The sequence below is a fragment of the Lithobates pipiens genome, unplaced genomic scaffold (assembly GCF_037356315.1).
Source record: "Lithobates pipiens isolate NorthernLeopardFrog02 unplaced genomic scaffold, aLitPip1_a1.2 Scaffold_18, whole genome shotgun sequence".
Taxonomy (NCBI): Eukaryota; Metazoa; Chordata; class Amphibia; order Anura; family Ranidae; genus Lithobates; species Lithobates pipiens.
In genome coordinates, this window is record NW_027507758.1 from 491,863,536 (window position 1) to 491,987,611 (window position 124,076).

The 124,076-nt window shown below is 44.3% G+C and overlaps 1 protein-coding gene across 1 annotated transcript; it reads right to left on the reverse strand.

Moving 5' to 3' along the window:
• Nucleotides 1-23,055: 23,055 nt before the first annotated feature.
• Nucleotides 23,056-93,292, reverse strand: PAK2 (p21 (RAC1) activated kinase 2). The gene is made up of 15 exons (XM_077488595.1): nucleotides 93,131-93,292; nucleotides 60,183-60,393; nucleotides 57,627-57,721; nucleotides 53,984-54,134; nucleotides 52,311-52,345; nucleotides 52,120-52,218; nucleotides 50,434-50,560; nucleotides 47,237-47,300; nucleotides 45,220-45,268; nucleotides 42,495-42,607; nucleotides 42,046-42,163; nucleotides 33,572-33,671; nucleotides 32,766-32,962; nucleotides 31,099-31,236; nucleotides 23,056-28,973 (listed from the first exon to the last, which is right to left on the reverse strand). The coding sequence occupies exons 2-15, from the start codon at nucleotides 60,376-60,378 to the stop codon at nucleotides 28,887-28,889; spliced, it is 1,569 nt and encodes a 522-aa protein (XP_077344721.1). The 5' UTR covers nucleotides 60,379-60,393; nucleotides 93,131-93,292; the 3' UTR covers nucleotides 23,056-28,886.
• Nucleotides 93,293-124,076: the final 30,784 nt, after the last annotated feature.

Here is a 124,076-nt window from a genome sequence, read left to right on the forward strand (position 1 = left end):
TACAGGTTAGTCACACTTTGTTTATCTTATATATTAGTACTGGTAACTCGCTAACACAAATTGATGTACTTTTTTCCGTGTGGCCTGTGCTTTCCACTATAAAGTGATCATCTGTGTAATGTGATCCATTTCTGTTCACCACATTAAAGAGGAAGTAAACCCTGATGAGTTTACTTCCTCTTTTTTTCCCTGCAAAGGTAAAGCATAATGGACTACTATGCATCGCATAGTAGCTCATTATGTGTCACTTACCTGACACAGGAGCCAGTGAAGTCGCCGCTGATCCCTGTAGTCCGCCGCGTCCATCTTGCTGGTGGCGTCTCGCAGCTCCGACCAATGACAGCGGCGAAGCCGCGATGACGTCACTCCCGCGCATGCGCACGGGAGTCGCGTCTCGCAGCTCCGACGCTGCCATTCGGCGAAGCCGCGATGACGTCACTCCCGCGCATGCGCACGGGAGTCGACAAATTAGGCAAATCCATTCTTGGACTTGCCGCATTTAGTGCGCCTGCGCGCCGCTGTCTACGGCGCATGCGCCGTAGACAGCGGTGCCCATTTTCGGGCAAATATCTCCTAAACCATATAGGTTTAGGAGATATTGCTTGGACCTACAGGTAAGCCTTAATCTAGGCTTACCTGTAGGTCAAAGTGGTTTGAAGGGGTTTACTTCCTCTTTAAACTTGGAAAGCAAGTGAGCAACTGTGTCTCTCTTCTTTGATACAGCTACTGCAGGCTGCATCTTTGTCATACCTTGCACTCAGATCGCCGATAATCCTGTAACATAAGCAGTCAGGTCGGAAGCACACAGTGAAGGAGGAACATCTATTTTTCCCTCTCCTCTGTGACAAATGAAGCCGGAAGCATTATAATATATAATAATAATATGATATAATAGTATTACATCACTTATGGTTTTGGTTCAGGCCAGACAGGCAGCTGATCAAACCAATTTGTGTGTGATGGGCTGCCTTGGAGGACAGAGGAGGGATTAAGGGTCTAATAGCTCACAGATCTCTCTATAAAGAGGACCTGTCACTACCCAAGCTATCACAAGGGATCTTGTTCATCTCTTGTGATAGCAATAAAGTTGGATAAAAATATAAAATAAAAATAAAAAAATGTAAAATGCCCCCGTTTCCCCTGTGCTCACTCGCAAATGCATACATAGGTCCCACATGCATATGTAACTGGTGATTGCACTACACGTGAGGTATTGCCTTGAACATTGGAGTGAGAGCAATAATTCCAGTGCCAGAACTTTTGTTTATTTCTAAAATTATAACCTGTAAAAGGCCTTTAAAGCATCACCTATGAACAATTTTAGGTTCTATAGTTTGTTGCCATTTCACAGGGATGTGCAATTTTAAATGTTGACATGTTTAGTATCTATTTATTGCAACATAATGTTTTATATTTTACCAAAAAATTGGATATTAAATTGTATATGTGTAACTAAAATGAATCTAATTATATTTTTTCCAGCAGCAGCGAAGCATTATTTTTCCATAATTGCTGTTCCTTCTTCTGAGTTGCAGGTGGTGTAGTGTCACATTTTGCTGCCTATCACAGGATGCTGCGGAAGTGACGTTGCCGCCAGAAATTGCGTACTGCGCATGCACGATGCGTTCCAAACACTCGCGCCGTGCGTTCCAACATAGTTTCGGCAATACAGTTCAGCGAAACCATCACATAATGTTACAGAAGTGACGTTACACACAACACAAACACTGGGCCGTGCGTCACAACACTAATACTTCCCTTGTTACCTAGTAGGTTTTGCATTGCTGGGACTTGTAGTGCCTATCCTGAGCTACATGCTTCAATGTTCAGTGTCCTCATCCTTATCCCTGTGCTTCAATGTTCAGTGTCCTCATCCCTATCCCTGTGCTTCAATGTTCAGTGTCCTCATCCCTATCCCCGAGCTTCAATGTTCAGTGTCCTCTTCCCTATCCCCGAGCTTCAATGTTCAGTATCCACCCTTATCCCTGTGCTTCAATGTTCAGTGTCCTCATCCCTATCCCCGAGCTTCAATGTTCAGTGTCCTCATCCTTATCCCTGTGCTTCAATGTTCAGTGTCCTCATCCCTATCCCCATGCTTCAATGTTCAGTGTCCTCATCCCTATCCCCCTGCTTCAATGTTCAGTGTCCATCCTTATCCCTGTGCTTCAATGTTCAGTGTCCTCATCCCTATCCCCATGCTTCAATGTTCAGTGTCCTCATCCCTATCCCCATGCTTCAATGTTCAGTGTCCTCATCCCTATCCCCATGCTTCAATGTTCAGTGTCCTCATCCTTATCCCCGAGCTTCAATGTTCAGTGTCCTCATCCCTATCCCCGAGCTTCAATGTTCAGTGTCCTCATCCCTATCCCCGAGCTTCAATGTTCAGTGTCCTCATCCCTATCCCCCTGCTTCAATGTTCAGTGTCCTCATCCCTATCCCCGAGCTTCAATGTTCAGTGTCCTCATCCCTATCCCCGAGCTTCAATGTTCAGTGTCCTCATCCCTATCCCCCTGCTTCAATGTTCAGTGTCCTCATCCCTATCCCCGAGCTTCAATGTTCAGTGTCCTCATCCCTATCCCCCTGCTTCAATGTTCAGTGTCCTCATCCTTATCCCTGTGCTTCAATGTTCAGTGTCCTCATCCTTCTCCCTGTGCTTCAATGTTCAGTGTCCTCATCCCTATCCCCATGCTTCAATGTTCAGTGTCCTCATCCTTGTCCCCGAGCTTCAATGTTCAGTGTCCTCATCCTTATCCCCGAGCTTCAATGTTCAGTGTCCTCATCCTTATCCCCGAGCTTCAATGTTCAGTGTCCTCATCCCTATCCCCTTGCTTCAATGTTCAGTGTCCTCACCCTTATCCCCCTGCTTCAATGTTCAGTGTCCTCACCCTTATCCCCCTGCTTCGCTGAGGACACTGAACATTGAAGCATGGGGATAAGGATGAGGACACTAAACATTGAAGCAGGGGGATAGGGATGAGGACACTGAACATTGAAGCTCGCGGATAGGGATGAGGACACTGAACATTGAAGCTCGGGGATAGGGATGAGGACACTGAACATTGAAGCAGGGGGATAGGGATGAGGACACTGAACATTGAAGCTCGGGGATAAGGATGAGGACACTGAACATTGAAACTCGCGAATAGGGATGAGGACACTGAACATTGAAGCTCGGGGATAGGGATGAGGACACTGAACATTGAAGCTCGGGGATAAGGATGAGGACACTGAACATTGAAGCAGGGGGATAGGGATGACGACACTGAACATTGAAGCTTGGGGATAAGGATGAGGACACTGAACATTGAAGCATGGGGATAGGGATGAGGACACTGAACATTGAAGCACAGGGATAAGGATGGACACTGAACATTGAAGCAAGGGGATAGGGATGAGGACACTGAACATTGAAGCTCGCGGATAGGGATGAGGACACTGAACATTGAAGCTCGGGGATAGGGATGAGGACACTGAACATTGAAGCAGGGGGATAGGGATGAGGACACTGAACATTGAAGCTCGGGGATAAGGATGAGGACACTGAACATTGAAGCTCGTGGATAGGGATGAGGACACTGAACATTGAAGCTTGGGGATAGGGATGAGGACACTGAACATTGAAGCTCGGGGATAAGGATGAGGACACTGAACATTGAAGCAGGGGGATAGGGATGAGGACACTGAACATTGAAGCTCGCGGATAGGGATGACGACACTGAACATTGAAGCTTGGGGATAAGGATGAGGACACTGAACATTGAAGCATGGGGATAGGGATGAGGACACTGAACATTGAAGCACAGGGATAAGGATGGACACTGAACATTGAAGCAAGGGGATAGGGATGAGGACACTGAACATTGAAGCTCGGGGATAAGGATGAGGACACTGAACATTGAAGCTCGCGGATAGGGATGAGGACACTGAACATTGAAGCTCGGGGATAGGGATGAGGACACTGAACATTGAAGCTCGGGGATAAGGATGAGGACACTGAACATTGAAGCATGGGGATAGGGATGAGGACACTGAACATTGAAGCACAGGGATAAGGATGGACACTGAACATTGAAGCAAGGGGATAAGGATGAGGACACTGAACATTGAAGCTCGCGGATAGGGATGAGGACACTGAACATTGAAGCTCGGGGATAGGGATGAGGACACTGAACATTGAAGCAGGGGGATAGGGATGAGGACACTGAACATTGAAGCTCGGGGATAAGGATGAGGACACTGAACATTGAAGCTCGTGGATAGGGATGAGGACACTGAACATTGAAGCTTGGGGATAGGGATGAGGACACTGAACATTGAAGCTCGGGGATAAGGATGAGGACACTTAACATTGAAGCAGGGGGATAGGGATGAGGACACTGAACATTGAAGCTCGCGGATAGGGATGACGACACTGAACATTGAAGCTTGGGGATAAGGATGAGGACACTGAACATTGAAGCATGGGGATAGGGATGAGGACACTGAACATTGAAGCACAGGGATAAGGATGGACACTGAACATTGAAGCAAGGGGATAGGGATGAGGACACTGAACATTGAAGCTCAGGGATAAGGATGAGGACACTGAACATTGAAGCTCGGGGATAAGGATGAGGACACTGAACATTGAAGCATGGGGATAGGGATGAGGACACTGAACATTGAAGCATGGGGATAGGGATGAGGACACTGAACATTGAAGCACAGGGATAAGGATGAGGACACTGAACATTGAAGCTCGGGGATAGGGATGAGGACACTGAACATTGAAGCTCGGGGATAGGGATGAGGACACTGAACATTGAAGCTCGGGGATAGGGATGAGGACACTGAACATTGAAGCTCGGGGATAAGGATGAGGACACTGAACATTGAAGCTCGGGGATAAGGATGAGGACACTGAACATTGAAGCTCGGGGATAAGGATGAGGACACTGAACATTGAAGCTCGGGGATAAGGATGAGGACACTGAACATTGAAGCTCGGGGATAGGGATGAGGACACTGAACATTGAAGCTCGGGGATAGGGATGAGGACACTGAACATTGAAGCACAGGGATAGGGATGAGGACACTGAACATTGAAGCATGTAGCTCAGGATAGGCACTACAAGTCCCAGCAATGCAAAACCTACTAGGTAACAAGGGAAGTATTAGTGTTGTGACGCACGGCCCAGTGTTTGTGTTATGTGTAACATCACTTTCGTAACATTATGTGATGGTTTCGCTGAACTGTATTGCCGAAACGATGTTGGAACGCACGGCGTGAGTGTTTCGAACGCATCGTGCATGCGCAGTACGCAATTTCTGGCGGCAACGTCACTTCCGCAGCATCCTGTGATAGGCAGCAAAATGTGACACTACACCGGCCTTCCTTCTGCGTCACCACTGTTTGTTTGTTTGTTTTTTTTGACCTTTCTTAGTTTTTTTTTTTTACATTTATTTTATTTTTGTTTTTGTTTTTTTGTAGCAGCTGTGGAAAAAAAAGTTATAAAAATCCCCCTCAAAAAATCCCCATCATATCAGAAAGGCCAATAAAAAGAGGCAGACACTCACAGGCCACTAAAAGAGGGCTGCCTCTGTGTCTTCAGTGAAAAGTGGTGGTCGTGGACATGGTGCTTTATCTCCAGGCAGGGCAAGCGTGTCTTTTTTTTTTTTTTTTTCCCGCTGCTGGCTGTGTTATTTAGCCACAACATGTAAAAGAATTGGTGGAATGGATGACTAAGCAGTCCTCATCCTCTGTCACCAAGGCTCATATTAGTTTGACTTCCACTGCAGCTGCCAAAAGTGCCCATTTTCACAGCTCCTTGTCCACAGCTACTCCTGCCGTAGTCCCACCATCATGCACAGAGGAGTCATCTGAATTATTTGATCATAATGTCAGTTACATGGTGCTGGAGGATGTGCAGCAATTTGAATGCTCCAATGTTGGTCCCCAGGTTGAAGGGAGTAACGTAAACCTAGAGAGAGGAGTGCACTGGAAGGACAAGAAACTAGTAGTCATATTGCCGCTGCGGCATACCGCCAAGTTTGTTCCAATGACGAGGAGGAAGGGGATGATGAGGTCACTGACTTGGGTGCTTGAGAGAACAGAGAAGGAAAGTGAGGAAGAGGCACAACTCCAACGAGGCAGGATGTCCTCCAGGGGCTGAACCATAAAAAAAAGTTTAAAAAAAACAACAACAAAAAAAAAACTGGCCCAGCCATCCACATGCTCAGAGTCTAAATGCTAGCTTGGCCAAATTGCTATCACTACAACTGCTGCCTTTTCATCTGGTAGACTCTGTCCCTTTTGTGAATTTGCAGAATGTGCTGTACCACAGTGGCAGGTGCCAAAACGACATTTCGATTCACACAAGGCCATTCCAGCTCTGTACCGTCATGTGGAAGGCAATGTTTAGTACTCGCTGGACAAGGCGATCTGCAGCAAAGTTCACATTACTGCTGACTCATGATCCATCAGGCATGGTCGGGACGTTACATTTCCTTCATGGGGCACTGGGTAACTCTGCTGGCAGCTGGGAAGGAGGCAGGACAGGGTACAGTGCTGGAGCTTATTCTGCCACCACGCCTACAAAAAGCTGGTGGCGATTCTGCCAAACCTGTCTGCTCCACCTCTCCTCTTCTTCCTCTATGGCCTCGTCTGCTGAATTGCACTCTGAACCAGCAGTGCCCCCTAAGCGTTAAAGGGGCTATGCAAGCAGTCAGGCTAAAAGATGCCATGTGGTAGTTCAGGTGGTCTGTTTAGGGGACAGGACCCACACCGGGGCAAAGATTCTGTCAGTTTTGCAGGGGCAGGCTCAGAGGTGGTTGACACCAAGGCAGCTTGAGCCAGGAATGATTGTATGCGACAATGGCACCAACCTTCTCTCAGCCCTCCGACAGGGACACTTGACACACGTTCCATGCTTGGTACATGTCCTGAATTTGGCGGTGCAGCGTTTCTTGAACAGGTACCCAGGCTTACAAGATCTTCTGAGACAGGCCAGAAAAGTCTGTGGCCATTTCCGGCGGTCATACAATGCCAGTGCACGGCTGGCTGACATTCAATGGGAATTCAAACTGCCCACCAACCGCCACATTTATGACATGCCCACCGGGTGGAACTCAACATTGGCAATGCTGCAGCAGCTGCATGTGCAACAGAGGGCCATCAATGAGTACCTGTGCGAGTATGGCATGAGGACAGGTTCAGGGGAGCTTGGCTTCTTTTCGCCACGCCAGTGGCTACTGATAAAGGATGCATGCACTGTCATTTTACCATTTGAGGAGGCCACAAGGATAGTGAGCCGTGACAATGCATGCATCAGTAACACTGTCCCTCTTGTCTTCCTGCTGGAGCACACACTTTGTGGAATTATGGACAGGGCAATTGAGGCAGAACATGAGGACTTCCTTTCCTCTCAAGACCCCCTTTATGCAGATACTATTCCTCCGGGGCCACCAAACAAACAGGAGGAGGATTGTGTTAGCATGGATGTAGAAAATAGCATACAGCAGACTTTAAGGGATGGTTTTCAGTCCCCAGCAACCCAAAGAGTTGTACATGGGTGGGAGGAGGCAGTTTCTGACAATGTCATCCTTAGTGAGGTAGAGGACTTAATCTCATGCCTCCTCAAATTTGCACTGCATGGGCTCGCTGATTCTGCAAAGCCTGTAAAAAGGACCCAAGAATTTGTGGTAACAAGGAGAGGGATCATTACTGGCTGGCAACCCTTCTTGATCCACGTTACAAGGGTAAAGTTGCAGAGCTCATCCTGCCTTCGCAGAGGGAGCAGACACTGAACATCTTCAGGACACCTTGAAGAAAAATGTGTAACACCTTTCCAGACACTTGGAGATTAACAAGTGGGCAATGTGTTTCTGAGGCTTAGTTCGGTCAGAGGAAGAGCAGTGGAGAAGGCAGCTGGCTGACCGATGCCTTTAACCACTTGCCAACCACTGCACACATATTATATATATATATATATATATATATATATATATATATATATATACATATATACACACACACACACACACATACACACACGTCAGCAGAATTGCCCAGGCAGGCAAATGGGCGTATCTGTATGTCTCTTTAAGTTTGCCACCTATCACGCACGCCAGGGGAGTGTGCCTGCAGGTCCCACGAACTTGATGTTTGCCGGCGGCCCGCTATTGGAGCAAGGAGAGGCAGAACGGGGAGATTTAAAAAAGGCATTTCTCTGTTCTGCCTAGCAATATGACAGGGATCTACTGCAACTGTCAGCGGGAGCAGTGATCTCTGTCATGTTGTAGTGAGCCCATCCCTCCCCACAGTTAAAATCACTCCCTAGGACACACTTAACCCCTGGATCGCTCCCTAGTGTTTAACCCCTTTCCTGCCAGTGCCATTTATACAGTAATCAGTGGCTATTTGTAGCTTTGATCGCTGTATGTCAAATGTCAAAAGTGTCTGATGTGTCCACCATAATATCGCAGTCCTGATAAAAATCGCAGATCCCCGCCATTACTAGTAAAAAAAAAAAAAAGAATTATTAAAATGCCATAAATCTATCCCCCATTTTGTAGATGCTATAACTTTTGTACAAACCAATCAATATACACTTTGGCCCAGGTCTGTGGATCTGGGATGGTATTAAACTGCGGTAGGTTAGGATTCAGCCACAGGGGGGGTGTGAGGAGACCAGGAGTTCAGCTGGGGTGCCCTTAGCGCTTCTCCCACCCTCCACGCCCGCATGGTGGTGCGCATAGAAGGGGTGAGGCAGTGAGGAGTTTTTGGACCCCTGATTAGCAACCTCTTCAGGGCCTCCGGAGACCCCACTACAGCCGCCTCCAAGCACCTTCGCTGCATTGGTCAGGTCCGGCTGCAACCACCAATGGGCGGTTACAAGCTGAGTGCCCAGGAAATATTTGTGGCAATCCGGAAGAGCACCCGCTGTCCACAGGCCTGGACAGAGTGATGTATTTGAATCTAGGTGATTTAGACCCCCAAATAAATGATAGAAAAAGTTGTTTAAGAGAGTTAAAGAAGGTTTTGGTCAGCCATTATGGTGGAATTTCTAAAGATGTATGTAAATTTAGGGAGGACTTTCATTTTAAGAAGATTTATGCGCCCAATGAGGGAAAGGGGAAGGTTGCTCCACGGTTTCAGTTTAGACTTGATTCCTATCAGGACAGGCTTAAGATTAAGCCGGGCAAAATCCCTGCTCTCTCTTGAAATGACGACACCTAGATATGTAAATTTATCAACCCATTGGAGTGGGATAGAGGAAGGTGAGGAGGACCTGGCCCCCTCATCCACTGGAAAGAGCAGAGACTTGTGCCAATTCACTCTCAGCCCCATAAAGGTGGAGAAGACATCCATGACTCATTGTGCGCCCCGCAGAGAGTCACCAGCGTCATTCAAAAATAGCAATAGATAGTCGGCGTAAAGAGGCACCCTCTCCTCCAGCCAGCCCACTCGAAGACCACGGACATCGGCCAAGCTCCTGATGGCCTCAGCAATTGGTTCCATGGCCAGGGCGAACAAAGTTGGGGAGAGAGGGCATCCTTGTCTGGTGCCCCTCTGCAGGGGGAACAAAGGAGACAGGGAGCCAGTTTTATACATGCCAGGGGACCGGTGTATAGTGTGCATATCCAGGCTATAAATTCCAGTGAGAAACCTATTAGTCTAAGCACCTCCCACAGATACACCCATTCCACCGTGTCAAACGCCTTCTCCATATCAAGGATGGCAATAGTCCTAGTGCCTTGATTAGCGTGGGGAGCATGAATATTAGAAAACAGTCTACGTATATTGATGTCTGTGGACCTACCTGGCATAAAGCCTGTTTGATCAGAGTCAGAGATTTTATTGCTTTATTGAGACTAATGGCCAGTAACTTGGTTAATATTTTTAGGTCATAATTTAGGAGTGCTATCCGCCTATAGGAGGCGCACAACTTGGGATTATTAGGCTTTGAAATGAGAACGATATGAGCCTCTCTCATAGAGGACAGTAAGGAGCCCCGATGGAGACAGGCTTGAAACATCTGAGCTAAACGGGGGGGGGGGTGTGGGGGGGGGGGGCCCAAGTAGTTCTGCGTGGGCTCTATAATATTCTATGGGAAGTCCATCCGGCCCCGGGGTCTTTCCTGCTGGGAAAGATCTGATGGCCATTATGACCTCTTCTGGTGTGATCTGTGAGACAAGGAGTCACCTCTCCGCATCAGAGAGCCATCCCAGTGCCAGTGTGTCCAACATGGAGGTCATAGGTGTAGGGTCAAATCTATCAGGGAGTGAGGAAACGTACAGAGAGGTATAAAACTTAGTGAAGGCAGACAGAATATCCTCCTGTGAGGTGGCCAATACTCCCTCTGCCGTAAGGATATCTGATATAACTGCTAAGGGCCTGTCCTGCTGTGCCAACATCGCTAGTAATTTGCTGTTCTTGTCTCCGTGCTCAAAATATTTCTGTCTGCTATTTTGTATACCAAGCCTGGTGGTGTCTGATACATGGAGATGTAGTTCTCGTCTAAGCGAATAAAGGTGCTCGAAGTTGGGGACCGTTGCAGAGGCCGTATATATAAAGCCTCATCAACTTTGTGTTATAGGTCAGAGACCTTATCCCCAAGTTCCGCCTTGACCGCCGCCACGGCCGAGATACACTGACCCCTGCTGTGAGCTTTGGAAGCATCCCATAACATCTCCAGGGAGGCTGACCCCGCATTGTGAACCCAGTAAACCTGCAGGGAGGGAGAGACCCTGTCATGGACTGTCACACTGTTGATCCAATGGGGTTGTAACCTCCAGAGGGTTTTGCTCCTCAACTTGGTAGTCCTAATGGTGAGTTTAAGAGGATGATGGTCAGAGAGGCCAGAAGGAAGGTAACAGGCCTCCTGGATGTTGGCCAAGAGGGCAGCATTGACAAAGCCTAAATCAATTCGGGAGGATGTTTTAAAAGTGGAGGAGAAGCAAGAGTACGTTCTATCCTGGGAGTGAAGCCACCGCCATGCCTCCTGGAACTCTGTAGCCTGAGCCCAGGTACCAAGATCAGGATTGAAAGTAGAATGTGGGGAAGGTCTATCTAGGTCACAGGACAGTGTGGCATTAAAATCTCCCATGAACAGGACACACGCCGGGCAGTGCGGAGCCAGCCTTTCGTATAGTGCGTACAGAACGTGTACTTGGCTCGGAGGAGGCAAATAGACGTTCACAATTACAGATTTTTGGTTATAAATGCTCATTAACACCATAGCAAAATTTCCCCTGGGGATCCAAATGAACCTTGTGAATTGTACATGGAACTCGTTTGCTGATCAGTATAGATACCCCTTTGAGAATACCAGGAGTAGGTCGCATGAAGCGCCCGCTGCACCCAGGGTTTTTTCAGCGCCAGAACCTGTAACACTATGTGGAGGTCATGGAGTTTTAGGTATTGGAAAAACAATGAGCGTTTGTATTTGGAGTTAAGCCCCCTGACGTTCCATGACAAAATAGTCAGCGACTCAGCATCTGAAGGGGCCATCATGGAACACCAAGGGGGAAACAAAAGCAGGATGCGCCTATCCAACCAGTAGACGTAAATAGACCCAACGTTGGCATATATATATTCAACAATATTTGAGCAGCACAGTTCATATTCATTTCTTCAAAGCAGAGAAACCTCTCCCCCCAGAACACATAACACCCTACCCAAACATCATTAACACCCAGTTCAAAGACCAAAAAATGGGCCAGAGAACTATACAAACCGATGCAGGGTTTCGTCCCATAATTAGAAAAAACAGAGTCTTTAGGTTCCTAGGACCCTTAGACGTTAGGCCATAGGGCCGGAGGTGGGTAGAGCCCTTCCCGAAACAGTTCGTCTTGAGAGGAGAATCCAAAACATGAGAAGGGAAACAGGGGGTGCCTCTGAGCAAAGGTGGGGTGATTCAGTGGTTGTCACTGGAGCTCCTCTGGCAGGAATGATCAGCAGACCAGCCAGCTGCAGTGTATTTAATATATATTATACAGTCTCGTATAATTCTCCCACTCTACAAGACTCTGGTCCGGCCGCACCTAGAGTATGCTGTCCAGTTCTGGGCATCAGTCCTCAGGAAGGATGTACTGGAAATGGAGTGAGTACAAAGAAGGGCAACAAAGCTAATAAAGGGTCTGCAGGATATTAGTGATGAGAAAAGGTTGCAAGCACTGAACTTATTCTCTCTGGAGAGGAGGCGCTTGAGAGGGGATATGATTTCAATATATAAATACCATACTGGTGACCCCACAATAGGGATAAAACATTTTCGCAGAAGGGAGTTTAACAAGACTCATGGCCACGCATTAAAATTAGATGAAAAGAGGATTAACCTTAAAGTACGTAGAGGGTTCTTTACTGTAAGAGCAGCAAGGATGTGGCATTCCCTTCCACAGGTGGGGGGGGGGGGGCATTGATAGTTTCAAGGAACTATTAGATAAGCACCTGAACAACCGCAACATACAGGGATATACAATGTAATACTGGCATATAAATCTCACACACACACGTTGGACTTGATGGACTTGTGCCTTTTTTCAACCTCACCTACTATATATCTCCACTGCATACAGTTTAGCTATATCTGACTGCAAGCCGTCCCTGGTGTACTTTTTCTAAAATACTTCAGGCAGTGTACACAGTACATAGTACTGTGCACCCATAGTGCAGTTGCTACTACTTTTCTGGTGGTGTACACTGTACACCCATAGTTATTACACATCTGTTGGTGTACACAGTACCATGCACCCCTAGCGCGCTTGCTACTACTTTTCTGGTGGTGTACACAGTACACACTACATACAGTACACCCATAGTTATTACACTTCTGTTGGTGTACATAGTATCGTGCACCCCTAGTGCAGTTGCTAATACTTTTCTGGTGGTGTACACAATACAGTGTAGTGTGGTTATGCTAAAAACTAAATTTACAGCATGTCCAGAAGGCCACCAAGGAGAGGCAGACGCTCACAGGCCAATAAGAGGGCAAGCAGGCTCTGTGTCTACAGTGGATAGTGCTGGTCATGGACACGGTGCATCCTTAGCACGTGGCTGTGGTGTACTCTTGTCCTTTTTTTTGCAGCTGGCCGTGCTATTGAGCCACAACATGCAGAACAGTTAGTGGAATGGATAACAAAGTCCTCCTCATCCTCTGGCACCCAGGCTCAGAGTAGTTTGTCTGCCAATGCAGCTGCCAAAGCGGCCTAATCCATCGGCTCCATGTCAACAGTCACTCCTTCCCTAGACCCATCATGCACGGAGCAGTCCCCTGAACTATTCAACCACAGTGTCAGGTACATGCTGCAGGAGGATGTGCAGCGATTTGAAGGCTCCGATGATGGTACTCAGGTTGAGGAAGGTATTAACGTGAGCCTAGAGAGGGGGTGCCCAAGAAGGTCAAGAAACTGGCAGTTATGTTCCCTGAGCTGCAGCATACTGCCAAGTTTACTCCAGTGACTGGGAGGGAGGGGATGATGAGGTCACTGACTCTACTTGGGTGCCCAATAGAAGAAAGGAGGAGGATGCACATCTCCAATGAGGCAGGATGTCCTCCAGGGGGCAGCTACCCTATTGCATCACACCACAGAGCTAAGCAGGTGCAGGGCGCTACTGACTCCCCACATATTTTGAAAAGTTCTTCGGTGTGGGTCTTTTTTGACACGTGTGCAGCAGATGGCACCGTTGCTGTTTGCAACATATGTCTGAAGCGTATCAAGAGTGGCCAAAACACCAGCCGCTTGGGCACCACCTGCTTGACCAGACATATGACAACTTCCCATGCAGTCCTTTGGCAACAGCACATCAAAGAACAAGGTGGACCTCTCCTTGCTCCTCATTAGCTGGGATCTCCAACTCCACTATACCTCCAGTCCTCTCAGAAACCTGCACGGAGAGGAATGAAGGTATAGAAATAGGTGTCCCAAGTACTTGTGGCCAATCTGCTAGCGGTATACCAACATCGGATTTTAGCAGGCAAATTTCCCTACCCCAGTTTCTAAACAGTCTAAATAAGTTTGGTCCCAGCCATCCACATGCTCAGTGTCTGAATGCTAGATTGGCCAAATTGCTAGCACTGCAACTGCTGCCTTTTCAGATGGTAGACTCTGCCCCCATTTGTGAATTCGTGGAATGTGCGGTACCTCAGTGGCAAGTTCCCAAATGCCATTTATTTTCAAGGAAGGCCATTCCGGCTCTCCACCAACATGTGGAAGGCAACGTCTTGGCCTCATTGGACAGGGCGGTCAGCAGTATGTTGCATATTACTACTGACTTATGGTCCAGCAGGCATGGACAGGGACATTGCCTTTCTTTCCCGGAGCACTGGGTAACTCTGCTGCCAGCTGGGAAGGATACAGGACAGGATTCAGTATTGTTGGAACCAGTGGCGGCTGGTGAAGTTTTTGGATGGGGGGGGCGCAAGATCCCGCCCCTCCACATTGCCCCCCCCACTTCTCATAAGCCACACCCCTTATAGAATCCACATCATATACCAGGCTGCACATTATACACCGGGCTCTGTGCATTATATACCAGGCTGTACATTATACACCGGGTTCTGCACATCATATGGCTCTGCACATCATATACCAGGCTCCATATTATATGGCTCTGCACATTGTGGGGCATGGGGGATTGTGTGCTGCCGTCCAACCTCCACAAATAGCAGGCTGCACATGAAAGAAATGAAAGAGTTGACTTTTATTTATTGTTTTTAAGGTTGAACTGGATGGACTTTTTTCAACCAATGTATGTAATGGCACCAACCTCCTCTCCGCCCTCCAACAGGGACACTTGACCCATGTTCCCTGTTTGGCTCACATCCTGAATTTGGTGGTGGAGCAGTTCTTGAGCAGGTACCCTGGCTTACAGGATCTCATGAGGCAGCCCAGGAAAGGCTTTGGTCATTTCCGCTGGTCATATAATGCCAGTGCTCGGCTGGCTGACATTCAAAGAGAATGCAACCTGCCCAAGAACCCCCTCATTTGTGACATGCCCACCACATGGAACTCAACGTTAGCAATGCTGCAGCGGCTGCACACACAGCAGAGGGCCATCAATGAGTACCTGTGCGAGTATGGCACCAGGACAGGGTCAGGGGAGCTGGGCTTTTTTTTTTTCACCACGCCAGTGGCTACTGATCAAGGATGCCTGCACTGTCCTGTTACCAATTGAGGAGGCCACGAGGATGGTGAGCAGTGACAGTGCATGCATCGGTGGTACTGTCCCTCTCGTCTTCCTGTTGGAGGAAATGCTTTGTGGAATAATGGACAGGGAACTTGAGACAAAACAGCGGGAGGAAGAGGAGGACTTCCTTACCTCTCACGGCCCCCATTATCCAAATACTAGTATTCCTGCAGTCCCACCGATCACATAGGAGGAGGATTGTGTCAGCATGGAGATGGAGGATAACACGCAGCATCAGCAGCAGTCTTTAACCACTTCAGCTCCGGACCAATAAACACCTTAAGGACCAGAGGTCTTTTTGCAATTTCGCACTGCGCTGCTTTAACTGGTAATTGCGCGGTCATGCAATATTGCACCCAAACGAAATTTGCGTCCTTTTCTTCCCACAAATAGAGCTTTCTTTTGATGGTATTTGATTGCCTCTGCGATATTTTTTTTTTGCGATATAAATGGAAAAAGTGCGAAAATTTTGAAAAAAAAAGATATTTTCTTCTTTTTGTTATAAGAAAAATCGAATAAACTAAATTTTAGTCATACATTGAGGGCAAAATTTATTCAGCCACATGTCTTTAGTAAAAAAAAAAATGTCAATAAGCGTATATTTTTTGGTTTGCGCAAAAGTTATAGCGTCTACAAACTAGAGTACATTTTCTGGAATTTACACAGCATTTAATTTATGACTGCCGATCTCATTTCTTGAGGTGCTAAAATGGCAGGGCAGTACAAATCCCCCCCCAAATGACCCCATTTTGGAAAGTAGACACCCCAAGGAAATTGCTGATGGGTATGTTGAGCCCATTGAATATTTATTTTTTTTGTCCTAAAGGATTGAATAATGACAAAAAAAAATAAAAATAATTTTTTTTTTACAAAAAGTTGTCACTAAATGATATATTGCTCACACATGCCATGGTTATATGTGGAATTGCACCCCAAAATATATTCCGCTACTTCTCCCGAGTATGGGGATACCACATGTGTGGGACTTTTTGGGAGTCTAGTCGCGCACGGCACCCCGAAAACCAATCACCAACTTCAGGATTTCTAAGGGTGCAAATTTTTGATTTAACTCCTCACTACCTATCACAGTTTCGAAGGCCATAAAATGCCAAAATAGCACAAAACCCCCCAAAATGACCCCATTTTGGAAAGTAGACACCCCAAGCTATTTACTGAGAGGCATGTTGAGTCCATGGAATATTTTATATTTTGCCACAAGTTGCGGGAATATTACAAACTTTTTTTTTTTTGCACAAAGTTGTCACTAAATGATATATTGCTCACACATGCTATGGGCAGAAGTCAAATTACACCCCAAAATAAATTCTGCTGCTTCTCCCGAGTACGGGGATACCACATGTGGGGGACTTTTTGGGAGCCTAGCCACGTACGGAACCCCGAAAACCAAGCACTGCCTTCCGGATTTAAATATAAAATGCTACCAAAAAACCTGTTAGCGATGGCAGGGATCAGGCCTGACTCTGCGATCGCTGCAGTTATGTGTTTAGTGTTTTGTAAGTGACAGTGATCGATCAATCGATACTGCACTTGGATGGGCTGGGCAGAGGGGCAAAACGCAGGTGCTAGCAGGTATCTGGGCTGATCCCGCTAACAATGCGTTTTTTTGGAACCCTAAACTGCTGGGGACGCTAGTATAGATCTGATCAGATCAGATATTGATCTGTTCAGATTCTATAGCACTACGGGAGGTGTATGCTTTGCGTGTGGGTGTTAGCGGTACTGGCACTAACCTAGCGCTGCCTGGGGCGACGCAGACCCTGACCCTAAAACCTAATTGATATCACCCGCCGGGTGATCAGGGGGTTAAACCTTTATTGGGTAATAAATGGTGGGTGCCCTGATGCTATAAAAAACAAACTAACCAGAGTCACCCGTAACACTTATACGGTGATCAGTGGTGAAAGGGTTAACTAGGGGCAATCAGGGGGTTCAAATTTTTATTAGGTAGTATATGGGGGTCCCTGGCGCTATATAAAAACCTGACGGGGAACCTAAATAACTAACTGGCTAACCAGCGTCACCAGTGACACTTATACTGTGATCGCTGGTGAAAGGGGGTGAAAGGGTTAACTAGCAGCAATCAGGGGGTTAAAACCATTATTGGGTAGTATATCGGGGTACCTAGCGCTATAAAAACCTGGCGGTGAACCTAAAAAAATAACTAGCTACCTAGCGACACATGCAGCGATCAGAAAAATGATCGCTTAGTGACACTGGCAAAAGGGGGTGAAAGGGTTAACTAGCGGCAATCAGGGGGTTAAAACCATTATTGGGTAGTATATCGGGGTACCTAGCGCTATAAAAACCTGGCGGTGAACCTAAAAAAATAACTAGTTACCTAGCGACACTGATGCAGCGATCAGAAAAATGATCGCTTAGTGACACTGGCAAAAGGGGGTGAAAGGGTTAACTAGCGGCAATCAGGGGGTTAAAACCATTATTGGGTAGTATATCGCGGTACCTAGCGCTATAAAAACCTGGCGGTGAACCTAAAAAAAAAACTAGTTACCTAGCGACACTGATGCAGCGATCAGAAAAACGATCGCTTAGTGACACTGGCAAAAGGGGGTGAAAGGGTTAACTCTAGGGGCAATCAGGGGGTTAAATCTTTATTGGGGGGTGATAGGGGGCTACCCTGGACCTAACACTAACTGTCCTGACAGTTTTTACTGTCACAACTGACACTGAATGCATTGATCAGTAAAGAAATGATCAATGCAATCAGTGACACTGTGACTGGGGGGGGAGGGGATCGGGGGGGGGGGGTTTGTGTGCCTGTGTGTACCTACATGTCAGTGTAGTGTTGGTGCACACTTACTATTAGTCTTCTCCTCGTAGTCCGGTCAAAAAGACCGCCCCGAGGAGAATGACATCACTTCCTCCTTCCCGTGTAAACAATACACAGTGGGAGGAAGCTTCTCATTGGCCAGGAGCGATCCAGAGGGGGTGGCCGAAAACCAACGGCCATCCCCTCATCACGGAGCGCTCCTGGACCGAACCGGACCGTCGTATCCAGCGGGAGGGGGTCCGATCGGACCCCCCACCCGCTGGAAGGCAGGCACGTACATCTACGTGATTGTGCCTGCCTGTGCCATTGCGTTGACGTACATTGGCAATACGGCGGTCCTGAAATGGTTAAGGGATCGTTTGCAGTCCCCAGAAATCCATGGAGTTGTACGTGGGTGGGAGGCAGTGGTTGAAGATCATGTGATCCTTAGTGACCCAGAGGACTCGGGATCAAATGCCTCTGCAAACTTATGCTGCATGGCCTCCCTGATCCTGCAAACTACTACTCCCCAGGCAGATAGACTTGGCGTGTCTCTAAGTTCTGGATTGAGAACCCCACTATATACATAGAAATGGCCAAGATGATAAAGGAATTTTGGCTACTTAACGCTAACACTTCTACACCGGGTACTGTTTGGGATACCTTTAAGGCCTACATTAGCGGCTGCTACCTTTAGTTCCTATGCTCCCAAGCTATGGCCGATAGTATCACACTGGAAGAGGCAGAGGCTAAAGCTCAGGCACTAGAATCCCGGTTTACCCTTACCTCCAACCCCATTACAGCCCAGGACATGAAGGTAGCCTATCGCAAGGTGATGCTTCTTAGAGTAGCCAAGGCAAACAAACGCCAACTGGCTCAGATGCAGAGAATCTTCGAGCAAGGCAATCTGGCCTGGATCTCTAGGGAGCAATTCTTGGTCTCTACTATAGCCCATCCCCATAGGAGCGATGGAACTCTAGTGAAAGACCCTGTAAATACGAATGCCTCATTTGCCGATTACTCTACCCTGTACTCCTCTTGGGCGCAATATTCCTCTGAGGAGCTATATGAATTCTTGGATGGAGTGATGCTTTCTGTCCTCACTACTACAGCAAGGTAAAGCTTAGATGGTCCGATTACATTAGAGGAGGTCCAGCAGGCCCTGGGTTCCTTGCAACAAGGAAAGACCCTGGGAGTAGATAGGCTTCCCCCCCGAATTCTACAAGCAATACATGGAAGAGGTGGCAACTAGAATGCATGATATGTTTATGAAAACTCTACAGGACGATCCTCCTCCCTCTATGGCTCAAGCCATCATAGTGGTAATACCCAAGCCAGGAAAACATCCCCCCCCCCAATTATGCTCTTCTTACCGGCCCATCTCCCTTGCTTAATCCAGATGCAAAAGTTTTGCCTAAAATTATCGCCAAGCGTTTGAACGAAGTGATACTCACCTTAATCCATGAAGAGCAGTCGGGTTTTATGCCGGGCCAGGGGGACGATATTAATATCCGTAGATTGTATACTGTGTTGGCCTCTGGAGCCGGAAATGGCAGAAACGAAGTGGTGGACTCCCTAGATGCGGAGAAAGCCTTTGACTGCATGGAGATATTTTTGGGAGGTCCCCCACAGATTCGGATTTGGTCCGGTCTTAGTCTCCTGGGTCAAAGCAGTGTACAGGGCCCCAATGGCCAGAGTACGTACTGGCCCGGTTCTCTTCCCATCCTTCTCTGAGCAGGGGAACAAGACAGGGGTGTTCCCTCTCTCCGGGGCTTTTTGCACTAGCAATTGAACCTATGGCCATTCTCCTCCGCTCTACACTTGAGCGTCAGGGGATTATTAGGGGCCCCCTTCAGGAGAAGGTGTCATACAGCGACGACACCTTGCTATATCTAAGAGATGACAGGGCCTCTCTACAGACGGCCCTATCAGTTATTGATAAATTCGGGCATTATTCCGGTAGATGTATAAACTGGGGGAAATCCATTTCCACGCCACCCCGAAACTGAACCCTTACCAACAGAAGAGCAACTCCGGAGGGTCACCCACTTTAGATATTTAGAAGTGGAAATACATCAGGATCTAAAACAATGTGTTGCCCTTAACCTGAGCCCAGTGGTCAACCAATTATCTCAAAAATGCAATACCTGGAAATCCATACCCCCAACACCGTTGGGCCAGGTTAATTTAATTAAGATGTCAGTACTGCCCAAGTTTACTTAGCTCTTCCGACAGACCCCTATGCCCATACCGAATAGCGCTTTTTTTTTTAAACTAGACAGTATCATTACTTCCTTTGTTTGAAATGGAAAGGCTCCTAGAATGGCAAACACAACTTTACAAACTACCTGGTACACTAGGTGGACAAGCTCTACCATGCTTCATAAAATATTTTTGGGCCGTGGTTCTGGTAACCGTTAAATGGTGGCTCTACGAGGACCCGGCCAACCCTGTGTCTACCTTAGAGGCAGCGCTACTAGGTTTATATGCGGAATTGAGGAATCTGGTGCACAGAGGCCCCCGGTCTAACCCACATGTAACCCTCTCTATGGGTGTGACCCTTAAGGTGTGGGACACTTAACAAGAAACTTGTGGGGCCTAATGTCTGGTCCCCAGTGACTCCACTTTGGGGAAACCCTCGTTTGCGCCATTTCCACTCCATCCCAGACCCAGTCATGTGGGCCAGACATGGGGTTATGACTTTAGGCAATATAGTGTCTCAGGGACAGTCGATTTCCTTTGACGCTCTGAAGAGAGATCAAGGCCTCCCAAACCATATATTTATTTTTTTAGATTTCTGTAACTAGGCTATGCTTTTCGATTTCAATTCCTCTCTCTGGTGGTTTTGGAGATGTCAGATGTGGAGCGTGCACGACGATCACCTGATGCAGGAGAACATTATCCACACTGTACAATATGCTAGCTGTTTCAGACACGTCTAGGGTCTCCCAGCTGTTGGAGCAGAGGGACATCCCAGAATTAGCAGATGATGATTGAGAGGAGGGTGTCCAACAATACTTGCTCTTTACGATCTCAGCAAGAGGTTCATACAATTTAAATTTCTACACCACGCCTATTACTCATCAGCCGACTTGGTGAGAATATACCCTGACCGAACAACAAATTGCCCCAGATGTGACTCGGACAATGCTAACTTCTTCTTCTACCTGGTTTGGTCCTGTCCGGGAGTGGTGGAATTCTGGAAAAATATTCTGACTGACATCAATTCTACAGGGGAATTAAAGGTCCCATACAGCCAGATCCCCCTCCTGTTGGGTATTTGTGACTTTGAGGCCCTAGGGGGAAAAAAAAAAAATGTTTTCTATACATTTATGCTAGGAAAGCGGTGTTACTACAATGGAATCAAACCTAACCACCCACTAGACAACTCCAGCAATCCTTAGTGAATACAGCTTTACCACTAGACAAACATTTGGGTAGGAATTGCCCCAAAAAAAATGTGATAAAATCTGGGAAGCATGGGTGAAGCTGAAACACCTGACCATTGAGTAGGGCTTGATAGCCCCCTCCCCTCTTACTGTCATGTGTCCCCATTTGCCATCTCGAAACCTTGCTCTATCTTCTAGGATGTGGGTTCTACATTGAGGAAGGCAACCAACCATCCCCCATCCATCTATATTTCGTGGTGGTTGTTCTCACAATGGATTGAGGTATATGACAAGGAATGAACCAACTGATTGTTACGTCTGTTTTTTCTACCTGCAATGTTATGCAAGGGCAAGATTTGATTTCTGCCTGTATGTATCTGTACCCTGGTATTGTACATCTGTTTTGTGAAACTTAAAATGTTAAAAAAAGAGTCACGAAAGCATCAGATTGATCCCTATACAGGTCATTGCGTTTGGTCATCATTGGCAAGGTTTCTATGCACATACATCGCTGTTTTTCTACATTGATGTAAGCATTTTAACCCCTTTTTTAAAATAAATTGCTTATACAGATTTACACTCTGTGTGGGCATCTGTTTTCACATGGATCTATTGCGTGGGAGAATGTTCTACATACACTGAATTCGGCCATAGCAGATATGGTGGAAGAGTCCAATCTGTCTAGGTGCAGCTGATGTGGGATCTTTTCCAGTGATTTATCACATAGGCAGAGAGCCAAAACAAGCCTAACCGGTAGTTGAAGTCCACTACTTTTGCTAAGAGCAACTTCACTCTTTTGGGTGTTGGAAGTTTTGCACCAGTGATATGCATGAAGAAGGATTATTTGGAGTTATTTGCCTGAAGTCACACACAATGGACATATGAACTTTTGCTATGGCACTTTATTCTTGTTCACATATTTACATCTATTATTTAAACTATATTAATATAACCCTTCTTGTATCCACTGGATTATTCACTTGTTAAGCACAGTATTTTGGTTTTCCCATTTCTTACAAAATTTATGTCGATTGCGATGCTAGTATGCCCATTTGGCACACTATTTCGCTCAGTTTTAAAGTATATAAGACAAGACATGAATATACAAAAAGAGCATTGAATCAAAAATAGGATATCTTGAATTTGCATACTCAAACTCAATATATTCTCTTTTTGAAGATTATTAATATATGTTTTGCCTTATATAGTCTGTCCTCTTGTCTGGGTCCTGATTAAGCCAAAATTAGTGAAACATGTTGACCTTACAGGCATTAGGAAAGCCCACCTCATCTATACTGGACTGTTACCATCCTAGTCTGTATATGTGCTTTTACTTTACTGTCAAATACTGAGGGTTTGGTCTCCCTAATAATATGTATGGGACACTTATTTTTTAGCTTTAATACTGTACAAAGTATATATTTTATCTTAGTTTTCACTGTCTCCTATGCTGTGCTGCTATAGTCCACATTCATAGGCAACAGTAGATTTCTACAGTTAGTACCTATTCCTTTTTCTATCTTATAACAAAGCTTACTTGTAGGTAAAAATCAAAATGCAGAGTTTACTAATGCTTTAATGCAATGCACCAGAACAGAAAGGTGTAAAAAAGCCCTAGATTTTATGGTAAATTTTTATGTCCGACATTCACCTTTAATTCTAACAGTGCAAAATTAGACAGTAGGAATAAAAATATAAAAATCATACTATTAAAATAAAACAAAAAAAAGTTTATTCCAAGCAAGGTCGACGCACACAAATGATTCAGTAGTTATTGCCGTAAAAATTAACAATTAAATAAAAAGGAAGGGATAAATTAAACAAGTCAGGATGAAGGAAGAACTCCAGAAAAGATCCACAGAAATATGAAAACATCAGCATGCAAAGGCTACAGAGAGGCAAAGAAATCATGAAACATAGCAAAACAGCTTAGTGGATTCATACTGAAACAAACTCATTTTTCTGGGGGTTCAAGGAACAGCTATAGACTTCGCTTTAAACTACAGCTCCAGCTTTCGGAAATCTGATACAGTAAAGTGGGTCAGTGAAATAATTAACATTGTAAACGATACTGAATACACATCAAATCTTTACTGTTGGGCCAAGCAGTCAATGCCCCAGAATTACTGCAGGCATGTAACCATTAGCCCGTCCTCCCATAAAGGTAAATGCTAAATGTCTGGCTTATCAAGCATTAACCTGCCCTGTAGATATGGCTGGTGCCAGGATTCTGCATCCAAAGACAACAGTTTATCCACTTTGACGGAGGCAGTTCTTTAAGTGTCTATTATACCTAAATGGAAAGTTACAAAAGGTTGCCATGTAAAAAAAAAAAAAAAAAAAAAAAAAAAAAAAAAAAAAAAAAAAAAAACACAGCAGCACCTACAGAATGCACATATAGCTCCAGCATTCCACAAATATAGGTAAGTATTGCATGCTCGTGGTAACAGCCGTTTCTTACAGAATGCAATGTGCACTTCAAGGGCATGTAGAAGCAAAAGTAAAAAAAAAATAAAAAATGATGTCAAGAAAGTAAATTATGCTACCCTGCCTGACCAAGCCACAAGGGCAATTTAATCTTTTACTGCTCAGAAATTTCACGTGTTGGTAATCTCTTAACCGCAAAATGATGATTTAGGCGTGATGCAAATGCAGCAACAAATGGATAAAATAAACTGGTCATTGAAAAATTGAAAACAATGGGGGGGGGGGGGGGGGGATGGTGAATCTGGCACTGCTGACCTGTAGATGCAAGTTTCCTGGCTGTTACAGTAACCCTCACACTATCAGATCAGGAAAGCCCTTATCTGCTTACTTGTTCTGGTTCAGGGACTAAAAGCTATGAAGTCATTGGATAAGTAGGAGTTGCAAATCAGCAATGGCTGCCTCAATGTTTTTCTTCATGGAGATCCATTTTAAATTGCTGAGCAGCAAGAGATTAAAATCTCTAGTTTAGCTTAACCTTCAAAACCCAAGTTTGTCAGAAAGGTGGAGGTTGTGCTGAATTCTGCAGTTGAAAATGGGGAGTTATTTAGTAACAAACTGTATTCGGGTCTCTAGCCAAAAGCAAGCATTTGTATTTGACTGAGGTCAGGGCAGACCTGACAGTAAGTAGCTGCAGGAATCCTGACAAGACACTGATTGCAGTCAAAGCCAGCAGGGGGCAGCAGACCAGCTTGGAGAATGACTGTGCCACCATGCTGCTGATTCCACAGGACTAATAGTATTCTAATAGTATGTATATTGTAAGTGCTGTTACAAAGCAAATATTCTTTTCAGACCCTTTGTTCAAACTATGCCATTTTCCCCAAATCCTTGAAAAGAAATGATATATTCAGTATGAAAACAATCAGTTCATGTCTCAAATGTTAAAGACAAAAGAAATGGTATATTAGAAATGCCCTATGTAGGGGGTTAATGCATTCACCTACAAAATTCATGTAACATTCTCTTATTGGTCTGCTAAGTCCTAGCTATTTACATGCATTTTTCCTTTTATTCTGAAACAATTACAGCCGTGTCCACACTTAACTCTGATACAGTATGATTCGTCAAATGTGACTTCTAAGCAGTAGCCACAGACTGCTGCCTGGGGGTTTAACACAAAATACCATATGGTACACCATAGGAAAACAATTGATGTTTGACAGGCTCAGAGAGGGCTTTAGATATTTTATCTTATATTCTGAGCAAAATAAATAGTTTTTTTTTTTTTTTTTTTTTAAAGGATGTCACCTTCAGGTAAAAAAAAAAAAAAAAAAAAAAAAAAAAAAAAAGAGGAAAGAGACAGACTGCTGATGTTCCTTTACCAACAATGAGCATTAATGACCGTTGAGAAAATAAAAAACCAAGAAGAAATGAACAGTTAGACATGAAAACATTTGACAGGAAACTTTGCATATAAAAAAGCATGAAAGCCCTTGATCTTCACTTGTGAGCACCATGGTGAATGATTTTCAAAACTACTAGCTCTCTAATGAGCCTTGATAACAATTCAGTACTCTGCTGCAAAACATGTACATATAAGGACTACATGGTAAGGTCTGGAGTCTTTGCCCGATACCTGTTATCATATAATCATTGTTAAAATACCCAGACTCCTCACACTGCAATCGAGTCTCATTGTACTTCTGGGTTTTGGGGTATACCTATAGAGCCAGACGATGTTTCAAGCTACTGCTATCATTTGCAGTGCCTTATCTTACTCCTTAGTGCATTCCCATTGTGGGCTACATTAATACGTACGGACACAGGCAGTGCAAGCACATATACCATCCCTCGATTTTGTCACCAAGCTTTTTCGAATGCAGCATTAGATGTGTAGACATTACGGACTGCCACTGCAAAGCATCTTGGGAGATTAAATCCCAGGCTGGCAGTGCATGTGACCATGATATGTAGACTGCTTGTTTGGAAGGTCAGCGGGGGCACAGAAAAATATAAGTAAATGAAAATCCATTTTCCAAAACTCACTTAGCAAAATAAGCCATGAAGTGAGCCTTCATTTATTTTTATTCAATTAGTCTTTCTTAAAGGTGTGCCTGTTGAGCATACAGAGCACTTGGTAGCCATATTTGTTAAAATACATTCTTTGACTTGAGTAGAAATTAGTAACAATGTAACTAATTCAGGAATAAAAGGCAATATATTTGTTCGGCTTACCTTGTGCCCCACAAAAATGTAATTGAAAGACAAGACCCCCCCCCCCCCCCCCCTTCGAGGATATCGTGCTAACCAATTGATCTCACAAAATGGCTACCTATACTGTGTAGAACTGTCAGGTACACTTTAAGCCAGCAAAGCTTCACAAGACCTTAGCTGAACAACAACAGTATACAACAGAACAATTCTGTGCTGGTACATCTAGCATCAGAATTCAACTGTGCAGTGCAGGAAAACCAAGGAAAGATTTTTTGTAATTGATTTCTATGGGTTACCACACAGCTCTTTGTCCTACAATTCTGAAGTGGTCTGTAACAATAAATTATTGTAAGCCAACATATTACTGTGGATATTTGTGTTTAAACACACTGCAGTAGGGGGCAAAGTTTTCATCTATACGTACCTTAGCTGCTGGATGAAAAAAAAATCAAAAAAATCTAGAGTTCCCATTAATCTCTATGTTAAAAGCAGATGTAAGTAAGCTCTTACCGCCATGTTTACATCTGACAATGCACATGAATGATGCTTGGGTTCCCTCTAGTGACCAAGGACACCATGAGATCAGTTAGAGCCAACCAATATCAATGTGCTGTAAATGCAGGTCACTATACTAGATGGAGATAACCTTCACAGCATCACAGTGTATAAAGCCTAAAAGGAGACAGCAGTCATGTAACAGTTCATAGCACATGACCAACAGACCAAAGCATAGCACATGCTATAAAACCAAAGCATCTATGAATTATACCTACAAAAGAAAGAAAATAAACCAAGTAAAGTAGCAAGAAGTAGCAGCGGTTAGAATAGTCGACAGTGCAAAAAATCTAGTGACAAAATGAAATCTCTTTAGGAAAAGAAGTCAGTGTCTTGGCAGCAGCAAAAAAAAAAAAAAAGGACAATCTTCTAAACTGTCACACAAAAGTACAAACACACTGCAGTAGCTGATGTTCTATAACCAATAAAACAAATCCCATAAGGCAGGTTGGACAGGGGCTGTCTAGCTGCTATGCATGCAATCCTAGCATTTTAGGGCACCTAGAAGACAGGTGCAGAAACTATGCATTTAGGGCGGTGTACATTCAGGGATGAATGCCTGGAACATAAATATTCTGAAGCAAAGTGCCACAAAAGTACGGCATCCATAGACATGGACAGGCTGCAGCCAGAGGGCTCTGTGCCTCCTGGGCACACTAAAACATAGGGACTGCATGCACAGCAGCTAAAAATCCTGTGCGATAGTGGCTTACGGCATGTAACTCATAGAAAATTATGGCTTGCTGTAAATGAAGATTCTCCATCTCCTTAAAATGCCTGCTGTGCTTGATGTGACAGGTGCCCGAGTTCTACTCTATAACTCGTCCAAACCACACACTGCAGCTTTTCAGTAACTGACTCTAAGTAAAAGGCACATGTTTACTATTGCTCAAAGAATGACTCCGATTTACATCTTACAGTCTTGATATGGGCAACTCATGAAATGTCTACAGACCTACATTCAGCTTTGTTCTTAATTCACAACAAGGTCAAATCAGAGCTCTTTGAAAGCAAGGAAATTAAGGACCAGGAAAGAAATTGAGTCCGGTTGGCAGTTTAGCATTGTACAAAAATTCCCTTTTGTCCAGTGAAGAAAACACAAACATGGAACCCCCTTTGGCCAAGTCAGGCATTTAAAGGAAATGTACTGGTTACTGTAACAAAGTTAAGACAAATGTCATCTGCCATTTGTCCGACTCGAAGTCTAAATTGCACTATTAATATCTTACGTAATAACATATCAAGGAAAATACTGATCTTTACCAACTTACCAAACAACTGATTTTTCTTAATAAAAGAGGAGCTTCCACATAATGACTCTCCATATACAGAAATACTGGTTGTTTGAGTTTCCTACAGACTTGTACTAGGCACTTTTTTTGCATATTGCAGTTTTTGCCAAACACTAAATGTATAAACTGACCAAGTATGATATATAAAAAGAAAATACAGGTGCTGCATAGTAACTTAGTAACTAACTTTGGCACTAATTCCCTTGACACTGTATGAAGCCTTAACCAAAAAAAAAAACCCTCCAAATTAAATTTCTTTAGTAAATACACAGGACACCTTCCCATGTGTAATGTTAAGAGCACTTGGAAGTTACATTTGAGTGTCCATGTTAACCACAAAAGGGCCATCAATGTGTGGAAGAAGCATGTAGGTCTTGAAATGTCATGGCACAAAATCGTAAAAAAAAAAATGTTTTTACTTCCCCACTTTCCTTAGCCCTTTCCCTATTTGAATGGACATGACAGACAAGCAAGACATTTTCATGTCTTCCCTACTACAGGGCACAGCAACATACAGCTGTGGCAGGAAGGAGGTTGAACACAGCTGTGGCAGAATAGCTGTCCAGAGGCACATTGTCCCTCATCCAGGCACAGAGACAGCAAGAGGAATATAAAGAGCCAGCAAAGAGTGGAGAAAAGCTCTGACACTGGCATGAGAGTTATTCAAGTATCAAGAAAAGGCCAGAAACAGGAGTGGGGGTCCTCAGAATGAAGAAAGCAGACATATGAAGTAAGGTAATTCCCATAATGCAGTCGTAACCCCTGAAACTCAAGGGGTTGTAAAGGCCACAGACAGAAATCAGTTTCATTTGTTTCTTCCAGGAAGAAAAATGAACATCGTGGGGTCTCCATTTAGTTTTCTCAGTACTTTCATTGCCACAGCAAGTAGACAAAATATATGATGCTCCGATTCCTGTTCTCTTCACAGAAGGCCACTGGTTTTACACATCCTTGTCTCAGCAGCGTGTGAGCAGAGCCAGAGTGGCACTTGCAATAATGATAAGTCGGTTAAGAAGGCAAAGGGCAATAAAGAGGAAGGGCTTGACTGGATGTTAGCGGTTGCCTTTCATGGCATCTTTTGCAGCCAGGATTAGAGGTGTGAGGCTGGACAGTGGCTTGGCAAGTTTCAAGAATGGGTGCTGTAACAATGAGAAAAAGAAGTTATTTAAATTTTACCCTTACCAACTGATGAACAGCAAGGTTTAAAAAGGATAACTTCACCTTTAGGAACATGTTAAACTGTATTTGGGGTATAACACAGTGATGGCGAACCTTGGCACCCCAGATGTTTTGGCACTATTTGTCCCATGGTGCTCATCATGGGAAATTTAGTTCCAAAACATCTGGGACGCCAAGGTTCGCCATCAATGGTATAACATGTTACAGCGAGCAATGTCAGATTAAAAGCAACGTGACTGTGCGGGTGGACCTGTGAATTAATAAATTACAAGTCTCATGTGCCCATGTGCAAGATGGCTTGTAGCTCTCAATAGAATATGAATGCACTGACATTTCCAACTTGCAAACTGAAAGATATTATAGAGGTATGGGCAAAGAGCCAGAAGATGTGCCTGCAGGTGCCTGACACTGCACCCACATTCCACTGATAGTGTGCACAATGTTTTACAGGCTCCTGTGGGGGGAAAAAAAAAAAAAAAAAAAAAACAATAAATGCATTTCTTTCCTGCAAAAACACACGTTTTATTTTTTTTTAATCAGCATGAACTTAAGTCTTTAAAGAAGTTCTCTGCTATACATTCAATCTAAGCTGACATGGAACATAATCTGGATATACTTTTAGAAAATAGACTTCTGAACAGGTCTGGAAAATAAATCACACAGCAGGAACTCCCCTTCTCTGTTTTAGGTAATACTTACCCAGAGTGGGTGAGCCTATTTTTCAAAGTTCCAAATACAGAATATTAGCTGCTCTGCCGTTGCACAGAAAAATGACAAAATTTTAATCTGTTGTCTTTTATGATTTCAACTGTTTAATTTTTACTTATATTCAAGGTCAATAATAAAAAAAATAAAAAAAGCTGCAAGTAGGCAGTTTCTTTAATGCAAAGGTGACATGCAATGTATACATTTTCAAGACACCTTGGTGCCGTAATATATGAACTCCAATGTGGATGAGCAGGAGTTAAGCCATTTTGACCCTGCCAATCAAGATGGCCAAAAGATCCCAAACCCAGAAGGCGGCCATGTGAGCTTTGAGTGTTGGTGAGGAAATGTAAAGCTGACCATACACAAATCAAAATTTAATTTGGTACAGCAAGGACCAGCCGAATGTTGGTCCATGTGTGGCCATACATGCTCTACAGATGTCAATCTAATGATCAAATTCTGTTGAATGGACGTGCTGGAAAAGTGTCTCGATCTGCAGCCAATGTCGGTGTATTCCGACACTGTCAAAAAAGCGGACTTTAATAAAAACTGGAGCAGACAGAATCTGGAGCTGCTGTGCATAGTAACCAAATCACCTATCTTCAGCTTGTTCAGTTACACTTTTATTTATTACAGGCATGCTTATTTAAGTGGTCAATTTACATTATTATACATTCACATCATTCTCTGCCCTCAAGAAGCTTACAATCTAAAGGTCCCTAGCTCACATTTTTACATACACATAGTAGGACCAATTGAGGCTGTGTTCACACTATTGGGAATTGGATGCGTATTTTCCTGCATCCAATTTGCATGTCAGGAGACTGTGACCGACTCTCAATGGAGCCAGTTCACACAGCTCCAAGACGGCTGCAAAGCGATTTGCACAGGAGTCCTGTACATCTTCTGGTCCATTTCAGGTCCGAATTCGGAAAAACAAAACAAAAGAAAAAACCTGAAATGGTGAACCAGGGACGCACCAGACCCCTGCTGTGAGCTGCTCTACAGGGAGATGTGAACTCAGCCTTAGACAGGGGCTGATTGACACACCAGAAGATCTTTGGAGCTTAAAAAAAAAAAAAAAAAAAAAAAAAAAAGCTGATCCTTTGCCATGCACAGCTGCTCCAGACTCCATTTGCCATTTAGTCTTAGTACATTTGCCCCAATATCTCAACAGGGAGGGCTCCTCTAGCCACCTCAATTGTGTTGATGTAGGAATCCATTCTTATTCATTCAGCCATCTGGTTGAATGAAAAAGAAGAAAAAAAAAAAAGTCCATCTATGGTGAGCCTAAATTTAGTTCCATTTTAAAATAAACTTTGTTTTTCCTTCAGTCATATCAGAGAGCCATCTTCTCTAGAGAGATGGTTTGCTCACCTGTAGGAGCTCTCTAGCTGAGCCTCTCTTCTCCACATCCATCTCCAAAGAGCGGTTCAGAAAGTCTCTGAAGATTGGAGACAGCTTTTCAGGATTCTGCAGCTCCGGGGTGCCATTAGTGGCAATCAAATACAAAGCCTGCGGAGAAGAACAATTGTAATTTTAAAGGTGTATTACCAACAACTGTTTTAGGACTGTCTCTTTACATTATTTAATGAGACTTCAGGGGCATTACCAGGATACATTTTTTTCCCCCCCTTTAAAAATAATCTCAGTAGAATATGTCGGAAACAGTGCAAGCCTTCCGTTAATTATAGTGAACATCTAGGTAGACAGAGTAAGGCCGATTTACTGAAGTTGAGAATCCTCACTGATATAAAAAAAAATTTAAAATCAGATGCAGATGGTTTTCATATGATTGAATAATCAGTCAATATTCAAGCAATTTTTTCAGTAAAGGCTATCCAATTCTTTAATAAATCAGTTTTAATGTCTCTATTTAAACCCTTATAACAAACCTTGCTGCATTTTTGTAACAAAGACATAAGTACATGAATTGGTCCTTATATTGGCTTCCTGGCATCTTCCTCCAAGCATATAGCATGACTGAAATGGAGGGTCAGCAGTGTATGAACTACTGTTACTAAATCAAGTTAGCTCAGAGAAAGGCTATTCTCTTTCCTCATTCTAATTGGTTACCTTGTTGCATACCACACAGTTCAGGCAATGCTTTCACAAACCTTGAAAAAAATAAAAAAATGTAACATCCATGTATTGGAGATTATAATTTGGGTATACATCCTTGACTTGTATAAACATTATTGCTTCATGCTTCCATTTTAAAATTAAAGTGGAAGTCAACTCCCCTATTGTTTTCAGCCAAGGAAGCTGCCATCTTTGCCTCTGTTTAATCTTCAACTGCTATGGTGCTGCACATGTGATTCGTTATGACACCAGCCATTGGATGGTTTGATAGTTTGGCTGAGAGCACAGCCAATGTGCAGTTAGCATTCCCGGCATGCCTTTTTTTTTTTTTTTTTTTTTTTTTAACTGTTTAAATCCATGGGTTTAATTCCACTTTAAAGGTGTCTGTACATTATCCTTAAAATCCAAGTATCATACCTGCTATATTATACCGAAAAGATGCATGCAGACAGATTGAAGCATTAATTCCTGCCCGTTTCGCAACAGCCAATTGTACTGTCAAGACTCAAAGCCCCAATGGGTGCCAAACGTAACAAGGAGGATGAGACTGGGATGTAAGATCTGTATTCTATGTACAATATCATGAGTATGTCCCATGAGGCATTGTAAAACTTTGACATTCAGACATGACTAGGCATGATAGGAAGTGTAGGGCCATAGTTTGAGGACCCCTGCTATAAACTCTTGTGAACCTGACTCGATTCATTGTACAATTATATTAATACAATAGTGAGAGCTCACTACAATGAGAAGAGCATAGTGATGATGTGATCAGTGTAGTGATGTTCTTCACTGCGGTATGACCCATACTAGGCCAAGGTCACCACAGGAGAATCAATATCTAAATAGCTCGACCACCCTCATTTTAACTGTGCATTTAGTGGATAGGATGGAGTAAAGGTTTAAGGAAATAAGCAACCACCAATTCATGCACCCCACGACACTAGCACTGAATAACTTACTCTTAGAGGGTTCTCATTGAGGTAAGGTGGTTCTCCTTCCACCATTTCAATAGCCATGATACCCAGGGACCATATGTCTACTTTCGGTCCATATGCTTTCCTGGTCACCACCTCTGGTGCCATCCAATAGGGGGTTCCAACCATAGTGCTGCGCTTGGTTTGCTCTGGGGTAATCTGAGCACAGAAGCCAAAGTCAGCTAAAAAGAAAAAAAAAAAAAAGTAATGAGTAAAATTAATGCGGCACAGTGAAGATGTAAATGGAGTCCAAACTGGGGGGGGGGTTGGCGGGGTTGGGGTGGTACCTACAGGCCAAATTATGAAAAAAGACTTATTTTAATGACGCACAGTTTAGCCAATTGCCAAAAGAAAAAAAATAAATAAATTTTCAAACGCAAAGTGTAACCAGGCTTATATGAAACTAGACCTCCTTTCAAGGTTGAACATCTGATTATGGAACTAAATCCAGCCCCGCCATGGGGCTGAAATTGAAGACTTCATAGGAGACAAAATAAATAAAACCATGAACTATTAATATAGCACCTGGAATTCTTTTCTGCATGTGCAGCAAAGACTCATCATTTCTTAGCATTTTCTAATGATGCCAATGGGTGCATGTTCTTAGAAACTGCTGCTTTCAAGGCGGGTGGCTCACTGGTGCATCTTGCATTACTGTATCACAGATATTTATTTTCTGTCTGGAAGCCAGAAAAGGCTAGCACAATTCCATAATTACAAAAAGGATATTAAAACACAATAGAACTCTGGCTTATATGTGAAAAAATAAAAAAAAATAAAAAGACACTAACTCAGCTTGACGGAGCCATCCATTCCCAAAAGAACATTATCACTCTTGATGTCCCTGTGAATGACCTGGTTGGCATGTAAGAACTCCAGCGCTTGCAAACACTAAAATCAAAAGACGGAAACAAAAACATTGAATATATGTTAAAATAAATCAGAATAGATCCAGAGTTATGGACACCTAAAGATTTATATGCAAACCCCAACCTTGCCTCTGAAAGTTAAACTTGGCCCCACCGACCCATGAGTTTCTCTACTGGCTGTAAAGGCCACCAATCACAATAAAAAAGGGACACCAGGGAGGCCAGGAGACTGTGTGAGCTTTATGTGAAATGTCAAGCTTTGCATTCAACGTCAGCTAACATCTGTTTATCCTTTGATCAATTTGAGATGCATTTTTCAATTATAAAGATGGATATATACATACACTCACATGCAAATGCATGAATACTTTTAGGATATACAGTATAGTATAGCTTAATGTAAGAACACCTTGGAGGTAAAGCATAGAAACAGAACAAGTCAAAAGCACTGTTACCAAAGACGGCTACAACACAAGCACTGGAGGCTGCCATAGCCTAATCCCTAAAAAAAACAGTGCTAGTACTGAGGTAGGGTACAGCTTTACAGCACTATTTACTGTGGGAGACGCACCATTTCCCTGGAGCCAGTTATTGGCTGCATTCAACCTTAGCTGTGACAGGTATTGTGGTCTTTTCACATTCACTTTAAAGACAGGTAGTAATGATTAGGTTTTATGCAAGAATCTGAATAGTTAGCTCTGAACACAAAAAGTGAATATGTACTACCTTATAATGAACATCTGGAAATGTTAACGCTGTCTAAAAAAAAAAAAAAAAAGAAAAGAAAATCCCTCCCCCCCCAAAAAAAATATAAAACATTTTGCCTTGTATTGCTCCTGAAAAATAGCAATGTACTTCCTGTGCCTGGCCCTCCTAGTTGCACATCTGCAGTCTGAGATCTAGGGCATTTGTGTGGCTGCTAGTTTAATAAGAAATAATGCTGCTCACTGCTCCCAAAGATCTGCAGTTCAAGATCTCCTGCATCATTCACTCTGTGGACCTGTGATTTCTGCATCTTTTCTGCCATTTTTACCAGTCATCAGGAGGAAAGCTCTAACATTGACAAAATCCTGCTACTACAAAGATGTCCTCATCCACAAACACTGTGCACAACACAATAGTAAGTCAGGAAATGAAGAAAGGAAAATAAATAAAAAATAAAAAAAGGATCAGTGGCATGGAGCTCAGCATATTGGAGACTAGTCTTTTGGCCTCTTCTGCAATTTTTAGGAACAGCTTTCACAGATGAGGTCCATTTTAAAGGATTACTATATGCATGAACCCAAATTTACCCCCAAAAGCTCATTCTCTACAGCATGTCAGTATTTTTTGTGAAGTCATTACCAAACATTAGCACAATTGCAGGGGCAGATGCTAAGGCTCAGGAAAGTGCCCGTCATTTCCTATTAACACAGGCAAGCCTCCAGAGAACTACATCTCCCAAGTTTGCATTTTTTAATGGGATAAAACAAAGGGAACAGTGCAGGTATTGCAGAGATGTACTGCATGCTTTTTTTATTCTGCTCCGATATCTACTTTAAAATGATCAAAACGTACCGGGTTCCCTATTAAATATTTCTACTTTAATGCTTTGTTTAAAGTGGTTGTAAAGGCAGGAGGATTTTTAGATCTTATTGCATTCTATGCAACAATATAAAAAGCCTTCTGTGTGCAGCAGCCCCCCCCCCCCCCCCCCCATTACTTACCTGAGGTCAAGCTCTCCAGGGATATGCACGAGTGTCTGATGGCCGAGACAGCAGCGGTGCCATTGGGTCTTGCTGCTGTCAAAGTCAGTCAGCCAGCCAGCCAGCCAGCCAGCCAATCTGGAGAAAGAGGGGGCCGGAGCTCCATGTCTAAATGGACACAGGGAGCTGTGACTTGGCTCAGGTGCCACCATAGCAAGCTGCTTGCTGTGGGGGCACACAACAGGAGGGAGGGGCTAGGAGAGCCAAAGCAGGACCCAAGAAGAGGAGGATCCAGGCTGCTCTGTGCAAATCCACTGCAACAGGGCAGGTATTACGCGTTTATTTAATAAAAATAAAGAAGAAAAAAAGAAAAAAGGACATTTTACAATCACGTTGATAAAAAAATAAAAAAAATAAAACTGTGTGCAGCAGCCCCCCTCAGCCCCATCTAGATCCAGCGATGTTGCAGGAGTGTCTCAGCTACCCGGGACTCCCATCTTCTTTGGTGAGACAAGCAGCGTGGCACCATTGGGCTCCTGCTGCTGACAATCAAAGTCAGTCAGCCAATGAGAAAGGGAACGGGGCTGGGCCACGGCTCAATGTCAGAATGGGCACGGGGAGCTGTGGCTCAGGTGCCCCCTTAGCAAGCTGCTTGCTGTGGGAGCACTCAACAGGAGAGAGGGGCCAGGAGCACCGAAGAGGGACCCGAGAAGAAGAGGATCGGAGCTGCTCTGTGCAAGACCATTGCACAGAGCAAGTATAACAGTTTTTTTTGTTTTTTTAAACATACAAGACTTTAGTATCGCTTCAAAAAGAACCTTACCTAGCCAGAAATTTTAGATGGCAACACAGCAGAAATGCCTGGAAGTACCTATGTTTGTTTACAAACGTAGGATTAAAGGTTTAGATTCCTGCATAAACCAAATATTAGGTGGTACTCAACCCTAAAAACCAGCTGGTTGGGTCGTGGCCTGCGAGCGCATGGAGTAGGACGCATCTCACGGAGCTCCGCTCGGTTATCCTGCTATCCACAGCATCCTGTACTCTGTAACCGGCAAATACTCACGCTACCTACCTGACTGCCTTCCCGGTAAGCTAAGCACTATGTCGCCGTCGAAATCACAGAAAGCCGCGGCGGCGAAATTGGCACAGTACCACCATAGAGAATTGGCTGGGCCTGGGGAAGATGGCGGCGGGGAACAGGAGGAGGAGGTGCGGCCTGCTGGAGATACTGCTCTGCTCCTTGAGGCCATCACCCTATGCCGCACCTCCGCCAGGATTTTAACAAGCTCCGTGACCGGGTGAAAGCAGCTGAGAATCGCTTGAGCGCCATGGAAGATGCACTGCCACCGTTGCACACCGAGACTGAAGGCCTGCAGCAGCAGATACAGGAATTATTCTCCAGGCATGATGAAATGGAGAACAGGCTCAGGAGATGCAATTTGAGGCTCATTGGCTTGTCTGAGGGAGCTGAAGGGAAAGCCCCGGCTGGGTTCTTAGAACAACTACTAATTGACACCTATGGCAGAGAGGCATTCTCCCCCATGCTGGCGGTTGAGAGAGCCCACCGCATGCTGGCTAGGCCGCCACCCCAGGGGGCCCCACCACGCACATTCATAGCCAAGATGCTTAATTTTAAGGACAGAGATACGGCACTGCGACTAACCAGATTGAAGGGCAACATAGAATTTGGCAATGCCAAACTTGCACTCTTCCCTGACTTCTCCTCAGAGGTCCAGCGCTGCCGCCGCACTTTCCTTGAGGCCAAGCATAGATTGAGGATTCACAAGTACGCCATGATCTTTCCAGCTAGGCTGCGTGTGGAACATGATGGGAAAGTGTCCTTTTTTGATGCAGCAGAGGAAGTGCTTACTTGGCTAGAAGTAGAACATCGCACGGCGGTGGCGAGGAGGGACTGAAGGTGGAGTGAGTATGTTGTTGCCCTCCATTCTTACAGTTGGGCTGTTTGACCCGCTCTATATTAGGACTCTTTGCCCAGCCTGACAGACGCTGAACTTCTCTTTTTTTTTCATGCCTGGATGCGTGGGGGAGGGGGGATGGTGAGAAATGACATTACATTTTGATGTTGTTTGCCATCTTTCTTAGCATATGAACAAATCACCCTGCCCACATATACAGCGATTTTACGGCAACATCCCTATAGGTGCAAGACCATTTCCTGTGATTACTACACTCACTGTAGTCCTCTTGAAGACTGGATACTCTGTTATTATATCCGTGGCGAGAGCCGTGAATCCTACCTGATTTGTGTATTACGCAGCGCAATTTACCCCCACTTACAACCTGGATCCTGCTTTTTATTGTTAGTGGATGTGGCGGAATTATACTTATCTTAAGACATCCGTTATATTGGAGCCCTAGGACCCAAAACAGCAATGCCTTACTAACATTTCTCATTGTAATACAAGGAACCCCTTTGGGTCTGCATGGGTTCCCGCCACTACAATCCGTTTCAGAACTTTGTCTTTTCACTAGACCTTGGGTCGGTTGTATTGGTTTGGTTTAGGGTTGATGCCCACATCAGTTTGGAAGGATACAGGGCAGGGAGGGGTAGCTCTACTACAGGTTCAGACGGTTAAACCGATATGTATGGTACAAAAAGCAGACTGGATATTATTGCCAATGGTATGGTACACAGGGCTGGGTGACCCCGAGGGTAATGTTAAAACTAATGTGGGTGCATTGGACTTGTAGCACTGGGGTCCTTCCTGATGGGGGGGTACTCTGAGTCACTGTCTGATGGCCTATTTCTTGACATATGTTTGGTATGAGTTATGGCATCATTGAAGTTTCCTACATGGAATGTGAGGGGGCTGCGTGACAAAATTAAGCGTGCAGCAGCCTTCACAGTTCTTAAAAGGTGCAGAGTGGACGTGGTAGTACTGGTTGAAACCCACATGGAGGGGAGACTTCAGATGGCGCTACGTCGCCCATGGGTGGGTTGGGGATATCATTCAACCTACACTTCCCACTCAAGGGGAGTGTCGGTATTGATAGCCAAAACGGTTCATTTTGAACTAGGGGAAATTGAGACTGACCCAATTGGTCGTTATGTCTTTAGACATGCAACGTTTTATGGTGAACCCATGCTTGTGCTGGCCTGTTATGTGCCTCCTCCATTCTGCACCTCAATCCTCTCAGCGGTTTTCTCCTTTATGTCAAGATATGCCGCAACACCGGCTGTGTGGCTGGGGGATTTTAATGCTACTATGAATAATTCCATGGATAGTTTGCATTCCTCCCATGTCAGGTCTGCCTCATCTGGGGGTAGTGCTTTGTCCAAATTAATGGCTTCCTTCCAGCTGGTGGATACGTGGAGGCACAAGTTCCCTTCTGCTCGTGCCTTCTCGTGTTTCTCCTCCTCTCATGATACCCTGTCCAGGATAGATTATATTTTTGTCTCCCAGATTATCACCCGACACTACTTGATGCATCCTTTGGACCCCGGACTTTGTCGGACCACAGTCCATATCAAATCATGATGTGCGCCCCTGCGTAAACCTACAGGGGCGTGGCGTTTGAACCCCTTCTGGCTCACTCTTTTGCCTGAGGAAGATGAGCTTGGGACGGAACGGGATATATTTTTTGCTGATAATGATCACTCAGCGAGTCCCTCGACTGTCTGGGAGGCCTTCAAGCTCCACGCATGTGCTACCCTAATCTCCCGCGTAAACAAGATCAAGGAAAAGGCTATAGAAAGATTGGAGGTGGCCCGCTAATGCAGCACATCTTAGGCTTCAAAGTAGAGTGGTAGAAACCATACAATACGAAAAGGCTAAACGGAAACAATTTTCTTAGGCATTTGTTTTTTGAACATGGGGAAAAGGCAGGCAAGCTACTATCGTACCTGTTCCGTGGGGAGGATAGACCCCAGTGGTTATCTCCTTGCGCAGCCCGGGCAGCACTCTGTTTACGGACCCACCAGAGGTGACACTTAAGTTTCAGGAATTTTTTTCTGAGTTATACTCGTCCACAGTGCCCCCAGATGGCGGTCCTGTGGATGGGTTTTTGAGCATGGTGGAGCTCCCACAGCTGACAGCGGAACAAGCCACTATTTTGGAGGCGCCGCTGGATGAAATTACCACGGCCATTGCACGTTCCAAAGCCAATTTTATGCCCAGTTCTCTGAAACTCTCGCCCCTAAACTACTACTGTTATAGAATCATCTTTTCCAAACATCTGAGTTACCTGCATCTATGAGAGAAGCCACTATAGTCCTGATACCCAAACCGGGAAAGAACCCCCTATTCCCGGAATCTTATCGTTCGATATCACTGCTACAAGTAGATATTAAAAAAAAGTCCTCGCCCTACGCCTTAATCAGGTTATACTTTCACTTATGCACCCTGACCAGGCACGCTTTATGCCGGGATGCAACACGTCCTTTAATTTTAGGAGGCTCTTCATTAATCTACAGGCGGTGCATGAGGAGGTGGGTACGCGAGTAGTTGTGTCCCTTGAGACAGCGAAAGCATTTCATTCCGTAGAATGGCCCTATTTGTGGAAGTGTCTACAGAGATACGGGTTTGGTCCAAATTTTCTCAAATGGGTGCAGCTCCTCTATCATGCTCCAAGGGCTAGAGTGGTGGCAAACGGATGGCCCTCTTCGAACTTTAGTCTGGGTAGAGGCACAAGGCAGGGCTGCCCGCTGTCCCCGCTCTTATACGCCCTGGCGGCAGAGCCTTTAGCTGTAGCCGTTAGAGCAGACCCAGAGATTAGGGGACTGAAAATGGGACAAGTTATAGAGAAGATCAGTCTCTATGCAGATGATATGTTACTGTACCTCACTGACTCAGACTCATCACTAGCTAAAGCACTTATAGAGCAATTTGGAGCATTTTCAGGCCTAAAAATGAATTGGGACAAGTCCCAGATACTACCACTAGATGCCTCCCCCCTGTGCATTCTTCTAGCAATCTCCCTCTGCAAAGAGTTGCTACGCTTAGGATTGCAAATCTCCAGGACCTCAAGGGATTATATTGCCCTTAATATTGAACCCCTTTTCACTATGATTAAAAGTAAAAACACAGGCATGGTCCCGCTTCCCCCTTGGAGAGTGGGGGCGCATTAATCTTATAAAAATGATTTTGTTACCTAGTACTATATGTCCTCTGGCACTCCCCGGTCCATCTTTCCTTAAAATAGTTTAACTAGAGGCTCTCCTGAGTCCATTTGTATGGGGGCGAAATAGGCATAAACTCCATTGGCAGGCTCTAAAGTGTCCAACAGACAGGGGAGGCATGGCGCTACCAGACTTTAACCATTATTACATTGCAGCGCAGCTCTCTCAATTTTTTCATCTGGATAAATCTGATGGGGAACGATTTATGACAATGCTCTGCCCCAATTGGGCCCAAAAAACAGGAGACCCCCTGTATGCTATTACTGCAGGTTTGGGTGCCTCCGGTCTGGGTGGAACACATGCTCCAATCCTGCAACAGTATAGACGTATCTGGGATATAGCTACCCGCAGATTGGGGATCCGAATATATAATGATTTTACGCATTTATGGGCCAATAAACATATGCATGAATTTCTTGCTTTACAAAGGCAGGAGGTATGGAGAAAGCAAGGCATATATTATTTACAACACTTACTCCTAGATGGGGCCCTTAAGACCTTTAGTCGAATACGGGAGGAATTTGGGATCCATGACAGATTGCATTTCTCATACCTACAGGTGCAACACGCGGCTTTGACGCAGTTCTCACAAGGGAGATTCCCACAGCCCACTCACAATCCTATTATGTCCATAGCCAGAAGCGAAGACCCTAAAGGTCTTATCTCCTCTTATTACGCTATGTTGTCTACCCCTGTAGCAAGCAAATCTGCGTATGCCCCCAAATCACACTGGGAACGAGATCTAGGGCCCATTGAGGATGGTGAATGGGAGGAAGCGCTGGAAATATGTAGGGAAGTCTCCCCCAAGTTGTCGGATAGATTGTCCCAAATTTATATAGTACACAGAGCCTAACCTTACCCCTCTCAGAATCATAAGATATAGGAAAAACTTCCCGCCCACTTGCCCAATGTGTAAACTCAGTACGGGTAGCTTCTTCCACCTCCTTTGGTCCTGCCCCCGAATTCAGGGATTTTGGGAACAAGTAGTACATTTTTTGCATGATAATATGGGTACACCTGTGGGATTGGATCCCAAACAGTGTCTCCTGGGTATCTACCCTGAGGAGCCTACTAGACACGCCAAAACCTTTATACAGGAGACTCTGTTCTCAGCCAGAAAACTCATTGCCAGAAAATGGATGAGACCTACTCCCGACGTTAGAGTGGAAAGCGGACAATAATCTTGCTCTCCCCTACAAAAAATGTATGTATAGCAACAGGGGCTGCCAAGCCAAATATTATAAAGTATGGGACAAATAGCTAAATCATGTGGGTAGCCAGCTCATGTGGGTGATGCATATGCGGCCATGGGCCAGGTGGTTGGAATCGGCTATATTCCTCATTTCCATGTCCGATACATAGGTATTGCCCTCTTATGGGGTCACCATTGATCGATGTATAATATGTTGCAATGTTATACCATGTTGCAAGTGCTTCTCATTATTGTATGTTTACGTAATGTACACCGTGCTTTGACTGTCTGTACCTTGGTTTAATAAAAAAAGTTTTTTTTTTTATAACACCAGCTGGTTATTTTTATGTATTTGCATAATTAATGCAGCACTTACCTCTCTACATACAGCAGCTATTTGCGCTTCATCCATGCAAGTCTCCGTGACCACATCTGTGAGAGAACCACCAGCCAGATACTCCATAACAACAAACAGCTCATCGCCAACTAGAAAACTGCACAAGATAAAAACATTACCAGAGAATGGCGTGCATGCAAGTCCCGTCCTATATACCTTAACATATACACTAGATCATCGCTTTTGTGCGACACACACACACACACACACACATTAAAAATAAAAAATTCTGGTAAGTGGAATTTATACCAAAACTAAAAATAAAATAAAAGCCCCATTCTGTTGCCTTTCCTAAACATTGATTTGTCATTAAGACTGCTTAGATTTAACAAATGTATAAATGATGTTGGATGTACCATAGTAGACTCCCAATGACTGTACATATGGACTGCGGTTAATAATCATGAAAATATCAATGGCCTTCATACCTGTCTAGGAAGTTTACAATATTTGGGTTTTTCAGCTCTTTCATAACAAGAATCTCATTTATGATCAGCTCTTTCTTGGGCTGTTTCTGCAGATTAATCTGTTTGATTGCAACCTGTAATAAAATGAAAACACGAATGATACTATATAAATCATATTGTGAGACATCAACCAACATGGCACAGAATGTACAAATGAAAAAACGGTCAAGTAATTTTTCTAATTTTCAGATTTGGTTTTATAAAATTAAAACAAAGAGGCGGCGAATAAGAACTTTTACCATTTGTTCTAGATTATAGGGCTGCAACTAATGATTATTTTCATAATTGATTAGTTGGCCGATTAATCGGTTAATAACCATAAAAAAAAAAAAAAAAAAGTGGTGTATAATTTAGTTAATATGTAAAGTTTAAAAGGGGGAAAAAAAAAAAAAAAAAAAAAACGATTCATTCCTAAATATCTCTTTACGCAGGGGTAAATATAAATAACCAACTATATGGTTAGGGAGTAAAATCTTTAATCCACTCTGTGAATGACAGACAGAAGAGATATACTTTATATGCCATTAGAGGTTGAATCTGGTAAATATAATCAGACGCCGATCAAATTTTTTTATTTAAAGAAAAAAAAGTTAAGGACTGTTTTGCAGATTTTCAAACAGAACTGTAATATTATATGGCCATACAAAAACAATGTCTTCCTTGGAAAAAAAAAAAAAAAAAAAAAGTGATTTTAAGAACTTTGTTTGATTTTCTAATCGTTAGTGGGGTCAAATCGATGTTTATATTCAACCGCAGCGACGGGAAAATTTAGAAATATAAAACTTCTTGGTCAAAGATTTTCAGACAGTGTATGTGGTTTTCATTCAGAAATTACATTTTAAAACAGAATGTTAAAAGCAAGTGAAAATTTCAAACATTCTTTCATTCAGCGAATGTACAAAGATTTTTTGCATGAATATTTTCGTCTGAAAAATGATCCGTGTGGCCAACATAAGGCTCAGTACACACCTATGCAGTTTGCTTTTGATTAGTTTATGCAGTGCATGTTGATTTTTGCGCACACGATTTTGCTGTGATTTGCGTATGCTTTTTTTTTTTTTTTAGCCAATTTGTTGTTGGGCATATTAAAAAAACACAAATTGCAGCAAAAACTCACTACATGCTTTTCTGCAGCTTCTCCATTGAGGTATATTAACCTCCCTGGCGGTATGATTATTTCAGATTTTAGGTGCCGAAAGCAGTACCATTATTTTGCATAAAAATTTGGCGTTTTATATTGTAGTCCTGTAATTCTTAGGAATAACTCAATTAAATCTGTCCAAACTAGAGTCTAGCAGACATCCCGGGTATGATAAAGTTTGAAAAATTAAATCATAATATAACTATAAATAATTATACCAAATAATAATATAACAATAACAAAAATTATTCAATAATGTAATCAAATCAAAAACACTGAAATTTTCTCAGTTGCAGAGTTGTCACTGTCATTACTTTTCAGCATTTGATGACGGATCTCCCCACAAATCGCTATCGCTCAATTCTGCGAGTGATTTTAATTTATTATCGCTGTTTTCTAGCTGGTCTAAAACCATTTTTGCTGTAAAGGAACAGTTTTGGTTGCTATGGACAATCTCCAGTTTCCAGGCATAAAGAACAGTTTTTATAATATAAAACTGTATGCAGGACACTGGGCAGACCACTAGGGACAAAGGGGATGTGAAATTATTACATACAGCAATGTAATCTGTAAGATTATACTGTATGTATACTGTGTGTTTCACTTTTTGAATTTGGCGCCGTTCTCCGTCCCCGAGCGTCACAACGCTCGCAGGGAATGGAGAACAGCTCTGTGATAGATCGAGTGGAGCACAGCTCGCTTGTACAGCGGGGGGACATCGCTGGATCCAGGGGAGAAGGTAAGTAACATCTTTGATTCACTGCATTCAGCGATGCGGTCCCGAGTCTGGCTCGGGGTTACCGCTTTTGGTACAAAATCTCCACCCCGAGCCAGACTCGGGAATACAGCCAGAAGGGGTTAAACCAAAAAGGCACCGTTTTGCATTTAAAAAGGTCGTTGACCCTTTCTAAATACGCAGCAGCTGAAAAAAGTATAGATGTGAACGTTAAATTAACTGTAGTGCGTTTCTGCAAAAAGCACCAAAAAAAAAAAAAAGACAAACACATGGGTGGGAACCAGGCCTAAAACTTTTAGTAACATAATGGGTTTTAAAAAAAAAAATAAAAATAAAAATATAGCCCTTCATATGCAAAAAGAGCACATAATCGTTACTGTAAGGGGTTCATTTTTTTACTGTGCAATATTTACACTAGCAATTATTTGCTCTTTTTTGTACTATAAGGGGCCAATTTCTGTTTTTTTAATCCCATTATGTTACTGGCCGATTAATCGATTATGAAAATAGTATATGATTAATTTCATAATCGATTAGTTGTCGATTGCTTCAGCCCTACTAGATTATAAACTGTAAAAGGTAACCCATAAAATGTTTTCTCATTCAAGTGTGTGAATCAATTTTGTACCACAATATTCTAAATTCCATTTATTGAATAAAGAATTGCTAATCGGTAATGATCATATGTAAAGTACAACAACCTTTTATAACAGATACTACATCCCATTGCCATGACTTAGGACAACAAAATAATTACCAATTAAACACAATAGACTTGTAGAACAATGAAGATGAAATGTGCACCTTACCTCCTGCCCAGTGGCTACATCAATAGCAGTAAAGACAGTCCCCGAGGCACTGTGAAAAAGAACCAATGCTCATTGGATAGTGCCACTATCTAGACAAAACTACTAACTTATCAAAAAAAGACCAACGATGATAAGATCATTTCTCTTGCAAAACACCTGAAGCAGCGTCAGACAGGAAACATGAAAGTAAAAAAAGGCGCTGTTGTGGCCTCTTGCATGGTCTAGTTTGCAAATTTTTTTATTTTTTTTTTGCTCTAGTACATACAATGCATATAAGACCTACACAAACAGAACTTAGGTGTGTATACTACAAAAATAAACAAAAACTGTACAGCAGCAATTTTAGTAAAGGAAAGCTCATACAATCAGCCTATCACAATACAAATTTAACATGGGGCCTATAGAGCAAATAGTTTGCAGTACAGACTCAAACGGAGCTTATCATAGGACTACTAAATAAGGGACAGTGTTGACAGGTCTTTGTTCATTTTAGAAATTTCTATATTTTCCCCATACAAGTTTAGGGTAATCTAAAGGTAGCCTGAAGTAGGACAATAGCAGGTCAACCTGAAATGAATTCTGAATGAGCTCATAAGGCATCTTAAACTGATGTTAACCACTTGACCTCAGGAAAATTTACTCCCCTTCATGAACAGGCCATTTTTTGACATGGCACTGTTACTTTAGCTGACAATTGTGCAGTCATGCAACGCTGTACCCAAATAAAATTTAGGTATTTTCTTGCCCACAAATAGAGCTTTCTATTGGTGGTATTTTGATCACCACTGTTTTTTTTTTTTTTATAGCTCAAAAAACAAAATCTTACTTTCTGCTATAAAACACATCCAATTAAAAAATTTTAAAAAATGTTAAAAGAAAAAAAAAAAAATTCATAAATTTAGGGAAATATGTATTCTGATATTTCTGGTAAAAAAAGGTATCGCAAAAAGTGTATAATGATAGCGTTCCACAAAAATGTTATAGTGTCTACAAACTATGGTATATACTGGAATTTTTATAAATTTTTTTATACTAATAGCGGCAATCAGGCACTGACACTAATACAGTGATCAGTCCTATTAAAAAAATAAAAATTTTATATTTATATATATATATATATATATATATATATATATATATATATATATATATATATATATATATATATATATATATATATATATATATATATATAGCACTGTCACTCTACTAATGACACTGATCAAAGGGTTGACTGTGCCTAAACAGTGTTTTTTGTGTAAACTGTATGCTGCAAAACTAAGGGAGGTGATTGATTTTATTCCCCGTTTGAAGGGACACAAAATCCATCACTTTCCCCATCAGAGCTCTGCCTTGTTTACACAGGCTCCATCCTGCATCTCTGCCCGATGATCAGTGGGTGCCGGGGGACATCCAATGCCCAGGACCCGAATATCAGCTTCTGCTGTGAGTAATCACAGATGCAGAATCAGGTATATATACACGGCTGCCCTGTAACAGTATATCTGTTATGGGGAGGTCAGGAAGTGGTTTAAAAAAAAAAAAAAAAAAAAAAAAAAGCTGCATTTGCTTATCAAAGTTCAGCAACACTGACCCTATGGCTGCTTAAATTTATTTCATTTTATCCCCTCAAGATCAATGGCTTTTCGTGGCTGCTGAAAGTCAATATGGGATCATTCTACTGCTGACTTAGTTAACATGTCTGCTATGAAGGTATACCCTCCTTCTCCAGCCCTCATGGATGCAAACAGATGGGCAACAATCTAGGCAAAAATTCTGCCCTAGCTGTACAACTTACAAATCAGAACTGTGCATGCACCCCTGTGGAGGGTGGATAGATTACAGAGTAATTCTATACTTAACAGTTTACATAGAGCAGAGATGAGCTATACTTTTTTTTTTCAAGTAGCTAGCACTGATAAGTTTTTAAAAAGAACAGGCTTCAAGTAGCAAGGCACATGTGTAACATTATAAAAAACAAACTTCTATTCCTTTAAAATAAAGAAGTGATGCTTACCCTTGCCCGATCTTTTCAAATCGAGTATACTTTTTCTTAGGATCGCCTATGCTCACAATAGTTCCTACAAAGACATATTACATGCTAGTTAGAGAGGTACTGCATGGGTTCAGTCTGAGAATAGAACAAAAAATATTCAGTGCTAGACAAATTCCTGGAGTACAGGTGCTGCAACAAATACAAATCTACATCTGGAGTTTTCCTCCCTGTGCTGCTATAACATGTATGCAGATCTGTATCGGACATATCTATTGTAGAGGAAAAATGACATTCTCTCATATCTATCTTTTTCAAATATGAGGCTGATATGGGTTTGCATACACATAGAAGCAGAAGTAGATTTAGTAGTGAAGTCTTTGCTTCTTCCTTTTGCACATTATAACCCTCACCTCTTAAGAAAACTCATTCAGTTTAAAAAACAAAATTAAAAGACAAAACCATTTAAGTATACATATTAAAAAACACATTATAAATATCCCCCCCCCCCCCCCCCCTTGTAAGTATTCAGTACTAGTCTAATAATTGGATTAGCTCCCAGCACAGCCAGAAAACTGACCATGCTGTTCTCTTCTCCCTAGTCTGATAAGTCCAATTGGAAAGCAGGAAGACCAGGGATTTCACACAAAAGGAAGCAATACAAAGAACAGGATTTCAAACAAGTACATGGTACAGCAGGCATAACAGGAATATTAAATGTTGGGGTAACATTCTTTAACGGAAATGATTTGTCAATGTTAACAAAAAAAAAAAAAAAAAAAAAAAAGCCTATAACTTGGTTTTAAGTTCTACTTAGAGCCGGCAAGAGTTAAAGATCCCCACCAGGTACAGTACCTTGAAAAAAATAAAATAAAAATCATACCCCTTGAAACTTCCCACATTTTGTAATGGTGCAACCAAAAACATTTTATTGGGATTTTATGTGATAGACCAACACAAAGTGGCACATAATTGTGAAGTGGAACAGAATGAATTGTTTTAAAAAAAATGTTCACAAATATCTGAAAAGTGTGGCGTGCATTTGTATTCAGCCCCTTTTACTTTGATACCCCTAACTAACATCTAAGCCCTTGTACACACGGTCGGAGAATCCGTCAGAATGAGTCTTATCGGACCGTGTCGTCGGATAATCCGACTGTGTGTGATATGCATTGGACTGATTCCGTCAGAATATCCGTCGGACCCAATTTTCCAACTTGTTGGAAATATTTTCCGACAAACTGGTCCGATAGGACATACTCCGATCATGTGTAGAGAATTTTGATCGGACCAAATGCCTACATCATGCTCAGATCAAATTCCTACATCAAAGCTATTGGCTACTTGCCTGAACGTAGTCCCATCGTAACGAAATTACGTCATCACGTTCTGAAAGATCTGATTTTTTTTGCTAACTTTGTCCGACCGTGTGTATGCAACAGTTTCGGACAAGATCCGACGGATATGGTTGTGGAAATCTCCGTGTGTACAGGGGCTTAGGCTACTTTCACACTGGGGTGTGGGGAACATTAGCTGTTACAGCAGCGCTTTTCACCCCCAATAGCGGCCGAGGAAAGGGTCAACAGCACCCGTGTAGCAGCGCTGATGAAGCGCTTTTCATGTGCTTTAGCAGTGCTGTCCATTCATTTCAATGGGCAGGGGTGGTGGAGGAGCGACGTATACACCGCTCCCGCACAGCTCCAAAGATGCTCCTTGCAGGACTTTATCCGTACTGCAAGTGCACAACCCCAGTGTGAATGCACTCCAGCAGTCACACCGCGGTGGCTTGAGAGGTGCTTTACAGGCGCCATTTTTATAGCAAAAATGCCTGAAAACTGCTCCAGTGTAAAAATGGGTCTAATGGAACCAATTGCCTTCAGACGTCACCTAATCAGTAAAGGCCACCTGTGTGCAATAAAATCTCAGTATAATACAGCTGTTCTGTCAAGACCTCATAGGTTTGTTAGAGAACCATAGTGAACAAACAGCATCACGAAGGCCAAGAAACAAACCAAACAGGTCAGGGATAAAGTTGTGTAGAAGTATAAAGCAGGGTTAGGTTATAAAAAAAATCTCAAGCTTTGAACATCTCACGGAGCACTGTTCAATCCATCACTCGAAAATGCAAAGAGTATGGTACAACTGCGAACCATCCAAGACATGGCCGTCTAAACTGACAGGCCTCGAAAAAAAAAAAGCATTAGAGGAGCAACCCAGAGGCCCATGGTAACTGGAAGAGCTGCAGAGATCCCCAGCTCAGGTGGGAGAATCTGTCCACAGGAAAACTATTAGTAGTGCATTCCACAAATCTGACCTTTATGAAAGAGTGGCAAGAAGAAAGCCATTGTTGAAAGAAAGATATAATTAGTCCTGTTTGCAGTTTGCAAGAAGCCACGTGGGGGACACAGCAAACAGGTGAAAGAAGATGCTCTGGTCGGATGAGACTAAAATTTGAACTTTTTGGTTTAAAAGTAAAACGCTATGTGTGGCGGAAAACTAAAAAACTAACATCACCATGAACACACCATCCCCACCGGGAAACACTGTGGTGGCAGCATCATGTTGTGGGGATTCTTTTCTTTAGCAGGGACAGAGAAGCTGGTCAGAGTTGATGGGAAGATGAATGGAGCCAAATACAGAGCAATCTTTGAAGAAAACCTTTTAAAAAGTCTGCAAGGTTCACCTTCCAGCAGGACAACGACTCTAAACATACAGCCATAGCTACAATGGAATGGTTTAGATCAGGGGTCTCCAAACTATGGCCCTCCAGTTGTTCAGGAACTACAATTCCCATCATGCCTAGTCAAGTCTGTAAATGTCAGAGTTTTATAATGCTTGATGGGACGTGTAATTCTGCAACAGCTGGAGGGCCGTAGTTTGGAGATCCCTGGTTTAGATCAAAGCATATTCATGTGTTAGAATGGCCCAGTCAAAGTCCAGACCTAATGCCAATTGAAAATCTGTGGCAAGACTTGAAAATTGCTGTGCAAATGTGCCCCTGTGCTGCTTTATCTAGAGTTGGGGCACTCTAATAAAGAAGGTAGGTTACTGGCCTGATTGCCAGGTGAAAACAGGGGAAAAAAAATAAAAAATTGAATAGGATGGAATAGCTAAAAATACAAAACAAATGCAGCCACCACATTTAACGATTAGTAAGCTGCAATATATTACATTTTTGAGTTTGGGTTTAACACCACTTAGGAGAAACACATCCTGCTTACTGAGTTTTTCCATGATCTCTTCATCACTCATCTTCGTCTTCTTTTTTTGCCTGTCTGCACCCTTTGCCGTACTGTCTACATCACTAGCAGGGGGAGGTATTGGGTCAATTACAGATCTGGTGTATATCTTTTAGGAGGGAAAAAAACAAAAACAAATAAAAAAATAAAAAAACTTAGAACTTGGTTCATAATAATACACATTTTATTTCATGTCATATAATCATAAAAAACATAAAATTATGAAGAATTATATAAACGTCTGGCGTTTGTCAAAGGCATCCCACCCATAATTGCAGCAGCAGTAGGCAACCTCGGCACTCCAGCTGTTGAGGAACTACAAGTCCCATGAGACACAAGATTGACACAGGCATGACTCCCAGAGAGGAAGATGGGATTGGATTTGATGTTTCAACACACCTGGAGCACCAAGGCTGCCTACCCGTGATTTACAGCGTCCCACTGTGGTTGCTAACACAGAATGACAGAGAATCCCTCATTTGGTGTTGAAAGGGTTACAGCAAGCTGAAAATCAACTTTTTTTTTTTAATTCTAAAGAGATTTAGGAAGCCAATAGCTAAATAAAACCACAATCAGCTGTATAAAAACATTACTTAGTCCGGGATCAACTTTTTAACTGTATTAATGGTATAAATATAGCACAGACAATTTACACATCACACATTCACAGCAATACCTGCCCTTGAAGAGATTACAAACTAAAAGTCCCTATCTCACATGAATACATACATAAGCACACACACTAGGGCTAATTTAAAAAGAAAACCTAGCACCATGCACAGAGAGGACATGCAAACTCCCTCCATGCAGGTGGTGTCCTGGCTGTGATTTGGACCAAGGTAGTGCATACAGTATGCCAACCTCTAAGCCACTGCGCTGCCTTTATAAAAAAATAAAAAATAAAAAAGAAGAAAAGGTTTGCACTTTAAATACATAGTCAAGCTGTAAACATTCAATTATTCTTAAGCTGCAAATGAGCTTTAAAACAAACCCTCACTGACCTCTGCAGCCGCAGACACAGTGGAGAAATATATCCTCAAAGTTTAGAACAGAAGCACTAAATTTACAGGTTTCCATGCCAGCCTTCTAGTGTAAACAGACTGCAGCTATTCTAGAGTTCATGTCAACAAATGCAAAGAGGCCCATAGTTGAATAGTTGATTACTAGAAGAGAATTGATAAGAGCTTACTAGCCACTGAGGATCAAACTCTTTATGGCTCAGTGTGACTTTAAAGTTGTGCGATTTCCAGTGCGACTTTCATGCGGCTCATTACACTTTATGGCACTCAAGTAGCAAGAAAGTCGGATCATAGTAATGCAGGATTTTATTTTTTTTGAAGAGGCTGCAAGTGTAGTTGCATAAATTGGAAGGAGTGCCATTGAAATAAATTGGTTTAGACTTGTTATGCAACTGTTGCATGACAAGTCGCACTAGTGTGAACTAAGCCTAAAAAGGACTAAAATAAATAAAAAATAAAAATAAAAAAAAGAAGGGGATGCCGAAACCTAATGCCACCAATTAAAATAAAATTATTATAACTATGAGGAGGATGTATACAAAAAGCAAGAAAAGTGGTAGTATGGTTTACAAATGGCTTACGGCTATTCTTTCTTGCACTGTAAACACAATTACTGAACAGAAAATGTCATGACTAAGAAGCCACTCACAGATTTTGTATGTTCAGGGCGAGGAGCAATAATTGGAGGTGGAGCCTCATCATCTTCTGTATCTGAATGCCGTGTGGGTTCAGTCCCTTTTGCATTTGGCTAAAGGAAACGGGTAAGGAATGTGGTTAGCAGTTCTACACATGAGAATGGGCATGTTTAACTAAAATGCATGACAATTAGGCAATACTCACAGCAGGTGATACCCCAGAGGGGAGGCCATCTGCATCTATAAAAGGGAAAAAAAAAAATTATATTAAAACAATGTAAGGTCAAATTAAGAATGGTTCCTCAAGAAAAGCTAAAATATTAAAAAAGACATTCATGCCAACAGTCAAATCAAGGCTAGAAAGCTCCAGGGACCATATTGTCCACTTTTTACAATCTCTGATTTTTGTCTGTGAAAATACAAACCCCGACTAAACTGAACTGGCTTCTGAATCATAACTATTTCTCCCCATCTTTGGAACTTTACCAAGGAAATCAAAACTAGTATGTGTAAAGAAAAACAAAGCTTTGGGTTAATGCAAAAATGTAGAATATTTAGCTTTCAATAAAATTAAGGCTTACTTTTTTATATTTGCTTCCTTTGTTTTAATTGGTCATTGGCTGACAATTCTGCTAGCATGTCATAAGTCACCTGAATTCTGACAGAAGCCAGCCCGATTTCACTTCCTGTCACCCAACCCCTAAGAGCTCATAAAAAGCGTGAAATAGCAGTGCTCCAGAATTCATATTCCCCTGCAGTGTTTAGTTACTGGACAATGTTATCCAGGGAACTGGAGGAAAACATATGAGATAGTTGACAGAAGTGACAAAGTGTGGGGGGGGAGGCAAGCAGAAATGTAATGCAGAAGTGAGAAAGCATGTCTCTTCTGCATTAAAAGTTTACGCACTTGCTTGTCCACTGAGCCGGGCACGCACCGCTCACTGTACAAACATGGCAATGCTGACCCCTACCTGAACTCCCACACAGTGACGTCATTCCCACCCAGTGTCCCATCATATACGGTCCCCCATCGGATAGTGTCCGCTGTGTACTGCGTAGCGCAGTACGGGTGGACTCTATATGATGGCCGGACTGAATATGCCAGAACACTGGCCAATGAAAGCACTTGCTGCGAGTAGCCGCGTGAGTCTGACGATTAGGAGACGCCTGGAAGATCGGGACAATCTCTGGCATCTGAACGTCTATGGTGGGATCTGTGATCCAACTCGTGCTGTTTGTCCTCCCCTAGCAGGAGGGTCACTGGGGATCTGGTAGGCCTCCATCTATTAGTGGTGTTTAGAGGTGACGGGTTCCATGTGGTCAAACACAATGGATTAAGCAATCAAGTTTCAGCTATTTTTATATACACATTGGAGAATATTGTTTTTGGAATATATATATTTTTTATAAACACTTGCTTTATTCCTACATGAACTTTATGTTTTTTTTTTAGTAATATATTTTTCTATTTAATATCTTTATCAATTTGGTATTGTACATATATGTCATTATATTTGTGCATTGATTGTCACATTTTTTGTTTAGCACTTTAATTATTGTAATTTCTTCAGTATTATTATGCATAGGTTAAGCGCTGCACTTTTTTCTTTTTTTCTATTGTTATTGTGCCCTGTATCAGGGTTATGGTGTTCAACTGCTGATTTTTTTTAGTTTTGCCAAGCGCAGATATTTTCCACCCATTTATTAATGAAAGCAGTTGGTAATCAAGATCAGTAAGCTGTCTGCCCAAAGAGGTGAGTAGGCTGGGCGGGGAGCTCTGGGACACTGCATCAGTATAGTATGAGTATAGTTTCGCTTTAAATGTCATTCTGCCTTTGGTTTGTACACCTTAACCAATATGGATACACAAGGCCTTACCTGGTGCTGAAAAGCTAAGGTATTTCTGTTTTGCAGTGTCCTTTGAGTCATAAAATTTAAGCACATCCAGCACAGCCTGTGGGTTCTTCTTCTGTTCTAGCTTTGTGATATTTGATGTTTGCAACAACCGTGCCCACTGTTCTGGCATTCCCTGTGAAATGGAATAAGACCGTGTCAACTTTATACTTGTGAGCTCATCCTATTGCACGTGTCCCACTAAAGTATTAAATTGACTAATCTGATATAAAACAGACCTTGCAACCCTAATATTTTAAATATAAAAAACACACACAAAAACAAACCTGCAACCTTTTCTGTGGATGATAAAAAAAAAAATAAAAAAAAAAAAAAAATAGGATTTTTGTACTCACCGTAAAATCCTTTTCTCTGTAATTCACCGACCAACACAGCTCCTCTCTGTAACTAAATGGGTTGTTAGCCCCCATCACTGGAGATACTAGGCAAGTTGTACAACACTTCAGAACTTTTAGTTCCACCCATGGGGTGGTCCCTAGGGCCCAACCCCGCAGCCTGCTCAGGCAGAACTCAGTACGTCAACAAGCAGTAAACGTAAAGAGAAAAAGGAGGGGCAGGTGCTGTGTCGGTCGGTGAATTACAGAGAAAAAAGGATTTTACGGGAGTACAAAAAACAAAAATTTTCTCTTATATTCACCGACCAACACAGCTCCTGTCTAAATAAATGGGACGTCCCCAAGCAACTACACGGCCGCCTGCAAAACTTTGCGGCCAAAACAGGCATCAGCCGAAGCACTAATGTCTACCTTGTAGAACTTGGTAAACGTATGTACAGACGACCAGGTCGCCGCCTTACACACCTGAGCGATCGACGCTTGGTGTCGGAAGGCCCAAGATGTTAAAATTGCCCTTGTAGAGTGGGCTGTGACCGGTAAAGGGGGGCACCTGCCCCTTTAAGGTGTAGGCTTGTACTACAATCGGTCTGATCCATCTGGAAATGGTGGCCGACGAGACCGCCATACCCTTCTTTGGAGCAGCCACCGAAACAAACAGTGAGTCTGACTTCCGAAAGGGAGTCGTGGCAGACAAATACACCTTCAGAACCCTAACCACATCGAGAGCGTGAAGGGCCACCTCTTTGGGGTGCTTCGGCTTAGGACACAACGATGGTAATACAATGTCCTCATTGATATGAAAAGCCGAGACCACCTTCGATAGAAAGGACAGTTGCCCACGCAACACCACCTTATCCCTGTGGATGACCAGATAAGGCGACTTCCAGGACAAGGCTGCCAATTTCTAAACCTTCCTGGCCGATGTGATGGCCACTGGAAAGACCACTTTCTGAGAAAGAGTCAACAAGGGAATATCCCTGATATTTTCAAACGGTGGCTTTTGAAGCGCCAACACCAGGTTCAAATCCCATGGGGGCAACGGAGGGCGCACCGGTGGGACAACATGTCGTACCCCTTGGACGAAGGTACTCACTAAGGAGTGTGATGCCAGGGGTCGTTGAAAAAGGACAGCCAAGGCTGAGATTTTCCCCTTGATGGTGCTCAATGCCAATCTCTGCTCTACTCTCTAGATCCGTCAGGGCTTTCTTCGATGCCTGTTCAGCGGACCAGCATTTGAGCCAAATCAGGCACCTCAGCAGACACTGAAGCCCTGGATAACAGAGGGAGAGTATCCAGGGCCGCATCACAGACGTACTTAAGGCCTTGCACTTGTTGGTCTGCTAGTTCCACGTAGACAGGGGAGGCCTGTTGCTCTCCCAATTCGCGGTGCAACGCTTTTGCCCACTCAGTCAGTGTCTGCGACACCAGTGCGGATGGCAGTATAGCCCACACGTCTTACCCCACAACCGTAAACAAGGAACGAGCCACCGCCTCGGCCATCCTGTCCGTGGGATCCTTGAATGCAGGAGTCCCCTCAAACGGGATTGTGGTTACTTTGTTTAACCTGGATACTGGGGAGTCCACGGCCAGAGGAGCCTTTTGAGAAGACTTTCCTCAAAGGGGTAACACACTTCCATGGTCCATTGCGGGCGACCCCATTCCTTGTAAATGAACTTGTCAAAATAAGTCAGATAGGGGAACACCTTAGGTGAATGTGTTGGCTTGCGGGACCCAAAAGGGACACCAGCAGATGGATTGGGGGGGGGGGCAGGGGCTGCTTTTTAGCACCTTTCTTCCCATGTACCGCCTCTATCTTGGCAACGAATGAATTGAGGACCGCCGTAAGGGTATCTATAGGGACTGCTTAGTCCGCAGGTGACCCGGTTGCAATTGCCAGGACAGTGACAGTCCCACCCTCCTGCTGCCGCTGGCTGAGAGGCTCTAACCAGCTGGACTCACCGCCCTGGGCTGCTCCGCGTCGAACGATCGATGGGCGATCAAACACACATGTTCAGAACACAGGATAACCTTTCCAGAGCCATGTGATGACCAAACAGGAAGTAGAGGGTCCAGGGGCAGCTGCTAGAGCACAAAAATGTGGTCTGGCTACAAGAAAATGGCCAAATGAAGCCAGTCTAACTCTTGCCAATACTTAAAATGGCCGCCGAACAGCGCTATGAGGGACGAGAGAGAACATGTGGCAGGCACAGCGCTGCACCAACACAGGGGCATGACTACACAGGCATCCAGCGGGACCAAGCTTCAGGGCCCAGGCATCCAGCACACCTAAAACCCCCAGGTGATTGCCCAGACACACACACACACACACAGCTCAGCACATGTACAGCCCCCCCCCCCCCCCCCCCGTGAGGGGGGGGGGGGGGGAGGAGGGAGTTAGGGACAGGGGAATGAAAAGAGGGGGGTGAGGGGGGACCCCCGAATCGACCTCCCAGGGAATGCCTAGCTGCCCCAGGGAGAGCTGTCCTTACCAGTCCTGAAGCTGGGAGACATTCCACGGCAGTGAACTCTTGATCAGTACAGGAAAGACTACTGGCCTCGGCATACTGTGGCGCAGACATCAGTAGCCCAGTCATATGTACGCCCCGGAGCATAAAGCTCACGGCCACCTCTGGAGCCGAGGTATGTCTTGGCCTGCCGAGCCTTAGCTGCGACCTGCACGCACTCGCTGGCCGGACTGGGGAGACTACAAGGATAAGTGAACCAGCCTGTCACCCAGCCGGCTGTTGATAGATCACAGGATCATTCATCTTGTGCAAAAAGCCAAGCATCTATCTATATATATATAAAAAAAAACACCCCAACACAACACAGACCTATGGGCCCGCAGGGTTCCTAGGTCTTATCTCCTCACTAAGCAGGCTGTGGGGTTGTGCCCTAGGGACCGACCCATGGGCAGAACTAAAAGTTGTGAAATGTTGTATTACAACTTGCCTAGTATCTCCAGTGATAGGGCTAACAACCCATTTAGTTACAGAGATGAGATGTGTCGGTCGGTGAATGTAAGAGAAACAAACACTGCTTATGGTGTTCACATGAGTAAAACCATTATGTGCCAGAACTAAAAAATAATAATGGAATGCGTTTGGCCAATCCTCATCCTTTGGACAAATAAGGAATAGGAGCGCTTACTGCTAGGGCATCATTTTAAATAAATTAAGTATGCAGACCATTTTATACAAGTTGTGCCTCAACCTTACTTCAGGTGTTACGGTGGTGAAATGTACACTTCAGCTCTGGGATTCCATACTTACAGTGAATTCCCCAGTCACAGCATCGAAACCCACATGTATGGTGTGTTCAAAGTCAGAGGGCGGAGAGATCTCAGGACGCTCTTTCTTTTTGCCCACTGTTGAGAGAAAAAGCAGGAAAGTGAAGGGAATCCTTATTGCTATCCAAGCAATATAAATATGTAGACAATGTTGTGACTGAATTAGTTCTGATGTTTATGTAATCTCTTAAGACAAATAGTGGACAGCATTTCAATGAAAAGCATACAGGTGTCACCCAAATGTGAGCATCCCACACAGTTTAGTTCCATAAATAGCAAATCCACAAAATTGATTAGTAAATAAAATTATTTGTACATATAGTGTATATATTGCATTTTGGTCTATCTGGGCCAAAAAAACAAAACAAAAACCCCACACACATTTTATAGCGTTTACATTTTTACCAACAGTAGTAGTACGATACACCTGTACAGAGATAGCATGAAGCTATAGCATGAAGGTCCTACTGATTGAATATAAATAGGATGGATTATTTTAAACCATTAACACTATTTAAATCCAGGCTTCCTGTCAATTTATATAACCTGCACAAACTATTTCTATTGTGAAGTTATTTGGTGGATGTGAGTGATAGATCAGCAGTAACATCAGGTACAAAATAGTATACACAATACTGTGTTCCTGCAGCAGTATGAGTGACTACCTGTTTGTTTACAGAACAAAATTGAGTTGGGCTGAGTGCTACTCAGTTTTCCGGAGGAAGCGCTGTAGTTTTTATCAATGAATAGGCTCCCTCCGATTGGCCTGAGTGGAGAGACGGGGAGATGACATCGCTGTCTCCACCTCGGGCAATCAGATTAAGTTTATGCACCTGCAGGACCGATTTAGTCTGGGTAGTTGTCAGAGGGAACACGGGAACCTCCAGGTAGCTCACTATTGTCTATTAGGACACAACAGCTGCACAGACAGCCTGTCCAACTGTGCTGCTTGGAAGCTAAAAGCACCACTAAAATGACAGTAAAGTGCCGCTAGTAATAGTGGTGCTTTACCACCGAAGTGTGTGCCCCCCCCCCAGTGTGAAAGTGCCCTAACATTATGATTCTATTACAGAGCACAGTCAAGCATGAAATGAAAGAATGTTACCCTAACATTTCATATTCCTGATATGTGCCTGCTGTACCTTGTACGAGAAAGTATCCTATTCTCTTTGGTGTGAAATACCTGGTGTTCCTGCCAGTCTCTCTGCTTTCCTATTATAAACCTGTGACTAGTCATGAGAGCACAGGGTGGTCAATTCTCCAGCTAGGCTGAGAACACCACCTGCTCTCCAATAATCAGACCTGTCCTTACAATCCCCCCCCTCTTTTGTATAGCCTTTTACTGGGAAGATCAGTGTTCTGCGCATAGGCGGGCACACCCTAAGGCTTTTTTGTTGGCAGGATCTCCAAAAAAAAAACCTCTGGATTAAAGATATTTGGTTATCTTAATCTAAATACATCTCACATGTGTACTCTCCCTGGAATCCGGGTTTACTTTGTGTATTTCTTTCAGGTGTGTGGAGTAAAAGTGTGAACCGAGTCTGTGCAAAGCTTCATGTAATAAAGACCGATCATTGTTGCCCTCTCTCTTGCTGTGCAGGGTAACTGGACTTGTAACTGGACTTGTCTCCACCTGGAACTGGCCGTTTTCAGCGGTGTGGGCCCCTCCCACAGCTCTGCTCTCTAACCATGTACAGGACCAGGATGATGTCACTACTTTTGTGTAAAGTAATATCTGAGTATGCAAGGGCATTTTGTGCATGCAAAGTGAATTTATAGCCTTTGTGGACATTGAGGAATGTAATTAACTACTTCAATACCTGGCACTTTCGCCCATTCCTGCCCAGGACAATTTCCAGCTTTCAGTGATATCGCAATTTGAATGACAATTGCGCGGTCATGCAACACTGTACCCAAACTAAACTTATAATTTTCTTCCCACAAATAGAGCTTTCTTTTGTTGGTATTTGATCCCTACTGGGGTTTTTATTTTTTGTTTTCTCCTTCACTGACGGGCACTGATGAGGCAGCACTGATGAGGTTCTGACAGGTGTTACTGTAGGGCACTGATTGGCAATGTGATGGACACTGACTGGCACTTTAATGGGCACTGAGGCAATCCTGATGGCGCACTGACTGGCAGCTGATTGGCACCTTTTTTGGCAACTGAGGTGGCACATCTGATTATCAGCACGGACCCCTCCTCTGACAGGGAGAGCCGCCGATTGGCTCTCCCTGTCAGCGCAAACTGAGGAATGCTGTAACAGGCACTTCCTGGTTCATGCAATGATCAGCTGTGATCATTGGTCAGTTGATCACGTTGTAATAAGCCCGTCAGAGGCTTCTTACCATGATCAAAGAATAGCCGCACGCCGGTATTTTGTCCTGCTGGACATAATATGACGTCCAGTCAGGATAACAGAACCACATCCTGCTATAGGCGGGAAGTGGTTAAACAAACGTTTTTTTTGCAGGGAGTTGAGCTTTACCATTAAACTTTCCATTCCATTGCTTTCAAGTACACACAGTACTAACTTACCTTTTTCATTACTAGAAAAGATGGATATTATTTTATTTCTTGAAGATTTTCTTTCCTCCGGGATCAGTGGAAGGGGTTTAAGGCTGTGATTGCTTGATAGGGGGTCCTTTAACCCAGATCCGAAGACTGTTGCGCTGCTTATCCGCACTGGAGGGGCTGGTGGCTTATCTTCGAGTTCTCCGTTGTCAGACATCATTGGTGCAGCTCAGTCCTATGGTTACAAGAGAAAGGGTCAATTGTCTAACAATCCTGAATGGGATTTGTTCACCTTCTCCCTCCCCACCCCCACATTTTATTAAATGGTAGACTTATTTAAAGTTAATTACCAACCCTGGACACAGTTAAGCAGTCAAATCTAAGTGCGGTAATTTCCATGTATACACAACTACCTATGAGCATACAGGCATAAACTGAACACTGCAAGTTTGAAGAGGATGAACATAAATTTTAGGTTTGCATAGTGAGGTCTATACAGAGCTCATCTAGATTTACTCAGGATCTGTCAGTCCCTATCATCAAGATCCCGCACATATAAAGAACAGTACAATTTTATGCCGTGTGCAAGAGACCTTGGAGAGAATATACACCTACAGTATATAAGGTTTAGCTCCTCTGTCTCCACCTAGGAAATTCTCTTTCTGAACAAATACCACTGCCTGCGCCACCAAAAACTATTCCAAAAAAGAAAAAATGGTACCCCAATGTCTCTGCAAAAGACATTGGTTTTTCTCCCAGGGGGAGACACAACATGACAGAACATATGTGAGAGCAGATCGGAAACTATAGAGGACCCAAAAGAGGGGACTACGCGTCAGTACACTGTCCAAAGAACCATATGCTATGCTGATTTAATACTTACCTGAGGTGAGAGGCTAAAGAGGACAGAGGTGATGTGGGAGCAAGAGTGTCACCTATATTATGAAAAATCCCCACTAAAAAGGGTGCAGGGAACCCCGCCTCCCCGCCGGGATGTTGGCGTTGTGGGACAATACCGGGGGACTTCATTCATATTTTTTGGACCTGCCCAGCCATTGTTGACTATTGGAAGGAGATACTAGGGGTCATTACACAGGTCACCTCCATATCGCTCCCACTCTCTATAGAAACTTGCATACTGGGCCTGCTAGATCAGCTAATTCCCACTGTGGTGCGGCGCACCCTAGCTGGGCTACTTCTCTTCTATGCCCGCAAGGCCATTGCGCTCAGCTGGCGTAAGCCCACTCCTCCCCCTCTCTCCCTGTGGAAAAAATTGGTGAACGACAGCCTGCCTCTCTACAGGGACTGCTATGTTAATAGAGGTTGCCCGCAAAAATATGACAAGGTCTGGTCCAGCTGGCTGGCGGATGCCTCCACGGCCTCAGACCCATAGCCTACTTAACGCATTTTCGTTTGTAAATGAATAGGAATATGCACTAGTGGAAATGTTGTATATCTGAGTAGCATGGTTTAGTCCTGAGTCATCCTACTGCACATGGAGTCGGCTCTTTGTGGCCGGTGAGATGCCTTGAATTCTCCGACATGTTTTTTTATGTAATGCACTGTCTTATATTGCAACTCTCTACACGCCACGCCTGTAACACTAATCGTGACCAATGTATGTGTTTTTGTTTTTGTTTTTGTCTGTCTTGTTTTGCTTTTGGTTACTTGTTCACTGTCTGAAATTCCAATAAACAGATTTGCAAAAAAAAAAAAAAGGGTGCAGGGATATTGTGCACTACCGCACAAAAGGGACTTTTATAAAAAGGACTTGTAGTATCGATGGACATGCACCATTATATTGTTATGTAGATTTGTGTGTTAGGTATCCAGCCTTGAGACACAAGTTATTTATGCACTAGGATCACTTTTATTACATGTTTTGGATCGTTATTTATATTGCATGTTTATACGCCTATTTTCTATTGCTGCTGATTTAACAGAGTGTGAAGTGTGAGGCGATCGTTGGATGACTAGGGGCATCACAGAGTGATTGATTTTAGCCTTGGTTACACCCAGTAATGTTCAATTGATTTATACACTGAAGTCACTTTATATATTTATTTTGACAGGTGCCGATGTGATGCGTTCTCTGAGCGTTTAATGCATTGCAATGGGGTGGTGCGTTCTTGATGCGGTTTGCCAAATATGCACAAAGCAGGATTTTTAATACCGCTTCAAAAATAAACAAAAAAGTACCAATATTGACCGACAGATTCAGAGTCATTTAAAATTCATGATATTAAAATGAAAAAGTTATATAATACAATCATTTATAAAAATATATATTGCTGGTACGATGCGGGTCTCCACTAGATCTGCCAGTGTATCCAAGCGCACGTACGGGCAAGCAGATACAATCTGACAGGAAGAGGGGATGAACTACTACAGCGCTCCACAGGGCCGTGGTAGTTCATTGAAAACTACAAGCCAACAACTGCAAAGGCTGCTGGACCTTGCAGTTTTCCATTCAGGGTACTGAATGAGTACAGATGGAGCTTTACTCGACCCCCTTTTTTTTTTTTTATAAAATTGTGACAGTTTCTTGGCTTTCTGGTTTTAACCCCCCCCCCCCATAACAAAAAAATAAAAGCCATTTTGCAAACTGATTTGCAAAGTCTAATTTCATAATGGAATGAACTTATAAAGACTCAGTTTCCAGTATTGGTAAGTGAACTAATTGGAATGACATATGAGCATAATGTACAAAAGAAAGCATTACACACAGGAGTATAACATTGCTTGGTAAAGCCCCTTTGGTGTAGCTTTACTGGAAAAACTAAACATCGATCACCGGAGTCTATTGTGGAGTTTTGTGTCTGAACAGGAAATGCATAAATGCCACAATACATTCACTCTTGCACTCTGAAATCCAAACACAGCAAAAAGAAAAACATCAATTAAAACGCAAGCTCATTTTTATTTTGCCTATACATGAAAATGTATTGTCAAAATTTAGCAGTGTTAGGCCTAATTCACATTGTCACTACTGCGTTTAGCTTTTCTAAAATACAGAAGTTGTCTGGAAGCAACAAAAAAAAAAAAAAAAACGTATGCCTCCCAGAACACTCTTTCCTGCATTTAGACGTTTCTGCCTTACAGCATGTTTAGCTGCGTTCACATGCGTTCTGTGTCTAATCGGTTCCTGGACTCACCAAGTTCTATTTTCTCCTTTTGCTTTGGATGGATAAGAAAGGATTAGGATCCCGGTCAGGTTGTTACTACTCCAAGGCTCTATTCACTTCCTGTTAGGGGGACACCAATATATCGGAGGCTGAAAATAAGAGTCATCAGCGTTTTGCCGATATGCCGCTCGTGTCAGCTCCCGTGCGCAGCGAGACCCAGAAGTAACTCCGGGATACATGGGAGTGGCGAAGATGAATACGGAGGACTGCTTTGGGGGCTTCGTTCTCAGGCAAGTTATTCATAATGAGCTAGTATGCTATACATACTAGCTCATTATGCCTTTGCCTTGCAGGTTGCATTTTTTTTTTAATAACCTTTACTTCCTCTTTAAGATAACCCTCATGTTCCTATTTGACTTCGGAACTGCCACCATTTAAAGAGGAAGTAAATCCTGATGGGTTTACTTCCTCTTTCATTCCCTGCAAAGGCAAAGCAAAATGGACTACTATGCATCGCATAGTAGCCCATTATGTGTCACTTACCTGACACAGGAGCCAGCGAAGTCACCGCTGTCCCCTGTAGCCCGGCGCATCCATCTTCTCGGTGGGTCTCGCAGCTCCGTAGCTGTCATTCGGCGAAGCCGCGATGACGTCACTCCCGTCATCTTCGTCATTAACGATGCCGCGCTCAATGCGCCGCTGTCTACGGTGCATGCGCCGTAGACAGCAGTGCCTGTCTTCGGGCAAATATCTCCTAAACCGCATAGGTTTAGGAGATATTTCTTGGACCTACAGGTAAGCCTTAATCTAGGCTTACCTGTAGGTCAAAGTGGTTTGTAAGGGTTTACAACCACTTTAATTTAATTACAGAGCAAATGTAAGGCAAAGACTGACAACTCTCTGACAGACCCCCACCCAAGAGGTGCCCTTAACCTAGCAGGTTTCTGATGGCAAAAGATGGAATAAACCAGCTCAGAGACTGCCAAGTTTTACTGGCCTGAGATGCTCTCAAAAAACCCCAGCAGCCTCAGATACTTCCCTCACCCTGGTGGGAAATAGCTTACAGCATCTGGTATCCCCGGGAAGTTTTCCATCTGTATACTAACCAGGCTTGATCCTGCTTAGGCTTCAATTAACCAAGATCAGGCATGAACAAGATGATGCGGCCGTAGGGTGATGAAAAATTAATGCACCAGGACACACTGCAATGCCAAACACCACAGTGGTTCAAATGAAACCACTGTACATCAGGGGAGGGGGATACCTGCCAGATCACTGAACCTGAGAGCGGTGCTCCTGCTTCCCCCGGCTGCCTCTCTCTTTTTTTGGGACCATTTTACTGGTACAGCAGGCATCCCAATAAACAGTCCTATCTTTAGGCTGCTGTGTTTCCAGAGGCCAACTGAACCTGTTGCCAAATGGCATGGCCGCCCTTCCACTTCCTGCCTATATAAAAATAGGCCATACTGAGCGAGCCTGCGCCCTCTAGTGGCTGGAAGATAAACCGCAGTCCACATGAGCAAGAGTACATAACATGATTAAATGGCACACTGCTCCCAGTGGCCACCAGGAGAACAGTCATATTTCTCACTTTTTTTTTTTTTTTAAAGAGAAACTGCAAACAAATGAAAACTTACCATTCCTGCTGCAGGACTCTGAACATAACAGGAGTCCAATCTTTACCCATCGCAGCGAGCTGTGTCATAAAAGACCTTCAGAGACTGGGTCCCTCTCAATCTGGGGTCCACTCCCCTGGACATGTATAGCACCCTGCAGGAAAGGACCTTTGTCAGAACAAACACTGCACAGGTTTCCATTACGCAGGGTCCAGCGCTGTAAGGCTGCATTACAGGCAAAACCTCAAGAAATCTTCTCTCCTTCCCATGAGGCTCAGGTACCATCCATTTTAGCCTTCATGCCATCCAAATGGATCCGATCATAATGCCCTTTACTGGGACATTATTAAGTTTTAAAGAGCTTCAAACAGCCATGACCATCACCCCCAAGACGATGGCGAAAAAAAAACAAAAAAACAGAGGTACTTCCTGTATGGGAGAGGGGATATATGGGAGGGGGGGGGGGCTTTCTATTGTTTCTCAGTGTCCAATCACCTAAAGGTAGCGTATAACCCAGTTATGGTGTGCTGTGTCCCGTGATGTATGATAAAGAAATAAGCTGACAGAACTAGGATTACAAGGTCAGTACAAAAAAGGTAGGCAGACAGCATAACTACCACCAATAAGACCCAACCTGACTATGAATGTACAGTAGCGCAAAAAGGTACTTCAGGTACGTGGGATCTGCACGTCATGTATGATCAGACCCATCCGGAACCTGGTGGTCAGAGCACTCTGTATAAGCTAGGAAAAAGAGCCTACAAAAAGGCCCCCATAATTGCCTTCACTACCTAGAACATGATTTATAACAGCATTCTTCCGCTTCCCTAGATGAAATGTGGAGTCAGACCTCTTTTCCATCCCTTTGAACAAAATGTAAATCCTTCGTAAATGAAAATTTCCCAACTGCAAACAAAAGATTTAAAAGTTACGCTTCTTGAAATCTCTGGGTACCTAGCTGTAAGAAATCTAAGTCATTGCATAGTTTGTGCAGAGAAAGCTTGTTCTGGGACTTGCCGTTTCACCAAAACAAGAAGTTTCATAATATCCCAACATCCGATTGGAACAGAGAATGTTTCACGGTCAAAGAATGTTTTATGCGACTGCCTGAAATCAGATATGCAAGTCATGTACAGTACTTGTTCTGCTCACACACCTGTAAATTCCTGCTTGCTTCCTACACCCTGTTTGCTGGCCACAGAGGAAGTAAACACGAGTAAGTGAAAAGTCCAGCCATATAAATTGGAATAAAGATGGAGTTTACCTCATCTTCTAATGTGGTTTTGAACACCTTAAAGCAGACCTCCACTCCTTTATCCAATACTGCTCTGTTCCCTTTTATAACATTTGCAAATATAATTACACATACATACACATATATATATATACATACACACACACACACACACACACACACACACACACCCCCCTTACATTTTTGTTTCGTTAAAAAATGCATTATTTCCAAAATAATTAAGGTTGAATCTGTCATTGAAGGCTTATGGTGTCTATCAGACGTTTTAAGAAGATTCGAGGGAGCATCTAAACTGTATGACGCCGCAATCGTACATTTCCGGTCGAATGTTCTGCCTACAAGCTATAGTAGAATTCTAATGTCATCCAAAGTCGGACTTGACATGCCTTTTACACACAGCCATTGTTGTCTAAACCACTGGCAACAAAAGTTTCTACGTCCATAAGTGAAAATGTCCAAATTGGGCCCAATTGGCCATTTTCCCTCCCCAGTGTCATGTGATTCAGTGTTACAAGGTCTCAAGTGTAAATGGGGAGCAGGTGTGAAATGTTGTGTTATCGTTCTCACTCTGTCATACTGGTCACTGAAAGTTCAACATGGCAACTCATGGCAAAGAACTGAGGATCTGGATAAAAGAATTTTTCCTCTACATAAAGATGGTCTAGGATATAAGAAGATTGCCAAAACCCCGAAAATGAGCTGCAGCACGGTGGCCAAGACCACACAGTGGTTTAACAGGACAGGTTTTACTCAGAACAGGCCTCGCCGTGGTCGACCAAAGAAGTTGAGTGCATGTGCTAAGCGTCATATCCAGAGGTTATCATTGGAAAATAGACGTTTGAGTGCTGCCAGCATTGCTGCAGAGGTTGAAGTGGTGGGAAGTCAGCCTGTCAGTGCTCAGACCATATGCCACACACTGCATCAAATTGGTCTGCAGGGCTGTCATCCCAGAAGGAAGTCTCTTCTGAAGATGATGCACAAGAAAACCTGCAAACAGTTTGCTGAACACAAGCAGATTAAGGACATGGATTACTTGAACCATGTCCTGTGGTCTGAGGAGACCAAGATAAATGTATTTGGTTCAGATGGTGTCAAGCGTGTGTGGCGGAAACCAGGTGAGGCGTACAAAGACAAGTCTCTCTTGCCTACAGTCAAGCATGGTGGTGGGAGTGTCATGGTCTGGGGCTGCATGAGTGCTGCCAACACTGGGGAGCTACAGTCATTGAGGGAACCATGAATGTCAATATGTACTGTGACATACTGAAGCCGAGCATGATTCCCTCTTTTTGGAGACTGGGCCGCAGGGCAGTATTCCAACATGATGACTTCAAAACACACCTCCAAGATGACCACTGCCTTTGCTAAAGAAGCTGAGGGTAAAGGTGATGGACTGGCTAAGCGTGTCTCCAGACCTAAACCTTATTGAGCATCTGTGGGGCATCCTCAAATGGAAGGTGGAGGAGCGCAAGGTCTCTAACATCCACCAGCTCTGTGGTGTCATCATGGAGGAGTGGAAGAGGACTGCAGTGGCAACCTGTGAAGATCTGGTGAACTCCATGCCCAAGAGGGTTAAGGCAGTGCTGGAAAATAATGGTGGCCACACAAAATATTGACACTTTGGGCCTAATTTGGACAGTTTCACTTAGGGGTGTACTCACTTTTGTTGCCAGCAGTTTAGACATTAATGGCTGTGTGTTTCCTACTAAAAACTGACCACACTGATCAGTTCTCTAGCTATGCTGGGAATTCAGCCTGCTCTTCTCCAATGATCACGTGTCCTGACATCCCCCTCCCCAAGCACAGCCTTTCACTGAGAAGATCAGTGCCCTGTTGCTTCTCCTCCCCCCAGCACTTATGCAGCTGAGAACAGAGGGAATGTGATCACATCAAATAAAATACAGCTTTTGCTTGCACATGATTGGACGATAAAATCAGCGGAGATTCCTCTCATTTCAGATCTATGACGACTGCACTTCCAAGTGCACTTGTAGTGCAGCGTGGATTTGCCTTTAGTAAATCAACTCCTATGTGTCCATAAGAAATGTTGGTATCTGACATTAGGAGAACCTGCCCTACTCCAGCACACCCCAGGAGCTCCTAAACTTAAATTAGTTGTAAAGGCTGAAGGTTTTTTCCCTTAATGCATTCTATGCATGAAAGTAAAAAGCCTTCTGTGTGCTGCTCCCCTCAGAGCTGGACATACATTATACACATTTCCTAATCAATTTGCCTTTAGATTTACCTTCAACTGTGTAGTGCAAGGGCCCAATTGCATATAAATTTAAAGTGTTTAGGTTTGACCTCATATTATATGGTTTTGGTAAATCTAAAGGAAATTGTACAAGAAATGTGTATAACGTATGGCCAGCGTTAGACAGGCATCTCTGAATAGGTAATTAAAGTACCTAAATAGGAAAAGTCAATACTTGTGTGGAACACATGTCCAGAAATAAGGGGCTTCACAGGCAGGCTAGAGTTTTTACATAAGTTAAAAAGGGTATGTACAAGCATATTATGTTTTTTTATTTAGTTTTTGTGGAGGAAAAGGCTGACTTCATGCTTCATGAACTGTCAAGTATGCAGATCTTGCTGACACTTTGATCTGGAAATCATCCAAAGTCAGACTTGGCATGCCTTTTACAACTGCTTTGCTAAAAACAGTGCAGTAAAAAGCACTCCCTCACAGGGCAACATTCACTCACTCTTCACAGAGACAACACTGAAGCAGCCAGGTGTCTGGTATGTTCCAGTAATACTGCTAGAAAGACAAGCCTGGTTCTTGCACCAACACAACTCTGCTAAGTAGCAGAGATACAGGTTTTATATTTTCTGAAACTGCCATTTCTTGAAAGTGGAATTAAAGTGAAGTATTTTACAAAAACATATGAAGATACTTTGGGGTTGATTTACTAAAGGGTCATCTACGCTGCAGGTGCAGTCGCTGTAGATCTGAGGGGAAGCTCTGCAATTTTATCATTCAATCATATGCAAGCAAAAATGCCGTTTTATTTTCCTTGCATATCCCCCTCGGATCTACAGCGACTGCACTTGAAAGTGCACTTTCAGTGCAAAATGGATTTGCCTTTCTTAAAGCGGAGGTTCACACAAAAATGGAACCTCCACTTTTCGGAACCCTCCCTGTATAATACAGGTATTTGCACACACTTCCAGGAACAGACTCCCGCGGGAGTCACGACCCTTCCCGACCCCCCCATCTCCTGGGAAACACACAGGTCCCAGAAGATAGCGGGGACCAGTTAGGATGCTCATTGCGACTCAAGCATGCGCAGTAGGGAACCGAGAAGTGAAGCCGCAAAGCTTCACTTCCCGATTCCCTCACAGAGGATGGCGGCAGCAGCTGCCGAGAGATTGATCGTCCTCGGCATCACTGGAGCCTGAGACAGGTAAGTGACCATTTATTAACCACTTCCCGAACGCCGCACGACGATGTACGTCGACAGAATGGCACGGGCAGGCATAAGGGCTTACATGTACGTCCTTGCCTGCCCGCCGGTCGGGGGCCCGATCGGGCCCCCGCCCGGTGCCTGCGGCGGTCGGTATTCGTTCGGGAGCGATCCCGGACGAGGGGACGGCCATTCATTCATGGCCACCCCCTCGCGATTGCTCCCGACGAATGAAAATGTCCCGTGACATCATTTCCTCTCCTGTAATGTAAACACAGGAGAGGAAGTGATGTATTCTCTCCTCCGTGTCGGTATTTTTCGTTCCGGCACCGAGGAGAGAGGTTCGGTGAGTTGCACCAACACACCACACATACAGTAAAACATGCCAGGCACACTCACACCCCCCCTTTACCCCCCGATCACCCCCCAATTACCCCTGCCCCCCCCAGTCACAGTGACACCAATTGCTTTTTTTTTTTTTGCATTGGTGTCATTTGTGACTGTAATAACTGTTAGGGCAGTTAGGGTTAGCCCCCTTTAGTTCTAATGTGCCCCCCTAACCCCCCCAATAAAGGTTTAACCCCGTGATCACCCCCCGTCGCCAGTGTCACTAAGGCTGGGTTCACATTGCAGCGGTTTATGAGAACGAATGTGATTCGCACCGCACTGCAGTGCAAATCACATCCGATCTCTGTGCGATTCGAGTTCAGCCATACAGATAGTATGGCTGAATTCGTGTCGCACCCGCCGCACCTGCCGCAAATTCGCACGGGACCCTTTTTTTGGCCCGCAGCAGAATCGGATCGCATGGGTGTTCACACCATGCGATCCAAGTTTGCAGATCGCACTGCGATATGCGAACTGATCTGGGGGTGTCATTAACATTTCACTGACACTCCCAGCAGTTCGCATAGGGCAGTGTGAACTGCCGCCGGGAGGCATGCGATGCGGGAACCCGCCGCGGATTCATGGCGTTCCCGCATCGCTCCAGTGTGAACCCAGCCTAATAAGCGATCGTTTTTCTGATCACTGTATTAGTGTCACAGGTGACGCTAGTTAGGCAGGTAGGTATTTAGGTTCGCCGCAGCTTTTTATAGCGCCAGGGACCCCCATATACTACCGCATAAAGCCCCCTGATTGCCCCCTAGTTAACCCTTTCACCAGTGATCACCATATAACTGTTACAGGTGACGCTGGTTGGTTAGTTATTTTTTTATAGTTTCAGGGCACCCGCCATTTATTACCTAATAAAGGTTTAACCCCCTGATCACCCGGCGGGTGTCATTTGTGACTGTAATAACTGTTAGGGCAGTTAGGGTTAGCCCCCCTTTAGTTCTAAGGTACCCCCCCAATAAAGGTTTAACCCCGTGATCACCCCCCGTCGCCAGTGTCACTAAGGCTGGGTTCACATTGCAGCGGTTTATGAGAACGGATGTGATTCGCACCGCACTGCAAATCACATCCGATCTCTGTGCGATTCGAGTTCAGCCATACAGATAGTATGGCTGAATTCGTGTCGCACCCGCCGCAAACTCGCACGGGACCCTTTTTTTGGTCCGCAGCAGAATCGGATCGCATGGGTGTTCACACCATGCGATCCGAGTTTGCAGATCGCACTGCGATATGCGAACTGATCTGGGGGTGTCATTAACATTTCACTGACACTCCCAGCAATTCGCATAGGGCAGTGTGAACTGCCGCCGGGAGGCATGTGATGCGGGAACCCGCCGCGGATACGTGGCGTTCCCGCATCGCTCCAGTGTGAACCCAGCCTAATAAGCGATCGTTTTTCTGATCACTGTATTAGTGTCACAGGTGACGCTAGTTAGGCAGGTAGGTATTTAGGTTCGCCGCAGCTTTTTATAGCGCCAGGGACCCCCATATACTACCGCATAAAGCCCCCTGATTGCCCCCTAGTTAACCCTTTCACCAGTGATCACCATATAACTGTTACAGGTGACGCTGGTTGGTTAGTTATTTTTTTTATAGTTTCAGGGCACCCGCCATTTATTACCTAGTCTCACTAGTGTACCCCTAAATTTAGGGGTGTCTACTTTCCAAAATGGGGTCATTTGGGGGGGGGTTTGTGCCATCTTGGCATTTTATGGCCTTCAAAACTGTAACGCCCTTAGAAAGCCTGAAGGCGGTGCTTGGTTTTTTCGGGGCCCCGTACGCGGCTAGGCTCCCAAAAAGTCCCACATATGTGGTATCCCCGTACTCAGGAGAAGCAGCAGAATTTATTTTGGGGTGTCATTTCACATATGCCCATAGCATGTGTGAGCAATATATCATTTAGTGACAACTTTGTGTAAAAAAAAATAATTTTTTTTTTTTGTCATTATTCAATCGCTTGAGGCAAAAAAAGAAAATATTCAATGGGCTCAACATGCCACTTATCAATTTCCTTAGGGGGTCTACTTTCCAAAATGGGGTCATTTGGGGGGGGGGGGGGGTTTGTACTGCCCTGCCATTTTAGCACCTCAAGAAATGAGATAGGCAGTCGTAAACTAAAAGCTGCGTAAATTCCAGAAAACGTACCTAATGCCGGCCATACACGGTTCGAATTTCGAAAGAATTTTCTTTCGAAAATCGTATCTAAGAATTTTCGTATGAATTTCGCACCATTAGTGGGCTGCAGCAACAGCCGATTTTCGTGCGGAAATAAAATTTGAGGAATCGGACATGTTGGAAATTTTTAGAAAAACGAACGATTTTCTGATCAATGATGGGAGAATCGTGCGAGAAACGTAAGAAAATGTACGGAGATAAAAGAAAATGTACGGAGAGAAAAGAAGATTCCCAGCCAAGAAAATTCTTTTCTGTAGCAACATGAGGTGAAATTGAAGGCTTGGTCGGCCGAATTTCGAAAATCAATGGTGGCATCATCGGATCACAAAAAAAAACGAATTTTCTGATTTTGAAAAGAAAATTCGTTCGAAATTCGACCGTGTATGGCCTGCATTAGTTTGTAGATGTGACAACTTTTGCGCAAACCAATAAATATACAATTATTGACTTTTTTTTTACCAAAGACATGTGGCTGAATACATTTTGGCCTAAATGTATGACTAAAATTGAGTTTATTGGATTTTTCTAATAACAAAAAGTAGAAAATATCATTTTTTTTCAAAATTTGCGGTCTTTTTACGTTTATATCGCAAAAAATAAAAATCGCAGAGGCAATCAAATACCATCAAAAGAAAGCTCTATTTGTGGGAAGAAAAGGACGCAAATTTTGTTTGGGTACAACATTGCATGACCGTGCAATTACCAGTTAAAGCAGCGCAGTGCCAAATTGTAAAAAGACCTCTGGTCATTTACCAGCAAAATGGTCCGGTCTGAAGGTGGTTAAAAGTCAGCAGCTGCAGTATTTGTAGCTGCTGGCTTTTATTTTATTTTCATTTTATTATTTTTTTTTTTTTTTTGGTGGATCTCCTCTTTAAATAACCCTCTTTGTCTGTAGCAGCAACATCATACTAAGGCCTGACCACACAATGCTCATATTTAATAGGACTACACAGTCCTATTAAGGAAATCCTGCACTGAGCAATCATTTCATAACACCACTTGCACATAAGCTGCAGAAAGAAAAAAGGTTGAACCATCAGTTCACAGTTCTAGAATTCTGTTCTAAAAAAAAAAAAAAAAAATTTAAGCTGAAAGTGTAATGTATGCTATCTATACATTAGAACCAATCACACAAGTGTGTTTCTGCCAGACACCCTCACTAACCCCTGAAAAAACATGGCATTAAACTCTATGCCCAGGTTCACACTGAAGAGTTTTGACAAGCGATTTGACTTGTCAAATCAGCAGCAATTGCTGTCAATGGCACCGTCCTAATCAGTGCGACGCCAAACCTGGGGCACTGCACCGATTTCAAAAATGTAGTTTCTTTACTACTTTTTGCAATTTCGGGCTGCGATTTACATTGACATCTGTGCAAAAACCTGCAAAGATGTCTCTGAAATTGCGGCTGAAGTCGGGACTGACATGCGGGAGTGAAATTGTGAGAAGTCAGATGAACTCACACAGCATTATTCCTGCAGCTCAGTGTGAACCTGGGCTATAGGAAACAAAATAAATGCATGCGAAAAGGCAATGAATAAAAATACTTGATTGAATTCATGGTCAGTTTTCCTAAAAAAAATAAAATAAAAAAAAATAATGCACAAGTATAAAATTAAAAACACGTTGGAAATGAAAACAAATCCTATAAATAGAATAAATTACAACAAGAAGAAAAAAAAAAAAGGATTGCAGTGATTTTTTGTTATTCCATTCAGGTATTGTACATAATTTATCTTACAGGTGTACAAACTAAAACACAGTACTTGATTTCTGGCTCAGTGAAGTCATCTACCATGCCGAATATAATGTAACCTCAGCTTGACAGGAAAAAGGATACAGTGTTCCATGGAGTAAGAATGTGTATATAAAAGGAAGTTCCGTGCAGGATTTCCTATTGGAGAGCCACTTACGCTCCCTGTAAACTCAGTAATAATTAGACTTACAGATGATGCCGGGAGACTTGCTCCGCCCACCTCACAAGCAAACATCAGGAAACTGGGCTCAGCATGTATGTAGAACAACATGTGTTCTACATAAGTATATGATCCTTCAGTACCAAAATAGTGGTCATGAGAATAGTAATAAAGGTGGGAAGCGCATGTATATTCAGTACTTTCTTGATGCCCTCTTTTGTACAGTAAGGGCAAGTTTACACTAGCTTCAAAAGCAGGCGTTTCATGAACGTTTTTGAAGCTGCATGAACACCTGTCAAAATCATGTGCATTGCAGCGCCCAGTGCTGTTCATATGGTTTCGTTAGTGTTTCATTGGCTCAAAAAATAAAAAAAATAAAAATCAATCCAGCATGTCGTTTGCCAGGCTTTGCTGATCCCCAAACGATTCCTAGGGCGTTTACTGCGTGTTTGAGATGCATTTAGAAAACATTATTAGCCAAGAGATTACAAAAAGAATCTAAAAATAAAAAACGCACACGCAGAGGGAGCACCTGGCATGCAAGTTTGAAAGCAACACAATCGCATCTAAACCCATCAGGTATGTCAATTGGCGCTCACATTTCTTTGCACATCTAAATGAGCCCTAAGAGTCTAAGGGGAAAATATTCATGCTACAGCGGTGGTGTTTGTTTCTGGTAAAAAAGACTTTGTTCAAAATTTGTTTCATATTCTTCCCTAAACAGACAAGCAAGTCATCTGAACTTTGTAATGAAAGCCTACAACACGGTCACATTGTTCTGGGTATTAAATTGCAGCATACCTGCCCCTGGGGATGACTTGGGGTGATTCCTAGATAACAAACACTTGTACTTTTAAATATTATGGTTATTAGGCAGCAATTGCATAATAATGTTCATAAACACAACATGGCACCTGCACAGCTATGGGCATTAGCACTTGTCTGACAGCTTTAACCACTTCAGTCCCGGAAATATTTACTCCCATCCTGACCAGGCCATTTTTTGCAATACGGCACTGCTTCATTTTAACCAACAATTGCACAGTGGTGCGGCATTGTACCCAATCACAATGTAGGTCATTTTTTCCCCACAAATAGAGCTTTGTTTTGGTGGCATTTGATCACCTCTGTGGTTTTTATTTTTTGAGCTATAAACAAACAAAAAAAAAAAAAAAAAAAAAAAAGAAGAAGAGTGAGAATTTTGAAAAAAACAAACAAAAACAATATATTTTTTACTTTTTGCTATAACCCAAATTCTTTTAGACCAATATGTATTCATCTACATACATTTTTTTTGGGGGGGGGGGGGGGGCACACAGGAGCACACTGATCAGTTCTCTAGCTATGCTGGGAATTCAGCCTGCTCTTCTCCAATGATCACTTGTCCTGACATCCCCCCTGTTGCTTCGCCTCCCCCCAGCACTTATGCAGCTGAGAACAGATGGAATGTGATCACATACAATTTTTGATCAGGAGCATGAAATGTGGAGGTTGAATGAAACTACAACAACATGAGAAATAAAAAAATTAGGGATGCACCGAATGGGTTTTTGGTGCCGATACCGAAAATGAAAGATACACTAGGCCGAAAACCGATACAGCACCGATACCGAAAATGACTGTTTTAAAAAAAATATTTTTATACAGGAGGTGGTCAGAGACTGGCGACATGGTACAGGAGGTGGTCAGAGACTGGCGACATGGTACAGGAGGTGGTCAGAGACTGGCGACATGGTACAGGAGATGGTCAGAAATTGCACACATGATACATGACACATGATACAATTGATACAATGCAGCCAGCCAGTGTGTCCCCTCATAGCAGCCAACCTGTAAAGAGAAGAGAGAAGAGGAGAGTCGCCTCCGTCGTCTGTTTGATCACAGCTTTCAATTCAATAGCTGTGTGTTCCCGGCCGCGCGCGTCACGTACAGCCCCTCCCCCTTGTCAGGGCACTTTGATAGGATTGGACGGATGATCTGTCTATCAAAGTGCCCGGGGTCAAGGGGGAGGGGCTGTACGTGACGGTGCGCGGCCGGGAACGCACAGCTATTGAACTGAAAGCTGTGATGTTCCCATGCTGTGATCAAACAGGTGGTGGAGACGGCTCTCCTGCACTATAGCATGATATATCTTTTCATGATGGGCGCACCAGGGGCGGGGGGCGGAGCCCCGCCCCCTACCCTGGCCCGCCCCATTTTCGGCTCCATTATCGGCCGTTTTTCTCTTTCGGCAAATTGCCGAAAAGGGCATTTTCGGCAGGCCGAAATTTCGGTGCATCCCTAAAAAATGGAATTACGTACCGGTAATGTCCTTTTCCAGGAGTCTTTCAGGACAGCCACCTTTGAGAGACACTGGCTCCTCCCCTCTTAGGAAACACCGCTTTCATTTTCATGATTTAAGCCTCCTCCTCCCTTCGTTCCTCAGTTCTTCCAGAGTACCTCCGGCCAACTGGGGAGACACAAGAACACGTCAAATAAACAAACCTTTAAGTCTTACCTGACGGCCTCATGTAATGAGTTCCCGATGATCTGCAAAAAACTTGGGTGGGAACCGGTGCTGTCCTGAAAGACTCCTGGAAAAGGACATTACCGGTACGTAATTCCATTTTTCCCCAATCGTCTTTCAGGACAGCCACCTTTGAGAGGATAAGCGAGTACCCTGTCTTAGGGTGGGACCTACTGCTTGCAGCACCTTGTGACCAAAGGGCTTGGTCTTTGGCTGAGAGAAGATCCAATCTATAGTGCTTCACGAACGTAGAAAACTTGAACCACGTTGCGGCTCTACAGATCTGTTCAGGAGACACACCAGCCCACATTGTCTGCGGAGTTGCCGCTGTCCTGGCTGAGTGTGCTTTAATTCTAACTGGAGGCTTTAATACCCCAACCGCGCAAGTCTGCCCAATGGCTGACCTTAATCATCTGGTTAGCGTACGTCTAAAAGCTTTGGAACCCTTCCTAGCCCCTGGAAGTAACACCAAAGGTAAATCAGACTTCCTGAACTGGCTTTGTGTAACCAAAATAATGAAGGACACGTCCAAGAAGATGTGTCCTGTTCGCTCACTGGTTTTGAACGAAAAATAGGCAGCATAATCTCTCGGACTCTCTGAGGATTAGAGACTACCATTAGGTAAAAAGGCCAGAATGATCTTAAAAACTGAATGGTCTGGAAAGGGAGTGCCTTAACAGAAAGGGTTTCGAGTTTACTCACTTTCCTTGCCGCAGTGATCGCCACAAAAAACACAGTTTTGAGAGTGATCAACCATAACCAGCCAGATTCCAATTGCTGAAAAAGGTTCCTTTGTGGGAACCTGTAAAACTAATGAGTGACCCCGACTGGGAAGGGGGCGACCAAAGGCTTGGTCTTTGCCTACTTAAGGCTCTAGGAACCTTACTATACCAAGGTCTGATGTTAGATGTCCTTCCAGGAATACGCTAAAAGCGAAAACCTGACTCTTCAATGTTTATGGGGCTAAACCTTTATCTGCCCCTGACTGCAGGAACTCTAGAACGGCTACAAGGCTGTGCACATTGAAGGAGTTCTCTGAGCATCAGCTGTTGAACCGTCTCCATACCTTCAAGAAAATGGTCTGAGTTTCTATTTACCTGCAATTCAGAAGAGTGGCTATTAAACAGTCTGAGACCTCTTTGCCCTTCAGCAATTCCTTCTCAGTAGCCAAGCTGCAAGAATCCACCTGGGGACCGCAGACTGGACCCTGGGAGAAGGAACACTCCTAGACCGGGAAAACCCGGGGGGGGGGGGGGTTCTACTGACAGGCCCTTCAGAATGGAGAACCACGGCCTCCTGGGCCCAAGAGGTGTGATTAGAAAATAGGTAGTAAACTCCACCTGAAAACTTCCCTGACCCTGCAGGAATCAGAACGGGAGGGGAGAAAGCATAGCACTTAGAGAAACCCTAACTCTGTGCTTTAGTGTGTCTGCTCCCGACCTCCCATCTCCCCTGTTCATGGAACAGGAGATGGCTTCCTTTGCGTTTTCCCTTGAGAAAAAGAGAGGTCTATGCAAGGAATCCCCCAACTCTGGGTGATCCATTCGAAGAACCTCCTGCTTGAGAACCTGGTTGCTCTGAGGAAATCTAATATCAGGATTTGCTCTCCTTCAAGACAGATCACTGAAAAGACAGGATTTTAATATTCGGCCCATCTGAGGATGGCCTTCGCCAGGACCCATAAGGATCCGCTCCAGGAGTCCCCGTCCTGTCGACGCAAGCCACTGCCAAGGGATTGTTTCCATGACTCTTACACGAAGTCTCCAGAGAACTCTGAGAGGTCCTGAGAACCAGATCTACTGTTCTCAACTCCCTCCAATTTGAGGATCTCTTAGATTCCTTCCTGTACCAAACAGGAGTCTAGGTGTGTACCCTTCTAGGTCTTGTAACAAACGTGCTCCCTTTCCCAAAAGGGACCTCTTTACCTGAGTTGGAACCAAAGAGTCCCAAGACCCCTGACTGTGGTCCCAAAGCTTCAAGATGAATAGTTTACAGAGGACGGTAACATGACCCCGTCCACTGAACTGCTAGGAGCGTGGCTGTCAGTAAACTCAACCTGCCTAACTGAGTTTTTGACAGTTGCCCTGGAGAAACAACAGTGCTCTGTCTATCTTCTGGATCTTCTCCAAGGAGGGAAGACCTTTTGTTCTGTTGAGCCCAGCACCTACCCCAGGAAGGTGACCCCCTGGTAAGGAATTTAAGTTGGGTTTCTCTAGGTTCAGAGGCCAACCCAGGCTCACTAACAGGTCTTTTGTTACCTGTTGATCCCAAATCGACTGCGTCAGAGAAGGTACAAACCGGAGAAGATCTTCAGGACACACGATCACCGAGACTCCCCTGAGACGCAGGAATGCCAGAACTTCTACCATCACTTTGGTGAAGATAGGAGGAGGAAAGGGATAGCCCAAAAGGGAAGTGCTTTGAACTGAATGTGTAGCACCCCTACAGAAGTTATCACTGCCAGCCTAAGGAAACGCTGGTGGTTCTCTGCAATGGGAATATGCAGGTATGCATCCATACTATCCATGCCCTGAAACAGTTTTGGTGGAAGAGGTGCCCTCACCCAGTGACCAAAACCAACGAAAGCCATCTGTAGGTGACTAAGACACACAGACGTTTCAGGTTCAGGATGAGCCTGAACTTTTTTCCCAAAGGCTTGTGAACCACAAAAAAATGTGAGAATAGGAGCCCTTTCTATATATCCTGCTGGGACCTGTATTACCACTTCCTGTTCCTCTAACTCCTGAAGAGGAAAGAAGGGCACATTTTGGCAGCTCAGTGACAAGGAGTCTCAAAAGAGGAGAGTTCTGAAAACTCCAAACGGTAACCTCTTACGATGATCCCCAACACAAACTGATTGGAGGTGATCATCTCCCACTGGGGGAGGAAGGCCTCTTTTTTACTGCTCCCCATATTTCTTCTTAAGGGGAAAGGCCTTTTTCTTATCAGCCGTGCGATCTAGCCCTGGTTCAAGACCTGGCCCAAACAGCAGTAAACAGTAGCAGTAACAGCAGCCTCCTGTAAAAAAGATTCCAGAGCTTTGCTTTGGACGCCTTGTCCCCCTGCCATGCCTTGACCCCCTGCCATGTCTTCAGCCTTGAGGCCCTCCAGGCTGAGTTGGTCAGAGCCGAAGATCTTGCATACATTCGCCTGGATTGAATCGAAGCAGCGTATGCCAACACCTTAAGCAGCATGGGAAAGGAGGATAGAAAGTCTCCTCTGCCGTCATTGCTTCATGCATTAATCTGGCTAAGCCGACACTTCATATTATGAGCCACCACTGTGGCCGCTATGGCAGGCTTAGATATTTTCTTAAGAGAAAAAGCCCATGCATCCTTCAGAAGTGAGTCCATCATTTCAAACATAGGGTCTGAAAGCATTCCCATGTCCCTGAGGACAGGTCAGTATGCCTGGACGTCTGAAGAAAGGTAGTCTCTAACCTGGGAGATTCTATTCCAGACAAGAGCTTCCTCTTCCGCCCAAGAAAAAACCTTTGCTTTAATGCACCAGAAAAGAAAGGTTTTCCTTCGGGACCCCGCCATTCCTGATGGCATCGATCAAGACATCATGAACCAAGAACACCCGCTTCCCCCAGGTCCTAGTACATCTGATCGTGGGGTGACAATGCCTTCTTCCTAAAGTGGTATGAATAGCTCTCAAGAGCTTATCCACTTCATCCAGGGGGAAGTTTATATCGAGGGGTTCTTTTGGGTTCCCCACCCAAGCCCTCACCTTTATCAGATTCCCTTGGGAGTCTGAGACGGCACTGTCAACTTCTTCCTCAACTTCCTCTCTGGAACCCTCTAGACTCTCCCTTAACCTGCAGGAGGAACATCCATCGGGTTAGGTGGAACACTCTGCTGTGCTGGTGAAAGAGTGCTCTGGAGCTGAGGCCACTGGAACCTTCCCAGAAGCCGCCAGATATGCACCGTGTTCTGCTGCCTGTTTCCTGATGGCGCTCAAACAGGGACCTGAACCCTCTGAGGCCACTGGAACCTTAGGTTAAAGGTCTGACTGAGCTATCCGGTGCTTCAATACACTCTTTACCAAGTGCCTTTGAACCAGGGATTCCCCAAAGAGGCTCTATATGAAGGACGCTCCCTCCTAGAACCAAGGGGAGACTTGCTCATGTCCTTCAGAGACCTAGAGATAAAAGAGCAGCATAAAATCCTAAAAAAAAGAAACACCAGCACTACTTAAGAGGACCACCGGGAGTGCCCTCCCCTAGGATCAATCTCCATCTGGATCCCAGACGCACTGCCCTTCCCCCCCCGACCACCTAGGGGGAAAAAACATCAGTGGAGCTACTGGTTGTAAGGTAAGGGAACCCCTCGCCAGGGCTTTTACCTTTGAGTGGCTGGTGCCGTTACTCCTGGAGCTCCCGAAGCCACTGCTTTGGACATTCTCCTGTTGAGGAAGAGTGGTACGAACGTGCCTCCAACAGCTACCTGTGCAACTGTAGAAAGAGAGGCTGCACCAGCCGAACGCTAGGTTCCCCTCCACGTGCCGCGTCCGGAACCGGAAGACGCGGATCCAACGAAGAGGTCCGCCCCCACCGGAATTGACGTCGCCCCCCAACCGGTCCGGCCTCTGGCTCCCAGCCGACTGGATACACAGGGGGGCCTTGGACGTCCTCGTTGCAGCGCCCCACTGGGCGAAACGCAGGGATGAACCTCCCCAAAAACTTCCTGCTTTCCCCAAGCGAAGATTGGAGTGCGTATATAGAAAAAGGTCAGTCAAAAGTTCAGCTTCCCCAGCCGACCGGACTGCCTGTTCCGTTAAAACACCCGCGGGTGAACGGACGGACGACCCTGTAAAACTTCCTGCTTTCCCCAAGCGAAGTTTAGGGTGTATAGACAGTACGAACACTTCAGCTCCCCGCTGATCCGACTGTCAAGGGCCGACCGATAGACGGTCGGGTAACCGAGTGGGGCCGGGGCTCCGCTCGGATAGCTTCAGTCTCACCAACCGAATTCAGCTAAGGTTCCTTAGCGATGTCTCCCCACCGGAGGAAACACCATAACTGAGGAACGAAGGGAGGAGGAGGCTTAAATCATGAAAATGAAAGCGGTGTTTCCTAAGAGGGGAGGAGCCAGTGTCTCTCAAAGGTGGCTGTCCTGAAAGACGATTGGGGAAAAAATAAAATAATATGGAGGGGAGACAGATCCACATTCCATACAAACTAGGAAGGGACTTTCACTTTGGAATTAAATCTCTATAAAGATTTTTCATTAATTCAAGTAAAGTATAAGCAAAATAAATGATAAGCACAACCTCTAAAGTGCTAATGCAAATAACAAGTAAACTCGTAATGCATTAAAAAGAAAGTGAACACATAATGCTTCAAAATATTAAAACACTAAAATAAAGTGCAAAGTGCTGAATGTTCAAAATTGAAAGTCCAAACACATAAAGCCAGAATGGATCCTGGATAAACAAAGAATTCTTGATTGGCTGAGACAGCAGTGGTGCCATTGGCTCCCGCGGCTGTCAATTAGCCAATCAGGGGAGAGAAAGGGTGTGGCCAAACGGAGGCTCCATGTCTGAATGGACACGCGGAGCTGTAGTTCGGATGTCCCCATAGCAAACGGCTTGTTGTGGGGGCACTCAACAGGAGGGAGGGGCCAGGAGCACCAAAGAGGGACGCGAGAGGAGGATCCAGGCCGCTGTGTGAAAATCCACCACAACAGAGCAGAATGGAAAAGAAAAAAAAAAAAAAAAAAACACACCCAACGAGACTTTACAATCATTTGACACAAATTTAGAATTCTGTGCCCATGGGAGAAAAGTTGCGATTTCTGTGCCTCTGTTGTGAAATTGTAAAATTTCTGAGCAATGTCTATAGCTACATACTGCTTCTACATATGTTAATACTTCAATGTGCATAGTCTGGATTAAGCTCACCTAAGCGTTTGTAAAAATAGTAGAACAGGTACACCAGTTCAGTGGCTACAATACCCTTATATAAAACTTCTTCAAAGTTATAAGGTGTAATGTTACATCATGAACTCCAAAAGGTCTACAGGTTATCTAAATATAAGCTAGAGCTCAAAGGGGGGCTGTATCAAGTAATCCAATCTAAACTGACATTCAAGGAGACCTTGGTGCAGCAACATCACAATATTAGGAGATAAACTGTTGAATGGAGTTGAATTGCTCTCCTATTCAATGCCAAGACATTTTTTACCAAGACAATTTAAGAAATAAAAGTGCCCTGTATCAGAGCACTACATTTTGAATGAAATGACATAAGCACAGTGGTACACTAGCGAAGATTACTAGCAGTCCTGAGATTTGAGTCTACTAGGACATCGGACTGCACTGAGTGTGTATGCACTCGCCGTGTTCAAACCATACATACAGTAGTTTGCGTGCGACTGAAGCAACACACTATAACCTATTCAGACACTGGAACTGATGAACATACCAACAAACTTTGTATTATGTAAAACACAACAGTGGACAAAATTGTTGGTACCCATCAAAAAGGAAAAACACATTTTTAAAGCAGAACAGCAGATTTATTACTGCATATGTTGCCTGACTATTACAGTAATAAACAAGGGGCCAATTGGGATTTAAACTATATGTACAGGGAAAAGGATGATACACAGCTGCCAGGCACTGGGTGTCTCTGGTACACGGCAGTGTGAAATGTGCCAGAAATCATATTTGTATCTGTTACACATTCACTCATTACCTCCTCCTGGGTTTTGTCTCGGTTAGCTTGCATTTCAATATGACTCACTTGCATGAATCAGGTAGTGGCTATAAATGAGCTGTGCTTGGCACCAGCAGCCCTAATAAAAAAAAAAAAAAAAACACACACCACCAAACACACCTTGCACACGATCAAAAACACAAGCAGAAATAAGGGGGATAAAATATCTCAAAGAAAATGCTGTTGCGAGTTCCTCCTGTGCTGGTCACAAAACGCTTAGATACCCAATCCTATGATCTCTAAAAGAGGGGAAGATCATAACAGCCTATCCTAATCCTCCAGGGCCAGTTCACATCAGAACATAGGTGGTGGAAATGCGCTTTCCATGTGCTTTTTCCACACTACGCTGGAACCACGGCCTTTGTGATCTGCTGTGGGTGGCAATGTATTGTTAACAGCACCTCAAACGCAGATTGCAAAGGCAGTGCATTTGTGGTCACCAACCTGACTGGTACTGCAGAATCATGCGATTTGGTGCAGCCTGTTGATTAATAGTAGTGCATGCACAACTTTTACTCAGTTCTGGTGTGATCTGCAGCCCATTCAAATGAATGTATAAACACTATCTCCCCCCTCCCAATAAAATGCAGCTTATTACAAGCATAAAAAAAACATAGCATAGCACTGATGATTTGCGACTCATCGCGGCGGTCTGTTTGGATGAACTTTGACTGGTGCTGAGCTTGACGCAAATCATCAGTGATATGCTGACTATGTTTTTATGCTTGTAATAAGCTGCGTTTTATTGGGGGGAGAATAGTGTTATTTTTTTTGCTGATCCGAAAATTGATCCGAGGAACGATCCAATAGTTTTTTGATCCGTTGCACCCCTAGTCCACACCTTCCCCCCTGCCGGTCAGTTAGAAGGGAGGGGAGTCATTCTCATATTAGTTGCAGCCTTAATAATTTTTATTATTTTTATTTTTTTAAACTGTCAGTTTTGGTTTCAGCCAAGTGCATCCTAAATTTTCAGTTTCAGCACCAAAATGTCGGTACACCACTAATTCTATAGCTATATTAATCAATTCCAAAGAGACTATCAGTATAGCTTTATTTACGGAATTACTGTATATATTTGTTAATATTTATATTTAAATGTACAGCAACTACATTCTGGACACCAGATTTATGGAGAGACATCTCAATGTGAGGTTTCCAACACACTACAGCATCAGCATATTCCCTTAGAAAATCAGCAGTCCTTGTCTTTAGACTAAAATTACACATCATTTTGATGCACTGAGGGCATTTTTAGATCTTATTAAACAAGGCAGGAAAACCACTTCAGTCCATTAGTTTTCCCACATGAACGAACAGACACACACACACACACACACACACACACACACGAGTGATGACATCACCACACTATACAGTCTGCGCTGGGGACTGAAGAACCATCTGTCATGTAAACACTACAACTAAAGCTGGCCACATTGACTGAAATTCAGCCACTCTCACCTGGACCAGCAGAATTTCTATTAAGGCCCGATTCACACTGGTGCAGGTTGCAGTTTGCATATTCCAGGTGCATTTTGTGTTTTTTCAATACACATCTTTAATAAACCATTGAAGTTTATGGAATCAGAAAAAAAGTCCCTGGCCTTTTTAATAAAATGCAGACGTGAACTACATCCATAGGAAACCATGGTAAATGGACTGTAGGGCGTTTCTGCAGAACTGAAAGACGCACCAAAAAAAATGCATAGGTGTGAACCAGGACTAAATGTGTGGCCGCCCCGTATGACAGAAATCCATTTAAACATCTTCTGTCAAAGGGATCTGACAGAAATTTTTGCTCTGCGAATGGGCAGATTAAAGCAGTAATAAATCCAAAAGCAAACATATTTTGGCTTACCAATTCTTAGATGTGATTGCTGCATTTTTTCATTTTTCAGTCTCTCTCTTCTATTTTCATCTAGGTGATCTGTGTTCATCCACATAGGGACGCACATGTTCTGTGCATCCCAGTGCAGGCAGCAATATTCATGTCAATTGGGACACAATGGCCACACAGCCACTGCACCCAATCTGACATTAGGCGAGCGGGAGTGTCCCCAAACGCAGACAATGCAAGTTCTGGGACACGCATCCACAGCCACACAGTTATCGTATTGGGAGCAGCAGCGGTGTCTGTGCAGTCGCTGTGTCCTACACAAGACTGCCTGCATGAAGATGATCAGAACACCTATGCACCCCCATGCATGCAAAGATGGCCCTTGCACAGGTGTACGCTTACGTATGCCCATGTGAACAAGGCCTTAAGCACATTCAACTGGACGGGTTCTATAATTTTAAAGACATTTTATAGCCTTCTCGTTTTCAGTGTCAGAAAGATACCCCAGCAACTTGTACATAGGGAAAAGCGGCCAGCTGTTATTAAACAAATCAGTATCCACACATTCCACGGTGATTGGACAAAGTGGTCTGTGCTACCTGTATGGAGATAAACGCTGGGCTTCTATTCCTTATTCTCACTGGAGCTGAAGAAATGGCTCGGATGAGCTGTGGAACATCTTCAATGTTACCGAACAAGTCCAGTTGAATGTGATAAACTACTACTAGCTGTACAGGATACAAAGCTTTTCCAACTGCCCTCCGAGGCAATACAGACATTCGAAAACACATTATTGGCCCCTTCAAACGCAGGCACTCCCAACAATCGTATTTAAACGCCCGATGGCCAAGCATTTTGCCAGAGTATGGTTAGATCATACTTGCCTGTCCAAACACCCCCTAGGACACCCGTCTGGAAGTATGCTCTGTGCATTATTCCCAGAGGAATGCTGTAAGAATTTAAGAGTAGACCATGAAAAGATAACCAATGTTACTATGAGGGGCTAAAAAAAAAAAAAAAAAAAAAAAAAAAAAACTGCTCTCAAAAAATGAAAATGCCTGCAGGCACAGACTTTGTAAATACAAGTGGAATTTACCAAAGAATGTAGACAAGCAGAAACAAGCAAAATCAACCTGAATCTAAGTTCCAGGATTTGGAAAGGGTGAGAGTATTGTGCCATGTTAGCCATTGAAAATTGTAAAACGTTTGAAATTGAAGTCATCCCCTCATTGGCTAACTGAAGTTATTAGAGATGCAAGCTTTCAGGATGTCTTAGATCCTTTCTTCAATTATATGAAATGGGGATAATCAACTTGACCACATTACCTCGTTTCTTATCGGGGAATTTTATCAAACACATTCAATTCTGCATTTTTTGGTAGGAATTAAAATTTAAACCCACAACAATATTTTCCTAAAAGTGTGTGCTCCTGTGAAATCGCAAAAAGTATAAAAAGGTATCCAAACTTCTCCATAGGCAAAAGTCTTTACATGTTAACCATGGATTATAGCCCTAAAATTATTGTTGTGACTCTGACATTTATATTTACATAGAGGTGTGCTCCCTATTGTGCAGGCTTGCATGAGGCTGTGTACAGGGGCGCTTTTAACATTTTTTTGTATTCAAATTTTTAAACACTTTACCTTTTTTTACTCTTTTTACAATCACAAGGGGGTTAACAAGTTCTCTTTACACAGACATCATTGGTCTATTAGACCCCCAATATCTCCCCTGCAGCTAATCAAGCACCAATTGTGCTCAGTTAGCTGCTACTCCCCCAAAACACAGGAACAACCATGCTTAACCTGGAAGAAATGCAATACATGTCACTTCCGGCTTCAGTATTCACAGAGGGGATCAGAGACTGGATGCATGGAGGGCAGGGTCACCTTCAGAGCCGCTAGAACCGCCATATCACTTTCCTATCAGCCAGGAGTTTGTTAACTCGCTGAAAAGCAGGACGTTTAAATAATGGGAAAAAAAAAATGTACCTTGGTAAATAAAGGGCTAGTTTACTGAAAGTTGATATCCCATTGATCAGTATAGGCATAATTTACTGCTGCTTGGACTATTAGAGGGCTTTGACCCCCCCCCCCCCATTTCCTACAGCACAAAAAAGGTGTCACTGATCATGACCTAGGGTTTTTTTTGTTTTGTTTTTTTTATACACTTGCAAAGTGCCTCTGAACTTGTTATAAAATTTGACTTTTAAATTGCCTAGCACAGCCTCTTCCTCCTTGCACATCATAGCCCTCTTCTCTTCTGGGGGTGTCCAATTAATGTCTGTCCTGGCCCAGCTCCCCCACCCCTCCCTACATAATATTTATTTGCCTGCTAAACTAAAGCATGAGGAGAAGAAGACTTCTAAGACTGGCCATAGTTTGATTCTCACCCGGTTGGAACTGTGTGTGGGCGGGCTGAATGTACCAAGTTAAGCGATCAACGTGGGTACAACCAGCCTGACAGATTTTACTTGCGATCATCGCTAGAGGCTTCTATAGTTGCTACCAGTGAGGACGGCTTCCTACCCCCCCCGCCAGGAGCAGACAATTGCTCGGCAGGAATGATTCCCCTGCCAGAACTGTCTGTGTCGATTGCGGAGTTGTGCAAATTTCTTTCCTGCAACCCTTGACTGCAGAAAAGAAATTTGCACTGTCTATGGCTGGCCTAAGCGTCACTTGAGTAATAGCCGAGTCTGCTGGAATTGCTGAGGTCACATGCAAAATTATGGTGTCCACCAGTAGTTTTAGGCCTTCTCGATGGCTACACAAGGTTTTTTACAAGTTAATAATGGGAAGATTTCTGCCAAAATGAGTGGTCTGGTGAGAATCTCCAAGGCTGTAAGTAGTACCAATAACAAATCTATCAATGTGGTGTGAATTATATTAAAATTTCCCTCAATATCTTTTACTCCCCAACATATACCACACAGAGGTTTTTTGGAACTTCTGTTTAGTCTGAAGTAATATCAATTGTTAGCCAATTTTCCTGGCATTAGACAATGTTAACAAAAAAAAAACACCCTTTGGGGCAGTATTCATGTGATGCTTTATATGCTTTAGAAATTTAGAATGCTTTAGAAATTAACTAAGAAGTGGATCAAGCAATTACACATTCCTTATGCAATTTTTTATTTTTGCAAAACATAAAATGGATAAGATTCCTAAACTGCAAGTAATGCGGTGGAGGAGAGCCAACCTCACTGGGCTACAACACCTGTCCAGACAAAATGAATCCCAAAGAAATAGTAAGGAACAAACTGCCTAGAGCAGTCCTTGACAAATTTGCTTTGAATCTAGGAGCCAGTTAAAGTTAAGAGCCATTTTTTTCCCCCTTTAGAGTGGTATGGATCGTCAGCTCCCGAGATAAGGCCAGTAATTTTCACCCCTAACTCTACATTGGAGTTATTGACTGGGTGCTCCATTGTAACGCTGTTACATCAGGGTTATGGGCTGATCAGAAAGAGTAAGGCTTGCAGATGGAACTGGTTGGCTCTGTCAGGGGGCACTGGCAAATGGCATTGGATTGGAACTGGCAGATGGCACTGGATTGGTGACACTGGTTTGGGACTGGCAGGTGGCACTGGTTGGCACATGGAACTGACAGATGGCACATGGCATTGGCTGGCACTGGCAGGTGGCACTGGTTTTGAACTGGCAGGTGGCACTGGTTGACGATGGCAGGTGGCACACTGAGCACTCAGTAACTGTGTGAATCTGACAAGTAACAGAGAGAGGAAGATCTGTCAGATTTGAGCTTGATGTCAGGTGGGCGAGACTCGGCCAGGGTTGGCGGGACCCTGCAGCTATCAAACACCAGCAAATGATTGGGGCTGCTTAAGAAAAAAGGCGGGGCCACATACACGTAGTGGCCCACCCAGATCCCATTGGCTGGTGTTTGATAGCTGCTGGCTCCTGCCCACCCCGGCCTGGTCCCTCCCACCCCCGACATCAAGCTCAAATCTGACAGATCCCCCCCCTCTCAGTTACAAGTCAGTTTCACACACTCAGCGGCTCTGGCAAGCATCAAGTGTTGTGCGTGTGGAGAAGGGAGGAGGACAGCGGTCAGTGTTAATGCACTGCATGTCTGGGGCATTGGGAGTTATAGTGAGTGGGCTGGTGGCAGCCTAGGCGCCAGGGTGAGATTTCTGGTCAACCTGGCGCCTAGGGTTTTTCGAGCCCTGGCCTAGACGCTATGTTTAACCACTTGCTTACTGGCCACTTATACCCCCCCCCCCCCCCATCCTACCCAGGCCAATTGTCAGCTTTGAATGCTCTCACACATCAAGTGACAATTACGCTGTCATGCAAACATTGTACCCAGATGAAATTTTTAGCATTTTTGTTCATACGAATAGAGCTTTCTTTTAGTAGTATTTAATCACTGTTGGTTTTTTTTTGCTAAACAAAGACCAAAAATTTTGGAAAAAAAAAAAAAAAAACGTTTTTCATATTTTGTTGTAACAATTTGCAGACAGGTACTTTTTTTCCCCTCTCACTAATGTGCGCTGATGAGGCTGCATGGAGATATGGCACTGATTAAGCACTGATTGGCAGCACTGGTGGGCGCTAATTAGCAGCACAGGCAGGCACAAAGGGAACCGATGTCCCTCTGGCAGAAGCCGCAGATTTTTTTTTCCCCTTCAAGCTGACAGCGTGAAGAAAAATAAATAAACAGATAACTGCCATCTATTTCCGTGATCAGTTGTCATTGAACAAAAAACAAACATATACTCACCTGCTCTGTACAGTAGTTTTGTACAGAACAGCCTGGATCCTCTTCCTCCCGAGTCCTCCACTGGCACTCCTGGCGCCTCCCTCCTGCCAAGTGCCCCCAGAGCAAGCAAGGGGGGCACCCAAGCAGGCTTACTCCCAAGCCACTACACTGATTTTTCATTCAGACAGCTGTGACTCGGCCCCGCCCACTCTTTTCATTGGCTCACTGGCTCTGACTGACAGCAGCAGGAGCCGATGGCTCCCGCTGTTACTTCAGTCAACGATGAGGGAGAGTGCCCAACGCTAGATCGCGATGGGGCTCAGGTAAGTATCGGGGGCTACTGAACACAGATGTTTTTTTATCTTCATGCATAGAATGCATGAAGGTAAAAACCTGGAGCCTTTAAAACCACTTTAAGGGTGCATTCACACTTGCAAATTCACCCGCACTCTGATTAGACACTAGAACTCCAGCAGGGAGGCAGCCCCATTGAAAACAATAGGAGGCTGCTAGTTCCCGCATCTAATCATGGCTACCCACATGTAATCTCCCATGTAGCCATCACATGTGAGTGATTGACGCTGGAAAAGGGATGTCTGCGTCCAGGGTCCAAAATTTGCATGTGATCGCCAAATGTGCAATTACATGCAAGTGGTCGCAACTCGCTGCGGGAGCTAGCAGCCTCTTATTACTTTCAATGGAGCTGCCTCCCTGCTGGAGTTCTCGCATTTAAATCAGAGTGCGGGTGCATTTACAGTTGTGAATGGACCCCAAGACTTGAAGCCCCACTCCAAGCACCAGAAATAAAATAAAACACCCCCTTGCAGTGGAGTCTTCTACAGGGCAATGGTAAATACTTACCCTAGTCCTTGATCTGGCAGCTTCTAGATCTAGTTTGGAAATATTTCCTGTAAATCATTTTATGTAACAGGCTGTTCTGATAAAGCCCAACAGAGACCAATATTCTAAAATTCACAAAAATCCAAATTGGAGTGTGTAAAATTGCTGACAACTGTGTCCCCTGGGGCAGCATTGCCCTTTCAGCCTCACCAACATGAAGTGGAGCAGGCTGCATAACGCAGAGCCACATAGCAAAAGGCTACCAATCAATTCTGAAGCACCAAGCAAGAGCCTTGGGCACACTGAATTTTATACAAATCCCGGTGTGGACAGGTTTTGGTAAAGCTGCAACCTCTCTTAAATAACAACAGCATCAATAGTGTTTCATTAAATGGTAAGGAGTTAAACACCTGTCTAATGATTTTACCTAAATTAAGAGTGAAAGTATGCGCTCTAATGTAGTTGAGCTGACTGCACACCTTGTTTCATGTGTAACTAGAACAAAGCATATCAGGTAACAGCTTGCTGAGTCTTCAAATAATATGGGAGGGTTGGAGCTGATCATACACCCTGCAGGCACAGTCTTCGTAATAGAAGGAATCTTCAGAAAGGGATTGTAAAATACTAGGACAATAACAAAGTTTTTTTTGCAAACCTCTCCATTAGCTACATTTCCTTAACTAGAAATAGAAAAGATTGGCCAAACTATATATTTGGGTTAGATTTACTCAACTACCACAAAATAAAAAACTTGGTGCAGAGGAGCTGGAGGATTTTTACATTGTATTGTGAATAAATGGAAGTCTAGGCTTCTCACATCTCCCAAATTCTGCTGAAATAGTTTCATGCTCACTGTATATACCGGCATTCGTCTTGGCAAGCTCTAAAAGTGTGCAGATCTTAAAGCCTAAAGGTGGAGGAGGGGGAATGCCTCAAATCCCCCATTAACAGTCAGTGTTGATGGTGGGGGGGGGGGGGGGGGGGGGGGGGGGGGGAGAGAATATATATATATATATATACATACATACATACATATACACACACACACACACACACACTAACAAAAGTGACCTGAGCCCTTTTAACACCAACACCATCACATGACACCGGGGAGGGAAAATGGCTAATTGGGCCCAATTTGGACATTTTCACTTAGGGGTGTACTCACTTTTGTTGCCAGCAGTTTAGATATTAATGGCTGGTGTGCATTGTAGCAATGTGTCTTTTCTTCAGTGTTGTCACGTGATTTTTATATCGGTCCGTGACAGATACGCAGACTGCATGTCCAAAATAGACATTCGACAGATGTATAAATCATGGATTTTACAAACTCTCCTTGAATTTTATGGACAGTTGGCAACCATGATAAAGAATCATGAGAATTGGAGATGTGCTTTAGCCCAGCCTAGTGCACACAGACAGGGGGTGACAAGACTCTGCTTAGGATCTCAGTGCAGAGAAGGCAGTGCTGTCAGCTCACTACAGGAACTTATGAGCTCTGAGGATTTTAGGCATCAGACATGTTTCTGTATTTGCAACATTATTAAAAAAAATAAAAAATAAAATGGGGTGTGTGTGAAAGTATAGAGATGTACCAAACAGATTTTATTTTGCCCGGACATACCCAGTACTACCACATACCTACTTAAGTATTTTTGTTCACCCTGACTTTTGTTTTTACTTTTTATTATTAATACACACCAAAACAATATGGATTTGATAAAATATATGCAAGCACATTACTATACAAAATGAATACAAATTGACTATTGTCCAATCAGATAAGAGTATGTGGCTGATCGACCCATCGGATAAGAGTGCGTGGTAGATCTTCCAATCACATAACAGATGGATGCTTTCCTAATCAGATAGGTTGATCAGCCAAATACTCTCTTATCTGATTGGACAATCATCCATCTGTTTTTATGTGATTGGAAGATCTGCCACACGGTCACATCTAATAGGTTGATCAGCTGCATACTCTCTTATCAGAAATGCGGTGTGGCAGATCTTCCAATCACATAACAGCAGATGGATGATTGTCCACTCAGATAAGAGTATGTGGCTGATTAATCATATAACAGTGTGCGTGGGGTAGATCGTCCAATCACCTAAGAACCGGTAGATGACTGTCCAAGCAGATAAATGGGCATTTGTCCAATCAGATAAGAGTGTGAGGTGTTATCATCCTATCAGATAAGAGTGTGTGGTCAATCGTCCAATCAGATAAGAGTATTTAGAAAATCGTCTAATCAGAACAGTGTGGACACTTTAACTCCCAGGGGCAGAGCAGGGAACCTGTATGGCGGGAAGCGTGTATCCAGCTGACGTGGAACTACAAGTCCCAGCACAGCATACACGGGATGTCAGTGCTGCGCTCTCCGTGCCGGTCCCCCTACATATAGAACAGCGCCCCCACCCGGCTCATGCGGCGACAAGCAGTAGTACACAGAGCACGTTCAATTACCGGGCGTTGTTGTGAAGAGCAGCGGCCTGAACTCTCCGCCGGTGCCGGCTTCTTCTAACGTTCTCCACTAGACCCCTTTCTCGATGCACAGACCCTCCTTCGCCTCCTCCTCACCCTTTCCGGTTCCGGGTTGCCACACCTCCTCCTCTTCCCCTCCGCCAGTGACACGCTCCGCCCGCCCCCTCTCTTCTCCTCAGCCGGAAGGCAGGGCGTGAGCGCGGCCCCGACACGCAGCACGGGAGCGCGCAGTGTAGAGAGGATTTAGAGGAAGAAGAACAGTGCCACCTGTACCTGGCCAGAGCACATGAGTGAAAGGGGCGGATAACGATACAGAGATCTTCTACATTATTCCTGAGATTGTCTTCTTCTATCTAGAGTGAGGGCAGGGAGGTTATTGTGAACATGTAGTAGAGATAGAGTCCCACCCACCACCTCACACTTCTCTGATGCATTGTGGGAGCACTGTGTGTGTTGTGGTGTACTTCATTGTCACTGAACTCTGATGTACATGTGTTGTAGCACACCACAATGCAGGGTGAGGCTCCAAACACACCTCAATGTTCCCTGAACACGTGAAAAACACGGCGCCATTCGCTGGTAACACTCATGCGGATCGGGAACGCTTAGACAATCATACGTGTTCCCAACCCACACCTCAACTCAACCCCCACCTCAAATGCATTGCTCTTTAGTAGACACACAGCTGTACCATTCATTTTAACTACTTAACTTTCAGAAGGTTTACCTCCCTTCACTACCAGGCCATTTTTTTTTCCATATACTCAACTGCGCTACTTTGACAATAGCACGGTCGTGCGACACTACCCAAATAAAATGTATGTCATTTTGTTCCCCCCACAAATAGAGCTTTCTTTTGGTGGTATTTGAACACCTCTGCGCTTTTTATTTTTTTGCACTATAAACAAAAAAATATCAACAATTTTGAAAAAAATATACATATTTTTTACTTTCTGCTCTAAAATATTCCCAATAAAAAAAAAAAGAGAGAAAATCGAATTTCTTCGTCAATTAACCATGGACCAAGCCTATTTTTTTACACTTGGTGTTTACAAGTTAAAGTCTTTTTTTGCTAGAAAATTACTTATAACCCCCAAACATATATATATATATATATATATATATATATGTGTGTGTGTGTGTGTAGCGGATGACATTTTGGAAAAAGTGTCATTCATGTGTAAATTTAGTTTTTGCCTCAGAACAGTAGTGGGGTTCTGAGGGTTAATTATGTAGGTTGCCTTTGACATCAGTTTGGCTGGGCTATGTTGGAAGTTCTGCCTGGTCATGTGTGTAGTGAGCTGCACGACAGATGTTGGGGGTCACATGTTAGGGAGAGGAGTTTGTGAGACCCGTGTGGTCTGTTCTTGTTCCAGGACCGGGGTAGCCCAGCGAGGGGTCCCGGTCACGAGGTGTCTGACATCCCGCAACATGCTTCTGCTGGTTACCCCCAATAGACCCGCCTGGTCTGGGGTAGGGATCCATCTGTTCCAGCGTCTCGGAACTGGCTGGTCCGAGGCGCAGTAACTGAGGGAGGATTCAAGGTGTCCAAATGTGCTCTCAGCTTGGAGGGGCACCACAGCTCGGGGAAGTGACCGGGGGAGGACTCTTCGGAGGAGGGCCGACAAGTGGCATCCTGGAAAGTGCTATTGTGAAAGATAATGTTACGCCTAGTAAATTGATACCACGCTTCAAAATTACACCCGCTCGTGGAATGGCAACAAACTTTGACCCTTAAAAATCTCCATAGGCGACGTTTAAAAATTTCTAGGTGTCGTGCAAGAATTATTGCTCTCGCTCCAATGATCTCGGCAATACCTCACATGTGTGGTTTGAAAACCGTTTTCATATGCAGGCGCGACTTGCATATGCATAATTCTTTTTTCTTATTTATTTTATTTTTACACTGTCCCTTTAAAAACATTATTTTGGATCCCTTTTATTCCTGTTACAAGGAATGTAAACAATCCTTTGTAATAGAAAAAAAAGCATGACAATGTGAGATCTGGGGTCAAAAAGACCTCAGATCACACATTTACACTTAAAAGCAATACATTTTTTATTTTTTTCAATAAAAAAAATTGTCCCTTTCAGTCCATTGGGCGGAAATGATGTTTGACGTCGCTTTGGTCCTCCAAGGGCATAGAGCCGAATGGGGGCCATCATTCCCTCACTTGACTTCCTGCCCATCAGGAGAAAGCATCCGACGGATCCGGTAAGTGGCGGAAATGACCGGACGCAGCGGGAGGGGGATTTACGGCAGCTATCTGCTGCTATAACCACGGCATTTAACGTCAAAGTAGCGACGTATATCCATGGTGGGCGGGCCATAAATGGTATAGAAATGAAATGCAAAACGTTTTTATATAGATATAAAAAACATTATGAATACCTTTTTTCATAAGTGATCACAGGGACACCCTTAGGACTCATTTAGATTTGCTTCAGCTTCAACACACATTAACACCCAGTTTACACTTGCTTCAAAACAAAGCTTGGGACAAACTTTGTTAAGGCTCTCTGAACGCTAGCCTGTCACTAAATAAAATGGTTAGCGTCTTCAAAGCCACCATTAGGGATGAGCTTCGTGTTTGAGTCGAACGCATGTTCGACTCGAACATCGGTCGTTCGTGCGTTCGCCGAATTCCGAACGTTTGGGCCGTTCGCGGCAAAATTCGTGTGGCCCACAATGCACTGCGATGGCGCAATGCATTGCTGTCTCACGATTGGCCAAGCATGCACTGTGACCCCGCATGCTTGGCCAATCGCAGCGCCAGTAGCGAGGAGAGCAATGGTTGGCCACAGGCCAATCATAGCTCAGACTGTGTAGTGCACGCCCCACACTATATAAAGCCGCCTTTCAGGCGGCCTCGTGTAGTGTTTGTTAGCATCTGAAGCAGTGGGTGTTCTGTGTACCTTCAACACAGTTACACACCAATCGTTTTTGGCTGATTTACTATTTTGCTCTTGTGTAGTGGTTACTGTCTGTGCCCTGACCGCAGTATACACCACTATATTCACCTCACCTATATAGCTAGTGATCTAGCTTTAATAATAGAGCTTGCAGTCAGTAGTGTTAGTGCGTGCTGTCTGCGTGCTCTGTACCCAGTACATACCACTATATACACCTACATAGCTGTTCTCTATTTGAGCCCGATTGTCATTTGCTGGAGTTATTGGAAGTTGTGTGTGCCTCCAGCACAGCACAGTATACATCTGTATATACCCCTTTAACTCTGCTGTTTTCTGGTTATTATCTGCGTGCCCTGACCGCAGTATACACCGTGATATTCACCTCACCTATATAGCTAGTGGTCCATCTTTAACAATAGAGCTTGCAGTCAGTAGTGTCACTCAGGAGATAGTGCGTGCTGTGTGCCTGCTCTGTACCCAGTACATACCGCTATTATCCACCTACATAGCTGTTCTCTATTTGGGCCCGATTGACATCTGCTGGAGTTATTGGAAGTTGTGTGTGCTTCCAGCACAGCACAGTATACATCTGTATATACCCCTTTAACTCTGCTGTTTTCTTGTTATTGTCTGCGTGCCCTGACCGCAGTATACACCGTGATATTCACCTCACCTATATAGCTAGTGGTCCATCTTTAACAATAGAGCTTGCAGTCAGTAGTGTCACTCAGGAGATAGTGCGTGCTGTGTGCCTGCTCTGTACCCAGTACATACCGCTATTATCCACCTACATAGCTGTTCTCTATTTGGGCCCGATTGACATCTGCTGGAGTTATTGGAAGTTGTGTGTGCTTCCAGCACAGCACAGTATACATCTGTATATACCCCTTTAACTCTGCTGCTTTCTGGTTATTGTCTGCGTGCCCTGACCGCAGTATACACCGTGATATTCACCTCACCTATATAGCTAGTGGTCCATCTTTAACAATAGAGCTTGCAGTCAGTAGTGTCACTCAGGAGATAGTGCGTGCTGTGTGCGTGCTCTGTACCCAGTACATACCGCTATTATCCACCTACATAGCTGTTCTCTATTTGGGCCCGATTGACATCTGCTGGAGTTATTGGAAGTTGTGTGTGCTTCCAGCACAGCACAGTATACATCTGTATATACCCCTTTAACTCTGCTGTTTTCTTGTTATTGTCTGCGTGCCCTGACCGCAGTATACACCGTGATATTCACCTCACCTATATAGCTAGTGGTCCATCTTTAACAATAGAGCTTGCAGTCAGTAGTGTCACTCAGGAGATAGTGCGTGCTGTGTGCCTGCTCTGTACCCAGTACATACCGCTATTATCCACCTACATAGCTGTTCTCTATTTGGGCCCGATTGACATCTGCTGGAGTTATTGGAAGTTGTGTGTGCTTCCAGCACAGCACAGTATACATCTGTATATACCCCTTTAACTCTGCTGTTCTATAAAAAAGGCATCTGCAGGAGTTAGTGGGTGTTGTGTGCCTCCAGCACAATATAAACTACCCAACTACTGTTTTACCCAACTCCCTTCAGGCCATTACCATGTCTGGAAGGCCAGCAAGGAGAGGCAGACAGGCGCGAGCCGATAAAAGAGGGCAAGCAGGCTCTGTGTCTAGAGACAACAGTGCTGGTCGTGGACGCGGTGCATTGTCATCAGCACGTGGCCATGGGACATGCTTGTCCTTCTTTTCTGCAGCTGGACATGTTGAACCGCAACATGCCAACGACTTGGTAGAGTGGATGACCAAGCCCTCTTCATCCTCCTCATCCTCTCTCACCCAGTCTCAGGGTAGTAGAAAAGCAGCTGCCAACACATCGTCGTCCCTCCTCTCAATGTCATCATCAGTGACTCCTTCCCTAGACCCACCACGTCCTCCTGAGGAGTCTCCTGAACTCTTTGAGCACAGTGTTGGGTACATGCTCCAGGAGGATGCCCAGTGTTTGGTGGGCTTTGATGATGACACTCAGCTAGAGAAAGGCAGTAGCGTGAGCACAGAGAGAGGGGATGCTCAAGAAGGACAGCAATCTGGCAGTCATGTTCCACAAGCTGCAGCATACTGCCAGGTTTGCTACAGCGATGAAGAGGGAGGGGATGATGAGGGCACTGACTCCACGTGGGTGCCTGGAAGGAGGGAGGAGGAGGAGGAGGAGGCACATGTCCAACGAGGCAGGATGCCCTCCGGGGGCCAGCTTAGGGGCAGCACACCGACTGAATCACACCGCAGAGCTCCGCCTGCGCAGAGCGCTTCCTCTGCGCAGAGCGCTTCCTCTGCGCAGAGCGCTTCCTCTGCGCGTTATTCTAAAAGTTCTTTGGTGTGGGCCTTTTTTGAGACGAGTGCATCAGATCGCACCGCTGCTATTTGCAACATATGTCTCAAGCGTATCTCACGTGGCCAAAACATCAGCCGCTTGGGCACCACATGCTTGACCAGACATATGTTGACCTGCCATGCAGCTCGTTGGCAAGCATACCTCAAAGACCCACACCAAAGAACAAAGCGGACCTCTCCTTGCTCCTCATCAGCTGGCATCTCCAACCCCACTAGACCTTCAGTCCTCTCTGAAACCTGCTCTGAGAGGAATGAAGGTGTAGAATTAGGTGTGTCACAGCCAAGTGCTTCCGGGAACTCTGCTAGTGGTACATCCACGTCCGATTATAGCAGACAAATGTCCCTGCCCCAGCTGCTGGACCGGCGGAAGAAATTTACTCCCAGCCATCCACATGCCCAGCGGTTGAATGCTAGCTTGGCTAAATTGCTAGCACTTCAACTGCTGCCTTTTCAGTTGGTAGACTCGGCCCCCTTCCGTGAGTTTGTACAATGTGCGGTTCCTCAGTGGCAGGTCCCCAAACGCCACTTTTTCTCACGGAAGGCAATTCCGGCTCTCTACCGGCATGTGGAAGGCAATGTCCTTGCCTCGCTGGACAGGGCGGTCAGTGGTAAGGTGCATATTACCGCTGACTCATGGTCCAGCAGGCATGGACAGGGACGTTACCTGTCTTTCACGGCCCATTGGGTCACTCTTCTGGCTGCTGGGAAGGATGCAGGACAAGGTGCAGTAGTATTGGAGGTTGTTCCGCCACCACGCCTCCAAAATGCTACTATTGGTTGTGACACACCTCTCTCCTCCACCCCCTCCTCTTCTTCTTCCTCCATGGCCTCTTGCAGTGCTCTGTCCTCAGAACCAGCGGTGCTCCGTAGGCGTTGCAGGGGCTACGCAAGTATGCAGGCAAAACGATGCCATGCCGTGCTTGCGCTGGTTTGTTTGGGGGACAGGAGCCACACTGGGGCGGATGTTTTGTCAGCTCTGCAGGGGCAGGCCGAGAGGTGGTTGACGCCACGCCAGCTTAAGCCAGGAATGGTGGTTTGCGACAATGGCACCAACCTCCTCTCCGCCCTCCGACAGGGACAATTGACCCATGTGCCCTGTGTAGCTCACGTCCTTAACCTGGTGGTGCAGCGGTTCTTGGGCAGGTACCCCGGCTTACAGGATGTCCTGAAACAGGCCAGGAGAGTCTGTGTGCATTTCCGCCGATCATTTAATGCCTGTGCTCGGCTGGCTGAGCTCCAAAAGGAGTTGAACCTGCCCAAGAACCGCCTTATATGTGACATGCCCACCAGATGGAACTCAACATTGGCCATGCTGCAGCGGCTGCACACGCAGCAGAGGGCCATCAATGAGTACCTGTGCGACTACGGCACCAGGACAGGGTCAGGAGAGCTTGGTTTTTTCTCACCACGCCAGTGGGGCATGATCAGGGATGCATGCACTGTCCTGTCACCGTTTGAGGAGGCCACAAGGATGGTGAGCAGTGACAGTGCATGCATCAGTGACACTATACCTCTTGTCCACCTCTTGGAGCATACGCTGCGTGGAATAATGGACAGGGCACTTGAGGCAGAACAGAGGCAGGAAGAGGAGGACTTCCTTGCCTCTCAAGGCCCCCTTTATCCAGACAGTGTTCCTGCTGTGCCACCCATCACACAGGAAGAGGGTGAGGAGGAGGAAGAGGAGGAGGAGGATGATTGTGTCAGCATGGAGGTGGAGGCTGGCACTCAGCATCAGCAGCAGCAGTCTTATAGGGATGATTTACAGTCCCAAGAAACACGTGGACTTGTACGTGGCTGGGAGGAGGTAGCTGCGGATCATGTTGTCCTTAGTGACCCAGAGGACTCCGGACCGAATGCCTCAGCTAACCTACGCTGCATGGCCTCCCTGATCCTGCAAAGCCTGCGGAAGGATCCTCGTATTCTTCGGATCAAGGAGAGGGACCATTACTGGCTGGCCACTCTCCTTGATCCATGGTACAAGGGTAAGGTTGCTGACCTTATCTTGCCATCGCAGAGGGAGCAGAGGATGAGACATCTCCGGGAGGCCTTGCAGAAAGCTCTGTGCAATGCGTTCCCAGAGACTGGGAGGTCACAAACTCCTGGTCCTGGACAACGTGTTGCTGAGGCATCAGTCAGAAGGAGCGGTGGAGAAGGTGGCCGTCTGACTGATGCTTTCAGACAATTTTTTAGTCCGCAGCCCCAAGGTATGATTGGTTCCAGCACCCATCGCCAGCGTCTAATTTACATGGTGCAGGAATACCTAGGGGCAAGGTCAGACTTGGACACCTTTCCCACTGAAAATCCTCTGGCTTACTGGGTCTTGAGGATGGATCACTGGCCAGAGCTTGCACAGTATGCAATTGAGCTACTGGCCTGTCCTGCATCCAGCGTTCTTTCGGAACGCATCTTCAGTGCTGCTGGTGGCTTCGTTACCGATCACAGGGTGCGCCTGTCCACCGAATCAGTTGATCGACTGACCTTCATCAAGATGAATCAGTCTTGGATCACCCACAGCTACCAAGCACCTGAAGCTGATGTAACCGAATAATTTTTTTTGAAATACCACATCCCTTCAAGACTGCCTATGCTGATGCTGAGTGACTGTCCTGTTATGTTGATTGTCTATCCTCTTCCTCCTCCGCTGATATGTTGGAAGAACATTTTTGGTTCTGGGTGATGCCAGCAGCCCAATTTTTCTGCCCCTGTTTAACAGGGGCGTTTAAGTACAATTTTTGATGCAATGCTTTGCAGCAGGGCTAATTCCTGCAAAAAAACTAGAGTGTATGGCAGAGGTTGCAGTGTGATGGCACCAGTGCCTAAGGCCCAATTTTTCTGCCCCTGTTTAACAGGGGCATTTAAGTACAATTTTTGATGCAATGCTTTGCAGCAGGGCTAATTCCTGCAAAAAAACTAGAGTGTATGGCAGAGGTTGCAGTGTGATGGCACCAGTGCCTAAGGCCCAATTTTTCTGCCCCTGTTTAACAGGGGCGTTTAAGTACAATTTTTGATGCAATGCTTTGCAGCAGGGCTAATTCCTGCAAAAAAACTAGAGTGTATGGCAGAGGTTGCAGTGTGATGGCACCAGTGCCTAAGGCCCAATTTTTCTGCCCCTGTTTAACAGGGGCGTTTAAGTACAATTTTTGATGCAATGCTTTGCAGCAGGGCTAATTCCTGCAAAAAAACTAGAGTGTATGGCAGAGGTTGCAGTGTGATGGCACCAGTGCCTAAGGCCCAATTTTTCTGCCCCTGTTTAACAGGGGCGTTTAAGTACAATTTTTGATGCAATGCTTTGCAGCAGGGCTAATTCCTGCAAAAAACTAGAGTGTATGGCAGAGGTTGCAGTGTGATGGCACCAGTGCCTAAGGCCCAATTTTTCTGCCCCTGTTTAACAGGGGCGTTTAAGTACAATTTTTGATGCAATGCTTTGCAGCAGGGCTAATTCCTGCAAAAAAACTAGAGTGTATGGCAGAGGTTGCAGTGTGATGGCACCAGTGCCTAAGGCCCAATTTTTCTGCCCCTGTTTAACAGGGGCGTTTAAGTACAATTTTTGATGCAATGCTTTGCAGCAGGGCTAATTCCTGCAAAAAACTAGAGTGTATGGCAGAGGTTGCAGTGTGATGGCACCAGTGCCTAAGGCCCAATTTTTCTGCCCCTGTTTAACAGGGGCGTTTAAGTACAATTTTTGATGCAATGCTTTGCAGCAGGGCTAATTCCTGCAATAAAACTAGAGTGTATGGCAGAGGTTGCAGTGTGATGGCACCAGTGCCTAAGGCCCAATTTTTCTGCCCCTGTTTAACAGGGGCGTTTAAGTACAATTTTTGATGCAATGCTTTGCAGCAGGGCTAATTCCTGCAATAAAACTAGAGTGTATGGCAGAGGTTGCAGTGTGATGGCACCAGTGCCTAAGGCCTAATTTTTCTGCCCCTGTTTAACAGGGGCGTTTAAGTACAATTTTTGATGCAATGCTTTGCAGCAGGGCTAATTCCTGCAATAAAACTAGAGTGTATGGCAGAGGTTGCAGTGTGATGGCACCAGTGCCTAAGGCCCAATTTTTCTGCCCCTGTTTAACAGGGGCGTTTAAGTACAATTTTTGATGCAATGCTTTGCAGCAGGGCTAATTCCTGCAATAAAACTAGAGTGTATGGCAGAGGTTGCAGTGTGATGGCACCAGTGCCTAAGGCCCAATTTTTCTGCCCCTGTTTAACAGGGGCGTTTAAGTACAATTTTTGATGCAATGCTTTGCAGCAGGGCTAATTCCTGCAATAAAACTAGAGTGTATGGCAGAGGTTGCAGTGTGATGGCACCAGTGCCTAAGGCCCAATTTTTCTGCCCCTGTTTAACAGGGGCGTTTAAGTACAATTTTTGATGCAATGCTTTGCAGCAGGGCTAATTCCTGCAATAAAACTAGAGTGTATGGCAGAGGTTGCAGTGTGATGGCACCAGTGCCTAAGGCCCAATTTTTCTGCCCCTGTTTAACAGGGGCGTTTAAGTACAATTTTTGATGCAATGCTTTGCAGCAGGGCTAATTCCTGCAATAAAACTAGAGTGTATGGCAGAGGTTGCAGTGTGATGGCACCAGTGCCTAAGGCCCAATTTTTCTGCCCCTGTTTAACAGGGGCGTTTAAGTACAATTTTTGATGCAATGCTTTGCAGCAGGGCTAATTCCTGCAATAAAACTAGAGTGTATGGCAGAGGTTGCAGTGTGATGGCACCAGTGCCTAAGGCCCAATTTTTCTGCCCCTGTTTAACAGGGGCGTTTAAGTACAATTTTTGATGCAATGCTTTGCAGCAGGGCTAATTCCTGCAATAAAACTAGAGTGTATGGCAGAGGTTGCAGTGTGATGGCACCAGTGCCTAAGGCCCAATTTTTCTGCCCCTGTTTAACAGGGACATGTAATTACAATTCTTAATATAATATTTCACAGGAGGGCCCCTTCCTGTGCCCACCCAGAGTAACTGTGAGGACTTATAGTGTTGTGGCACCAGCACCACAACCACCAAAGGTCAATTTTTCTACCACTGTTCAACAATGGCATGTAATTACAATTCTTGATATAATCGTTCACAGCAGGGCGCTCCAGCGCCCACCAAGCGTCACTTTGAGGGCTTACAATGTTGTTGCAAAACCAACACCTTGTTCCGCCATTTCTGCAGAGCATATAGGGCAGGCCCCTACTTTCAAACATCCAATTTACAAACATCTCCTACTTGCAAACGGAAGGAGACAACAGCAAGTGAGATGAAAAAAGATGGACGACAAAACAAATTATACAGGGGTGATAACCCTTCCCTATGTTTTCCAAAAAGCTTAAAAATATTTTTTTTGACTGGAGCTACACTTTAAAAATGTACCAGTTGAAAATTACAAACAGATTCAACTTAACACAACAAACCTACACAGTCCCAGTCTTGTTTGCACCGCCTGTATACTGCTGTTCTGAGTATATAGGGCCTGGGGGCCACACGCATTTCCTTTTTTTAATATGGGTACAGGGTTCCCCTTAATATGTGTACAAGACCCAAATAGGCTGGTAATGGGCAGGGAGGGCTACCCATGCCATTTTTCTGAATGATTTTCAACCATATTGCAGGAACCAGATATAACATTAAAACCGCAAGCAGTTTTAAATGGTGTTATTTCCGCTTAATGTCATTTTGTGCAGGGACTGTTCTAAACACGGGAAACACGTGGCACTTCACAGGCATACTACAGACACCCACCAGGCACCATATTTAAAGGAATATTTCACTTTTTTTTTTCACTTTAATCGTCATTAAAATCAGTGCTCCCACCAAAACGGTAGTTTTTAAAACTTTTTTTTGCAGTGACCCATGTCCCCTGAGGCAGGAGGCAGGTCGCCAAACCCTTTTTAGGACACTATCTTGCATATTAGCCGTTAAAATTAGCACTTTCCAATTCGAACGTTCGAGTCCCATAGACTTCAATGGGGTTCTAACGTTCGTACCGAACGCGGGGGTCGTTCGCAAGTTCTGGTGCGAACCGAACCGGGGGGTGTTCGGCTCATCCCTAGCCACCATAGAAGTCTAAGGCAAAGCTTGCTCAAAGCCCCACCGAAGCCTCATCAAAGCACCAAGCAAAAGCAAGGTGTAAACAGGACTGTAAGGTAACCATTTTATTTAGAGACAGGGGCTTTGACTGGCGTACAGAGAGCTTTAACAAAGCATGTCTGAAGTCATATTTTGAAGCAACTGTAAACTAGCCCTTAGTCAATTACAACAGCAGACTGGCAGACTCCTTAGACAAAATGTAGTAAGAGTTAGACAGCAGTACAGAAAAAACGGAAAACTGAATAATTACCTTTCCGTAATTTTCCTTTCCTGGTGCCTGCCCATGGCAGCATACCAATGGTTGGTTGCTCTGCCCCCAACCAACCCACAGGGCCACTTAGAACTCTATAAAAAAAAAAAAGAGTTGTCCTCCCCAAGGCATTCCTGTAACTAGTCTTCAGAACCTTAAGGATTATAGAAGGGAGGGTGTATGCTGCCATGGATAGGCACCAGGAAAGGAAAATTACGGAAATTTAAGTATTCAATTTTACGTTTTCCTGGTGCCTCTACGGCAGCATACCAATGGTAAATGACTTGCTTACAGGGAGGGTTAAAATTTAATGAGATTACAGAACTGACAGCTGCAAGGAGTTTTTCCCAAAATCACAGGAAGTAAGAAACAATGAGTCTAAGCTATAGTGTGCCATGAAAGTGCTAAAGGAGGACCGACTAGCCACCTGGCAAATTGTTCCAGGGGAGACCCGTGCTAAAGCTGCCCAAGAAGAGGTTATTCCTCGTGTTGAGTAAGTATTGACCACATCTGGGACTGGAAGACCGCTAGCCTAGTACGTCTTCTGGATTAGCCTCACGATCCAGCTAGCCAAGGTTGTCTTGGATGCTGCAATTCCTTTTTTAACACATTTAGGAATAACAAATAGACGTTGATACTTGCGGAACTGCTGTGTCAGCTCTAAGTAGCTCCTTAGGGATCTAGCTACATTCAACTCATGCAATTTTGAGGTGGTTGGATCCTAATCGAAGGGTGGAAGAACCAATTCCTGGTTGAGATGGTAGACAGAAGGCACCTTGGGAATGAACTGGTGAATGGGCTGCAAAACCACCCTGTCTGTAAAAAAGGTAATGTATGGCTCCTGCACCCTTAGTGCTTGAAATTCCGACACCCTTCGACCTGAGGTGATGGTGATTAGGAAGGCCGCTTTCAAGGTAATATCTTCCAGAGCGCATTCCTCGGTGGGTGCAAAAGGAGGATTTGTTAGACCATTAAATCCCACTTTGGGTATAGCTATTTCCTGGAAGGTCTTAATCGCAATACTGCTATTAAAAAACACAATTGCTCTATGAGAGGAGTCAATGCCCACTGCGTGTCCATTAGAGCTGATAAAGCTGACACTTTTAGGGTGTTACTGTAAATTTGTTCCATATCCTGTAGTAGGTGGCATTGGTGGATGATTTCCTTGCATGTAATAATGTTTGGATAACATTATGTGAACACCCTAACTCGCCCAACCTTTTCTGCTCAACTTTCAGGCACTCAAGTCTAGGCTCTCCGGATGTGGATGGAAGAAATTGTCTTGAGATAGGAGGTTGTCCACGCATGGAAGGGGTAACTGCTTGCAGAGTCAGCTTGACTAGGAGCGTGAACCACGGTCTCTTTGGCCAGTATGGCTTGACCACCAGAATCGTGACCTTCTCTACCGTTAGGCGCTGGAAAAACCTCAGTATCAGAGGGATCGGAGGAAATGCATCTGAAATTCCCAAGGTTTGACTAGGGCATCTACTCCTGCTGATCTTGGGGATGGGAATCTCGTAAAAAACAGAGGCGTCTTCATGTTGTGTGGGGAGGCAAAAAGATCTACCTGGGGGCTGCTCCACTGCTGACATATCCAGTGAAAGATATCCGGATTGAGAGACCACTCGTTGTTGCTGCTGAACGTTCTTGAGAGGCGATTGGCCAATTGATTTTCAGGAGCTGGAATATAGGAAGCTCGCAGTTTGGCTAGATCCCTCTCGGCCTATGTTAGAATTGGGGCTACCTTGTGATTTAAGGAACTGCAGTGGGTTCCCCCTTGGTTTTGAACATAGGCTACTGCCGCCCTGTTGTCCATCTGCAGCAATATGGACTTGCCTATGAGAAGATGTATTATTGCCATCCATGCTGCCCTCAGTTCCAAGATGTTCGATACCATGCCTTTTGTATTCAATTGCCATTTTCCTTGTACTAACTGATCTTTGTAGTGTGCCATGAGATGGGCCCAAGTGGGCAGTGATCCAGGAGGTTGGATGGTCTCGTCCACCACCAGAGGCTGGACTTCATCATGGGAGTTATCAGTATCATCTGGTCTAGGTGCTTCTTCCTCCACTGTGATAGGAAACCTAGTTAAAAATCCTCCTAGATGCCACCTGGCCCATTTCACCATTGGTATGCATGACGAGAGGGATCCCAGGAGACTTAGAAAGTCTGATGCTGGCATGGACTGGCTCTCCAACGCTCTCTTTACCTTCTCCATTAATATAGGGATATTTACTGGTGGAAGTGACACTGCTCTCTCCGGGGTGTTGAATAATGCCCGAAGATATATCATTTTCTGAGTAGGCGTGAGTTGACTTTTTGATTAATTGATCAGCGTGTTTAGGACCAGTTGCACATACGTTTCCAGAGTCTTCCTGTGCTGGGATAGGATCAGTATGTCGTCCAAATAATGTAGGACCCATATTCCCTTCTCCCGAAGGGGAGCTAAAATTGCCACTAATACCTTTGTGAAGGTTCTGGGTGCCGTTGAGATTCCGAAAGGAAAACATTGAAACCGGAAATTAACATTGCCTATTTTGAACCGAAGAAAAGGCTGGAAGTCTTGATGAACAGGTATGTGAAGATACGGATCTTGGAGGTCTATGGAGACCATCCAATCCCCTGCTTGTACCGACAATATCACTGTGTTTAGGGACTCCATCTTGAAGTGTTCCACACGAATGTATTTGTTTAGCCTTTTCAGATTCAACACAGGCCTCCATCCTCCCGACTTCTTGGGGACTAAAAAGACTGGGGAATAGAATCCTGAATGCTTCTCTGAATACGGGACTAGTACTATTACTTGCTGATGTGGTAGTATTTGAACATACTGAAACAGAATTTATTTTTTCTCTTTGGAGTTTGGCATTTTGGTGGACCGGAAGGAAAAATGTGGAGAATGGCTCCTGAACTTCCAAAAATGGCCTTGAAGGACTGTGGCGGTCACCCACTGAGCCATACAATTTTACACCCAAACCTGGGCGAACGAACTGAGTCTGGCTCCTACTGGACTGGCTTGGGTGGGTAAGGAGTAAAAAAGACTTCTGGTTCTCATTCACGGATGTTGAGGCCTTGGGCTTCCCCATTTTGAGAAAAGTGGCCTGAGAGCCCTTCCAGCCTCTTCTGTACTCCTTCCTGGGTAGTATGCCCCGATATCCCTTGTTCTTTGTTGAGTGACCAGCTGTGTTGCAAATCTTTTTCTACTGTTTCTATCCAGGGGGATTAGACTACTCTTCCCCCCCTGTCACTCTATTAATTGCCATATCCAATTTATCGCCAAAGAGAGCTTTCCAGTCATATGGTATGCGACATCAGGTCTGTTTTGATGATGGGTCTGCTGACCATGGTTTTAGCCACAGTGCCCACCTGGCCGTGATGGAATATAGCATGGCCCTGGCGGAGCACTTCAGAATATCTATAGCTGCTTCAGCCATAAAATCTGAAGCTAGCTTTAACTCACCGGGTGCCTTAATGATTTCACCCGAATCTATGCCTTGCCTGAGGGCTGTTTCGATATTATCTGACCATACTCTGATGGCTCTAGAAATTGATGCTAAAGCCACTGCCAGTTTGCACGCTCACAAACCCCACCCCCAAAACCTCCCCCCATGGGGCCGATTAATATTTTTTTTTAAGATCTGAGTCAATCCTACTATCAAGGACCTCTCTGAAGGAGACCGCGTCTTCCAACAGCAAAGTTGTATTCCAGGCCAATCTCATAATCCATGCATCCACTGCTGACATGGAATCAAAAAGTTGAGCATCTGATTCTGCCAATCGATACAGCTTGAGAAAACGGTTATAGGCGATGGGCCTCCTGTCTACTTTCCGCCACTCATCCGTAACTACCTCCTTGATCTCTTCCATTAAAAGGAACGCTGATAACTTTTTCTTTAGGTGAGAAAAATATCTCTTAGCCTTGGATGGAGGTTCTGGGTCTTCTTCCCACTGAATTACATCTTTGATTGCAACAAAAAAAGGCTTGACTAATCCGAAATTAAACGCTGAAGCGTTTTCTTCTGCTGTGTCCCTCTTGTCTTCAGAGTTAGAATCTGCTTCTGGTTGATGAATGGATGTCCCCATTGGTCTATCACTAGTGGATGGAGCTATTTGATCCTGGGATAAGGCTAATTCCCGAATTGAATCCTTTATCAGTTTTTTCATTGATTCCATGGATTCCTGTTTGTTCTTTTCTTTGCCTCCTGTGACTTCTAAGCCCTTGTACACACGGTCGGACATTCTGCCAACCAAATCCGTTGGATTTTGTCCGACGGATTTTGTCCGACAGATTGTGTCCGAAACTGTTGCATACACACGGTCGGACCAAGTTGTCGGAAAATCCGATCGTTCAGAACGTGATGACGTTATTTCGTTACGACAGGACTACGTTCAGGCTAGTAGCCAATAGCTTTGGTGTAGGAATTTGATCTGAGCATGTGTGGCACTTTGTCCGATCGGAATTCTCTACACATGATCGGAGTATGTCCAATCGGACCAGTTTGTCGGAAAATATTTCCAACAAGTTGGAAAATTGGGTCCGACTGATATTCCAACGGAAACAGTCCGATGCATACCACACACAGTCGGATTATCCGACAAAACGGTCCGATAGGACACATTCCGTCGGAATCTCCGACCGTGTGTACAAGGGCTAAAAGGCACTGGCCACGCACTAATTTCTCCAGGAGGGCTTGCTTTCCACAAACCCAACATGATTTCTTTCCTGGATGTGCTGACTTGCGTTGTGGATCATGTCTACCTGAGGTATGATGAGGTGACCTCTGTGAACTGCAGGCATGAGTGGAGGATGAGTGTGAGTGTCCCAAGCTTCCATGGCCTCTTGATCTCCTATCTGGAGAATTTCTATGGGAAGATCTACGGGATGATCCATGGTGCGGGCTGCAGCGAAACAGAAAAAATGTGTGCTTCAGCATACCCGAAATGCTCTTTTTTTGAAGAAAAGGAAACTTACCTGTCTGTTGCAGCCCCTTACCTAGTGGTTTGTTGAAGATGTTTTTGATGCGGCAACGGGCTACTGGAGGCAGCTAAAAATATAAGACAATCTAATTAACATTGAGGGGGAAAGGGGAAAACAAAAAATATATATTTTTTTCCTTATAAAATATATTTAATTATATATATTTAAAACTACCTTGGCCGGGCTCCATTTAGTATATAGCAAAGCAGGGAGAGGTACCGACCCAAGAAAATATAGAGCAATCTCCTTGTGGAGATGTTTTCTCTCTGGCAGCTGGCTCCTGAGAGCCAATTAGGGTGTACCAAGATGGCCGCCATTAGTAATAACGTGCCACTGTGCATGCCCCGTGACGTCATTCAGCGACTCCGCCCCCCGAAACGGCAAAGCGGCGAGAGGCGCACGCAAAGCGCTGAACACACACAGGGAGGGTACACGCTGCTGCTCCATGTGGGAGCACTGCTAGGAGCCTCTAGATGGGAAAGAAAGCTGAGAAGACCCACTCACAAGATGTCCAGGTGAGACATGCCGACAGTTGGGGAAAGAAAACGAGAATACAAAGGCTCCTAGATTCCTTTATAGCCCCAAAAAATCTCCACGGAAAAATGGGGCTCCCATACTTATATGGAGCTTTTAGTAGCACAAGTGATGGGGCTCCATACTGCAGGAGAGCATGAACCTTCAATGGTTACATTATATGGCGGTGAGGCAGGGGCTGATCTGTGATCCTGCAGGAATGAGGACAGGAAAAAGAATGCCTGGGGGGCCAACAATTTTTTTTTATAGAGTTCTAAGTGGTCCTGTGGGTTGGTTGGGGGCGGAGCAACCAACCATTGGTATGCTGCCATGGAGACACCAGGAAAGAACCTTTAAGCTGGAACCAGCAATCTGTACTTTGTAGCATAACAACAACTCAACTCACAGCATTATACAAAATTAAATTGGATGAATTCTCTCTTCAAGTTTTCCCAGCCACTTCATAGTCCACAGCTCATGAAGAGTCACCTCTGGTACTTCCTCAGAACTTCATCCCTCTCAGGATTGCCTCCAGGTAGCGAGCAGGCTCTCCCTTGCCAAACCTTGAGCACATGGCTAGGCTTCAGGCCTACCCAGCGGGCACTGTTTCTCACACACCCACCCAGACTGAAATACCCACATCACCTGACTTCCTCCAAATAAATACAGATATCCCAAGCCTCTTGCGAGGTGTGGGAGCATCTTGCATTTCGAGGGCAGCTTTCGGACACCCGCAAGTGCTGCCTGATATCCCGGCTGCAGGCCGATCCTGGATGATCCCCTGGTTCACAGCCGGGGACGATCGGTGCAGCAGTAGGGACAGCTGTGAACACCGATCTCCCTGTATAGCTGACAGCCGCTTCTCCTTCTCTCCCTCCTGCAGCTGTCAGCTAAAAAAGCTATACAGGGAGATCAGTGATCACAGCTGTCCCTCCTGCTGCACCGATCATCTCCGGCTTCTCTGTATCCTCCTCCAGCCCCCCTCTGTGTCCTTCACTCCCCCTTCTTCTCCGGCTCCCGATCCTCCTCCTTTGCCCCCCTCATCCCCCGCAGCCAGCTTCCCTCCTCTCCTCTCCCGCCAGCTGTGGGGATCTGTCAGGAACAGCGGAGGAAGGGACCGGTCCCTGCCTTTTCTGAATTGGACACAGTGAGCAAGATCGCTCCTGTGTCCTTTGTAAACTGAGCAGAGTAACCTGTGTGTTTACTCTGCTCACTTTATCCCTTGCATGACTAAGCCTATTTTTGACATTTGGTGTTTACAAGTTAAAATCCATATTTTTTTGCTAGAAAATTACTTGGAACCCCCAAACATTATATATATATATTTTTTTTAGCAGAGACTCTAGAGAATAAAACGGCGATTGTTGCAATATTTTATGTCACACGGTATTTGCGCAGCGGTTTTAAACGCAACTTTTTGGGAAAAGGGACACTTTAATGAATTTTAAAAAAACGAAACAGTAAAATTAGCCCAATTTTTTTGCATAATGTGAAAGATAATGTTACGCCGAGTAAATAGATACCAAACATGTCACACTTTATAATTGCACGCACTCGTGGAACGACGACAAACTACAGTACCTAAAAATCTCAATAGGCGATGCTTTACATTTTTTTTTTCGGTTACCAGGTTAGAGTTACAGAGGAGGTCTAGTGCTAGAATTATTGCTCTCACTCTGGCGATCGCGGCGATACCTCTCATGTGTGAACACTGTTTACATATGCGGGCGCGACTTCCGTATGCGTTTTCTTTGCTGCGCGAGCTCGCGGGGACGGGGGGGCGCTTTAAAAATTTTTTTTTTTTTCTTATTTATTTTAAAATGAATAAATAGTTAAAAAAAAAATAATTGATCAATTTTATTGCTGTCACAAGGAATGTAAACTTCCCTTGTGACAGTAATAGGTGGTGACAGGTTATGGCTGGAAAGCCAATCACTCGCTCTAAAAAAACAGTACCGGGATGATGCCTGCAGGTGCGTGCATCATCCCGGTATAACCCCCTGAAGCCGAGTATGCATATCTGCGTACACTCGGCGGCAAGGGGTTATAAATGGACAGGAGCCTCTGTCTTCTGTCCATTCATCTTCAATGCTGAGAAAGGGACTGGGGAACCAATGTCCTCAGTCTCTTTCCCTGTCTCAAAGAGAATGTCAGGGGTATCTAAAATAAAAAAAAACCCTGCCCTACCAACACTGTCCACTGTCCCAACCCCCTCCCCCCAAAAAGCATTGTGAACAAAAAAAAATATGTAAAAATACAAAACTACTGACACCATCCACTGCCACACACTCTCCACCCCTTTCCCCAGAAGCACTGTGAAAAAAAATATTTAAAAAAATGATTTAAAGAAAATAATAAACAACAAAATTGTAAAAAAATAGAGAAAATAATAAAAACAAAAAAAAAAACTTCTTTCTTCCTCATTGGCTGAGACACAGCAGTGGGAGCCGCTGCTGTCAATCACAGCCAGTAAAGAGGGAACAGGGGGCAGGTTGAATCACACTATTTATGTCTTATGGACACACAGAGGTAGCACAGGTTTGAGCACGTACGAGTGCCTCCATAGCAAGTGGGTTGCTGGGCAAGGGGGAGGGACCAGGCTTGCCGCCAGCTGACCCGAGAACAGGAGGATCAGCACTGCTCTGTGCAAAACTATTGCACAGGGTAGGTCAGTATAACACGTTTGTTATAAAAAAAACTGAAGAAACAAGAGCCCTTAATATCACTTCCAGTTCACACAGTAAAAACGCAGTCCGGATGCATTCGAGATGCTTTTCTGCATGCGCTTTTTTGAAAAGTTTTTACGTTTCAAAACACAGTTGCTCTTTTTCATTGTGAGCGGAGGATGCGACGAGTCAACATCTGAAGAGAAAAAAAAGAGCTATAAGAGCTATAAGTAGGCGCGGTGGCCCGGCAGAAGAACCGAAGAGGGAGACAAGACCCCCGAAGTCGGAAGAAGAGGCCGGCGGCGAGGAAGAAAGCCCGGCTCCTCCGCTAGTAAAACAGCTAGCAGAAGATAGCGGAGGAGTCCAGCGAGAAGACCCCCGAAGACGGAAGACCTCCGGAGCTGTGCAACCCTTGTGTGTTTTTTTGTACTTTATTTTACAGGTGAATGGGTAGGGGTACATTGTACCCCATACTCATTCACATAGGGTGGGGGGCCGGTATCCGGGGGCCCCCTTATTAAAGGGGGCTCCCGGATTCCGATAAGCCCCCCGCCCACAGACTCCGACAACCAGCGGCCAGGGTTGTCTGCAAGAGGCCCTTGTCCTCATCAACATGGGGACAAGGTGCTTTGGGGTGGGGCGGCGCGCGGCCCCCCCTTCCCCAAGGCACCCCCCCATGTTGAGGGCACGCGGCCTGGTACGGCTCAGGAGGGGGGGGGGGGCGCTCGCTCGTCCCCCCCTTTCCTGGCCGGCCGGGTAGCGTGCTCGAACAAGGGTCTGATGTGGATCTGGGTGGACCCCCACACCGATTTTTTTTGGCGTTGGGGTTCCCCTTTAAGTCCATACCAGGTGGCGGGGCCAGCGACGTCTCCTTCGCGGGCCCTGCCTACCTGGAGACCCGCTCAAAATGAGCAGACTTTTCTCAGGGCGGGAAAAGTCCGTTCATTTCAAAAGTACGGCGGACTGGCATACGCACGGCCGGATTGTCCGCCGAAATGCAAGTCCGGCGGGAAGATTGGAGTGCAAAACTACTTTCTAAGTCGCCGTACTTTCGGGTAAAGAAAAGTCTGCCGGAGGCTACACACGGGGGGATTGTCCGGCGGACTTGAGTTTGCCGGACTTTTCCACCCGATTGTTTGATCGTGTGTACGCGGCATAAGTGTCACATAATCTGTCATTACATATACACACCTTTTTGAAAGGCCCCAGAGGCTGCAACACCTAAGCACAAGGCAACACTAACCAAATACTGCCTTGAAGACCAAGGAACTCTCCAGGCAAATAAAGGACAATGTTGTTGAGAAGTCAGGGTTAGGTTATAAAAAAAATATCCAAATCTTTGAGGATCCCCTAAGAGCACCATCAAATCCATCATAACCAAATGGAAAGAACATGGCACAACAGCAAACCTGCCAAGAGACGGCCGAACATCAAAAGTCACGGACTGGGCAAGGAGAGCATTAATCAGAGCGGCAGCAGAGACCTAAGATAACCCTGGAGGAGCTGCAGAGTTCCACAGCAGAGACTGGAGTGTCTGTACATAGGACGACAATAATCTGTACACTCCATAGAGTTGGGCTATATGGCAGAGTGGCCAGAAGAAAGCCATTCATTTCAGCAAAAAAAAAAACGGCATGTTTTGAGTTTGCGAAAAGGCATGTGGGAGACTCCCAAAATATATGGAGGAAAGTGCTCTGGTCTGATAAGACTAAAATGTAACTTTTTGGCCATCAAAGAAAACTCTATGTCTGGCGCAAACCCAACACATCACATCACCCAAAGAACACCATCAGTGAAACATTGTGGTGGCAGCATCATACTGTGGGGATGTTTTTCAGCAGTCGGGACTGGGAAACTGGTCAGAGTTGAGGGAAAGATGGAGGGTGCTAAATACAGGGATATTCTTGAGTAAAACCTGTACCACTCTGTGTGTGATTTGAGGCTAGGATGGAGGTTCACCTTCAAGCAACACTTGAGTGGTTTAAAGAGGAAGTAAACCCTGATGAGTTTACTTCCTCTTTCATTCCCTGCAAAGGCAAAGCACAATGGACTACTATGCATCGCATAGTAGCCCATTATGTGTCACTTACCTGACACAGGAGCCAGCGAAGTCGCCGCTGTCCCCTGTAGTCCGCCGCATCCATCTTGTTGGTGGGGTCTCGCAGCTCCGCAGCTGTCATTCGGCGAAGCCGCGATGACGTCACTCCCGCGCATGCGCACGGGAGCCGACACGCGCGGCAGCTCCGTTGCTGAGAATGCCGCGCTCAGTGCGCTTGCGCGCCGCTGTCTATGGTGCATGCGCCGTAGACAGCGGTGCCTGTTTTCGGGCAAATATCTCCTAAACCATATAGGTTTAGGAGATATTGCTTGGACCTACAGGTAAGCCTTAATCTAGGCTTACCTGTAGGTCAAAGTGGTTTGTAAGGGTTTACAACCACTTTAAACAGAAACATGTAAACGTATTGGAGTGGCTTAGTCAAAGCTCAGACCTCAATCCAATAGAAAATCTGTGGTCAGACTTAAAGATTGCTGTTCACAAGCACAAACCATCCAACTTGAAGGAGCTGGAGCAGTTTTGCAAGGAGGAATAGGCAAAAATCCCAGTGGTAAGATGTGGCAAGCTCATAGAGACTTATCCAAAGAGACTTGGAGCTGTGATAGCCGCAAAAGGTAGCTCTACAAAGTATTGACTTTAGGGGGGTGAATAGTTATGCATATTGACTTTTTCTGTTATTTTGTCCTATTTGTTGCTTGCTTCACAATAAAAAAAGTCATCTTCAAAGTTGTGGGCATGTTCTGTAAATGAAAATATGCAAATCCTCAAACAATCAATGTTAATTCCAGGCTGTGAGGCAATAAAACACAAAAAATGCCAAGGGGATGAATAATTTTGCAAGGCACTGTATGTCCATCTACAGTATAGTATGCACTCATCACAATTACTGCTTGAATGCGGCATGGCATGGAGGCCTGTGGCACTGCTGGTGTTAAAGAAGCCCAGGTTTCTTTGATAGTGGCCATCAGCTCATCTGCATTGTTGGGTCTGATGTCTCTCCTCTTCCTCTTGACAATACCCCTCAGAGTCTATGGGATTTAGGTCAGGTCAATCAAGCACAGTGATACCATAATCAATAAACCAGGTATTGGTACTTTTGGCAGTATGGGCAGGTGCCAAGTCCTGCTGGAAAATGAAATCAGCAGGGTTTACACTTTTTAAATCATGATAGCAACAGAAACTACCCAAATGACCCTGATCAAAAGTTTACATACCCTGGTGATTTTGGCCTGGTAACATGCACACAAGTTGACACAAAGGAGTTTGAATGGCTATTAATCACTTGCTTACTGGGCACTTAAACCCCCCTCCTGCCCAGACCAATTTTCAGCTTTCAGCGCTGATGCACTTTGATTGACATTTGCGCGGCCATACAATACTGTACCCAAATTACATTTTTATCATTTTTTTCCCACAAATAGAGCTTTCTTTTGGTGGTATTTAATTACAGCTGGGAGTTTTATTTTTTGCTAAAAAAGATGCAATAAAAAAAAAAAATCCTGTTTCATAGTTTGTTATAAAATTTTGCAAACAGGTAATTTTTCTCCTTCATTGAAATGCGCTGATGAGGCGGCACTGGTGGGCACCGATAGGCTGCACTGGTGGGCACTAATAGGCACAGATAAGGTGGCACAGATAAGGCAGTACTGATAGGCACAGATAAAGCGGCACTGATGGGCAAAGATGGGCACAGATAAGATGGCACTGATGGGTGGCACTAAGGGGCACTGATGGGTACCACTGATAGATGGGACTAATGGGCACTGGTAGATGACACTGATGGGCACGGATATGTGGCACTGGGGTGCAGCACTGTTGTTGAAGCAGATTGTGGGCACTGATAGGTGGCACTGTGGGCACTGATGGGGGGCACTTTTTTAATATGTAGGTGGCATTGACAGGGGGCAGGTGGGCACTGATGAGCTGGCCGTGATTGGGACTGAAGTCCCTCTCACGGCCGCCAGTGATCGGCTTTTTTTTTTCTCCTCACGCTGTCAGCGCGAGGAGGAAAAATAGCCGATTACCGGCTCTGTTGTGTCACATGATCAGATGTCATTGGCTGACAGCTGATCACGTGGTAAGGGGTCGGGATCCGCGCTGTAGCCGTCATTCGGCTATAGCGAGGATCTCTGGTGGTTAAAGTGGTTGTAAACCTTTGTTTACAACTTTATGTTACAAGTAATCCTGCACAGTTTAGGAGATATCCCTATATTTGCACGTGGCAACGTAATGTGGCACATGCGCACTTAAGACAACTGAAGCAAAGGCGCTATATGCCATTGCTTCAGTTGTACTGTGCCGTTCCCGCACGGAGTGATGTCATTGCAGCTCCGGCTAATCACAGCAACGGAGCCGCGATACCTGAAAGTCACTCTGGGACAACATGGCGGCGGTCGGAGGGGGAGACGTGGACCGATGCGGGGGCTTTGATCTGAGGTAAGTGATACATAATTAGCTAGTATGCTATGTATACTAGCTAATTATGCCTTTGTCTTTCAGGATTTTTTGTTTTTTTCTTTTTTTTTGCTGAGGGTTTACTTCTTATTTAAAAGGTAACCATCCTCACCTGTGATCTGCTTGCTTGTAATTAGTGTGTGTGTAAAAAAGGTCAATGAGTTTCTGGACTCCTGACCCTTGCATCTTTCATCCAGTGCTGCTCTGATGTGTCTGGATTCTGAATCATTGGAAAAGAAAAAGAATTGTCAAAGAATCTGCGGGAAAGGGTAGTTGAACTGTATAAAACAAGAAAGGGATATAAAAAGATATCCAAGGAATTGAGAATGCCAATCAGCAGTGTTCAAATTGTAATCAAGAAGTGGAAAATGAGGGGTTCTGTTGAAACCAAACCACAGTCAGGTAGACAAACTAAAATTTCAGCCACAACTGCCAGGAAAATTGTTCAGGATCCAAAGAAAACCCCACAAATAACTTCAGGTGAAATGCAGGACTCTCTGAAAACATGTGGTGTGGCTGTTTCAAGATGCACAATAAGGACTGAGGCACTTGAAGAAAGATGGGCTGCATGGTCGAAGTCGCCAGAAGAAAGCCATTACTACGAAAATGCCACAAAGTATCCCACTTGCAATATGCCAAACAGCACATAGCCAAGCCTCAAACCTTCTCTGGCACAAAGTTATTTGGAGTGATAAGACCAAAATTGAGCTTTTTGGCCACAACCATTAACACTACATTTCGAGAGGAGTCAACAAGGCCTATGATGAAAGGTATGGAGGTGGATCGCTGATGTTTTAGGGATGTGTGAGCTACAAAAGGCACAGGAAATTTGGTCAAAATTGATGGCAAGATGAATGCAGTATGTTATTAAATAACACTGGAGGAACATTTGCATTCATCAGCCAGGAAGCTGCGCATGGGCCATACTTGGACATTCCAAGATGACAATGATCCAAAACACAAGGCCAATGTAACCTGTCATTGGCTACAGCAGAATAAAGTGAAGGTTCTGGAGTGGCCATCTCAGTCAGTATCATTGAGCCACTCCGGGGAAATCTAAAACGTGCAGGTCATGCAAGACAGACCAAGAATTTACAGGAACTGGAGGCTTTTTTCCAAGAGGAATGGGCAGCTTTACCATCAGAGAAGATAAAGAGCCTCATCCACAAATACCACAAAAGACTTCAAGCTGTCATTAATGTTAAAGGGGGCAACACACAGTATTAAGAATTGGGGTATGTAAACTTTTTAAAGGGTCATTTGGGTAATTTCTGTTGTCATTATGATTTAAAAACAGTAAACACAGTTGACTGATAATAAATGGCTTCAGCAAAACATTAACCATGAGTGAAAGAAAAGTTATTGTGTCATCATTCATATTCTCCAAAAAATGGGCAAGAAATCAAATTCTGCCGGGGTATGTAAACTTATGAGCACAACTATATATATTTTATACCTATGTACACATAGTTCAGTGAATACAAATTATGATACAATTTAATACAGTTCGTATACTGTTTTTTTTTTTAAAGCCAGCAGGTGGAGCACTCGGATCCTTTTCACATCTGTATATATAAACAGCTTGTGTAATAAGACCTTTCTTTACAGGTTATATAGCTGTAACTTCCACATATAGAAGTGAATAACTCATCCCTTTCAATGAGACGAAGAGATCTCCAAAGCAAATAGTGTTTCCAAAACGATCTCTTTAGCAGACCCCAATTGATCCAAGAATCCATTATCATATACTAAAACAAAGAGTTCACAGTATTTTTTATGCACTTTATTAATTTTTTTTATTATATATTTAATTTATTAATTATTTTTATGCACTTTAGGAGGATATATATATATATATATATATATTCACATTTTTTCTAAGATTTATTGCTATTTGTTCCTCTACAACTTTACACGGATTTTCTTGCACTTTATATGCCATTGCACTTTTTATATATCTGATGCACTTTATTATCTCCATGATACTAGCACTTTATTTATAGTGATATTTTTCATATACATACCTTCATTTAGAGGTGTTGGTAGGATATATACACCATTTTAGTATATTTTTTAGAACAGTGCCATTATCCCTTTATTGATTTATATAACAAAAGTGAGTACACCCCTAAGTGAAAATGTCCAAATTGGGCCCAAAGTGTCAATATTTTGTGTGGCCACCATTATTTTCTAGTATTGCCTTAACCCTCTTGAGCATGGAGTTCACCAAAACTCACAGGTTGCCACTGGAGACCTCTTACACTCCTCCATGATGACATCACGAAGCGGGTGGATGTTAGAGACCTTTCACCCATCCACTTTCCATTTGAGGATGCCCCACAGATGATCAATAGGGTTTAGGGCTGGAGACAAGCTTGGCCAGTCCCCCACCTTTACCCTTAGCTTCTTTAGCAAGGCGGTGGTCATCTTGGAGGTGTGTTTGGGGTCATTGTCATGTTGGAATACTGCTCTGCAGCCCAGTCTCCAAAGGGAGGGGATCATGCTCTGCTTCAGTATGTCACAGTACATGTTGCCATTCATGGTTCCCTCAATGAACTGTAGCTCCCCAGTGCTGGCAGCACTCATGCAGCCCCAGACCATGACACTCCCACCACCATCTGCTTGTCTTCAGCAAACTGTTTGCTGGCTTTATTGTGCATCATCTTTAGAAGAGGCTTCTTTCTGGGATGACAGCCACGCAGACCAATTTGAAGCAGTGTGCGGTCTGAGCACTGACAGGCTGACTCCCTCACCCCTTCAACCTCATACGTCTATTTCCCAAAGACAACCTCTGGATATGATGCTGAGCATGTGCACTCACGTTCTTTGGTTGACCATAGCGAGGCCTGTTCTGAGTAGAACCTGTCCATGTTAAAAGCTGTATGGTCTTGGCCACCGTGCTGCAGCTCAGTTTCAGGGTCTTGGCAATCTTCTTATTGCCTAGGCCACCTTTATGCAGATGATTCATTTTTTTCAGATCCTCAGAGAGTTCTTTGCCATAAGGTGCCATGTTGAACTTCCAGTGACCAGTAAAGCCCCATACACACTATCAGATTTTTTCCTTCAGATTTACCAAAACCTTATAATATGAGGTCAAACCTTAAGAGTTTCAATTTGTATGCAATCAGGCAGGCCCTTCTACTACATGGTTTTGGTAAATCTGAAGGAAAAAATCAGCAGAAAATTTGATAGTGTGCATGGGGCTTTAGAGAGTGAGAGTAATAACACCAAATTTAACACACCTGCTCCCCCGTTCACACCTGAGAACTTGTAACACTGAAGAGTCACATGACACCAGGGAGAGAAAATGCTAGTTTGGGCCCAATTGGGACATTTTCACTTAGGGGTATACTAACTTTTGTTGCCAGCAATTTAGACATTAATGGCTGTGTGTTGAGTTATTTTGAGGGGACAGCAAATTTACACTGTTATACAAACTGTACACTCACTACTTTACATTGTAGCAAAGTGGCATTTCTTCAGTGTTGTCACAGGAAAAGATAGAATAAAATGTTTACAAAAATGTGAGGGGTGTACTCACTTTTGTGAGATACTGTATATGCTTACACGGCAGCTGTGTGTAGTTTTGTTGGCATGGACAGAGAGATGGCTTGAGTTAGATTAAGCAGGCAGGTTATTCAGTTAGTGGCAGTGTATTTGAGATTATATATATTATTATTATTCAGGATTTATATAGCACCAGCAATTTACGCAGCGCTTTACAATATAAAAAGGAGACAATACAGTTACAATACAATAAAATACAAGAGGATTAAGAGGGCCCTGCTCAGAAGAGCTTACAATCTAATAGGGTGGGACAGGTGGTACAAAAGGTTATAACTGTGGGGAATGAGCTGATGGAAGTGGTAGGAGATTAGTTGGAGACATGATAAGCTTCCCTGAAGAGGTGAGTTTTTAGGGATCACCTGCAGGTAGCAAGAGTAGGGGATAGCCGGACCAGTGGAGGTAGTGAGTTCCAGAGGATGGGAGAGGCTCTGGAGAAATCCTGGAGACAAGCTTGAGAGTAGGAGGTCAATATATACACACATACACAGTCAGTCAAGTATATATTTAGCATAGACTATATCCACACATCTGAAAGAAAATATACAAAGTACACCAAGATTCAAGGGAGAACACACATGTCAAATGTATTTAGAGAATATTTGATTATCCTAAAGTTTTAAAATAGATAGATATTAAAAAATCATAGATTAAATGGAGCGTGGTTTGAACTCATGCCAGTGTCATTACCAATATGTGCCCCCCCCCCCCCCCCCCCCCCATGGGGAGGAAAAAAAGCTTGCCTTGCATAATTACAGAAGCATTAATCTCGTCTTGGATTCGACTTGACAAGTCCATAGACTTCCACCAGTTTTGAACTTTGGAAATGCTTTGCGCATGCCTAAAAATGTCATCCTATTACTGTAGGTGTTTGAGGTACCCTGCTCCTTCTCTGCAGATCCCTGGCCACATTTATCATCAAATCCTGGTGTTACAGATGCAGCTTTTGCTGTCCTTGTGTAAACTGACTCAGAACAACTTCTACAGTATCAGTGTACTAATACTGTTGAAATGTAGCATTTAAGGCTGAAACAACTAATCGACGTTATCAATTATGAAAATAATAAAATTATTTTCATAATCAATTAGTTGGCTTGCCTACAGAATGCATAATTTGTTTACATATCAGAAAATACATTGTAACACACATGCAGCTCAGTATACCAACCATACATTTCAGTAAGTGCCTTAGAACTTGTGAATGTATGAGGGGCAATGCCTCATGGGACATGTAGTCCTGGGCAAGAAAAGGAAGTGAGTGATTCTAAATCAGCATCTGAACCCAGAGAATTTGAAGGTAATATAAGGCAATACAATTACATTTAAAATAAAAGTTTACCAGTATTGTGCATTATATTTAAAATGAGATTGTGTGTATACATACACATATATATATATATATATATGCACACACACACACACACACACACACTTTTTTCCCCTTAGAATACACCAAATCGCTGCCTCGGAGGGGAAGGAGGGAAAGAGCATCGCTGAAATATACAGAGCTGAGCGTACTGTGTACTCGGCTAGGCTCTGCTCGCTGTCATGCCCAGTCATTAGACCAGTGTTGTGTCCATCATAGGAGACGGGACTGTGAGATGAGCTGAGAGGAGCCGAGTACACAGGATATCCGGCTCTGTCTATCTCGGCTGTGCTCGTTTCCTCCTAAAGTACCAGCAACAATTTAAAACCGATCATACAATTTTGGGGCAGGATGCAGATGGACACTGTTGGACAAGGCTGCAGATGGACACTGATCATTTTGCAATGATGGGCAAGGCTGCAGATGGACACTGATAAGGCTGCATTGATAGGCATTTAAAATGTAAGTTTTTTTCCTTAAACTTGGGGTGTGTGTTATACGCCGATAAATACGGTATATACACACACACATAATATAAATTGTGTATTGCTTTGACTGTTTCACAGTATAAATTAACCCCTTAGAGTAGTGATTATCTACTGTTTTTGTACTATGAACCCAGGTTGACACTGAGCTGTGGGAATGAAGCCAGGCGAGTTCAGCTGAATTTGCAGAATTTCACTCCCACATGTCAATCCCGATTTCGGCTGCGATTTCACAGACATCTGTGTGGGTTTCTGCACAGATGTAAAAAAAAAAAAAAAACACACACCGAAATCGCAAAAAGTAGTACAGAAACTACTTTTTGAAATCAGTACGGCGCCGCCAGTGTGGTGACGCACCGGTTAGGACTGTGCAAATTTGGTTGATTTGACATGTCAAATCGCACCAATCTGAACCAGGGCTAAAGGGCTCATTTTTGTTTTTTATCCCCATCATGACAGGTGATAAAAAAAGCAAGCTGCTGTTACTAAATGTCTTTTGCTGGCTATACATGTATGTTTTTTTTGACGATAATATTCGTACGCATATTTGTACAAAAATTCTTTGTACATTCAATAAATGGACGAGTGTCGTTCAAAAAGTCTGTCATGCATAGTATTCTATTACAGCCCTGAAAATCTGCAAAACAGCATTTTAGGTCTTTAAAAAAAAAAAAAAAAAATATATATATATATATATATATATATATATATATATATATATTTTTTTTTTTTTAATAAAAATATTGATCTACGTACCAGATTCAACCTTTATTAATACATACAGTTTATCTCTTCTGTCTGTTATTCTTTCTCAGAGTGGATTCGAGATTTTGTTCCCCAACCATATAGCTGGATATTTATATTTACCACTGCATAGAGATATTCAAGAATACACTGTCTTTAAAAAAAAAACTAAAAACTTTTTTTGAGGTCTTTATCCGGTTAATCTAAACAATATTCAGGCCAACAAATCGATTATGAAAATAATTGTTAGATGCAGCCCTACTTAGGATTGTCATGAACCCACTGGGGGGGATTTATTAAAAATTGTAGAGTGCAAAATCTGGTTCAGGTCTGCATAGAAACCAATCAGCTTTCAGTTTTTTTTTTTTGTCAAAGCTTAATTGAACAAGCTGAAAGTGGTTGTAAACCCTCCCCCACAACTTTGTCCCATGTAAATCAGCATAAAAAAACATAATGAACACTGCTTGTAGATATCTCTTACTCGCTTAGTATTGTTGTAATCCTT

What these genes read in the sequence shown, in the direction of transcription:
- PAK2 (XM_077488595.1), bottom strand. Translation starts at nt 60,378, where the DNA reads ATGATGTCTGACAACGGAGAACTCGAAGATAAGCCACCAGCCCCTCCA. An exon ending in CCTCTGGGGTATCACCTGCT is followed by an intron (nt 52,219 to 52,310) that starts GTGAGTATTGCC and finishes CGTTTCCTTTAG; the next exon opens with CCAAATGCAAAAGGGACTGA. An exon ending in TTTGAAAAGATCGGGCAAGG is followed by an intron (nt 45,269 to 47,236) that starts GTAAGCATCACT and finishes TCTTTTTCACAG; the next exon opens with TGCCTCGGGGACTGTCTTTA.